Here is a 139,660-nt window from a genome sequence, read left to right as displayed (position 1 = left end):
TGGCTAATTTTTTTACATGTTTTTTTGTTGTTGTTGTTGAGATTATGGTATCACTGTGTTTCTCTGGCTGATCTCAAATTCCTGACCTCAAGGGATCTTTCTGCCACAGCCTCCTAAAGTGCTAGGATTACATGCATGATACACCATGCCTATTGTAGAGTATTACATTATTTTCAAAGTGTTATTCTGAGAGCCATTTATTGACTTTGGCCTAAATAAGTCAATATAATATCTCTGAAACTTTTTTTGACAAATTTTGGGGCATGATTATGAGAGAATGGGATTTGAAACTTTCTAATAAGAGTTAACTTAGAGCCATTTAAGAAGGAAAAAACAAATTATCAAAAAAATAAAAGTAAGATCAAGTGCAAAAGTTCTGTGGCAAAGATGATGAGAGTAAAGAATATATGTTTGTGACTCATGGTGGCTTTTACTTTGTTCTTGAATTTCTGAGTACGGGTTAACATTTAAAGAATCTACATTATAGATAACATTTTATGGCAAGTAAATGTATTTCAAAATTTGTTCTTGGTTTTGTATGAGATTATTCTCAGCCTACTTCATTATCAAGCTATATTATTTTATTAATGTAGTTTGATGATCTTACAGCAAAGCTGGAAGCTGGATCTTCAAAATATGTCTATTTGACTAAAAAGAAGTTATTCAACAGGAGTTATTATCTATGAAAAAAGTACAACAGGAATATAAAAAACTTGAAGAGGATAAAAAGATGTTGGAAGAAGTAATGTTAAATCTTAAAAAACATATGGAAAGTACACATTGGTGAAGACACATTGGTGAAGTACAAAAATATAAATTGGATCAAGAAGAAAGGGCAATGCAGGCAACAGAAAAATTAGTAGAAATCCCTTTACAGGTTAGTTTGTAAAATCAGGTAAGTTTATTTATAATGTGCTTTCATTTATTTCACTGCAAATTATATTTTGGATATGTATATATCGTGTTTTCTCTGCCTCTCTTATAGCAATTTGCCTTGTAGAGTTCTAGCAAAAAGGTGGCATCTGTTTTTACTTTCAAATATTTAAATTTCCATCATTATAACAAAATCGATTTTTCAGAGTAATGATTCTCACTGTGGAGTCATTTGATTATTAAGACCCGTTGGCATAAGATTACATCCTCTGACTATAAAAATCCTGGAAGAAAACCTAGGAAATATTCGTCTGGACATCGCACTTGGCAATGAATTTATGGGTAAGTCCTCAAAAGCAATTGCCAGAAAAATGAAAATTGACAAGTGTGATTTAATTAAACTAAAGAGCTGCTTCTGCACAGCATGAGAAACTCTCAAGGAGGATTGAACTGACAGCCTACAGAATGGAAGAAAATATTCACACACTATGCATACAGCAAAGGCCTATTATCCAGAATCTATAAGGAGACTTAGACAAATCAACAAGCAAAAAATAACCCCATTAAAAAACAGGCAAAGAACATGAACAGACAGTTTTCAAAAGAGCACATACGTGGCCAACAAACATATTAACACATGCATATGATCACTAATCATTAGAGAATGCAAAACAAAACATCAATGAGATACCATCTCACACCAGTTAGAATGACTTCTGTTAAAAAGTAAAAATAATAAAAATATTTAAATATTCAATATTAGAATGTTATTTAGGTTGAGATAAATTAATTTGTCATTATTCTCAAAACATGGATATTTAAGAATAACCTTACTTCACATGTAATAACACAACAACTACCTTAAAAAACAAAAGCTGGGGCCTAGCACAGTGTCTGAAGTCTGTAATCCCAGCACTTTGGGAAGCTGAGGTGGGCCGATCACGAGGTCAGGAGTTTGAGACAAGCCTGGCCAACATGGTGAAACCCCATCTCTACTAAAAATACAAAAATTAACTAGGCATGGTCGTGGGCACCTGTAATCCCAGCTACTTGGGAGGCTGAGGCAGGAGAATCATTGGAACCTGGGAGGTGGAGGTTGCAGTGAGCTGAGATCAGGCCATTGCACTCCAGCCTGGGCAACAGGGCGAGACTCCCATCTCAAAAATAAATAAATAAATAAATAAAATTAAATGAAGAAAAGCAGAAGCTGGAAGTCCTATGAAAATATTAATGCACGTACCATCTTTTGAAAATGTTTATGGTTTCTCTAGAGATTTCAATACCTATTCTAGCTTATTATAGTAACCTATAATTTGTATTATACCAACTATGGTATAAAAACCTTAAAATGTATATTTCTGTTTCCTCTCTCCTTTATACTATTTATGTCATGCATTATAGTTTCAAATATTGTGAATTCCATAATATAAAGTTACTCTTTTTTTTAAAAAAACAATAATCTTTAGAGCAATGTAAAATAATTGGGCTATATATCTTTATATCTTCTCTGGCACTCTCTATTTCTTTGTGTAGTTTCAACTTTCATCTGCTTCCTTATTCCTTTTGCCTCAAGAAATGATTTTGACATTTATTTTAGTGCAGACCTGTTAGCAAGGGACTCTTCCAGTGTTAATCTGAAAATGTCTTCATTTAATTGTTATTTTTGCTATATAGTTAATGGATTTAAGATTGGGGGGTTGACTTTTTTTCAGTTATTTAAAAATTTTGTATCATTTGTTTCTGATTTGTAGAGTTGCTGACAAGCAGTTCACTGTAATGTCTGTTTCTGTTTATCTCTCTACACAGTGTTCCTATTTTTCTGTGACTGAATTCAAGATTTTTGCTAATCGTTGGTTTTCAGCAGTTTGACTAGTGTGATTATTCTAGTGTTCTTTAAATTTTGTATTAATCTTTCTTGGATCTTTTTGAGGTTATTTGGTCTCCTTAGTCAACTTTTTCAAATTTTTCTTCTTTTACATTCTGTTTTTACTCTCTTGGAATTCCAATTAATTGTATTTTAGTCAATTTCATATTACCAGAGAATTCTTGGATTCACTGGAGTATTTTGTTTGCTTGGCTCATTGGTTTATTTTGTTTTTCTCTTTCCTCCCTTTGTGCTACCATTCAAATAATTTGTATTGACCTAGCATAAAATTTACTGCTTCTTTCTTTAGCTCTAATGACCAGTCTGCTAATCAGCTTACTGTTGTAATTCTTCATCTCTGTTCTCATGCTTTCACTTATTTCTAGCTTTTGTCTTTTACTGTTCCCATCTCTGCTGAAATTCCTGATTTTTCCATACATGTTGTCTTTTTTTAAGTAGATTCTTTAACATTTCGATCATTATTATTTTAAATTAGTTGCATTTAGTTCCAACATCTGAATTGTCTCTGAATTTGATTGTTGACTTTTTATCTTTTGAAAATATTATAACTCATAACTCAAATTTCTAACTTGTTTTTATGTGTCTCCCCATTTCTAAAAAATGCAAATCATGAGATGTAGAAAAACAGTAGATCCTGAGATAATTATGTCGAGATTGTTTTATATTTCTGTTTCATTTTGGTTTGTGTCATGCTGTTAGTGTGGATAGGAACAAAGGTTGGTTTTTGCTGCGGTGTCTGAAACATTCAGTGAACCAAGTAACTCAGATTTCTCCAGCAGTAGGCTGCTATATCATGTGCTTTGTGTGGGGCCTTAGGCTCTGGAGGGCATATGCCAATGCTCCTGTTCCACAGTTATCTCTCCATAGTCCTTACCACATATGTCATAGGAGGGTCTCGCTCCACTTTTTTGTTCCTCTCTAACTGTAGAACATCATTTTGTGTGTGTGTGTGACTAGGCAGAAAATTCAGGTTTGGGGCAGAGGGATGATTCATGTTATTTTTGAGCCAGTTTCATCACTGGACACTCAGAGAAGGGGTATTTTTAGCACTTCCTGATTCTTATTCTAGTGGGAGTCAAACTGTCACTTATCTGTGTTGTTTTTTGAGGAAGAAATAATACCTTGCCCTCCTCCCACCTCAGTGGTAGAAAACCTCTGATTTATGTCATTGCAAGTTTTCAACCCCACAGTAAGGGCATACTATTTTATTTCTCCTTCCATAGGAACAATGCACCTTCGTCTGTGGTCACCGGATGGAGATTTTCCAAACCTTTACCACAGTAGCACGACTCTGCATTAGTGCAAAATCCTGGGCCCCAAAACAATCCTTATTCCTCTCCTGATGGAGAAGTATTTTTCTTGCATCTCTCCCCCAGAAGCAGTGATCCTCTGCCTGGTCTCAGGTGGGATAGGGTATGGTATGAGAGGTTTCTTAACCTTCTCGGAAAGCTGATGTGTTTTGCTTCTTCTTATCTCCCAGAAACAGTAGACTTTTGCGTGGGTTCATGGACCCAGATGCTTTTTTGCCACAGAAAATTAAGGGTTTTGATTCTTAGGAGAGAAGCAAATGTTCATGTAGTCAATTTTTTCTTATTTATTTTTTGTTTTCTTATTTCAGTAATGATGAGTTGAATATGATCATTATTTTTCACTTACGCCACTTGCAACTCTAATATTTTGTTTTTATTAGCCCCCCTTTGACAGTTCAGCACTAAATCAAATGCAGATGATTATCAGTTGTGTGAATAAAGTGTTTTTATTGAGAACAAAATTGTTGATATGGACACAAATTAGGATATTATCCTACTTAGCACAATATGTCACTGGCTCAAAATGTAAAATCCTCTTTAGGCTGGACAAAGAATGGTTCTTAAAACTATTGTCCCTTTTTGACAAATAAAAAAACCCAATGCTTTTTATCTCATGGATAAATTATTAAAATAATTACATACCTGATCTTCATTTTATATTCTCTCTCTTCAAGATATTTCCTTCAAAACTACTTTGACTGATTAGTGTCTTTTGAATTATGTTAGACTTTGTATTTTCTCCACAAGCTCATCAGGGTAAATCCTGCCTTTACATTTTTTATAAAAATTCTCTTTTTTTTTTCAAATCTTAGTTGACCTGAAAGATTTCCACCAAATGTCTCCTATGCCACAAAGCCTTATTTTACTTATCTCACCGTCCTCCTTGCTCAAGCTCATTTAGGAATATTTTTATTAAAACATTCATGCAATACTGTTTTTAAAAAAATCTGAACATATAGTATTTTCAATTTGAACACAAAATAGTGCTCTAACTTGAAAACAAGTTTTAGAAACAAATGTTTCTAGAAGGAGAATCAACAGTGTCATAAATATCATAATCCAATTTTCCTGTTTGTACTAAAACATTAGCAAATATTTATTGAGAAATTGCCGTCTGCGTGGAAGTATAATGCTTTTGATACACATTATATCATAAAAACTATGTACTATTATTACTAGTATCTTAAGAGTAAAAATATCGAGTCTTAGAGATGTTAAGCAATGTGCTCAAATAGCATAGGAAAAGTTGGAATTCTGAAATTCTGACTATGCCATAGGTATGATAGGAGAATCAATGTTTGTCAAATGTAACTGTCAAGTCATTGTGGGGATTCAGAGGCCTCTGATTGCTAGGGTCAATACACTTAAGCAGATCATATCACTACTTAGTTAAATCTATTTCATTAAAGCAAAATTCCACAAAGATTATTGGCACCAAAACCATTATCTTCCTTCCTTCCTTCCTTCCTTCCTTCCTTCCTTCCTTCCTTCCTTCCTTCCTTCCTTCCTTCCTTCCCTCCCTCCCTCCCTCCCTCCCTCCTTCCCTCCCTCCTTCCTTCCTTCCTTCCTTGTCTCTCTCCTTTCTTTCTTTCTCTTTCTTTTCTTTCTTTCTTTCTTTCTTCTTTTGAGACAGGGTCTCAGTCTGTTGCCCAAGCTGGAGTCCAGTGGCACAATCATGGCTTACTGCAGCCCCAGCTTCCCCAGGCTCAGGTGATCCTCCCACCTCATCCTCCTGACTAGCTGGGACTACAGGCAAACCACTATGCTTGGCTAAATTTTTTTTTTTTTGGTAAAGATTGGGCTTCGCCATGTTGCCGAGCCTGGTCTGCAACTCCTCAGCTCAAGCAATCCACCTGCCTTTGCCTCCCAAACTATTGGGATTCCAGGTGTAAGCCTCATGCCTGGACAAAAATATTACTTAACAAGTTCAATTTAACTATTTTTTTTAAATGAAGTATTTATTGATCGTTCTTGAGTGTTTCTCCTCGAGGGGGATATGGCAGGGTCATAGAATAATAGTGGAGAGAAGGTCAGCAGATAAACACATGAACAAAGGTCTCTGGTTTTCCTAGGCAGAGGACCCTGGGGCCTTCTGCAGTGTTTGTGCCCCTGGGTACTTGAGATTAGGGAGTGGTGATGACTCTTAAAGAGCATGCTGCCTTCAAGCATCTGTTTAACAAAGCACATCTTGCACAGCCCTTAATCCATTTAACCCTGAGTTGACACAGCACATGTTTCAGAGAGCACGGGGCTGGGGGAAAGGCCATAGATCAACAGCATCCCAAGGCAGAAGAATTTCTCCTAGTCAGAACAAAATGGAGTCTCCTATGCCCGCCTCTTTCTACACAGACACAGCAACAATCTGATCACTCCTTCCTTTCCCCACACTTCCCCCCCTTCTTTGCAACAAAACCGCCGTCGTCCTCATGGCCTGCTCCTGATGGTCGCTGTCTCTTAGGAGCTGTTGGGTACACCTCCCAGACAGGGCGGCCGGGCAGAGGCGCTCCTCACCTCCCAGACAGGGCGGCCGGGCAGAGGCGCCCCTCGCTTCCCAGACGGGGCGGCCGGGCAGAGGCGCTCCTCACCTCCCAGACGGGGCGGCCGGGCAGAGACACTCCTCACCTCCCAGACAGGGCGGCCGGGCAGAGGCGCTCCTCACTTCCCAGAGGGGGCGACCGGGCAGAGGCGCTCCTCACTTCCCAGACCGGGCGGCCGGGCAGAGGCGCTCCTCAATTCCTCCCAGAGGGGGTGGCGGCCAGGCAGAGGCGCTCCTCACTTCCTCCCAGACGGGGTGGCCAGGCAGAGGCGCTCCTCACTTCCCAGACGGTTTGGCGGCTGGGCAGAGGCGCTTCTCACTTCCCAGATGGGGCAGCCAGGCAGAGGCACTCCTCACTTCCTCCCAGACGGGGTGGCGGCCAGGCAGAGGCACTCCTTACTTCCCAGACGGGGTGGCCGGGCAGAGGCGCTCCTCACTTCCCAGACGGGGCGGCCGGGCAGAGGTGCTCCTCACTTCCTCCCAGACGGGGTGGTGGCCGGGCAGAGGCGCTCCTCACCTCCCAGACGGGGCGGCCGGGCAGAGGTGCTCCTCATCTCCCAGACGGGGCGGCCGGGCAGAGGTGCTCCTTCCTCCCAGACGGGATGGCGGCCGGGCAGAGGCACTTCTCACCTCCCAGACGGGGCGGCGGGGCAGAGGTGCTCTTCACTTCCTCCCAGACGGGGTGGCAGCCGGGCAGAGGCACTCCTCACCTCCCAGACGGGGCGGCCGGGCAGAGGTGCTCCTCACTTCCTCCCAGACGGGGTGGCAGCCGGGCAGAGGCACTCCTCACCTCCCAGACGGGGCGGCCGGGCAGAGGCGCTCCTCACTTCCCAGACGTTGGGCGACTGGGCAGAGTCGCTCCTCACTTCCCAGATGGGGCAGCCGGGCAGAGGTGCTCCTCACATCCCAGACGATGGGCGGCTGGGCAGAGATGTTCCTCACTTCCTATACGGGATGGCGGCCGGGCAGAGGCACTCATTACTTCCCAGATGGGGTGGCCGGGCAGAGGGGCTCCTCACATCCCAGACGATGGGCGGCCAGGCAGAGACGCTCCTCACTTCCTAGACGGGGTGGCGGCGGGGCAGAGGCTGTAATCTTAGCCCTTTAAGAGGCCAAGGCAGGAGGCTGGTAGGTGGAGGTTGTAGCGAGCCGAGATCACGCCACTGCACTCCAGCCTGAGCACCATTGAGCATTGAGTGAGCAAGACTCCGTCTGCAATCCCAGCACCTCGGGAGGCCGAGGCAGGCAGATCACTGGAGGCCAGGAGCTGAGACCAGCCCGGTCAACACGGCGAAACCCGGTCTCCACCAAAAATACAAAAACCATTCAGGCGTGGCGGCGCGCGCCTGCAATCCCAGGCACCCGGCAGGCCGAGGCAGGAGAGTCACAGGAGCCCGAGGCAGGGAGGTTGCAGCGAGCGGAGATCACGGCAGCACAGTCCACCTTCGGCAACAGAGGGAGACCGAAGAAAGGGGAGGGGGGGAGGGGGAGGGGGAGGGGAGCCAATTTAACTATTAGATTTTGGACAATGGGAGATAGAATTTTCTACATCAGAATTCATCTTGGGTTCTTTATTTAAAGTAATACATAAGCATTTCAATTCAATTCAAATATATTTATTAGCAAATTAAGTGTCTTTTTCAGGATTCCAAACTTTTGTTGAAGACATAAATGTTAAATGATGTCACTAATTTTAATTAGATTAGCAGAAACGTATTCTGGTGTGTAATAACAGTGACAGAATGGGCTATTAATTTTATTTTCTTTCTCTCTTTCCCCTTTTTAAAATATTTTACTTTTTAGGCTCTTTGGAATCCTGCAGATATAATCATGATAATTAAACAAAACACTCAGAGAAACTGCCAACCCTAGGATGAAATATATTGTTACTGTGCTTTGGGATTAAAATAAGTAACTACAGTTTATAGAACTTTTATACTGATACACAGACACTAAAAAGGGAAAGGATTTGGATGAGAAGCTCTGTTATGCAATCAAGAATCTCAGCCACTCATTTCTGTAGGAGCTGCAGGAGTTCCCTGTAAAGAGAGGTTATGGAGTCTGTAGCTTCAGGTAAGATACTTAAAACCCTTCAGAGTTTCTCCATTTTTTCCATAGTTTCCCCAAAAAGGTTATGATACTTTATAAGAATGCTTCACTTGTGAAAAACAAATATCAAAGTCTTCTTGTAAATTATATTTAAGGACAAATCTTTATTCCATGTTTAATTTATTAAGCTTCCCCTGTAGCTAATATTTCATGCTGAACACATTTTAAATGCTGTAAATGTAGATAATATAATTTATGGATCATTAATGCCTCTTTAGTAGTTTAGAGAAAATGTCAAAAGAAATGGCCCCAGAATAAGCTTCTTGATTTGTAAAATTATATGTCATTGGCTGAAATTTGTATAGCATCTCAAAATATAAATATATAGACATCTCAGATAATATATTTGAAATAGCAAATTCTTGTTAGAAAATAATAGTACTTAACTAGATGAGAATAACAGGTCGCCATTATTTGAATTGTCTCCTATTAATTTTTCTTTTGTTGTGTTACTCATGTTTTACTTATGGGGGATATATATAACTTCCGCTGTTTTCATAATTATTGTATGCAGTCTGTATGAGAATGCAATTTAAGTTTCTTTGATGCTTTTTCACACTTCTATTACTAGAAATAAGAATACAGTAATATGGCAAAGAAAATTGACCAGTTCAATAAAATTTTTTAGTAAATCTGATTGAAAATAAACATTGCTTATGGCTTTCTTACATAAATATTGTTATGTCCTAGATTACCTTATCTGAAATTACGGCTTCGAAATTCTAATTATGTGCAAATGTGTAAAATATCAATATTTTATGTTCAAGCTGGGGCCTCCTGAGGCGTCCTGGGCTGAGAGGGAAAGATGCCAGCTCCGCAAGCCAGGGAGGGAACACCGCCGTTGTTACACGGACACACCGCCACATGGACACACGACCAGACTCACATGTACAGACACACGGAGACATTACCACATGGACACACCGTCACACGGTCACACAGACACACTGGCATAGTCACATGGACGGACACACAGACATATGGAGAAATCACACAGACACACTACCACACTATCACAGGGACACACAGACACACGGAGACATCACCACACTGTCAAATAGACAGACACACGGAGACATCACCACATGGACACACCATCACACTACCACAGGGACACACAGACACACAAGAGACATCACCACACTGTCACATGGACACACCATCACACACACGAACACACACACTGCCACATGAACACTGCCACACACAGACACGCCGCCACACTGTCACATGGACACACCTTCACACTGTCACACTACCACACACACTGCCATGTGGACACAAGGACACACAGACGCTGTCACACAGATACACAAACACTGTCACATGGAGACATCACCATGCAGATACACCACCACATGGACACAGCACCACACAGACACTCTGCTGCTCCTACATGGATACACCACCACACGGAAATGCGGACACACTGCCACACAGACACACCACCACGCTGCCACACAGAGACACCACCACATCGTTGCCACACTTTCATGTGTCAGCTGGCGGTGTGGGCCCCACAACTCTGGGCTCTAATGGAGAAATTACTTGGGCATATAGTGAAGGCAAAATATTTTTTTTTTCTGAGACGTAGTCTCGCTCTGTCCCCCAGGCTGGAGTGCAGTGGCGCGATCTCCGCTCACTGCAAGCTCCGCCTCCCGGGTTCACGCCACTCTCCCGCCTCAGCCTCCGAAGTAGCTGGGACTACAGGCACCCACCAACTTTTTGTGTGTTCTTAGTAGAGACGGGGTTTCACCTTGCTAGCCAGGATGGTCTTGATCTCCTGACCTCATGATCCACCCACCTTGGCCTCCCAAAGTGTTGGGACTACAGGCGTGAGCCACCGCGCCCGGCCAAGAATTTCTTTTATCTCCTGTGTCATTGCTTTGGCAGTGGAAACCCACGTGGCCTCTAAAGAGTGGGTCCCAAGGTCATGAAGGCCTGGGGGGTGGAGGGCAAGGTCTCTATTTCCAGGCTGGAATGGAGGAAGACGCGGCGGCCAAGGGGCTGCATGTCCTCCTCGCAGCAGGCCCCTGAGGACCTTTATCCTCCTGAGCCGCGAATGTCCCTCAGGGGTGTCTAAAGCGCCCGGTGGGGCAGGGGGACCCCTATAGGCCTTAGGAGCTCTGGCAAATTAGTGGTCAGTAAAACGCAGAGGTGAACACCATAGAACAACAGGTCCAGGAGAATTTTGCAAAAGCTCTGAGGATGCCCTTTTTTTTCCCTCCCACTGCAAAATTGTTTTAAAAAGGAAAAAATCCAGCAATGTCTGGGGAAAGTCAATACTGAGTGTCAGCGCGGGATGCTGTCGCTGATAAGATCCCGGCGTCCTGGCCGAAAGTGGCCTCGGGGACCGCATCTCCGCGCACCATGTCAGCAAACGCCAGCGGTTTGTGGGCGGATGGCGTCCCTGCGGCCATCCCCGCTCCTGAGTGCGGAAGGACAGACAGGAGCGGGGACTTCGGGGGCTTCTGGGTGTTCCTGGTGTCAGCCAGCTTGACGCCCTTGCTCCTCCTTGAAGTCCGGGATTTGGAGAAGCACCTGGTTCCTGATGGAGGCCGTGGGCCTCTTGGTTCCCGCTTACCAGGCAGCGGCGCCAGCCTAGTTCTCAGCCCCGCCCCGGATGGGCGCCGCCTTCCATCACGCCAAAGGCTTTCCGAAACTGCCCTTCTTGGGGCCGGGAAGCAGATCCTGGGCCTCCCTGGGCCCTGTGGCGCTCGCAGCAGCTCCACGTTGAGGTCGCCTGCAGCCCTCACCGCGGAGCGCTGGAGGTCCCTGAGCCCGGCGTGGGGAGGCCAATCCGCAGGTGCCGGGCGCTGGGTGCCGGGCGCCGGGTGCCGGCCGCAGTCTCAAAAGCGCCTGGAGGTGCCATCCAGGAGCACCACCGCGCCGCCCGCAGGGAGACCCACGGCGAGGCGCGCCCCCTAAGGCGGCCAAGGAAGAAGCAGAAGGACAGGAAGGCGCCCCAGAGCTCGATCTCAGGCCGCGAGCACCGACCAAGTTCCTGGTCTCTGGGAGGTCTTTTTTTTTTTTTAATTTCTTCCATTTTTTTTATTATTATTATTAACTTTTCAAGATGGATTAAAGACTTAAATGTTAGACCTAAAACCATAAAAACCCTAGAAGAAAACCTAAGCAATACCATTCAGGACATAGGCATGAACGAGGACTTCATGTCTAAAACACCAAAAGCAATGGCAACAAAAGCCAAAATTGACAAATGGGATCTAATTAAAGTAAAGAGCTTCTGCACAGCAAAAGAAACTACCATTAGAGTGAACAGGCAACTTACAGAATGGGAGAAAATTTTTGCAATCTACCCATCTGACAAAGGGCTAATATCCAGAATCTACAAAGAACTTAAACAAATGTACAAGAAAAAATAAAACAATCACATCAAAAAGTGGGCGAAGGATATGAACAGACACTTATCAAAAGAAGACATTTCTGCAGCCAACAGACACATGAAAAAATGTTCATCATCACTGGCCATCAGAGAAATGCAAATCAAAACCACAATCCGGGAGGTCTTGCCAAAGACGATCTGGGCTTTCCGGGGAACGTCCAGCATGAGCTAGAGCTTCTGGGACGCAGTCAAGTGGCCCTTTGGAGATTCCACGGCTTCGGATCCCTACTGCAGGATGCTCCACTGTGTCTGCCAGCCTCTGGCATTTTGCTGAGGGGTAACCTCGGAATGGCTAGAAATAAGAACACTGGGATAGCCCAGTCGTCCCCCAGGCATTCCCGCACCCGTGGTGGCAAAGGCAGGCGTGCAGACAGAGTGCCCAGTCGGCTTGGTCAGAGTTCTTTACAGGTTAGTGACAGACTTGGTCCCGCGCTTGTGTCCTCTCATGTTTTCAGTTAACCTGCGGACGCCCAGGGGCTCCCCCATCTCCACCGTGTTCTCCTCGGGCTGAAGCCCAAAGTCCCCCATTTTCTCCTCACACAGCTCTCAGAGCCACTTCTGCAGGCAGGAGGACAGCGCGTGGACTCAGTGTCTGACTTGGGAAGCCACATCTGAAGGAACTGCTGGGTGACTATGGTCGTAATTCAGTCAAAGCAGACTTTCCCTGGCTTGCTGCGCTACATTGATTTTGTTTTCGTATTTTAAAAGAAGCAGAAAGGAGGTCCTAGGAAATTTGCCCAATGCAGATGCTGACAAGAGTGGTGACATGAAAAAGATTACCCAGAAGGAAAACAAGAGCTATTTTCTAAACATCTGAAATCTGTGTAGGCTTTTGGAAAAGTGAAACTAGATGCAAAGCACAATGATGTAATTCTGGCAATTTCCACTGACACAGAACTCAGTCAATCTGAATTAATCTGAGGGTTATAAGGAAAATGGCACTCCAAGAAGTACCTATTAACATCACTCAGCTGCTGTGAAATAGGCTTACAGGCAACATGGAGTGTCAATTATCCAATGTTTAAAGTCAGTGATACAGATTGGACTACAATCTCTAAGGCTCATAAAGTCTTCTTTAAAGGATTGACAGATGGTTTATCTGATATGTAGACAATGATTCTCAGCAGTTAACTAGCACAACTTGCTAATATCAGTTGCTTGAGAAAATCAGATAATTGCTTGAGAAAATTTCGACATTACTTGAGGAAGTTAGGTAATTAAATAAATTACTTTTTTAAAGAATAGTTTTAATATTTTGGCAAGTAGACTTTAAAATCGATTGGTAATATTTTAAAGGCTACTTTTAAAGAAGTAGCAATATAACATGTTTAATTATGAAAAATAATAATGTTGGAAACAATTCAATTTTCTATCACAGATAATTTCACAAATATAGAAATACCATCTCAATAATTAGAAGAAGTAGCAGCAGTTTCTGTCATTTTTATGCAAGTTACTCCTAGTCCATTTATTTGGTTTTAAATAGTGTTTTTAAAATTTGTTTTCAAACAAGGCTTATCATAAATAATAGAATATATTTTACAATAGTTGAAGGTAACAAAAAGTAAGTGTCATTTAAAAAATTGTATTAGATTGCTTAAAAATGTTGTGGGTACATAGTATGTGTATGTATCTGTGGGGTCCATGAGATGTTTTGATACAAGCATGCAATGTGAAATAAGCACATCATGGGGAATGGGGTATCCCTCCCCTCAAGCATTTATCCTTCAAGTTATAAAAAATTCAATTACAGTCTTAGTTATTTCAAAATGTACAATTAAATTATTATGGAATATAGTCACCCTATTGTGCTATCAAATAGTAGGTCTTATTAACTCTCTATTTTTATACCCATTAGCCATCCCCACCTTCCCACAACCCCCCCCCCCCACTACCTTTCCCAGCCTCTGATAACCATCCTTATACTCTCTATGTCTGTGAGTGTGTTTTGATTTTAGGTTCCACAAATTAGTGAGAACATGTGACATTTGTCTTTCTGTGCCTGGCTTATTTCACTTAACATAATGATCCATAATGTTCCATCAATGTTACTGACAATGACTGGATCTTATTCTTTGTTATGGCTGAATAGTCCTCCGTTGTGTATATGTACCATATTTTCTTTATCCATTCATCTGTTGATGGACACTAAGGTTTCTTCCAAATCTTAGCATTGTAAACAGTGCTGCAACAAATACGGGAGTGCAGATATGTATTTGACATAGTCATTTCCTTTATTTTTGGTATACACCCAGCAGTAGGATTGCTAGATCCTATGGTAGCTCCACTTTTAGTTTATTGAGAAACATCTAAACTGTTCACCTTAGTGGTTTTACCAATTTGCATTCCCAGGAGCAGTGTACAAGAATTCCCTTTTCTCTGCATCCCTGCTAGCATTTGTTATTCCCTGTCTTTTGCATACAAGTCATATAAAACTGTGGTGAGATGATATCTTGTTGTAGTTTTGATTTGAATTTCTCTGATGATTGGTGATATTGAGCACCTTTTCTTATACCTGTTTGCCATTTGTAGGTCTTCTTTTGAGAAATATCTATTCAAATCTTTTACCCCCCTTTTTTAACCAGGTTATTAGATTTTTTCTTAAAGAGTTGTTTGAGCTTTTTGTATATTCTGATTATTAATCCTTTGTCAGATGAGTAGTTTGCAAATATTTTCTCCCATTCTGTGGATTATCTCTTAACTTTGTTGATTGTATCATTTTTTGTGCAGAAGCTTTTTAACTTAATGTGATCCATTTGTCCATTTTTGCTTTGGTTGCCTGTACTTGTGGGGTATTGCTCAAGATATTTTTGCCCAGACCAATGTCCCGGAGATGTTCCCCAAAGTTTTTTTGTACTAGTTTTATAGTTCGAGGTCTTAGGTTTTCATCTTTAAACAACTTTGATTTTACTTTTGTATTTGGTGATAGATACTACTCTGTTTTCATTCTTCTGCATATGGATGTCCAGTTTTTCAACACCATTTCCCACCAGTGTATGTTCTTGGCACCTTTGTCAAAAATGAGTTCACTGTAGGTATGTAGATTTGTTACTGGGTTCTCTATTCTGTTCCATTGATCTATGGGTCTGTTTTTATGCCAGTACCATACCCTTTTGGTTACTGTAATTCTGTAGTATGATATGAAGTCAGAAAATATAATTCCTCCAGTTTTATTTATTTATTTATTTTTGCTTAGGATAGTATTATTTCTTATACTGAAAGCATTCTATGTTATTTATTATTAGTCTAATTTTGTAGTTTTACAATGCTATCCTCTTTTACAAAGCTATGATCAACGCAGTGTGTCCAGATCAGGGTCAGTTGTAGCTATTTGCAAAAGTAGCAATATTCTGGCTTGGCATGGTGGCTCGTGCTTATAATCCCAGCACTTTGGGAGGCCAATACAGGCAGATCACCTGAGGCAGAGGTTCAAGACCAGCCTGGTCAACACGGTGAAACCCTGTCTCCAATAAAAATACAAAAATTAGCTGGGGATGTTGGCAGATGCCTGTAATCCCAGCTACTCAGGAGGCTGAGGCAGGAAACTCACTTGAACCCCCTGAGGTGGAGGTCGCCGTGAGCCCAGAATGTGCCATTGCATTCCAGCCTGTGTAACCAAGAGCGACTCTGTCTCAAAAAAAAAAAAAAAGCAATATACTGTGTAATTGTTGATAGCATAATTCACTATTATGTAGATCAGAGAGCAGAGGATTCTGAATGCATGAACATATCTTTAACATTTCAATATATTACTCATAATTACTAATGAACTAAAGAGAAACCAAGAAATTATGGCGATAGTTATATTGATCTGGAGAAATGTAGACACAAAAGAACAGTAAGATGAGAAATGTGTTAAAACAGTCTATAAGGGCATGCAAGAATAAAAATAGGGGAGAAAACAGGAGAGTTTTTCAAGAGCTTTCTGGTCATGTAAGTCAATTTGTATCGGTTAATTTTTAAAAGGTTTATTTACGTGCAATAAACTGCACATAATTCAATTGTACCTTTTGATAATTCTTGGCATTTGTAGTTCTGTAAAACCAGCAACATATTAAAATAGCAAACATATCCATTACCTTTACCACCAAAGTTTTCTTGTGTTTTTTCTACTCACTTTTTCCTGCCTATCTCCATCCCATCCACAGGCAACCACTGATCCACTTCCAGTCGCTATCCGTGAGTTTTTATTTGCAAATACATGAAATCATAGGGTATGTATACTTTCTGATCACTCAGCATCACTATTTTTGAGATTTATTCATGTTGCTACATCTATCAATTGTTCTGTTCTTACTAGGGAGTATTATTTCATTATATACATATAGTAAGTTTATAAGTCACAAATTCACCTGCCATGAACTTTTGGAATGTTTTCAGGTTTTGGCTGTTGCAAGTAAAGCTGCTATGAAGATTCATGTAAAATCCTTTGAATGGGCATATACTCTTAGGTTTTCATCTCTAATAGAAGTGAAATAGACAGCTATCATGTCTGTAATATGCAGACACAAAGCCTGACAAAACTGATTTCTAAAGTGGAAACTCCATTGGAGAACCTTGACTCCAGCCTGGCTTTTGAGATTATCTCCTATGTCTGGTGCAATAATCGGTCCTGGGGTAGCCACATGACCCAAGGAGGACCATGTTTAAACTTCTGAGTTTTCACCGAGATTAACATGCATTTGTTGAAAGAGAAACCCCTTTTCCCCTACTCGCCCAGCTGCAAATGCTTTCAGGGATCACATCATGTTGGAACATTTGGTTACAGTGTTTCCTAAACTTCGATGGTAAAAATTGTTCAAGTAGGTAAAAATGGAGCAAATACAAAGAAAAAAGGAGTTCAGAAACATCAAATAAAAAAGAAAGGGCCTCCATAAAATCATTTGAACTTATGATTAATTCATTAGTCATTAAAACAAGTTGTGTACAAAGAATCATCCCTCCAACCACCCTTTATTCCTTCACCAAGTTTAAGTTACATTTTTTTAACTTGCAAACAACCTTGTCTCCCTATTCTATTCTATTAAAGTTATATCCAGAAATTTATTTCATTTTATATCAAAGAAACTGTATACATGTTTTTAATCTTAGAAAAATTTCTGAGTAATTTTTTGTCTCATATTCGATTTTAAGCCACCCAAGAAGCATTATTTTTTCATTTAGTATTTTAACTTTTCTAACCCAGGACTTTTATAGTAGATATTATGTCTTTTTCTAAATGCTCTACTTCAATTTACATTTTAAATCTAATTTTTAAAAAGTGTATGTTTTGAATATTTGCGTCATGCATCTTAGGCCTAAATTTCCCTTGATAACAAATACTGTCTTTTTTTCTCTACATTTTTCGCATATTTCAATAGGGAGCTATATTGCCTGACACAATAAAAGTTTTTGTCAATGTAATAACATAACACATAGGCAAAATTTTGTTTCCAAGTGATTGATGATGTGGTGCCTTCAGTCTAATCCCAATCCCTCAATGTAATCATCATCCCTAAATCTAATGAAACATGAAATAAATATTTCACTTTGTTTCTAAAATTCAGCAGACAAATATATAGCCTGTCACATATAGCCTGTAACACCAACATATAAAAATTAAAGCAGTTCCTTCTCCACTCCTACTGCTTCACTTGACTAGCCTTGAAAAATAATAACAATAATAAAAAATGAAAGCAAAATTGCTCCTTTACTTATCTTTGAAATTTAATGGATATACTGTCAGAAAAGCTCTTATATATATATGGAGGGCCTCTATAAAATATGAACTCTTAACTAGAAAAGTAGACTTATATGATGGTTAAATTTAAAACACAATTATATATAGTACCTTCACAAATGCACCAGTACTTATTTCAGATTGCATGATGTAATTGACTAAACCATTTAGGGCTAGACCTCTGAAATAAAAGGCATTCAATTCACACTTTGTGATTCTCAGGGGAAAATATTATTCAAAACAGAAGCATGCAGAACCTTTACCTGATCATGATAAAAAAAATTTCCTACTTGTTGTTAATATGCCACAGCTTTTTCAAGGTCAGCAAAAAGAGATTATCCCACAATATAAGCTGATGGCCAAAGTTATCTGCCTTAGTTTAGTTACCATAATATCTATTAAGTGTAAATTTCTTCTGAAAGAAAACAGATAGTTTTTTCTCAGAAATGTCTTTAGATGAAGATCTAGCACATCTGTTTTTCTAACTTTTGAAAATTTTGTTTTTATTGATAAATATATATGGGGTACAATGTGGTACAATACATGTAAATATCGTGAAATGGACAAATTAGGCTAAATAACATATCCTTCACCTCAGAAATGTATTACATTATGGTGAAATATTTAAAATGTACTATTTTAGCGCTTTTAAGATATGCACTACGTTATGAGTAACTGCAGTCACTTTGCTGTGTACCATGTCACCAGAATGTATTTCTCCTATCTGAAGCATTATCCCATTCAATATTTCCCCTTTTTCCACCCCCGCCACCCACCCTGCTCAGCCTCTGATAAACCACCATTCTACTCTTAACTTCTATGAGTGCACATTTTTGGATTTCACATATAAGTGATATTATGAGATATTTGTCTTTCTGTGTCTGGCTTATTTTACTTAGTATAATGTCCTCTAAATTCATCCATGTTTTTGCAAATGACAGAATTTCATTCATTTATAAAGATAAGTAGTATTTTTGTATGCATCCTACATATACTTTTAATTTTCCACAGCTTTATTGAGATATAATTTATACATTATGTAATTCACTCATTTAAAGTACAAACTTCAAATTCTTTTAGTATATTAACTGGATGGACAAATAATCATCATAAGATAATTTTAGAACATTTAATACTCCTTAAAAGAGACTTGCACCCATTAGCAATCTTTCCCTATTTTCTCCAGCCTTTTTAAAACCACTCCTAGTCTAGGTGACCACTCATCTAATTTCTGACTATGAATTTGCTTATTCTGGACATTTCACATAAATGGAATCATAATAACACATAGTCATTTCTTACTTCTTTCGCTTAACATATTTTTAATGTTCATCCATTTTGGAGCATGCATTAACACTTTTTTCCCTTTTGTTGCCAAATAAGATTCTATTTTATAGACACACGACATTTTATTTATCCACTCCTCAGTTGATGAACATTACTGTTGTTTTCTACTTTTTGTTGCTATAAACATTTGTGTACTACTTTTTGTGTAGCATTTGTTTTATTTTCTTTTTGGTAAATACATAGGAGTGGAATTGCTGGGTCATGTGATAACTCTGTTTAACCTTTTGAAGAACTGCCAGACTGTTTTACATTTTAAAGTCTCACCAGTGGTGTAGAAGGGTTCCAATTTTTCCACATATTTTTATCCATTCTTCAGTTGATAAGCACTTAGGTTGTTTCTAATTCATGGCTATTATGAATATTGCTGCAATGAACATGAAATTGCAGATGTCTCTTTTTGACATACTGATTGAAATTCCTTTGGACACATATCCAGAAGTGAGTTTGATGGATCATAGGGTAAATATATTTATAATTTATTGAGGAAGCTTCATACTGTTTTCCAAGATGGCTGTACTAATTTCCATTCCTACCAACAGTATACAGGGTTTCTTTTTCTCCACATCCTCATCAACACTTATCTTCCATCTTTTTTTATAATAGCCCTAGTAAAATGTGTGAGGTGATATCTCATTGTGGCTTTGATTTGCATTTCTTTGATAATTAGGAATGTTTATGATTTTTTCATGTACCTGTTGGCCTTTTGTATGACATAGGAAATGTCTATTCTGATTCTTCGCTTATTTTTTTAATAAGCATAGTTTTTTTCTTATTTTTGAGTAGGTTGAGTTACTTATATATTATTATATGAGCCCCTTATCTGATGTATGGTTTAAAAATATTATCCCATTTGTGGGTTCTTTTCATTCTATTATTGCTTCTTTTCCTGTGGAAAAGCTTTTAAGTTTTATGCAGTCTCATTTGTGTGTTTTTGCTTTTGTTGCCTTTTGGAATAATCTACAGAAAATCATAGCTCAGGCCAATATCATACAGCCTTCTCCTATATTTCCTTGTAGTAGTTTTACATTTAAGACTTTAATTTTGATTTGATGCTTGTATAAAGAGCAAAATAAAAGTCAAATTTTATTCTTCTGTATGTGGATAGTCAGTTTTTTCTACACCATTTATTGAAAATAATTTTCTTTCCTCATTGTGTATTTTTAGTTATTTTATCAAAAAATCAATTGACCACAGACACACGGATTTATTTACAGGTTCTATATCCCTTTGTACTGTTTTACGTGTCTGTTTTTATGTCATTGCTATGCTGTTTTAATTACTATAGCTTTGTAATATAGTTTGGAGTCAGGTAGTCTGATGCCTCCAGCTTTGTTCTTTTTGTTCAAGGTTGCTTTGGTTGGTCCAGGTCTTTTGTGGTTCCATACAAATTTTAGCAGTAATTTTTCTATTTCTGTGAAGAATGACATTGGAATTTGATAGTGGTTGCATTTAATCTGTAGATTGCTTTGGGTAGCATTGACACTTTCACAATACTAATTTTTGAATCCCTCAATAAAGGATGTTTCTCCATTTATTTATGCCATGTTAATTTTTTTCATCAATGTTCTATAGTTTTCAGTATGTAAATCTCTTGCATTTTTGATTAAATTTACTCCTGTCCTTTATATATTTATATATCTGTTTTGATTCTATTATAAATTGAATTGCCTTATTAATTTATTTTTCAGGTAATAGTTTGTCATTAGTTTATAGAAACAATAATGATATTTGTATGTTGATTTTGTAACTATTAACTTTATTGAATTTCTTCACCAGCTTTAACCATTTATTTTGGGGGAATCTTTAAGATTTTCTCTATCTTAAGATTATATTTTCAAAAAACAGAAACAATCTTACCTCTTTCTTCCCTATGTGGATTTCTTTTACGTCTTTGTCTTGTGTAATTGTTCTGGCTAGGCAATTACACATAATGTTTTCAGCATTTGTAGTTTTACATCAAATCCATCTATTGTGGCACATTGATTGCTACTTTTCAAGTTGTAAACCTGGACATTTATCACTACTCTTCCTCCACCACAGGAGTCCGTGGCGCGGTGTGGGCCCTACTGTGCCACAGTCCAGGGCATGGCTGGGCGGAGGTTCCCTTGTACAAGAGTCCGTGGCTCTGCGGAGCAAGAGTTCTCCAGTGCCTTCGTCCAGGGTTAGGCAGGGATGGGGCTCCTTCAGTAGCTTAGTCCAGTGCACCGCCCTGTGAGGGTCCTCCTGAGCAGGATTACACGATGCGGCGGGGTTCTACTGTGCCTTAGTCCAGGAAGTGGGGGGCTGGGTCCTCTGGTGCCATAGTCCAGGGTGCTGGGAGATGGGTCCTCTGGTGCCATAGTCCAGGCCGCCGGGAGCTGGGTCCTCTGGTGCCATAATCCAGGGTGCAGCAGAACAGGAGTCCTGCGGAGCAGTAGTCCAGGGCGCACTGGGGCGTGGATCCTCAGGTGCCACAGTCCAGAGCGCGACAGGGCGGGATTCCTGCCTTGCTATATCCAGGGTGCAGCGGTGCGGGGGCTGTCTTTTACAGGAGTCCAGGACGTGGCAAAACGGGAGTCCTCCGTGTAGGAGTCCTCCGGTGCTGGAGTCCAGAGCGCAGTGAGGCTGGGTCCTCCCGTGCCATAATGTAGGGTATGGAGGGACAGGGATCCTGCCCTGCGATAGTCCAGTGCCTGAGTCTGCAGTAAGGCAATGGTCCTCCAATGCTGGAGTTCACAGCGTGGTGGGGTCACAGTCCTTCAGTGATTTAGTCCATGGGTACCAGGGCGGGGGTCCACAGTTGCCATAGTGAGGACCTGGGAGGAGTGTGGTTCCTGCCTTGCTGTAGTCTGGGGAGCAGGGGGCAGGGGTCCTCTCTTGTCAGAGTCTCTGGCGTGAGGTGGGGGTGGGGTGGGAGTTTTCCTATGCCATAGCCCACGGGGCGGTGAGGCCAGGTCCTTGCTTGCCTTTGTCCTGGACGCAGGGGGGCAAGGGTCTTCGGTGGTGGAGTCCGCGGAGCGGCAGGACGGGGGTCCTGCAGTGCCATATTCCAGGGCACAGCGGAGTGGGGGACCTGTCCTGCAGTGGTCCAGGGCATGCGGGAGTGGTGGTCCTCCTGTGCCATCGTCCAACGCGCGGCGGGGAGGGGGTCACCTCGTCCTGCAGTCCACCACGCACGAGACCCCGGTCCTGCTGTGCCTCAGTCCAGTGCGCAGTGGGACGGCAGTCCTGCTGTGCTGTAGTGCAGGATGCGGTGGGGCAGCAGTAGCCCAGAGAGCGCCGTGGCAGGGGGTCCTCCACTGCTGGAATACAGTGCATGGCGGGTCAGGGGTCTTACCATTCCGAAGTTGGTGGCAAGGATCCTCCCGTGCCATAGTCTGGGGGGCGACGGGGCAGGGTTCTCTAATGCAGGTGTCCAGGGTGCGGCGGGTCAGGAGTCCTCTGGTGCAGAAGTCCAGGACGTAATGGAGTGGGAGTCCTCTAATGCCAGAGTCCAGGGCTCTGCGGGGCAGGGTTCCCCCATGCCAGAGTGTGGGGCGCGTTCAGGCGAGGGTCTTGGCGTGCAGTAGTTCAGGGTGCGGTGGGGCAAGGATAGTCCAGACCTCCATGGCGGGGGTTCCTCTGTGCAGGAGCCCAGTGCCCGGCGGATCGGGGTCCCTCCGTGCTGTAGTCCAAGGCACGGCAAGGTGTGGGTCCTCTGGTGCCCTATCCAGGGGGCGGTGGGTCAGAGGTTCTCCCGTGTCGTGGTCTAGGGCATGGCGGGACTGGGGTCCTGGAGTCCACGCGGTAGCCCAGGTTGCCTCAGGACCAGGTCCTCTGGAACTACAGTCCAGAGCACAGAGGGGCAGGAGTAGTTCAGGGCGAGCCAGGGCCGAGGTCCTCGGGAGCCAGAGTCCAGGGTGTAGAGGGGTGGGGGTTCTGCAGTGGTACAGCCCAGGATACAGAAGGGCGGGGCGGGGCGGGGGTCCTCCGGTGCCTTAGTCCAGGGCGGAGCCGGGGGAGAGGTCCTTCAGTAGCATAGTCTAGCGCGTGGCGTTGCAGGGTCCTCCAGTGCCTGAGGCCAGGGTCGGTCGCGGGTCCCAGTGTACTCTCGTTCAGGGCGGAGCAGGTCTGAGGTCTTCTGCTTCAGTCTAGGGCGCTGGAGAGCGGGGGTCCTCTGGTGCCAGAGTCCATGGAGCCGTGGGTCGGGGTCCTCCCATGTCTTAGCCCAGGACGGGGAGAGGCGGAGATCCTCCTTTGCCCTAATCCAAGGCATTGTGAGGCCCCGCTCCTGCACAGAGGCAGTCTGTGCCTCTACCGCCGCGGGGGAAAACTGCGCCATCTCCGGGAAGCGTAACACAGCAGCCGTCCTTAAAAGATTCCCAGTTGAGTGTGGTTTGGAGCAGGCCTGAGAAGTGTGCCCTTAGATGGCTTCAAGGGCTCTGAGTATTGTTTAAGGAATCCAGCTGACCTCAGTTACTCCAAGCCCTTTTCCATGCAGCAAAACTTCTGGCCACGGGGTCCCCTATCTGCGGAGCCCTTCTATCACCCCAGATCCCCACAGGGCGGACTCCGTCTCATCCTCACAATCTCAGCTCACGCCTTATTCATCACCACATTCCTGGCACCAGGCCTGGCCCATAAGAAATGGGTCAGATTAAGAGCTAAATATGTTTTCATGGTCACGTGTTTTCTTCAGGCCTCCTTTCTTTGTGCGAACATCTTTGGGTTTCTGGTTAAAGTTTTCAGCAGCTGCATGAAGTTCCATTTTTCTTACCAGGTAAGAGACATAGCTTCATGAAAACAAAGGGAGAATGCTTGTGACCAGAGAACTCCCAGTCCTCTCCCTGCATGGGAAAACTGGACTTCTCCAGAAGGCTCCAGCTCCTGGAGAAATCTCTAGGGCCACTTAATTGGGCTGTCTGCCACCTTTGTTTCTGGTTTTGAAGGGGCCGAAGTTGGGAATCCTTTCTAAGTCTCTACACACGGAGCCCTTCTTTGGTGGGAAAGTCTTGACATATACCAGGATTCTCATTTACCTTTCAGAGCCTTCAAGAATCCTGAGCTGCTTTGGCTTCTGTTCCTGGAAGAGAGGCCGCTGAACTGCTCTGGAGCTGGAGTTCAAGTTAAAATATTCATCACTGTTACTAAGCCTTTACATAGCATGTGATTGCTTTCCAGCAGGCTCATGGGCACTTAGGTTTGCTTGTGTGTAGATGGAGGGTCTGCATCCTCATTCAGGTAACACCCTCAGTCTTTCATGCTGAGATTGGCCATTTTATTTGTAACTCACTGTACAATCCATTTGCTCTTCCAGTGTCCCTTAGAAGGATGCAGAGTGTTCTGTAGAATGCCATAGAGACCTGGGTTTAGGGAAAATATTTGACCAAAAGTCCACCAACTCACATGAGTATCTCCCCACAACTTGTACAGTGCTAGTCTCTGGGTATATAGTAAATGAAACCGTGCATGAGCAGATGTTACAAACACTGTCTCCTGCAAGACTCCAGGGCTGCTTTATTCAAGCAAAACAGTGTGCTCTAATAAGCTCAGAGTTGAGAGAAACAAGTTTTCATTCCAGCTTTCTCATAAACTCCCTTTGTGATTTTAAACATCATCATAATAACACTACCTAGGTAATGAATACCTCTGTGTCAAGAAGTATCATGATCATTGCCTGAGTTGTAGTTCTCACAGTAGTCCTACAGGATAGCTGCTATTACTGATTATGACACAGATGGGCAACCTGAGGCTCAGATGGAGTTAAGTGGCTTAATTGGTAGCAGTAGAGCCAGGATTTGAACCCAGGGCTGCCTGATCACCAAATAAAATTGTATTCAACATGATGCACTTAACTTTTCTGGCCTCATTTCTCTCACCTGTAAAAATTCAGGTTTCAGATGTTTGTAATATTTTACCTGTGGTTGAAAGAGTTACCAGCCCTTCCTCGATGACTCATGGTAAGACCCATGAGCCTTTGAATATAATTATAGAAAACATTTGTAGAGGGATAGAGAGAGACAAGATCATGCCTCCTTCGATAACGTCAAATTTTCAGTGCATGAAGCCATACATAGTGCAGTTTTCTAGCTTCCCTTTCACAAATGGTGTTGAAGAAAGTAGATAAAGCAACTCAGCTATCACTGCGAATGCAGTAGAAGTAATCAAGTCCAGTGCTGGGAGGTAGTTGTCATGATATTTCAACATGGACACCAGGATCACAGTCAATGACTATGCCCTCTCTTGAAGATGGTGGCTTGCCTCTCTCTCTGTAAGCAAATGTCATGTCATAACAGTAATAAACAATTACAAGTAATGTCCCATCTACTTCTACACTGCCTTTGAAATATTATTTTAGATCTGCCAAAATAAATTGCAGACTCATTAACAAGAAAGCGGGGTGGGGGGTGCATTCATCCCTGCCTTCCTGAGTAGTCTTATTCACCCAAAGACAAAAGGATGACCAGCCTCCATCTGGGATATTCAAAGGCACAGTCACCCTGCCATGCAGCCTGAGGCTGGCAAAGGTCCAATCCCCTTTTTAAGAAGCTTGTTGGATGAGCTCTTTAAACATGCAACCACAAAGGAAAGGCACAGCCAGTGTGAGGGAGGCTGATAAGATGGGCATTTTGTTTGCTTCAAGGTTAGAATGCAACTTCTCTATCAAAATGTGGTTATCTGACCTCCACAATGCTGCAGTCCAGCTAAATCCTGCAAATATTCATCCACCATTTACTATGGATAAAACAATAATGTGCTGTGGGGAATCCTATTACACACACACAAGAAAGTGCACACACACATGCGTACACACACACTGCTCCTGCTGCCTCAGAGCTTCCAGGGTGGCAAGGAGGAAGTGCAAACATTAGTAGGTAAGTCTGCTGCCAGGAAGAATATGATAAGTAGATCCAACGGTACAACACAGTATGATAGAAGCAAACAAGGTGGAGATGAGTTCTGATTCCCTTTCACTTACGAAACTGATTATGGAATAGTTTATGAAAGACATGCCTGGATGAATCTCATATTTTCCAAGTGTTTTCTATCCCAGTGATTGGAACTTTTATTCATCTATACCATTTTCCAAAAGGAAAGAACAGGAGATATTCCTAAGACCATCTTCTGTCTTATCCCTCATATCCCAAACATCACCAAGCCCTGTCCACTTTTACCTAATCAGTTTCTCTCCACTTGCTCTGTTTTCTCCATAAGCACTAGCAATACCTTGGTTACATGATGACCACCAGCAGCAGCTGGGGAAACCAGAGCCCTGTGGGACTGCATAGGGTGCATAGAATACGTCCTCCCTTCAGTCAGCTTGGGTCAGCTTAGGTCATGGGCTACCTGGGCTGATAGCAGTTTCCGCAGAAATGCCTCAAGATGGTAGAATAAGCCAAATCTCTTTGCATCGGGCATGGTGTGGCTATCTGAAAAACCTGGCTTTTATAGGAAGGAGAAAGAAGAATGCTTCTTAAGGGGAAGAAACCAACAGGAATGTGCCTCAGGGAACGTCACCAGAGGAGAGTGAGCTGTAATGAGTGTTCTGGCAGATTATTTCTTGTAGTTCTTGGGTTCCTTGGTCCTGCACAGAGCTACCATTTCTCATTTGACAAATATTTGCATGGTAGACTCCAGGGTTCAATAATGATCAAAAATGCACAGAATTTATTCCCTAGTGGAGTTTAGAATCTAACAGAAAGAGCTGACATTAGTCACAAAATTACGTAATAAGGGAAAATGCAGCAGACCCAGGGGTGCTACAAGAGCCTGTGAAGGCAGACTGACCCCAAGACAGAGGCAGGAAAGGCTGCCCCCAGGAAGCAGCAATTGAGCCAAAATCAGGGAGAAAACTAGGCAAAGACAGTATTCAGGAGGAAGTAGAAGCTGGCCCATGAGGACGGTGGCGTGGAGAGGTGAACCAATACCCAGGTCCTTGGATTTATTGTTGAGCTGCTGAATGAACCAGGGCTGGCTCTTGCCCAACCTCTGCACTTCTTGTTTCACAAGGTTATAAATTTTTTTATTTAAAAGCTAGTATGAGTTGGGATCTGTTGCTTTTCTGAGACCCCATCCTGTGAGGTAGACAGGGGGCCTCACTGTACTCTGGGGAAGCTAAAGATGGAGAAGGGTTTTAGAGTGCCTAGAGAAGAGGCCCTTTAATGGATCATTTAAGAAGAGGGTGCTACCCTAGACTGCCCAGATTCCCTTCTGGCTTTGTGACCTTGGACTCTCTGTGTCTGTTTTCCAATCTGAAAAATGGAATAATGATAGTATCTGCCTCTGCCTGCAAGACCCTGACCTATCAGATCAACTACCTTTTCACTGGAACTCTCTTCTTGCACTGTACCCCAACTGGACCACTCGTTAACGCTTAAAATGGGCATGTTTTCCTTTTCTAGATTTTACTCAAGACATTTCCCTCATCAAAATTAACTTTGGTCCATCTCCCTCTATTGGAATTCAACCCGTTCTCCAGAAATCAGTTCAAATTTTATCACCAGAAAGCCTCTCTCAATTACCCCCACCCTCTTTTATTCTTTGGGCCATTTCTGCTATCATTTCTATGTTTTTCTTTTTTGCTACATATTGGTATAGGTACATATGATCTCCACTTCCCCGGAAATATGAGGTTACTGCAGGCAATCCCTATGGGTATAGTCATATCCCAAGAGTCCTGGGTAGAGGGTCCACACTGGCACTTTAATACTCCTAGAGTGGATTGCATGGTCGTCTATCAAAAGATATGTCTACCTGGAACATGTGAATGTGCCTTTATTTGGAAAACAATCTGCAGATGTAATTAAATCCAGCACCTTGAGATGATTAGGATGCGCCCTAAATCCAGTGACAAGTATCCTTATAAGAAAAGCGGCAGGTAGGGCACAGTGGCTCACACATATAATCCCACCACTGAGGGAAGTCAAGGTGAGAGGATCCCTTGAACTCCAGGCTTTCAAGACCTGCCTGGGCAACATGGTGAGATCCTGTCTCTCCAAAATGTATATAAAATATAATAGCCAGGCACGATGGCACCCGCCTGTAGTCCCAGCTACCAACTACTCAGGAGGCTGAGGTGAGAGGGTAGCTTGAATCTGAGAGGTTGAGGCTTCAGTAAGCTGTGTTCATGACACTGCTCTCCAGCCTGGGGGGCCTCTCCAGCCTGGGGGGCCCCTGGCCCCTCCATAACCTGCGCTGGAAGAGCTGGGTCCTGGCTCTGGGCACCATGCAGCCTCTGAGGTGAGGCTGAGCGCCAGTTCCTGCCCTCCTGCAGCTGGGGACCAACACCCTGATTTAGGCTTCGTGAGGCTTCTGGCCCAAGGGTCCGCGCTGCTGGTGGCGCTGGCAGGGTCGGAGTTTGCCACAGTTGCTTCTGCGCTCCTTGTGCAGGTTACCACTGCAGCTGAACCTACAGCAGAGGCAGGCAAGGCTGGTCCCAGACAACCTGGCGGTCGCTGAGTGGACGGCCCTTTCACCCTAGAGTCAGCTCGCTCTTGTAGGCGCCCAGATCAGGGTGTGCAGGCGCTGGGCACAGGGCAGCCGCCAGGAAATGGCTGAGCTGCCGGTTCCCGCCCTCCTGCAGCTGGGGCCGGACCACCTGAATTAGCCGCTAGGCGGCGTCTGGCCCTGGAGTCTGCCTGGCTGGTGTAAAAGCATGGTCTGGGGTTGTCATCAAGGCTGCTCTGCGCGCCATGTGCAGGTGGCTGCCGCAGCTGAGCCCATGACGGAGGCTGGCAAGGCGTTTCCCAGGCAGCCTCAGGGTCATTGAGTGGACCACTATCCCACCCTAGGGTCCGCTGTTCCTTTGCCTGAGCCCAGAGTTCCGGGTCGCGGGCACTGGGAACTGTGCAGCCAAGGAGACTGGGCCGAGGGCAAAGGTTTCTGCCCTGCTGCAGATGCGGGGCTGACTGCCTGAATTAGCCGCTGAGGCTGTGTTGTCTCCGGTGTCAGGGCTCTGGTGCAGGCAAAGTGCCAGGTTGCTCTGCTGCTGTCACGCCCTTGTACAGGTGGCAGCTGCAGCTGAGCTCTCAGTAGAGGCCGGCAGCTTTGGTCCCAGAAAGCCTGAGGATCGCGGTGTGCACCACCCTCCCAGCCTAGGGTGCACTCTTCCTTGGACCGACCCCAGAGCTCGGGGTTTCGGGCGCTGGGCCCTGTGCAGCTGCCCAGAATAGGCTGTGCGGCTGGTTTCCGCCCTGGCAAGGCATCCAGCCGTGGAATCTGCTCTGCTGTTGGGGGCAGGCAAGGTCGGGGGATGGGGGTGTGGTTTCCACCATTGCTAACGGGCGCCACCTGGCGGTGGTAGCTGCAGCTGAGAGCATGGCAGAGGCTGGCAGGGCTGGTCCCAGACACCCTGAGGGTCGCTGAGTGCACCGCCCTACCACCCTAGGTGTCTGCTGTTCCTTAGACTGCTCCCGGGACGTGGTGTGCGAGCGCTAGACACTGAGCAGCCTCCAGGATGGGGCTGAGCGGCCGATTCCCGCCTTGCTGCAGCTACAGTCTGAATTAGGCGCCACCGCAGTATCTGGCCCTGGGGTTCGTGCTACTGGTGGCATGGACAGAGATGGGGGCTGCCACAGCTGCTATGGGGCTGAGCAGCCGATTCCCGCCCTCTTGCAGCTATGGGGCCGACCACCTGACTTAGGTGCCTTGGGGGCGTACGGCCCTGGGGTCTTTGCTGCTGGTGTCTGAGGGCAGGGTCAGGGCTGCCACTGCTACTGCCGTGCGCCATGCGCAGGCGCCAGCTGCAGCTGAGCCCAAGGCAGATGCTGGCAGGGCTGGTCTGAGGCTGCCCAAGGGTGGCTGAGTGCACCGCCCTTCCACCCTAGGGTCCGTTATTCCTAGACCAGCGCCCAGATTGCGGGGTCGTGGGCGTAGGACACTGTGCAGCCATGAGGATCTGGTTGGGCGGAGATTCCTGCCCTCCTGCGGCTGAGAGGCCAACCTCCTAACACGCGCTGCAGTGACCTCTGGCTCTGCGGTCCGCGCTCCTGCTGGAGCTGGCAGAGACCAGAGCTGCCACCGCTGCTGCTTCCAGGAGTGTGCAGGTGGCAGCTGCCGCTGAGCCCGCGGCGGAGGATGGCAGGGCTTGTTCCAGAAGGCTTGAAGGTCCCCGAGTGCACCGCCCTCCCACCCTAAGGTCCAGTCTTCCTTGCCCGCGCCCAGAGAGTGGGATTACGGGCGCTGAGCACAGTGCAGGCGCTGGGTTGGGGCTGAGCTGCAGGTTTCCTCCCTCTGGCTACTGGGGGGCCGACCGCCTGAGTTAGGGGACGCGGCGGCTTTTGGTCATGGGGTCTGCACTGCCGCTGGCTTGCACAGGGTCGGGGGCTGCCACAGCTGCTATAGTTCACCGTGTGCACGTGGCAGCCGCCCCTGAGCCCACCGCTGAGGCTGCGGGGCTGGTCCGGTCCCAGACGGCCTGAGGGTCATTTGCCCGCGCCCAGAGCACCGGGTGGCGGGAGCTGGGCACTGTGCAGCCTCCAGGAATCCGCTGAAGGGCGGGTTACAGCTTTCCTACAGCTGTGGGCCGACTGCCTGACTTTGGCCACTAGGTGGCCTCTGGCTCTATGGTTTCGGGGCCGCTGGTGTCGGCGGGCGGAGTGCGGGTTTGCCACCGCTGCCCACAGGCTCACCATGGCCTGACTAAATGCTCGCACTGCTCATACATCCACTTTTAAAAATTGGGCTGAACATGAGAACATAATCATTCATATTTTATCCATTTGCATGTATTCAATAACATCCTTTCCCTGTTCTTGTCTCTGCTTTGCAGCCTTTTTCTTTAAAGAATGAATGTTTCCATGTTTTATATCCACAGAATTTCTGGTTTTTCCCGTTGGAGCCCAAGGAGCAAGGGCAGAATGAGGAACATGATGTTCCTTACAGACAGTTACTCATGAGGCTGCAGCACAGAAATTGCAAGAAATGTCATAAAATGTCCAAGTGCATTTTAAATTGATGGTTATTAAAATCCTTCTTTATCTATAGGGGATCTAAAAAATTAAACAATTCATAATTTAAACACAGTTGCCAGGTAGCCTGAGTCAAAAATCAGGAGAAGCTCCGTGGTCTGAAGTCTCCTAGTGCTCACCTTGGTGAGGGTCTAGTTGCCTAATGGGTTGGTGTAATGAAGTCATTCTAACACAAGCAAAACACGACTCCATTAGTTGTTCAAAAAATCAGGAAATAGAAAAAAATAAATAAAGGAGAATAAAATATTGACAGGAGAGAAAATGAAGAGTTACTTGGAGATGTGAAGGAGGTGAAATGGACAAAAAGTAAATTTAGCAATTAGAATTTAAAGTCAGTGGATAATTAAGTCGAATAATTTATTCTTATGTCCCTGTATTTTGGTTTTAAAGTTTTGATTAATACTCACTCAACACTAACTTCTAACAAATTAGAATATTTTCACATTGTCTATTTTTACCAGTGAGCTTGTAATAAAGATCCACTAGTAATCTTAGTATACCAGAAGCCCATATAATAAACTAATTTTTAAAGAGTCACATTTTATTCAATGTCTATTTATACATGTTACTAGCAATAAACTCTTTTATCTTTAATTTTGAGAAGTTTTACAAATACATAAAAGCAGAATGACTAATAGAGCCGGTAGCCAGGACACAGATTTGGAAAAATAGGTCTAACTGGTTGTTACACTGTGTTTATGTCATACATTTCACTTATTTTTATCAAATAAAAATCAGAATTTATAAAATGTTAATTAAAAGGAAAACATTCTGAGTAAATTTAGTCCTGTGTTTCTTCCTCCAAATCTCTTTGTTCTACACTAACAGGTCAGGATAAGTATGGATGGGGAGGCTGGAAAAGGGGCATCCTTCCCCATGCGGTCCCCAGAGCCATCTTCTCCAAGCAGGACTTGGGGAACATCCTTCTCCATCCGGGACCTGAAGGATGTCCTTCTCCACCCAGGACTTCAGAGGTGTCTTATCTACCCAGGACTTGAGGGGGATCCTATTCCATTCAGGAGTGGGGGAAATTCTTCATCTGGACTTGGGGGTCATCCTTCTCCATTTAGGACTTGGGCATCTTTCTCCATCCAGGACTGGGGGTTGTCCTTCTCCACCCAGGACTGGGGGGTTATCCTTCTCCATGCAGGACTGGGGGTTGTCCTTCTCCATGTAGAACTAGGGGGCATCCTTCTCCACTCAGGAATTGGGGGGCATCCTTCTCTGTGCAGGACCTGGGGGACCATCTTTCTCCATCCAGGACTGAGGGGGGCATCCTTCTCCATCTAGGACTGGGGGGCATCCTTCTCCATCCAGTATTGGGGGTCATCCTCCTCCATCCAGGACCTGAGGGGTGTCCTTTTCTGTGCTTCCTTGGACGGCAGCCTTTCCTGTGCAGTCATTCAGAAAGTTAGGCTGACACACGTTGTCGTCTTGAACTCTGGCATCTCATCTCTATTCTAGGAGAATCCCTTCATGTTTATAGTGATTTACCATTAAATCACTGTGCCGTTTTTTCCTAAAACATATGGGGCGTGTTTTTTGTTCTGACTTCTGTTAGTCCTTTGGTCCCTAGCTCCAGTTTTTTTGTAATTTCTTTTGCAACCTAATATGGGTCCCATTTAGTAAGTATTACATGTACTAGAAAATGTATATTCAGCATTTGTCGTGATTTTAAAATCTTTTATAAACACATAACATCTTTGTCTATTTCCCGTTTAAATTCAGAAGTATGAGTTCCAGCGTCCCTCTCTAGACCTGCTCTTCCTGTTAGTTTCTTTGTATGTCCTGGAGGCGAGGCCAGCATTGGACTTGACATTGCTTCACCTACTTGGTTCCATTGTCCCTCCATGTGCAGTGTCTATCTTGTTGTTTATTATTTCTTCCTTAAATTTTATTTGAACTAAAATTAATTTTGTGGTAGCAGCTTGCTTTCTGTGAATATTTACTTAAAATTTTTATTCCCATTATTTTTATTTCTTTAATTTGAAAGTGCTGCTTTGTTATTGATAATTTTGTATTTTAATATATGAGGTTAATCCTTCTAGGTTTGGTAGGAAAAAGTGATATATTTGAACTTATTTCTATCATTTGATTTTGGATTTTGTATCCCAAAGCTTTATCCTCAATTCTCTTTTCCTTTTTTCAGATTTCTTTCATTTTTTTTTTTTTTTGGGGGGGAATGGAGTTTTGCTCTTGTTGCCTAGGCTGGAGTGCAACGGGGTGATCTCGGCTCACCACAACCTCCGCCTCTCAGGTTCAAGTGATTCTTCTGCCATAGCCTCTGAGTAGCTGGGATTACAAGCATGTGCCGCCACACCTGGCTAATTTTGTATTTTTAGTACAGACAGAGTTTCTGGAACTCCCGACCTCAGGTGTTCCACTCACCTTGGTCTCCCAAAGTGCTGGGATTACAGGCATGAGCCACCACGTCCAGACTTCCAGATTTATTTTCAATCAACGTTTCATTTTCCACTTCCTTCCTATGCTGGCTTTTAGGTTTTCCAGACTATTTGCCTTTAGTGTCAAAAATTCTTTTGGGAACTTTTGAGTTGTCAACCAATATTATAGGCATATTGGATATTGCTGTTTTTCTCCCAGTGCTCTGGTTATAATCTCTCCTATTAATACCTTGTAGTCTTATTGTTGTAGTTATTTTTTTCTATTAATTTCTGAGATATAAGAATTAGAATTGTCAAATTGTGGATTTATGCATTTATCCTTTTAATTCAATAACTTTTGCTTTGTGTATTTTGTTATTTTTCTTAGGTGCATACATGCTTATGATTATTAGGTTTTCTAAGCAAATTGACTCATTAGCATAAAACATCCTTCTTTATCCCTGTTGATGCTTGTCTTTCCTGTAGTCTGTCTTATCTGCCGTTAATACACTGGCTGCAGTTTTTGATAACAAAGATTTGCATGGTGTATATTTGTCCATCTTTTCAGTTCGAATCTATTTGTATCTTTATCTCATAAGTGTATTTATTTTTAAAAGCTGATATTGAGGTTTCCTTTTTACCTACTTTGACAGTCTCTGTTCTGTCTTCCTGGTCTTCTTCTGGATTATTGTAGTTTTCATTTGTTTGTTTGTTTGTTTGTTTTATGGGGTTTTCTTTTTTTTTTTAGTATGGATTTTGTATCTTGTGTTTTTTTTTAACTATGACTCTTTGTCTCATTTATTTATTTTTAGTGAGTTCTTTAGAAATTAAAATAAAAATACTTAAAGTATATTAAATATCATAACACTGTATATAAAATATAAAAACCTTACCTTACCCTCCTCCCTCCTCTCATCTTTTGTGCCATGTTGTCATAGATTTTTCTTCTGCACATGTTGTAATTCCTGGAGGATGTCATTAAAACAGCAATTTCCCCTCCACATGTTTACTATTTTTTGGCACACTTTCATCTTTTCTGAGAATTAGAATTTCCAATTGTTATCATTTTTCTTCAACCTGAACAGCTTTCTTTGGCATTTATTGTTGTTTGGGTGTGATGGCAACACATTCTCTCAGATTTTCTTTAATTGAAAATGCACTTTTCTCAACTTCAGTTCTGAGGGCGGCTTCAGCAAGTTCACAATTCTAGGGACACTCTCAACTTTGAACAGCATGAAGTCTCTGCTCAGCAGTGCTCTAGGCACCATCTAACATATTATTATATCTAGTTGTGTCAAATCTGTCATTGGCCATAGAACCCTTTGACAGGTGCTTCTTTTTGCTTCAGTTCTAAGTATTTCATAGTCTTCAGAGATATGGAGAAGTAGCAGTGCTAGTAACAGTACCAGTGAAACCAGGATAAGCCCTAAAATAATTAAGAAGCCATAGCATGCACACACGTGAACGTTTGACTTCAGCTAAAATGCTTTCAAGTGTACTATTTTATCTTTGCACAAAGTTATAATACAAATTAAAATTTTAAAAATATTTTCACTTTATATATGTGAAAACTGCAGCTCAAAGAATTTAAAAGACATGATTGAAATCCCATAACTCAGTAAAGATGGTCAAATCTGGAGCCTACATGTCTCGGTCCCCCCACACCCTGTTACAGAGAGTGCGAGGCTTCACCAGGAAACTCTTTCAGCTCAAGGATTAGCTCTGGGGAAGTGCAGCAGGCAGGCCTGCTTTGCATCATTTTTTCCAGCAGAAATCCTATGTTTGTTTCAAATTTCTAGTTCTTTTTGTTTTGTTTTGTTTCTTACTAGCGTGGCTCTGGGAGTTATTTACACAATTTAATTTTAAAAGAGACAGTCCCCATCACTAAGGTTCCTTGGAAACTTATCATAAAAAAAAATAATAATAAATGCTGGTAGATGAGAAACTTCTGCAAAATTGTTTTTTATATATATAATTGTAACTACAGAAGTTTGTGTATTACAGTAATAATTTATTACCGTAATTTTCTTGCCAGATTTGAAGGCAATTTTTAAAGCTCTCCACATGTGGTTTACTGTGGACCAAACACTGGCAGCTTCAGGCTTACAATCTGCTGACAAACCCTTCTTAGTTCCTTCACTTTGAAGAATGTGAGCATGCACTGCTCATGTGCCTGGCAAGCACGCAACCCACTCAGGAGAAGGACAGTGGCCACTCAGGTCATCAGGTGAACTTGTGACGGGGCCATCAAGAGGCTGCACGTGAGCTCCAGAAAATGAAATTCTCACTATCAGCCTATTTTCTATGTCCACCCAATGCCCCGGCCCTCCTCCAAATCAAGGTCTCCGCCTCTTAGAAATGCTTGATTTTCAGTATTGCTAAACAGGGTTCAAAGAAAACAAACTGAACAAAGAAACAAATAAAGCCTTTAACACAGTGAGCAAAGACACAGCACCCACCCCTTCCCCGGGCCCCGCAACAGCTCCAGAGCTGCACAGCTGCTCCCAGAGCCTGAGCACAGACCTGAGCTCTGGCCCATGGATCTCACCAATGCATTTCTTCCCTCTGTGTCAAAAAAGCATCCAGAAATTGGATTCATTTACTTGGGACATAAAATAATGTATACCTATAGTTTTGTCCCAGAACTGTTTAAATTGGCATGCTGCCTGCCACAATACAGTCCTCCCCCTGCATCAGGAGCTCAGATGGGGGAAGCCGGCAGGGCTGGAGGCCTGGGAGTCACAGGTGCTAGGAGGGGAGAGAAAAGCACCACAAAGAGCCAGGCACGACCTGCCTACAAGTCACGTTTTTAGGGGTCTAGTGGTCTGTGCAGGCTGGGAGATGATCTCTGAAGGAAAGGCAAGAAATATTGCTCCACATCTCCCACCACCAAACAGAAAGTGCAGGTGGTCAGCCCCAGGGCTCACCTGCCCTTTGCCAGGGTCATGAGCTAGGCCCAGGCTGCACCCTCCACACAACCATCAAGGGGACTGCCTGCCAGGCTGGGACAACTGCACCGGGCCCTGACGCCCTGGGAAGAACAGGGTTGCATTTAACAGAAACAGCTGAAACTGCAGGGATGAGATTGCCTTTCCCCAGGGCCATGGGATGGTTTATAGAAAGTTCTACCCATCAGGACGAGACCTCACATGACACCATCAGAGGAACTGATACCACGCCACAGACAGAGGAAGAGGGCGCATGCCATAGGTCTGCTGGTCTGCCGGTTTCCATAGCTGTGGGGCTTCTAGACAGGACACGGCCAGGTTCTCTGAAAAAACAAGCTCCGGGTGCTGCTTTGTCCTCAGGCTGCTCCTCCATGGGACCTGCGGGCAGAAAAATGTGTACCACCAGGACCGTGGTGTCAGCAGAAGCAGAGTTGTGCTGCCTGGGGCAGGAGGGGCTCTATGCAAGTGCCTCTCAGTAAAGAGCATTTGATGGTACATGGACAAGGGCGGGAGCCCTAGACCAAGGACCCCGTGGTGAGCAAGACTCAGGACCCCTTAGGGGTAAGGGCCTGGGTTACACCACCAGGGGTCACCTGAACCCTCAGCAGAAGGTGGAGGGGGTGGTGATCATTACCTTTGCGACCCTGAAATGGGTGGCAGCCACAGGACATAGGGTTCATTGAACCCACCTTGTGTAACTATTGCCCAGGAAAAGGCCCAGAATTTAATAAAGACAAGGCCCTGTCAGTGGAGTGCTGGACGGGGCGCACCCCCTGGGGCACACCTGAACCTCCCCCAGGGCCTCGGCTGAGAGCTTTGATTATAGACACACCTATGCCACGGCCCCTTCAGACTGTTCCCTTCACCGCTGAAAAACCAGACAGGATGCTTCTGTTCCTGGAAATGTGAATGCCCTTCGTGTGTTTTTTACTTTGACTAGAAACTCATCTGCAACCAAAATATAGACTCCCACACAATAATAACGGGAGACTTTAACACTGTACTGTCAACATTAGACAGATCAACGAGACAGAAAGTTAACAAGGATATCCAGGAATTGAACTCAGCTCTGCATCAAGCGGACCTAATAGACGTCTACAGAACTCTCCACCCCAAATCAACAGAATATATATTCTTCTCAGCACCACATCACACTTATTCCAAAATTGACCACATAGTTGGAAGTAAAGCACTCCTCAGCAAATGTAAAAGAACAGAAATTATAACAAACTGTCTCTCAGACCACAGTGCAATCAAGCTAGAACTCAGGATTAAGAATCTCACTCAAAACTGCTCAACTACATGGAAACTGAACAACCTGCTCCTGAATGACTACTGGGTACATAACGAAATGAAGGCAGAAATAAAGATGTTCTTCGTAACCAATGAGAACAAAGACACAACATACCAGAATCTCTGAGACACATTTAAAGCAGTGTGTAGAGGGAAATTTATAGCACTAAATGCCCACAAAAGAAAGCAGGAAAGATCTAAAATTGACACCCTAACATCACAATGAAAAACTAGAGAAGCAACAGCAAACACATTCAAAAGCTAGCAGAAGGCAAGAAATAACTAAGATCAGAGCAGAACTGAAGGAAATAGAGACACAAAAAAACCCTTCAAAAAAATCAATGAATCCAGGAGCTGGTTTTTTTGAAAAGATCAACAAAATTGATAGAGAAAAGACAGAAGAATCAAATAGACGGCAATAAAAAATGATAAAGGGGATATCACCACCGATCCCACAGAAATACAAACTACCATCAGAGAAAATTATAAACACCTCTATGCAAATAAACTAGAAAATCTAGAAGAAATGGATGAATTCTTTGACAAATACACCCTCCCAAGACTAAACCAGGAAGAAGCTGAATCTCTGAATAGACTAATAACAGGCTCTGAAATTGAGGAAATAATTAATAGCCTCTCCCTGGGAATGGGCGGGCCTGGGTCCAGTCCACAGGGCCCCTCGCGGGCCCTGACGCAGGATGGAGTTGAGGTGGGGGCAGCGCTGGACCCCAGGGCCCCTGCCTGCCTCCTGGGGAGCCCGGTGACCCAGGCAGCCCTGGTGAGGCTGTGGGTGTCTGGGCCATAGCGAGGCCCCCGGGCTCCCACAGGACAGATGCGGACAGTGAGGCCGGGGAGGCCCTGCTGCCCTCCGGATTGTTCCTCCAGCCCCCGGCTTTCTGTGGTTCTCTGGGCCCCCTCTGCAGAGGAGCAGGGGAGCCCACTCTGGATCCTGAGACGCCGAGCATGAGGGACCCCAGAGCTCTAGCGAGGCTGCTTCCTTTGTGGATGGTGTAGCTGAGGTCCAGAGGAGGGCAGGGGCAGGTCCCGGGCGCTCCCTAGGCGAAGGGAGCCGATCTCGGGGAGGGGGTCACAGGGAGCGCTCCTGCGACTTCTAGGGCCCGAAAGCTGGGGAGGATGAGAGACCAGGGGCCTTTCATCGTCCCCTGGGGCTGGGCAGAGGCTCAGCCTGTGCTGCAACCCGAAGCTGCTTCTGGCAAGTCCGAGCCGCGGTCCCTTTAAGAGGGGGTGGAGCTTCAACCTGGCAGGAGGGCGCTGCCAGCGTGCGTGTCCCTACGGAAGCTGAGACTGCACTTCCTGCGAGGCCCAGGCAGCAGCGGCTGCGTGGTCACAGCGAGCTTCGAAGAAGCAGTGGTGGGTTCCATGTGATGGTGGAGTAGGAGGCAGGTCTCCGCGGTAAGTGGCGGGGGCGTGGACCCCACCGGGAACCCTCCCTGCTCCTTCCCTGCCTCTCCTTGTTTTCGTGCCCTCACTTCTTCGTGGGCATCTGGGCCCGAGTCCTCCGCGTGGGGGCTGTTGTGGGGTCCTGGCTACTGCAGCGTCTGCACCCCGGGAAGGCTATGCCGGTGTCCGACCCGCGTCCAGCGTATAGGAGCGCCCTAGCCCACAGCTGGCGATGAAACGCGGGACCTGGGTCCCTCCGAGCCCCAGGGGCGTCTGAGCTGGAGTCTAGGATTATTTTTGATGCCTCAGCACCTTTAAAAAGAGACCTCGCTAGAGCAGGGGACATCTGTATTTTCAGTTCTTTGAGGAGTCTCCAGTTATTTAGCTGTTTTCCATGGTGTGTATCCTAATTTTCATTTCCACCTACAGTGTATGAGTTTCCCTTTCTCCAAAACCACACCCGCATTCCTATTATTTTTGGTTTGGGGTTTGTTTTGTTTTTGTTTTGGTTTGAGACGGAGTCTTGCTGTCTTACAGGCTGGAGTGCAGTGGCGCCATCTCGGCCTACTGCAACCTCTGCCTGGTTTTAAGCAAGTCTCCTGGCTCAGCCTCCAGAGTAGCTGTGACTACAGGCGCCCGCCACCATGCCCAGCTAATTTTTGTATTTTTAGTAGAGATGCGGTTTCACGATATTGGTCAGGCTGATCTCAAACTCCTGACCTCAGGTGACCCACCTGCCTCAGCCTTGCAAAGTGCGGAGATTACAGGCATGAGACACCGTTCCCAGCCCCTCCTACTTAAAAAAAAAAATCTAGGAATATTCAGTAAGTGTGGGATTATCTGTCTGTGGTTTTGAATTACAGTTTTCTAATGAATAGTTTATTTTGAGGACCTTATCTCTTATTTGTTGTTCGATTTTATGGCTGTGCAGAATTGTCTGTTCAGGTTCTTTGCAAAATATTAGATTGGATGCTTTTGCTACTTTGTAGTGTTTTTTGTGTACATGTTAGATGACAGCTCCTCCTGAATTACATGATTGCCTGAAATTTTTGCCTAATCTATAGGATGCTTTTGTATTTGGAAAGTAGTTTTCTTTGATATGCAGAAACTTTTCATGTTGATGTAGTCCCATATATTTATTTTTGCGTTTCATGCATGTAATTTTCGTCACCCATATAATAAAATATATATTAGTGACAAAGCATTTAATTGTCAATGAGGTTCTTCTTCCAGGATGTTTATTTTCCTCTTTGCAAAGGTGAGCAGAGATTCAAGTGACCCAAAGTATATGCTCATCCTGTGTTTTAGTTAAAAACATTTTGTGGTTTGTGGTCTTTTGTTTTGCCTTCAATTTGGGGGAGGGGGTGTTCATTTTCATACATCGTGTAAAATAAGGTCCTATTTCTCGCTTCTGCATCTGGATATCATTTTTCTCAAAGGTATTCCTTCTCTGCTTTCCACATTGCAGTGTTCTTTATCAAAGTCAGTTGATTGTGTCTATATTTGTGTTGATCATGTTTTTGTTCTCCCTGTTTTTGTCCATAGTTTATGCAAGTATCATATGTCAGCTGTATAACTACAACTTGGCAGTGTAATTTGGTATTGAGGATTGTGGGTCTTCACTTTGTATTTCTCAGGATTCCTTTAGATATTCATTGCTTTTGTGGTTCCCTGTGATTTTTAGCAATACGTATTTATTTCTGTTAACTTTTTTTCACAACATAAAGGTCCATAATTAGGGGTACATTTTCATACATATAGATTGGGTAATGATCAAATCAGGGTACTTAGGATCTCTACTTGCTCATCCGGGTATTTTTTTTTTTTTTTTTTTTTTTTTTTTTTTGTGGGGAGAACATTCAAAATTCTCCCTTCTTGCTCTAGAAAAATATGTTATTGTTAACTCCAATCACCAGGCTGAGGAGGAGAACCTCAGATTTATTCCTTTAATGTTAAGATAACTTTGTTTCCATAATCAATCCTATCCCATTCCTCCTCTATCTCCCAAACTCTGGTAACCAATATTGTGCTTTCTACATCATTAAGATAAACATCTTAAGATTCACATGAGTGATATCATGCAGTGTTTGTCTTTCTAGGCCTATCTCATTACATTTAACATAATGTTTTCCAGGTTCATCTGCGTTGCTCTAAATGACACTGTTTCATTATTTTGATGGCTGAAGAATATTTCCTAGTGTATGTATATGAGAGTTTCTTGATCTCTTTATCTGTGGATGAACAGGTAGGTTGAATTTATACCCAGTAATGGGACTGCTAGATGGTATGGTATTTCCTTTTTTTCCTATTCTTTGCAAGACCTCTAACTGTTTTTTATAGTGTTAATACTAATTTATGTTTCCACAAACAGTTCCCCATTCTGGAAATTCATACCAGGAATTGTCTTTTTAAATATTTTGATCTTTCTGTAATGTTCACTCTATTGGAGTGAGATAAGATCTGAGTGTGGTTTTGATCTGCATTTTTCTCATGAGTAGTAATGTTAACCACGTTTTTGTAGACATTGGGTCAGTTTCCTGTCTTCTTTGGAAAAATATCTAATCCGGTTATTTGCCCAGTTTTTGTCTGGCAATTGTTCTGTTGTTTTGTTATTTTTTTGCCAGCTGGTAGTATGACTGGCTTGTACCTTTTCAAAAATAATCCCTTATTCCAAACCTGTAATTTTTAGTGTGCCTTTGTATTTTGTTCATTGTTTCCTTTGTTGGGCACAAACGCTTCACCTTGATGTGGTCCCACATGTGTATAATTTCTTGGTGGCTGTGCTGTTGGTTACTCATCAAGAAAAAACAAAATCACTACCAAAGCAGTTCATTGTCAATAATTTTTTTCCCTTGTATTTTTGTTTACTTTTTGCGAACCCTGAGCATACATCCAAGTTGCCCTAAATATACGCACATCCGAGGTTGTCTTTAGGAGCTTTATGGTTGCAAGTTTTGTGTATAATCTTTAATCATTTTGAGTTGATTATTGTGTATCTAGTACCATAAGAGTCCTGTATTATTCTTTTGCATATGGATATCTAGTTTTGGAAATCTTCCCCGTTGTGTCATTTTGGTGGTGTTTTGAAAAATGTGTTCATTCCATATAAATTTTTGTTTATTATTGAGCACATTCATTTTGCTCACTGGTCTGTGTTTCTCTGTGTATGCCAGTAACATATGGGTTTGTTAACTATGGATTTTCATTTAATTAGAACTCAGGGAATGTGATGCGTCCCATATGGTTTGTATTTCTCAGAATAGCTTTGGAAATTCAGGGTGTTTCACATTTCCACATAAATTTTGGCATTGTTTCTTTATATTTCTTAAAACACTATTTGTCATATACTAAATGTATACAATTAGAAGGTACAAGGAAGATTTTGATACATGTATATGTTGAGTAATGATAAAATCAGGTTATTTAGCATCGCTTCATCTCATATAGTTATTATTTGTGAGTAGTAACAACATTCAGAATCTTTCCTTCTAGCTACTTTGAAACATATGATACATTTGTGTTAAGGCTAGTCACCCTGCTGTGGAATAGGAGACCAGAATTGATCACTCTCATCTGAGAGTAACTTTGTACCCATCACTGATTCCTTCTGAGACAGCCTCCACTTCCCCAGCAGCCTCTGGTAAGCCCTATTGAACTTTCTACTTCTAGAAGATAAAGCTTTTTTCAGTCTACATGCCTGAGATCACGTGGCATGGGACTTTCTCTACCAGGCTTATTCTTTGGACCTCATGTTCTTTAGGTTTCTTCATGTTGCTGCAGATGGCAGGATTTCCCAAAGATTTATGGCTGAAACATATTCTGTGGTGTATCTATACAGCAGTTTCCTCATCCCTGCAGCTGTGTTTGAACAGGTAGGTTGGTTCTCTACCTTGGCCACAGTTAAGAGTGCTTTAGTACCCATGGGAAGGCAGATAGCTCTCTTCAACCTAGGGACTTCAACTGCTTTAAATGTGGAAACAGTGGTGGGGCTGTTAGCCGACATGGTAGTTGTACTGTGAATTTTTTCAGAAACTTCTAGCTGTTTTTCATAGTGTGTATACTAATTTACATCCCCACCAATAGTGTTTAAGAGGTTACCTTTCTGTAAGTCTACATTGGATGTCACCTTCAAAAATTTGTGTTTTGTTTTTGGTAGTACTCATTCTGAGTGGAATGAGACGGAATCTTAGTGTGGTTTTCATGGACTTTTTTTTGTGAGGTTTAGTGATGTCGAGAAAGTTATTTGAGAAATCCCCACATTGCTTTCCATGGTGTCTGAACTAGTTTGCATTTCCGCCAACAGCAGACCAGCATCCCTCCTCCTCTGTCTTGCTAGTGTTCATTCTTGTGGACTGTGTCATAATTGTCATTCATCAGAATGTGTGAAGTACTATCTCATGGGCCTTTTGCTTTGCATTTCTCTGATGATTCCTGAGGTAAAGAAATGTTGTCTTGTCTGTTGGTTGCTGTAAACCTTCTTTTGAGATGCATGTTTTCATGCCCCTTACCCTTTCTTCATTGAGTTTTTGTTTTTCTGATGTATTTGCTTAATGTATTTGAGGTAGATCCTGGATATTAGACGTCATCAGATGCGTATGTGGGAACATTTTCTCCCATTGTGTAGGGTGTCTGTTTACTGTGTTGGTAATTTCTTCTGCTGTGCAGCAGCTCTTTTGTATATTAGGCCCCACTTGTCAATAATTGTTTTAATTGCACTTGCTTTTGGGGACTTAGGCATAGCCATGCTTTGCCAAATCCTCTGTCAAGAAGGGTATTTCCAAGTTCTCTTGCAGGCTTTTCATAGTTTGAGGTCTTGCGTTTACATCTTTCATTCATTTTGAGTTAATTTCTGTACAGGGTGAGACACAGGGGCCCACTGTTTTTCTTCTGCAACTGGCTAGCAGTTTATTCTGGCACCATCTTTTGAGAGAGGAGGGAGCCCTTTCTCCAAAGCTTATTTTTGTGGATTTTTTTGAAGATCAGATGGTGTTAGGGGTGTGGGTTTACATCTGGGTCCTCTAATCTGTTCCACTGCTCTGTGTGAAATGGGGTCCCTAGCTTTTCAATGAAATTTAAAATCGAGAAGTGTGACACAACCAATGTAGTTTGGACTTCTCAGGATTGCTTTAGAAATTCAGGGTGTTTTGTGGTATGCATGAATTTTAGCATTGCGTATTTCATATTTTTTAAAAGGTTGGCCATATAGTAAAAGTATACAATGGGGGGAGATAGAGTGGGGCATTGTGGTTAGTGCAGATGCAGAGGAATGTTAAAATCAGGATATTTAGAGTCTCTGTTATCACAAACAGTTGTTAATTTCTTTGTGGTGAAAACATTTGGAATCTTCTTTTCTAGATTTTGTGAAAAAGGTGTGATGTTTTGTTAACCTCCGGTCACTGGGCTGTGGAACAGAGAGGAACAATTCATTCCTCTCATCTAAGTGTAATTTTGTATCTATTTCTGATCCCTGCCCATTCCCCTGCTTCCCTCCAATCTCTGGAAACCACTGTTGTGCTCTCTAGATCTATTGCAATAAAGCCTTTTATTTTGGGTTCCACATGAGTGAGATGTGGCAATGTTTTTTTTTGTCTGCCTGGTTTAGGTCATTTACCATGCTGTCGTCCAGCTTCAACAGTATGGCTCCAAATGATGAAATTTCATTTTGATTTTCTGGCTGAAGACTATTCTGTTTGTATACGTCCACCACAGTTACTTTATCCCTTCATCTGTGGATGGGCAGGTAAGTTTATTCCTTATCTTGGCGATTGTGAATAGTGCTGCAGTCCACATAGGATGGCTGATACCTCTTGCATAAACTGATTTCTTTTGCACTGAAAGTATACTAGTAGTAGAATTGTTAGATGAAGTGGTAGTTGTAGGTTTAATTTTTGGAGGAACCTCCACTGGTTTCTATAGTATGTATACTAACTTTCTTTTTTTTTTTGGATGGAGTCTCGCTCTGTTGCCCAGGCTGGAGTGCAGTGGCACGATCTTGGCTCACTGCAAGCTCCGCTTCCTGGGTTCACACCATTCTCCTGCCTCAGCCTCCTGAGTAGCTGGGATTACAGGCACCTGCCACCACGCCCAGCTAATTTTTTGTATTTTTAGTAGAGATGGGGTTTCACCGTGTTAGCCAGGATGGTCTCGATCTCCTGACTTCATGATCTGCTGGCCTCGGCCTCCTAAAGTGCTGGGATTACAGGCGTGAGCCACCCTGCCCGGCTGTATACTAATTAACATTCTTACCAAACGAGTTCTTCTCTGGAAATTTCCACCAGCATTTGTGTCTCTTTTAATATATTTTATCACTTTGATAACATCCATTTGAATTATAGTGAGATGATATGTGTGTTGTTTTGATTTATATCTTTCTCATGGTTTGTTATGTTATTCAGGTTTTTAAAGCTTGTTTTCAGTGTTACGTCTTTTTTGTAGAAATGTCTATTCAGGTTTTGTTTGGTTATTAGTTTCTCTTTTGTGTTTTTGCTAGTAAGTAGTGTTAGTTGCTTAGACATTTTGAAGACAGCCTTTTATCAGATATATGTTTGTCGAAACCTTTCTTGTACAATGAAACATATATGGAAATGTTCTGTGCAATAAAAACAGCAGTGGTAACAGGAGATGTAGGCTCTGAGTGTCTCACTGGAGACTGAAGTCCACAGATATGCAACAAAGCCTTTGTCTCCCTGATGTTTTTGCCTGCTGCTGGTCATGTGCTTTCACACATCAAGAGAAGACGTTTAATATTTGAGCCACAGTGTCATTTGCTGTTGTCTGATGGGTGAGATTTTTGCTGGCATAGTCCATATTGTCATGTGTTCTTGGGGCCCACAGAATTATTCTTGGTCATCTAAGATGTTACTGACATCTTATCACCTTAAGATGTTGCTGACTTAATCACCTTCAACTGACTCCTATTCATTCTTTGAAATAAGCAGACACATGTTGTTTCAGTGATTCTTTCAGTTGGTGATTTGCCTGGTGCATTGCTGTGTGAGGTCACCTCCCGTCAAATGACCCACAGGTGGTAACAGTCTGTGAACAAACAGTTCACAGGAGGGACCAACCATGTGTGGACATGGGGTGGGTCATTTCACAGTGAGGTAGTCAACCTGTACCCTAGACTGGCACAGACAGAAGAAGCCACAGTCCTTTAGAGAGAACAAAATTACAAAGTATAAATATCCTTTGTTAAGAGAAACAGAGACCATTTTCAGAGGGCATAATAGTATTAAAATGTGTTCTCATTGTTCAGCTCCCACTTATGAGTGAGAACATGCAGTGTTTGGTTTTCTGTTCCTGTGTTAGCTTGCTGAGGATGATGGCTTCCAGCTTCATCCCTGTCCCTGCAGAGGACTTGATCTCATACCTTTTTATGGCTGTGTAGTATTCCATGACATATATGTAGTACATTTTCTTTTTCCAGTCTATCATTGATGGGCGTGCGGGTTGGTTCCAAGTCTTTACCATTGTGAATAGTGCTGCTATAAACATACATGGAGCAGATGGTGCTCAAAGCAAGATGGACCTCTGAGCAAGATGAGCTCCAAGCTTGATGGAGCTCAGAGCAGATGGAGCTCCAGGTGAGATGGAGCTCCAATTAATATGAAGCTCAGAGCAGATGTTGCTCAGAGTATGATGGAGCTCCAAGCCTATGGTCTCAGAGCAAGATGGAGCTCCAAGCAAAATGGAGCTCAGAGCAGATGGTACTCAGAGCAAGATGGAGCTGGGAGTGACTGGAGCTCTGAGCAAGATAGAGCTTGGAGCAGATGGAGCTCTGAGCCGATGGAACACAGAGCAACAGGGAGCACAGAGTGTCCAGCTCAGAACAAATATAGCTCAGACAAGAAGGAGCTCCAAGCAAGATGGAGCTTGGAGCCGATGTTCCTCTGTGTAAGATGGAGCTCAGAGCAAGATAAAGCTTGGGGTCGTTGGAACTCTGAACATTGCTCTGAGCAGTTGGAACTCTGAGCAAGATGGAGCTCTGAACAAGATGGTGCTCAGAGCAGATGAAACTCTGAGCAATAAGGAGATCTAAGCAAGATGGAGCTTGGTGCAGATGTTGCTCAGTTTCAGATGGTGCTCAGAGCAGATGGTGCTCAGAGCATGATGGAGCTCAGAGCATGATGGAGCTCAGAGTGATTAGAGCTCCAAGCAAGATGGAGCTCAGGGAAGATTAAGCTTGGAGCAGATAGAGCTCTGAACAAAAAGGAGCTCCAAGCAAGATGGAACTTGGAGCAGATGTTGCTCGGTGTAAGATAGAGCTCAGAGCAGATGCTCATAACAACATGGAGCTTGAAATGATTGGAACTTAAAAATTTTGCTCTGGAGGATTGGAGCTCTGAGCAGATGGTGATCAGAGCAAGATCAGCCTCGGAGTGATTAGAGCTTTGAGCACAATGGGGCTTGGAGCAGATGCAGCTCTGAGCAAGATGCAGCTCAGAAAACATGTTGCTCACAGTAAGATGTAGCTTGAGCAGATGGTGTTCAGAGCAAAATGAAGCTGGAAGTAATTGGAGCTCTCAGCAAGATGGAGCTCGGAGCAGATGGAGCTCGGAGCAAATGAAGTTCTGAGCAAGAAGGAGCTCTAAGCAAGATGGAGCTTGGAGCAAATGTTGCTCAGTTTCAGATGGAGCTCAGAGAACATGCTGCTTACAGTAAGATGGAGCTTTGAGCACATGATGCTCAGAGCAAAATGGAGCTGGAAGTGATTGGAGGTATCAGCAATATGGAGCTAGAAGATGCAGCTCCGAGCATATGGAGCTCTGAGCAGAGGGTGCTCAGAGCAAGATGGAGTTTGGAGTGATTGGAGCTCTGAGAAAGATGGAGCTTGGAGCAAATGGAGCTCTGAGTAAATGGAGCTCTGAGCAAAATGGAGCTCAGAGTGATGGGAGCTGTAAGCAAGATGCAGCTTGGAGCAGATGGAACTTCAAGCAGATGGTGCTCAGAGCAAGATGGAGCTTGGATCTCTGAACCAGATGGAGCTCGGATCAGATAGACCTCTGAGCAAGAAGGAGCTCCGAACAAAATGGAACTTGGAGCAGATGTTGCTGGTGTAAGATGGAGCTCAGAGTAGATGGTGCTCAGAGCAAGAGGGAGCTCAGAGTGATTGGCACTCTGAACATTGCTCTGAGCGCTTGGAGCTCTGAGCAAGAGGAGGTCAGAGCAGATAGAGCTCTGAGCAAAAAAGGAGCTCTAAGCAAGATGGAGTTTGGAGGAGATGTTGCTTGGTTTTAGTTGGAGCTCAGAGCAAAATGGAGCCCACAATGATTACAGCTCCAAGCAAGGTGGAACTCAGAGCACATGTAGCTCAGAGTAAGATGATCTCCGAACACATGGTGCTCAGAGCAAAATGGAGCTAGAAGTGATTGGAGCTCCCAGCAAGATGGGGCTTGGAATGATTGGAACTCCCGGCAAGATGGAGCTCAAAGTAGATGGATCTCTGACTAGATGGAGCTCTGAGTAAGATGAATGTGTATGCAGATGTTGCTCACAGCAAGATAGTGCTTGGAGCGATCGGCACTTCGAGCAAGATGGAGCTTGGAGCAGATGGAGCTCTGAGCAAGATGGAGCTTGGAGTAGATAGAGCTTGGAGCAAGAAGGAGCTCCAAGCAAGATGGAGCTTGCAGCAGATGGAGGTCTGAGCAAGATGGAGCTTGGAGTAGATAGAGCTTGGAGCAAGAAGGAGCTCCGAGCAAGATGGAGCTTGCAGCAGGTGCTTCTCAGTGTAAGATGGAGCTCAGAGAAGATGATGCTCAGAGCAAGCTTGAGCTCAGGGTGATTGGCACTCCAAACATTGCTCTGAGCCCATTGGAGCTCTGAGCAAGTAGGTGGGAAGTGAGCAAGAAGGTGAAGAAGTGTTACAATGCCACAGAACATTACAAGTTTAGCAGAAGCTATTATTAAATGTAAAGAGAAGAATGCCCCAGAATTCTATGTGGATTGTCAGGGGACAATACTCATTTCTGTAATCAGGCATACTTTCTTTGAAACAGTTTATCATATCAGACCTCACAAGGACAACCAGAACTCTGCAATATCCACTCTACAAACCTCAGACCCCTACAGTGTAGTAAAGGTGACAGCCGAGATAGAAAGACAGAAACACACTGTTTGATGACCAATCTTTGGAAGTTGAGATGGCAAATGTGGATTTACTCAGATTATTTTCCTGTTAGCACCTCCAGGTGTAATTTTGATGGTACTTTGCATTGGGCTGATGACACAATGGGGAAACATAAACTGCTGACACTGGACTTCAGCAGTACAGTAACAGCCATGTGCAAGGCCATTGAAAAAGTAAAGACTGGTGGTTACATTGCCATGTGTTTTTCTGCATGGCATCATCATCTTAACTATGGACTTTATGTGCTTTCACAGCAAGATGTTTCTAGTATTTAGAAATGGACCTTATGCATCGTATACTTCATAAGAGCTTGGAAAGCTCTCACCCAGTATTACCAAATGCCAGACATCTGTCTATGTAGACCATTTTGTGCCACAGCCAGAATTCATTCTGGGTGACATGCTGTTCTTGGCTGCTAAGGAAGTGATGTGGGGGAGCCAGGTGTCTCTCGCTGTCTGTGAGTCTATGGGAAAAAGGAGAACACTGAAAGGCACTAAGTTTATGGCCACATTTAGAGGAGCTTGTCAAGGCAACACAAGAGTGTTATAGTCCTATGTGGCCAACACCAACCTGAGTTTTTACAGCAGTTATTGCATAATGATCACAGTCACATTCAAGTTCACATTCTAAATCTTAGATTCTACAAAAACTGTCTGATAATGTCCTATAGACCTTTCGGTAGCTAAAATCAATGAGTTTGAAAAATAATTTGAATTTGGCTTGCTCACATTTTCAGTAGAATGCACTCGTGATTCCTGCTCTGTCATTGTATTTTACATGTGTGGCTGTCCCTCTTGCTGTGTTGGAAGTCAATGTTCCAGAATGTTAACTTCTACAAATACCTATGTATAGAGCAAAGAGAAAACTCTTCAAGTCAAAAGAGTGTATGTTGTTTCAGAGCAGCTCTCTAGCCTTGGATTTGAAACTATAATATTTATTACACAGAAAGAAGATGGTTCTTTTTTGTATTTTATTTTTAATTTTTGTGGGTACATAGTATTTATGGAGTACATGAGATGTTTTGTTACGGGCATGCAATGTGAAAAAAGCACATCATAGAGAATGGGGTATCCCCTCAGTGATTCTTTGAGTTAGAAACATTCCAATTACACTCTGTTATTTTCAAATATATGATTAAGTTATTATTGACTATAGTCACCCAGGTTTGCTATCAAATAGTAGGTTTTTATTATGTATTATTTCTTTTTTGTTTTTTGTATCCATTAACAATTCCTGCCTCCCCCTCACTCTCTCACTATCCTTCCCAACCTCTGGTAATCATCCTTCTACTCTCTATGTCCATGAATTTAATTGTTTTTATTTTTAGATCCCGGAAATAAGTGAGAACATGTGATGTTTGTATTTCTGTGCCTGGCTTATTTTTCTTGACATAATAATCTTCAGTTCCATCCATGTTGTTGCAAATGACAGGCTTTCATTTTTATGGCTGAATAGTACTCCACTGTGTATATGTACCACATTTTCTTCATTCATCTGTTGATGGACACTTAGGTTGCTTTCAAATATTAGTAATTGTAAACAGTGCTGCAGCAAACCTAGGAGTACAGAAATCTCTTTGATATACTCATTTCCTTTCTTTTGGGTATATACCAAGCAGTGGGATTTTTGGATCATATGGTGGTATATCTGTTTTTTTCAGGAAACTCCAAACTGTCCAAGGAGATAGTTGTGTTGTGATTACTTCATTGAGAAATTTAACTTATGAGCAGTTGAAAGGAATGCAAGTTGCTGGAAAATCAGAATGAAGAGTGCAAAATGACAAAGCTACAATGTATTGTCATTATTCACTCTGATGTGAAAAAGGCAGTGAATTTAATAGAAAATAACTTCGCAGAGTAAAATCTCAGGTGTGTTTTTTTAGTGCCACAGTCTTGGATGATGGGTTCCTAGAAGCTCTCAACATCTCTTCTTAATTAGAGAAAGTGTTAAGCCCCAAAGTAGCTGGAGCAGTATGTCTTCAATTTTTGACAAGAAAGCAGGAACTTGATTACTTTGAGTGCTGTGCTATTCATTAGTTTCTGCTTTCATTGAGAATGCAACAAAAGCCAACTAGGCTGCTGCTAACTCCTTGCTGGACATCTTCTGCCACTATCACAGGAACTGTGATCTCACTGGACAGTTAACTAGGGAGCCTTTAATCTTGAATGACTGCTGCACAAATGATCTTCAAACCATTTTAGCCACCAGAGGAATTATCTTCAACTACCCAAAATCCATCAGTATCTTGAATCATGCTAGATTTTGAATCATTCTTAACAAGCCATGTAAAGGGGGATCTCTGGCCTTGAAATAGTGATTTTTTTATACAGAAAGGAGAATGCAGAATGGTCAGACTACCATGCACTGTTAAATTCGATTTCAAGAAATTACAGGAAAACTTTCCAAAGTTCCGTCTCACAGAATTTATTTTTGCAAAGAATTCCAAGATAAGTTTAGTTTTATGGAAGATTTTTATGTGGTTTTTACTCATTCTTCATCTCAGACATCAACAGATGATTACATCACTTATTTAGCTAGTAAATTTATTAATATAAAACTCAGAGACATTCCAATATCCACATTGCTTACACCATTAGGCATAGATTCAATGTCAGCTATGACAATTGAAAACAAGCTGTTTTGTGATTTAAAGGTTTAAATTTCTCTAACCAAACTGCTTGATCCAGATGCAGCACTGCAAATGTTAATATTTGTTCTGGAAGAACAATCAAATAAAACTTAAGAGGAAAAGGAATGGCCACAATCTGCCTGAAATTTTTTTTTTTTAAATATGCAGCCTACTAAATCAGAATGAAAATAGAAGTACAAGATTATAAACAAAATGCAATCAAACTTTTCTTAAGCTTACCTAAAGTTATTTTATCTGAAAATTTCAAGCAACTTTGTTCAACATTAAATTGACAATATAAACTAACAAGTCTTTTGAATTTATGTATGGTAGTAAACATTCTCTCTGTTAACTTTATTACCTAAGGCTAAACCTAAAATGTTTAAGCAAAATTAGAAAAATAGTCTTCACTTATCAAAGAATAAAGTTTGTTACATTTAGTATTTTCCCAATAAAATTGGTCATTCTTGGTTTTTTACTTGGAGAATCTGTGCAAAATATCACTAAAAATAAATTAGCAGTAGAAATTATTTCTAAGTAACAAAAAAAAATGAAGAATGGTTTCACAAAGAAAAAAAGAAAACTTGCTTAATTAGCAGAGTATCGTCTCTGTGATTTTTGTGATTATTTGATCAGTGTCCTGAGATGGATACAATGGCAAGTAATGACAAAATTAAAATAAGCATGCAGATGGTTTTAAATTAAGTGCCAAAAAATAATGGGTCGTGCAAAGCCCTTAAAAACATTGTGGCCTAATTCTAAAGTTTTTTGCTACTATGCTACATCACACCCAACATCAGTTAAGTGCTCATTCTGTGACAGGTAGTACATTACGTTTTAGCAAACTACACAAGACCGCTATGTGATAATATGCTTCAGGGTTGTAAGGTTGGGTGCATTTACTGGTCTTGAATTTTCTGGGAGTGTACAAACCCAATGTTAGTCTAGATGCCCAAAAATCTATTTAGACATCACGGTAGAATGGAGAGGAATCTTGACCACAGCAAGCTGTGTTGTGGCATTTATTTTGAAATTATTTTTTCTTGATTTTTTTGCCTTTTAATTGTTTTGTGAGTTTTTTAATGTACAGAATATTTTTTACTTATTATGTATATAAACCGATTAGTCTTCATTTTAAACTTACGCCTCTGGGGTCTTACTTGGGTTTCTCCTAACAATATTATACACATATTTGCAATAATTTCTCTCATACTGCTTTTAACTAATTTAATTTTTCAACTTTTTAAGAATAACAGTGATATTAACTGTAAAAATGCTGAAGTGACATATGAATTTATGAAGTGCATATGTATTTTTTATTTTACCAATGAGATGGGAAAAATGCTGTCTTATATTTTAACATACATTTTGGCCATTACACAGATGAAGCAACTTTTCATTTGTTAATACATAATGCATACTTTTTCTTCTGTGCAATTCCTCTTTATATTCTTTGCTCATTTTCCCACTGGGATTTGCAAGTTCTTTATTATTTGATAATCTCTATACATTCTGAATATCCATTTTTTGTTATATATACCATGTAAATATTTTCTTCTAATTTGTTATTTGTCTTTTAATGGTATTTATCAATTGTTTGCTAAAAATGAGTTTGTTTAGTTAGTAAAATTTTTCTGTCTTTTACTTCATGATATTTGTATTTCACGTCATGAGGAAAAGGCATGAATATTTTAAAAACTTCGTTGTATTTTATTTTTTATTTCATTCTTTAAGTTATTTGAAATTTATTGTTTATTTCTTCAAATTCCAAATAATAACTTTCTCAAAGCAATGCTTTTTTCTACTGATTTCAAATGTTATATTTGTCTTCTCTGAAGTTCTTGTCTATTTGATACCTGACTGTCACACTACTGCTGTGGATGTGCTTCATACCATCACAGTACTGCAGGGTTATAAGATTATCTGATAGCCAATAGAAGCAGACCTCTACTCATTGTCGTTCTTTTTTCTTTTGGAGAATAAAGTTAGCTATTTTTATCTGGGTTCTCAATTTTTTTTTTTCTTTTTGAGATGAAGCCTTGCCCTCTCACCCAGGCTAGAGTGCAGTGGCACGATCTTGGCTCACTGCAACCTCTGCCTCCTGGGTTCAATTGAATCTCCTGCCTCAGCCTCCTGAGTAGCCAGGATTACAGGCATTCATCACCATGCCTGGCTAAGTTTTTTATTTTTAGTAGAGACAGGGTTTCACCATCTTGGCCAGGCTGGTCTTGAACTCCTGACCTCGTGTTGCACCCACCTCTGATTCCCAAAGTCCTGGGATTACAGGTGTGAGCCACTGCACCTAGCTGGGTTCTCAGTTTTGTGTAAATTTTAAAGTAGATGATCAAATCACATACCAATTACTATCTGATTGAAATTTCAATGTTTTTGTATATGTTTCGAGACTGAAGCCATCTCTTTTCTTTCAGCACTTCAGATGTTTATCTTTCAATTCAAAATGTATTCTAAATTTTATTTTGATGTTTCTTTGTGAATTATTTAGAAGTTTGTTGTTTGATTTCCAAACACTTGTGTTTTTACTAAGTATCTTATTGATATTCATTTTTTTCTTTTTAAATTTATATTGTAGGTTCAAGGGGTACATGTGCAGCTTTGTTATGTAGGTAAATTGCATGTTGCTGGGGTTTCATGGAAAAAATAATTTAGTCACTGAGGTAGTGAGCATAGTACCTGATAGGCATAAGTAATTTTTCAGTCCTCACCGATTTTCCACCCTCTACCCTCACACAGGCCCTGGTATCTATTGGTCCCTGTTTTAGACCATGTGGAGCCAATGTTTCTCTCTCATTTATAGGTGATAATATATGCTTTCTTTTTCTGTTTTTGTGTTAATTTGCTTAATTTGTGGGATGTAGCCTCCAGCTACATCTATTTTGTTGCAAAAGCCATAATTTTATTGTTTTTTTGTTGCTATGCAGTATTTCATGGTGTATATGTACCAATTTTTTTTCTTTTTGAGATAGAGTCTCACTCTGACACCCAGGCTGGAGTGCTGTGGCATAATCTGGGCCCACTGCAACCTTCGCCTCCCAGGTTCAAGCTATTCTGCCACCTCAGCTTCCCAAGTAGCTGGGTCTACAGGCATGCACCACCACGCCTGGCTAATTTTTGTATTTTTAGTAGAGATGGTGTTTCACCATGTTGGCCAGACTTTTCTCAAACTCCTAATATCAAATGATCCACCCATCTCGGCCTCCCAAAGTGCTGGGAATACAGGCGTGAGCAACCACGTCAGGCGGTACACATTTTTTTTTCTAGTCCACCACTGATGAGCCTCTAGGTTGGTTCCATGTTTTTGCTACTGTGAATAGTGCTGTGATAATCATACAAGTACGTGTGTCATTTGGTAGAACAATTTATATTTCTTTGTGTATGTACCCAGTAATGAGATTGCTGCACCAAGTGATAGTTCTGTTTAAGTTTTTTGAGAAATCTTCAAACTGCTTTATACAATGGCTGAATTAATTTACATTCCCAACAGAAGTGTATAAGATTTCCCTTTTCTCTGCAACCTCAGCAACATCTGTTATTTTCTGACTTTTTATTAGTAGCCATTGTGATTGGTATGAAATGGTATCTCATTGTGGTTTTCATTTGCATTTCTCTAATGATTAGTGATTTTTAAAATGGAGCATTTTTTCATATTCTTGTTGACAGCATGTATGTGTTTTTCGAGAAGTGTCTGTTCTTGTCCTTTGCCCATTTTTCAATGAGGTTGTTTAGTTTTTGCTTAAAAATTTTTTTAAGTTCCTTATAGGTTCTGGATATGAGACCTTTGTCAGATCCATAGTTTGCAAATATTTTCTCCCATTTTGTAGCTTGTCTGTTTACTCTGCTGATAGTTTCTTTTGTTGAACATAATCTCCTTAGTATACTTAGGTCCCACTTGTCTATTTATGTTTTTGTTGCAATAGCTATTGGAAACTTGATCATAAAATCCTTGTTATTGCCTATGTCCAGAATATTATGTTCTGGGTTTTTATAGTTTTAGGTTTTACATATAGGTCTTTAATTCATCTTAAGTTGATTTTTTAAATATGTTGGAAGGAAGTTGTCCATTTTAAATCTTCTGAATATGGCTAACCAGTTATCCTAGTACCATTCATTGAATAGGGAGTCTGTTCCCATTGCTTCTAATTATAGACTTTGTCAAAGATCAGATGGTTGTAGGAGTGCAGCCTAAAACCTTCTCTGATCTGTTCCATTGGCTTTTGTGTCATGGTTTTTGTACCAGACATATGATGTTTTGGTTACTATATCCTTGGAGTATAGTTTGTGAACCCCAAAAATCTGAGACAGGTCTCAAAGTTAATTTACAAAGTTGACATTGCCCAGCTAGCCATATGTAGAAAGCTGAAACTGGATCCCTTCCTTACACCTTATACAAAAATTAATTGAAGATGGATTAAAGACTTAAATGTTAGACCCCAAACCATAAAAACCCTAGAAGAAAACGTAAGCAATACCATTCGGGACATAGGCATGGGCAAGGACTTCAGGTCTAAAAACACCAAAAGCAATGGCAACAAAAGCCAAAATTGGCAGATGGGATCTAATTAAACTAAAGAGCTTCTGCACAGCAAAAGAAACCACCATCAGAGTGAACAGGTAACCTACAGAATGGGAGGAAATTTTTGCAGTCTACTCATCTGACAAAGGGCTAATATCCAGAATCTACAATGAACTCAAATTTACCAGAAAAAAACAAACAACCCCATCAAATGGGTGAAGGATATGAACAGACACTTCTCAAAAGAAGACATTTATGCAGCCAAAAGACACATGAAAAAATGCTCATCATCACTGGCCATCAGAGAAATGCAAATCAAAACCACAATGAGATACCATCTCACACCAGTTAGAATAGCGATCATTAAAAAGTCAGAAAACAACAGGTGTTGGAGAGGATGTGGAGAAATAGGAACACTTTTACACTGTTGGTGGGACTGTAAACTAGTTCAACCATTGTGGATGTCAGTGTGGCGATTCCTCAGGGATCTAGAACTAGAAATACCATTTGACCCAGCCATCCCATTAGTGGGTATATACCCAAAGGATTATAAATCATGCTGCTACAAAGACACATGCACACGTATGTTTATTGCGGCACTATTCACAATAGCAAAGACTTGGAACCAACCCAAATGTCCAACAGTGATAGACTGGATTAAGAAAATGTGGCACATATACACCATGGAATACTATGCAGCCATAAAATTGATGAGTTCATGTCCTTTGTAGGGACATGGATGAAGCTGGAAACTATCATTCTCAGCAAACTATTGCAGGGACAAAAAAACCAAACACCACATGTTCTCACTCATAGGTGGGAATTGAACAAAGAGAACACTTGGACACAGGAAGGGGAGCATCACACATTGGGTCTGTTGTGGGGTGGGGGGAGGTGGGGAGGGATAGCATTATGAGATATACCTAATGTAAATGATGAGTTAATGGGTGCAGCACACCAACATGGCACATGTATACATATGTAACAAACCTGCACATTGTGCACATGTACCCTAGAACTTAAAGTGTAATAAAAAAAATATATATATATATAAATAAATGGCTGATCAGGAAAAAAAATTTAGGAAGTAGAATTCAACAACACATCGAAAAGATTACACTTCATGATTAAGTGGGAATTATCTCTGGCATGCAAGGCTGGTTTAACATATGTAAATCAATCAATGTGATATATCACATTAACAAAATGAAAGATAAAACCACATGGTCAGCTGAATTGATGCAGAAAAAGCATTTAACAAAGTACAGCAACCTTTCTTGATAAAACCTCTTAATAGTTTATGTATGGAAGGAAAGTTCCTCAACATAATAAAGACCATTTATGAGAAACCCATGGCCTACATCATAATCAGTAGGGAACAACTAAAAGCTTTTCTACTAAGATTGAGTACAAGATAGGGATGCCCAGTCTCATCACTTTTATTCAACATAGTACTTGCAAGAGCAATCTGACGAGAAAAAAAAGCAACTAAATTAAAGTAAAATTATCTCTATTTGCAGATGACAAGACCCTTTATGTAAAAAACTCCAAAAATTCCACAAAAAACTCTGAGAACTACTAAATCAATTCAGTTAAGCTGCAAAGTATAAACTCAACATATAAAAATCAGTTGCATTTCTATATACAAATAACCTAGCTGACAAAGAAATCAAGAAAACAATCTCATTTACAATAGCATCAAAGAAAAACATATACTTAGGAATGAATTTAACCAAGAAGATGGAAGATGTGTACACTTGAAAACCATGAAACATTGATGAAAGAAATTTAGATATGAACAAATGAAAAGATATCCTATGTTTATGGATCAGAAGAATTAATATTGTTAAAATGTTCACACTACCCAAAGCAAATATACAGATTTAACACAATCCTCATCAAAGTTCTGATGGCATTCTTCACAGAACAGAAAAAAACAATGCTGGCCAGGCATTGTGGTTCACGCCTGTAATCCTGGCACTTTGGGAGGCCAAGGCAGGTGGATCATGAGGTCAGGAGTTGGAGACCAGCCTGGCCAACATAGTGAAACACTCTCTCTACTAAAAGTACAAAAATTAGCCGGATATAGTGGCATGTGCCTGTAGTCCCAGCTACTCAGGAGGCTGAGGCAGGAAAATTGTTTGAATCCGGGAAGTGGAGGTTTCAGTGAGCCGAGATTGTGCCACTGCACTCCAACTTGGGCAACAGAGTGAGACTTCATCTCAAAAAAAAAAAAAAAACAGAAAAAGCAATCCTGAAACTCATATGGAACCACAAAAAACCCCAAACAGCCAGCAGATTACTGTGAAAGAAAAAGTTGGAGGCAGCACACCTCTTGATTTAAAATTGTATTACAAAGCTATAGTAATCAAAACAGTATGATACTGGCATAAAAACAAAAAATATAGACCAATGGAACAGAACAGAGACCTTTGAAATAAATCCAAACATATACTGTCAACTAATTTTTGACAAGAGCAAACAAGACAACATAATGGAAAGAAAAATAGTCTCATCAATAATAGTGCTGGGAAAACTGGATTTTCACATGCAAAAGAATAAAAATGGATCCTGATCATACACCATACACAAAAATCAACTCAAAACAGATACAAGACTCAAGACTCAAATAAGACCTGAAACCGTAAAACTCCTAGAAGACAACATAGGGGGAAAGCCTCTTGACATTGGCCTTAGCAATTATTTTTTGGATGCCACACCACAAGCCAGGCTACAAATGGAGACATAAACAAGGAGGACTGCATCAAACTAAAAAGCTTCTGCACAGCAAAGGAAACAACCAATAAAATGAAAAGAGAACCTACAGACTGGAAGAAATATTTGCAGATCACATATCTAATAAAGTGTTAATGTCCAAAAATCAGTAAAGAACTCTTTTAATAACAGAAAAACAACCCAGTTGAAAAATGAGCCAAATAGGAAATGACCAATAGCAAATGGGGAGATGTACATTAAAAAAATACAAAGTAGCAGACATATAGGATGATCAAGTTAGAGATCTAATGTACATCATGAGGGCTATAGTTAACAAAAATGTATTGTCTTTGGGATTTTTGTTAAATAAGTAGATTTTAGCTGTTCCTGTCACACACAAAAAATGTAACTGTGAGATGGTAGATATGTTAATTTGCTTCACTATAGTAACCAGTTTACTGTCTATTAAGGTCATGTGGTCAACCTCAAATATATAAAATAAAATTTATTTTAAAGAAGAAAAGTTTGTCTTCAATCCAGAAAGAACCACTATTACCATTTTTTGGTATTCCATTCCAAAATATTCCATGAATATACACTTGTTCAATCAGATTTAATGTTAGACTTTATATTTGAACAATCAAAGCACATAAGAAATTATAGAAAAGTGTCTGTGTGATTCCTTGTCTGCAGAGCACAGGCTGCATCTCCACCAACACACACGCCACTGGTACTTTGTACGGAGTCCTTGTTTGCCTTTAGTCTGATGCTGTGGGTGAGCCTGAGTTGTCCTGTGGTCCACATTCCTGACCAGGTGTCTTTCTCACCCACTGGTTTCAACAAAGATGTTACTGGGTTATAGAAGGCTGGGATGGAAACAGGATACCAAGTTCACATGAAGACAGTATCTGAAAAGAGAAGTAATTTACTTTAACATTTTCAAAAGAAGATTCATATCCATATTGCAAAGAAACAAAGAACAAAACCTTCACTCCAGACTTCTCTACCTGGTTGCAAAGTATTTGAAGGGAAAGCTCACTAAGGAAGCTACTCTCATAGATCCCAGGACTGTTACTGGGTGTGGCCAGGGGGCTGCAGACACAAGGCGGATGGGCACACCGCATAAAACTGGGAGATCTAAGGCTGGAGCTGCTCAACTCTCTAGATACCTGACTCCAGCCTCTCATCACACTGCGCATAAAACTGGGAGATCTAAGGCTGGAGCTGCTCAACTCTCTAGATACCTGACTCCAGCCTCTCATCACACTGGCTAGAATTCAAGCATGAATGGTAACACCCTGCCCTGAACACTACTCAAGACACTCACTGCTCATCAGCAGCTTATGCTCAAAGCTGGCCTGGAAGGCTCCTTCTGGAGCCCGGAGTGCTTTCTTGATCTGCTGCCTTATCTCACTGACAGTTTGAATCACAGCACCTTCAAATTTGGCCACTTCCAAGGCAGAGTTAAACATTTCCTATGGGTATAGCAAGATAAAAACACACACACAAAATCATATACTTTATGCTTTACTTCGTACCTCAAACATACATCCTTGGTTAAAGAACAAAAACAACTCACTGAAAGGTGATAAAATAATCAAAATGTATTTGCCCCTGAAAGTGGAATTACTACCACAAAAAGAATACAACTCTTTCATTTTTCCCAAAATAATCATGTGGGTTCATGGGCATGCTCATCACTGCTGTCTGTGTGGAAGAGAAGATTGAAGAGGGATTTACTGGACTGCACTGGCCTAGGCAGCCTTTGCTGGCATCTCTCAGCCTAGACTGCAGCCCAGAACCTTTTACTGAGATGCATGCACTTAGAACATGAAAACAGTAAGATAAATGCTGGTGGTATTATTACTTTATATTGCAAGAACACTTAATGATCTTACTATGTGTTTTTAATAGAAACATCCCCACTAATGAAATTGTCAATAAATACTGCTCAAACCACCTTCCCCAAATACTGAAAAACAGTACATCCATTTGTCTACCCTTGCCAAGTTGTCTGCAAATGCTTTATTTTTCTACTGAATGGTTAGACAAACTTGTGATTTTTTTTTCCCTTTCTTAACACAAATCAAAAAAGTAGGAAACAGAACCCAGTGGATAAAATGACATTTTTTTTTTTTCTTGAGACAGTCTTGCTCTGTCGCCAGGCTGGAGTGCAGTGGTGCGATATCGGCTCACTGCAACCTCCACCTCCCAGGTTCAAAAGATTCTCCTGCCTCAGCTTCCCAAGTAGCTGGGACTACAGGCGCACGCCACCATGCCCAGCTAATTTTTTTGTATTTTAGTAGAGATGGGTTTCACCATGTTGGCCAGGATGGTCTTGATCTCCGGACCTCGTGATCCACCTGCCTCGGCCTCCCAAAGTACTGGGATTACAGACATGAGCCACCGTGCCCAGCCCCAAAATGACATATTTTCAATATGAGTTCTGTAGCAGTCTTACATGGTAGTCATGAGTAACAGCCTCAGTTCCTAAATACCTCTGTTTTACTCCTGCTTTTTTGGGCATATTTAAGTAACACAATATAAAGGAGCAAACAAACAAAACAGGAAGTTTATAAAAGATTTCAAATACTTGTGTAAAAACATGAGGCCCATATTCTAGAAGTATTTCATTCCTTTTCTCAAACAATATGGGCATTTATAAATATGAGAATATATAGATATACAAACCTTAATAAATGAAGTGTTCTTGAAAATTTTATATGGAAAACCAGTTAGCTTCAATTTCTTCACAATTTTTATGGATTTATTCAGATCAAGGACAATTCCTGTGGCAGCTATCCAAAAATCAGGCTAACAGGAACCCCAAAATTTGAAAATAGGAATAATATCAGCAAGAGAAAAACTTCAATTTTATGTGACATAATAAATTACCAAAGTGAATTTAACTTACAGTTAGCTAAGAAAAACAAGAAAGACCATCTGAACTTGCAACCCAGTGGTTTGACAAAAGCAATCCAAAACTTTAAAGTTGGTAAGCCAAACTAACAAGAGTGACTTGAGGCCAAGTGTGGTGGTTCATGCCTGTAATCCTGGTTCTTTGGGAGGCCAAGGCAGGCAGATCATCTGAGGTCAGGAGTTCGAGACAAGCCTGGCCAACATGGCGAAACCCCGTCTCTACTAAAAATATAAAAATTAGCTTGGCACGGTTGTGCATACCTGTAATCCCAGCTACTCAGGAGGCTGAGGCAGGAGAACTGCTTGAACCCAGGAGATGGAGGTTGCAGTGAGCCAAGATTGCGCAACTGCACTCCAGCCTGGATGACAGAGTGAGACTTTGTCTAAAAGAAAAAAAAAACAGGGAGACTTGAGTACTTTCCTGAGAGTGATTTCAGAGGAACATAATTTCACTATAATGATCTGTTTGGAATGAAATGGAAAGGAAAAATTCAGTTGCAATGTTTAGGAAATTAAAATTTGAACCTCTAGGGCAGATTCCTTCTGTTCATTATTCTGGTTTCTTCTCTGTTAAATGGGACCAATAAACCCTGCCCTGTCTGACTGGTCAAATGAAAATGTAGTGAACAGACTGCTACCCCAGCACGGCTGCAGGGGGTCTCATGTCTGCCTGGTCTCCCATGGCTCCTCACAACCTCATATAGTGGTTAGCACATGGTGAGCACTGCTTAAGTACTTGCTTAAATAAATCCAAAAGATACACAAAAATAGGAAATGTCTTCAGTACCATTATAATTCTTCCACTTCCCCTCCTCTACTCCCACACCCTACTGAAAAGGATGTAGGAAGATTAAAAGCAAAGGGAAATTTACTTTATGTTACTAAAAATGAGTAATTTTCAACTTAAAGTCTCATGTACGTAACCCACTTTCAGGATATATTTCTCAAGCCAATCTGTAAAAGATATCATCCAAGATAGTTACCATTGTGCCACTGACTATTGCCAAGAAACCAGTTCCCTGTGAAGTGATAGGGACTTAAAAGAAAAGGAAAAAAAGAAATATAGCAAACCACAAATTTTAGATTCTAGTTTTACGTAATGGTTAGGGACATTTACATTTGGATATAGATTTACTCCAAACCACCTCCCTGCTCCCAGAAAAGAGAAAAATCTTAGGAATGGAATTTTATGAAGGAAAAGCACAAAGCTATAATGATGCAGCCTGTAAGGCTTAATATCGGCAATAAGCAAGTTATTGTAATCATATTTTAACCCAAAAGGCTGCTCTGCAATGCATGTGCTGTGGGGTTTACTTTAGAAGCCTTTGTCTTCCACTGTGGTCTTCGATATAATAGAGCAGGATGGTCTGAAACCGCCTCCACTCTACAGAAAATATGATTGGATCTTGGGGCTTGAGGATTTTCTTATACCAGCGATGTTTCTTCAGATGCATCTGACGGGACAAGAGGGTAAGATGATTGATGGAAGGGAAATCCACAGAGCCTCAGGCACCAAATACGCAGCAAAGGGACCCACCTGCATGTATCCAACATTGCCTTCACTGTTGCCCAAGCCACCCAGGATAATGGGGTAATGAGGGTCAAATATATATACAGATTCACAGAGAACATTTTCAGTCTCAATGTGGACATACATCCCAGATGGAAAAACCTCATGCTGAACTCTGGCTTGATCATCTTGATGTTCAAATTCTGCATGATTCAGCTGTACATGACAGGAAAAAACCCATATGCCGTTATCTATAATCAACGTAAGATTAATATGAACAAACGAGCAATTTCTAAGTAAACGAGCTGTGGACAGAATTATGTAGGCTTTATCCTATTAAAAATACTACACATTTAGCCGGGCACGGTGGCTCATGCCTGTAATCCCAGGACTTTGGGAGGCCGAGGCAGGTGGATCACTTGAGATCAGGAGTTCAAAACCAGCATGGTCAACATGGTGAAACCTCATCTCTACTAAAAATACAAAAATTAGCTGGGCGTGGTGGCGCGTGCCTGTAGTCCCAGCTACTCGGGAGGCAGAGGTGAGAGAATCGCTTGAACCCGGGAGATGGAGGTTGCAGTGAGTCCAGATCGTGCCACTGCACTCCAGCCTGGGCAATAGAGCAAGACTCCATCTCAAACAAACAACAACAACAACAAAAAACCTACACATTTTACCTCTACAGTCTGCTCAGAATATGTCCCAACCGTTTTCTTCTCTGCTGCTCCAAGGGACAGCAATGTAGATTACTCTGTGGAGCCCTGCATGCCCGAACACTGGAAACGTCCCCAGTCCACACCTTTTTTTCCTTCCTCTCCAAACAATTCTTTAAACACCCGACACCGCCCTCACCTTCACTCAGCAGATGACTGTTTCCTGATTCACTCCCAAACCGAAAGAACCTTCACAGTCAACCCTCTACCTGGGTTTACTCCCTTATCCAGCCTTATCAGAGCTCTGACCTGGCCCATAAGGGAGCTATGTGTGGCTATTTAAATTAAAATTAATTACAATTACATAATATTTAAAATGCAGTTCCTCAATCACACTGGCCACATTGGAAGTGGTCCATATCAACCTGCTGCCAGGGTTACAGTATTGGGAAGCACAGACGTGCATCTCCACGATCACAGAAAGTTCTACGGGCAGCTCAGGCACAGATGATTTGTCCATGTCTGCTCAGGGCCACAAATCACTTGCTCAGTAGACACCATCCACTCTTCCTGGACTTTATTCCAACAGCTCTTCCCTCTGTTATCTCTCTTATCTCAAAACCTTTTGATTCCACTTCTTCCACCAACAACTGCTCCATTTCTGTGCTTCTCTCTGCAGCAAAACCCCACAAAAGTTTTCTGCAGTCACAGCCTCCAGTTCCCCTGCTCCCGTTCTCCTACATCTATGAAAATCGGTGCTTGCCAAGATCGCTGAAGGCCTCCACGCCCTTCCTGCAGTGGTCAACTCTGTCTTCACCATAGTTAACATGGCATCGGGATCTGAACAATGTGTCACCTCCATGTACAGCTGGCCTCCCACATGCCTGCATGCTCACACTGCTTCTCCCTCCTGGGCACTGCTCAGGCCTCATGGCTGCAGTCACCCCCTCTCACCCACACCAGTCCTGCTCCTCCCACTCACTCTGCACTCACTCCTCAGCCACCTCACAGCTTGATGTGGCATCTACATGCTGAGGGCTGTACATCTAAGTCCCTGGCCAGACCTCTGTCTCGACACCTGACACTCCGCTTGTCTGCATGACACCCAGCAGACCCAAACATCATCTTCCCAAAGCTGCATCCACAGAGGATTTCCTATCTAACTTACAACACCCCATCCTTCCAGGGACTTCCAGTCACCATCCTCATTTCCTCTCACACACCCCACATTCAGTCCACCAGGAAATTCTACTGACTCAGCTTCCAAATAAAGTCTATCCAAATTAAGTCTGGCAGTCATCTCCTCTGGCAGCCCTCTGGTTTGTGCCACCCGACTGATCTCTTGGCAGAGTGATCTGATTAACTGAGTATGTTTCCTCTGCTCAAAACCCTCCAATGACTCCCATTTCAGTGTAAAATTCAGTCTTTTCCAATGGCCCACAAGGCTCTAGCTAACTTTAAATTGTAAATGGTGTGAAGCAAAGACTTCACAGTTAGTTGAGTCATGCCTGTCAAAGGTCAACCCAGACTTGCAACCATTAAGCTAATGCCTAATCAGGAGATAGTTCTTTGGCTAGATGAAGACCTAGGCTGAGCAGAGCCTTTCAACTCCATTTCACAAATCATATACCTAATCTGTTCCAGCTTACAGAGGCACTCCTGGCCCCACTAACAAGGCACAACTCAGATGCTTGCCATCAACTGTACACACATTTCTGTGTCTGCTTCATAGTGAGATCACCGCCTCCAACAGCCTGGTCAGCGCCCCCTGGCAGGACGGCCACACCATCTCCCTTTATCTCCGCATCTGACCTTACACTCCACATGTCTTTCTGAACTCTGACCAGGATGAGTTTTCAGAGCACTCCTCTTGGGAGCTCTGGTGTGTCCATAAGCCACACAGGCCACTGATCACCTGCCATTCAAATCAGGAAGCAGCGATTGGAATAGGCAGCCAATGCTTGCACTGAAGTGAACATGGTGTCTCAGATCACTACACTGTCAAAGTCTGAAAAGTAGAGACCATGTCTCAGTCATTTCTGTTTCCTAATTGTTGGTACAAAATAGGTATGCAAATTTTTCTGGTGATTTTCTGACTGCAGAAACAATGAGCTCACTGCATGAATAAACTCACTCACATGCATCTCTACCCAGGGGTCCAAATGAAAGGCACAGAAGCAGGATAGGAAGCAGAGACCCAAAAAAGTCAGGGTTTCCTGCGCTATGATAGTCTTGACAAACGGCTGAGAGGAACTGAGGTTTCTCACCTGTGCTTGTTTCTGCATTTCTCCTTTAAGATCATCAAAGTATGTTCTTTCTCCTTCATCATATTCTGCATCAAACATCTCCTTCAATTTTCTCTTCTTATCCAAATGCTTTTTCTTGGCACTTTCCTCTTCGTTGGGGTCAGTTTCTTCCTTAACTTCTTTCTCTACATCTTCATTCTTAAATTTCCACAAGAAAAAATTTGGTGTATGTTTATGAAGGTTTTTTCTTTAAACATTAGATTTTTTTAAAGTTCTATTTGAACAAAAATGTTAGGAAAATTATGTTATCATTATCAATAAAACAAAACAAAACACAACCTTTGTCTCTGAATAATGTGGTACTGCTACAGGAAATGGTTACATCTGCATTACAATTAGCTACCATTCCTTAAGCTGGCTGGGAACACAAACTGGAATAAAAATAACAGACGTGTCCCTCACCCCGATGCTCCCAGACCCTGTTCTAAAGAAATATTAGGGAGAACAGGGACTTTGTTCTTTTAAATGACACTTAAATTTAAGAAGAGGAGATTGATGGCAACAGTGGAATGTAAGCCCAAGGAGCTAAGATTTCCCTGAATGAAAAATCACAGCGGACTTGGCAGATGACTATGGCAAGAAGCGGTAGTAATTGTCATCCAAAACTTAACAAGTAAACAAGAAAGCTTCTCTCTGGTCCCCACATGCCCCCCCACCCCCCCACCCCGCTTTAGGAAGGAATCTATCCATCCAGTCTGCAATCTTCACACATCACAAGTAAGATTTGTGTTTCTCAGTGTGGGCCTCTCTCAGAACACAATGACCAACAACAGCCAGCCACAGCAAAATCATACCTGTGAGCCAGGCACGCACGTGCCACTGGCCCCACCCGCCACAGGCCCACAGAGCACTCCACATTCCAAACCTCATTCTCACTGTTCCCATGACTACAAACACACACAGAACTTTGCACTAAGGAATGCTTTGTAAAACAGTATTTCATCATCTGTTTAGGTAAACTAAATGGACCCAATCCTCATTCCACACTTCACATCAAAATCGCAATCTCAATTTTTCCAGTATAGGTAATGGACATTCTTTCTTTTTTTGAGACAGAGTCTCAGTCTGTCACTCAAGCTGGAGTTCAGTGGCATGATCTAAGCTCCCTGCAACCTCTGTCTCCCGGGTTCAAGCAATTCTCCTGCCTCAGCCTCCCAAGTAGCTGGGATTACAGGTGCATGCCACCGGGCCTGGCTGATTTTTGTATTTTTAGTAGAGATGTGATTTCACCATATTGGCCAGGCTGATCTGAAACTCCTGACCACGTGATCCACCCGCCTCACCCTCACCAGCAATCTCGAATTGCTGGGATTACAGGCATGAGCCACCGCACTCAGCCAATGGAAACTATGAGAGACACAGAGGTCTATCTCTGTCCCCCAAATGAATAGTTCAGAGTGAATAGGAAAGCTCCACAATGGTACCAGCACATGTGAAAAGGAGTCTCAATGTAAGTTCAATACAACACAATCGTGTAACACACCTAGGGGAAATCTTAGATTATATAAAACATAGCATTTAGATTAAAAGTAGAGCCTCAAATCACACCAAACCCATGGGAAGAGCTCATTCACTCATTCATTCCTTCATTTGTTTTTGGAGCTCTGGGCTCAATTATAGATCCCACTCTTAAAAAAGACAAGTAAGGCTGGGTGCAGTGGCTCACGCCTGTAAACCCAGCACTTTGGGAGCCCAGGAGATGGAGGTTGCAGTGAGCCATAATTGCGTCACTGAACTCCAGCCTGGGTGAAAGAGTGAGACCCTGTCTTAAAAAATGAAAAGAAATAGGCAAGTTAAAACTTTAGGAGAGCAACATTTAGAAGGTTATTAAAACATTTTCACATAACAGCCAAAGAACCAGGTAGAAGATATGACAGGAAGCTCCTATTTGTAATAAAAGCAAAAAAGGATAAAATAAGAATAAACTTAACAAGAAATACACCAGAACTTTATTTTAAAAAAAAAGAAGAAAAGCTTTAATATGCTACCAAGCGACAAAAGGAACAGCATCACCACCAACACTCGTAAGTGCTCTCCACACCAGGCACTGCGTTAAGTACTTTCCTTGCCTTACCCACATTCTTCAACCCAAAGAAATAGGTGTTGTAAATATTATCTACTGAATAGTGATATGCCCCCATTTGAAAAGAAAGACTCGACATCACAAATATGCCAATTCTGCCTTTAGCACAGTTGCAACCCAAAACTACCACTGAGGATTTCCAGTCTAGAGAAGACAACACATTATTCCTTCCTAAGAAGTGTAACCTAAACTCTAGAAATGAGACGAGATGATCAATGGAGAATTCTGAAAGGTGGAAAGAAAAAGGCTGCTGAGGGACTCTAGACTAGGGAATGCATAGTGGCCAGGTGTCTCCCTGGACCCCATCCAACAGGAAGGTGACCCAGGCCCAGTGTTTCCCAACTCCCAACCTAGCAATGGAAGGCAACCCAGGCAGGCTCAATGCCCCCAGATCAAAGGAGATCTTCCCCACAACAAGAAAACCAGCTCCGCACACCAAGACAACCACCATTCCCCACCCACCTAACTGCAGCAGGTGGCCCAGCCTGGGGCAGCTCCCTGTTCCCTCAGGTGGGCAACAGCAGGGACCAGTGGGAGAGTCCCAGAGATACCAGATAAGCCAAACATACCAAAATAGCACCATGAAGGCTCTGAAATTAAATTGTCATTGGAATCACAGCCCACAGAGTAGACCAGGACTTACATACTAAACCTAAACAGGAAGACTGACTGCAAAAATAAAAAAATTACATAGGCCTCCTAACAGAATAATCAAAGTGTACCAAGTTTTTTCTTTCATGCATTGTGCTTTTGACTGTATCTTATTTATTTATTTATTTAGAGATGGAGTCTCACTCTGTCACCCAGTCTGGAGTGCAGTGGCACAATCTCAGCTCACTGCAACCTCTGCCTCGCAGGCTCAAGCAATTCTCCCCCATTAGCCTCCCAAGTAGCTGGCCCCACAGATGCGTACCACCACACCTGCTAATTTTTTGTATTTTTGGTAGAGATTAGTTTTCACCATGTTGACCAGGCTGGTCTCAAACTCCTGAGTGCTAGCGATCTGCCTCTCTCAGCTTCCCTAGAGCTACACCTGTACTGGGATTACAGGTGTGAGCCACTGCACCTACACTTAGCTGTATCTAAAAATACATCACCAAACTCAAGGTCACCGGGATATTCTTGATCTAGAAGCTTTGTGATTCTGCATTCTACATTTAGATCTTTGATCCATTTTGAGTTTTAATTTTTGAGAAGGGTGTAAAGTCTGAACTTAGATTCTTTTTTTTTGTACATGGATGTCCAATTTTTAAGCACCACTTGTTGAAGAGACTATATTCTTTGATTTAATTGCCTTTGCTTCTTTGTCAAAGCTCAGCTAACTATATTTGCATAGGTCAATTTCTGGGCTCTCTCTTCTGAACCATTGATCAATCTGCATGTTCTTTCACTAATGCCATGCTATCTCAATTATTTAGCTGGAGAGTAAGTCTTAAAGTTGGGTAGTGTCAGTCCTTTGAGTTGTTATTCTTCAGCATTTTGACTATGAGTCTTTTGCGTCTTCATATAAGCTTTAGAATAAATATGTTTATATCTACAAAATAACCTGCTAGAATTTTAATTGGAGTTGAGTTGAATCTATAGATCAAGAAGGGGAGTATTAACAACAGTACTGAGTCTTGCTATCCTTGCACATGAAATATCTATCAATTTATTTAGGTTTCCTTTGATTTTTTTTATTAAAGTTTTGAAGATTTCCTCATATAGATCCTGTACATATTTTGTTTACTTTATGCCTACATACTTCATTTTGGGGGTACTCATGTAAATAGCATTGTATTTGAAATTTCAAATTCCAATTTTTTTCATTGCTAGTATATAGGAAGGCAATTAACTTTTAATACTAACCTTATGGTTTGGATTTGTGTCCCCACTCAAATCTCATGTCTAATTGTAATCCCCAGTATAGGAGGAGGGGTCTGGGCAGAGGTAATTGGATCATGGGGGAGGATTTCTCGCTTGCCATTCTTGTGTAGTGAGTTCTCACCAGATCTGATTGTTTAAAAGTATGTAGCATCTCCCCTTTTGCTCTCTCTTCCTCCTGCTTCAGCCATGTAAGGCATGTCACCTCCCTCTTCACCTCCTGCCATGATTGTAAATTTCCTGAGGCTTCCTCAGCCATGTTTCTTGTGCAGCCTGTAGAATCGTGATCCAATTAAACCACTTTTCTTTATAAATTACCCAGTCTCAGGTAGTTCTTTATAGCAGTGCAAGAACAGACTAATACAGAAAATTGGTACTGGGAAGTAGAGCATTGCTATAAAGATACCTGAAAATGTGGAAGCAGCTTTGGAAGTGGGTAATGGGCAGAGGTTGGAACAGTTTGGAGAGCTTAGAAGAAGACAGGAAGGCCTGGGCACAGTGGCTCACACCTGTAATCCCAGCACTTTGGGAGGCTGAGGTGGGCAGATCACAAGGTCAGGAGATTGAGACCATGCTGGCTAACACGGTGAAACCCCATCTCTACTAAAAATACAAAAAAAAAAAAAAAAAAAAAGAATTAACCGGGTGTGGTGGCATGCACCTATAGTCCTAGCTACTAGGGAGGCTCGGGCAGGGGAATTGCTTGAACTCAGGAGGCAGAGTGGTGAAAATGAGCATCTCTTGTTCCAGAGCTTAGAAGAGAGGCTTTTAGTTTTTCTCCCATTCAGTAAGATACTATACTTGTGGGAGTGTCTTATATGGCTTTTATCGTGTTGAGGTATGTTTCTTCTATACCCTGTTTTTTGAAGGGTTTTTACAATAAAATGTTGAATTTTATCAAATGCTTTACCGCATCAATTGACATTATTATATAAATTTTGTCCTTCATTCTGTTGATATGATGATCACATTGATTTGCGTATTTTGAACCATCCTTCCATTCCTGGCATAAATTCCACTTAGTCATTATGAATAATTTTCAATATGTTGTGGATTTGTTTTGTTTGTAAATTTCCTTGAGGATTTTTGCATCAATTTTCCATAGGGATATTGGTCTGTAGTTTTCTTTTTTAATGTGTCTTGGGTTTAAGTATCAGGCATTGAAATATTCCTCCCTCCTCTATTTTTTGGGATAGTTTGAGTAGGATTGGTGTTAGTTATTCTGTAAATATTTGGTAAAATACAGCAGTGAAGCTATTGCTTCCAGGATTTTCTTTGTTGGTAGTTTTTATTAAGGCTTTGATCTCATTATTTGTTATTGGTCGGTTCAGGTTTTGAATTTCTTCATGGTTTAATCTTGGTAGGTTGAACTACTACAAGAAGACATTGGGGAAATTCTCCAGGACATTAGACTCGGGAAAGATTTCTTAAGCAATACCCCACAAGCACAGGCAACCAAAGCAAAAGTGGACAATTGGGATTGCATTAAGTTAAAAAGCTTCTGCACAGCAAAAGAGACAATTAACAAAGAGAAAATCCAAAAAATGGGGAAACATATTTGCAAACTATCCATTTGACAAGGGATTAATAACCAGAATATATAAAAAGCTCAAACAACTGTATAGAGAAAAATCTAATAATCTGATTTGAAAATGGGCAAGAGATCTTAATAGATATTTCTCAAAAGAAGAAATACAAAAGACTAACAGACTTAGGAAAAGATGGTCAACATCACTGATTATCAGAGAAATGCAAATCAGAAATATGAAGAGATATCATATCACCCCAGTTAAAATGGCTTTTTTTTCAAAAGACAGGTGATAACAAATGCTGGTGAGGATATGGAAAAAAGCGAACCCTTGCATACTGTTGGTGGGAATGTAAATTAGTGCAACCACTATGGAGAACAATTTGGAGGTTCTTCAAAAAACTAAAATTAGAGCTGCCATATGATCCAGCAATCTCATTGCTAGGTATATACACAAAAAAGAAAATCAGTATATCGAAGAGATAACTGCACTCCTATGTTTATTGCATTACTATTCACAATATCCAAGATGTGGAAGCAACCTAAGTGTCCATCAACAGATGAATGGATAAAGAAAATGTGCTTATATACAATGGAGTACTATTCAGCTGTAACAAAGAATGAGATTCTGTAATTAGTGACAACATGGAATGGTACTGTAGGATATTATTTTAAGTGAAATAAGCCAGCCACAGAAAGATAAACTTTGTACGTTCACATTTATTTGGGGGAGCTAAACATTAAAACAATTAAACTCATGAAGATAGAGTAGAATGGTTGTTACTTGAGGCTTGGAAGTGTAGTCAGTGGGGGGAAGTGGGGATGGTTAATAGGTACAAAAATAAGATCTTTTATTTGATAGCACAAACAGGGTAACTATAGTCAGCAATAGTTTTTTGTACATTTTAAGATAACTGCGTATAACTGAATTGTTCATAATACAAAGAAATGATAAATGTTTGAGATGATGGGTAACCCATTTACCCTGATGTGATTATTATGCATTATATGTTTGTATCAAAATATCTCATGAACCCCATAAATATATATATGCCTACTGTGTACCCATAAAAACAAAAGACCCATAGATGGTGACATCTGGGGATTTCCTGATACAATAGTGGGTTCTGGCTGATCATCCCACAGGGAAGCCACTCAGCAGCCACACAGTTCTTCTACACACACACACCCCTAGTAATCGGCTTTGTTAGTATATAAACCTTAAAATATGTGCAGAAAATATCACAAGTCATACGGGAAGTGGAAAGCAAGATCACAATGAGGTACAACTTCATACCCATTAAAATGGCAATTATAATGCAAACAAAAGATGGAAAATAAAAAGTGTTGAAATATGGAGAAAATGAAACCCTTGTGCATTACTAATAGTAGTGTAAAGTGGTGGACTGCTCAACAGAGCAGCACAGCGGTTCCTCAAAAAGTTGAACATAGAATTACTATATGACCCAGTAATTCCACTTTGAGGTATATAGCCCCAAGAATTAAATGCAGGGACCCAAAAAGATACTTGCATAGCAATGTTCACAGCAGCATTACTCACAGTAGCCAGAAGGTGGGAGCAACATCATGCCCACTGGTGGATGAATGGCTAAACAAATGTGATACATGCACGCAATGGAATATTATTGGAATATTATTCCTTTTTAAAGGAAGGAGATTCTGACACATTTCACAATGTGGATGAACAATGAAACCTTGAATACATTATGCTAATGGAAATAAGCCAAACACAAAAAGACAAATACTATATGATTCCACTTATATGAGGTACCTAAGATAGGCAAAGTCATAGAGGCAGAAAGTAGAATGGTGGTTAATAGGGACTGGAAGATGACAGGAGTTAGGAATTACTGTTTCACAGGTACAGAGCTTCACATGAAAAAGTTCTAGAGAGGAATGGTGGGAATCATTACAAAACATTATGAATATAGTTAAAGCAACTGAATTGTACACTTAAAATAGTTAATGTGATACATTTTATGTTACATGTATTTTGCTCACTGAAAAAATAAAAATATATAAACACACAGCAAATGATGACCAGGCCTTTGAAGAAAGCTTATAAAACAAAATTAAGAAACCAAGGCTGGGCGCAGTGGCTAACGCCTGTATTCCTAGCAGTTTGGGTGGCCGAGATGGGCGGATCACAAGGTCAAGAGATCGAGACCATCCTGGCCAACGTGGTGAAATATATGTTTAGTCTCTACTAAAAATACAAAATTTAGCTGGGTGTGGTGGCATGTGCCTGTAGTCCCAGCTACTGAACCCGGGAGGCGGAGGTTGCAGTGAGCTGAGATCGCGCCACTGCACTCCAGCCTGGCTACAGAGCGAGACTCCGTCTCAAAAAAAAAAAAAAAAAAAAAAGGAAAGGAAAAGAAAAAGAAACCAAAACACCAGGTAGCAATGGGGAGAATCGAAGAGGTGGGCAGAGTAAACAGAACACAAGGGCAAGGTCAGGAGAAGGTGTTCGACAACTGTAAATGTGAGAGCATATGAAAATGTCACCAGAAAGATAGAAAATCAAGGTGAATTAGATACCAGAAAATTAAACACAAAATACAGAAAATGAGAGAGGGAGATGACAAAAATTAGAAAATCAACTCAAGAGGTTCAATACCTAACAAGAGATCCAGAAGAAAAAGGGAAGCTAGAGGGGAAGAAAATTATTATAGAAACAATAGAAAGACATTTCCAAGAATTAACAAGAAAAACAGACATGTACCACTAGGGGTTTATTAAATGCATAAATTAAAAAAAAATAAGCCTACCCCAAGATTCATGATTGGAATGGTATATGCTAAGTATACTCCGAAAATTTTAAATATTCTGAAGGGGGTAAAGCCAGAGTGGGACAGGATGGGTGAGAGACAGGTCACATAAACATGTTATTTTGAAATATAAAAATACATTTTTTAAGTAAAAAATATTGACGTTGGCTGTGTCTGGGGAGTAAATAGGAAGTACTGAATGAAGAGCAGTCTGTTTTTTTGTGAAATCTTATACTACCATTGGACTTCTAAAACCATGTTTCTTTAAATTTTATCCTGGCTGTCTTTCAAAGTAATGCATTTGCAGCTTATATTTACATGTAAAAATATGCAGGTGAGAAATGCTAATATAAAATTATTCCAAAGCCTTTTCTAAAGTGTCAAGAAGTGCTAGGATTTACTTAGCAGAAATCATCTCAGGATGAATTCCTTGTCAATTCTGGGAAATGACTGCCAGAGAGAGGAATAACAGAGTGGTCACAAAACTGTGATCAAAAGACAGCCTGATCAAAACATACACTAAGAAATTCATAACTGTTAGATAGAAAACGCAAATGTGCAGATTCCCTGGGATTTCTCACTAGGTTAATTTTTGCAGAAATAAACCATGTTTTAACGGTTCAGTTTCCTTTGGGATGCATTTAGTTTTAAATACATTCAATATTAATGAAATACCTAAATCTATTATAAATATTATTTCAAAACATCAGAAAGTCAAGATTTGACTAAGTATCTAAAAATAAACTCATTTTCTTGAAAGAATGCAAGTAAAATGTTCAGTAAGTGATTAATACATGTACCACAGGTTACTCTGGCAATGTTGTGCTTCCTTTAGTTCATGGTAGTCTATGTAAGAGTCCTAGTCTTGTCAGAAAAGAGGTATTTTACCTAAATCAGAGAAACAAAAATATAGTATTCTGTTGTTTTTGACTCCACCTCTAGTTGACTTTAGAAGGCATATTCTGAAAGAGCACAGAAAAACATGTAAAGTTTCTCAGTCACTATCACTACCACAATTAAGATGCATCTAAAAACAGCATGGGTCTGCTGCAGATTATGTCACTTTCCAAGATGCAAAGTTTTACAGACTTAATACACAAAGCTGTCAACTCACAAAGGTGAAAAGATAACTGACTGAGTAGGTCAACAAGCAAACCATCTCAACAAGATTAAATGAAAGCAAAACAGATGCACTCCAAATGCAAATATGGTAGGCAGATTATGTTACCTCTGGCCATATGTACTAAAGAAGAGGGAGAGAACTCAAGGCCCTAGAACAAGAGAGAAGTCCAGGCCAGGCTCTGGGAACTAACTAGCCATGTGGATTGTGAACAATCACCTCATCCTTCATGGCCTCAATTTCCACATTTATGAAATAAGGGGTCTGGCCAGGAGACACATAACAGCATTCTGCATGTAACTGGAGAAATTGTGTCATGGATAGGGAAGGGAGGGTAATTAACAGAATTGCCTCTAGAGGGCAAATAATTAATGGAATTGCCTCCAGTTTCTCCATGGCTTTCTAAAGAGGGGTCAAGACTTGCTGGATGCCAGTTGTTTTCCAGGGATCCCAGAGAATTGGTCTACGGAGGCAGTGCTTTACTGTATTATAGAAGAGGAATGAATCACACTAATTGCTTACTCTGTACTTTTGCTTAATGATACAATATAAACAAATACAATGAGAAATAATTTTAAAGCAGTCGAATAGCCTTCAAGTTATTAAAGCTCCTGAAGAATCAAACATTATCTCCATATATAGAATTATTATACTAGGTGCAATTAATGATTTGATTTATAGATGTTTTTACATAGGTTTGATATGCAACAAGTCTAGGGGTATAAAATCCATAAAATCTGCCTTCTAATAAGCAGTGGTTTCTGCCTTTTTCTTTAAAAATTATATCAAAATAGTAAAACATGAATATTTTAAAATAAAAAATTATTAACACTTATTTTCATTCTGCCTGCTGAATTTTAACTTTTCGTTAAAAAGAAAAACTTCTTTCTCATGCAAACTATCCCCATATCCCTAATTAGGATGAATTATTGGAGCATCCTGGTGATTTCTGAACACTTTCAATCCTTCAATTATTCAGGTCTAGTTTAATGGCACCTGAGAACAATTATGTACTGAGAACTGTCCTAAACTGACAAAGGCGACCAAAGAGCTTATACAGGAGCATACCTATACCCTCACATTGGCTCCAAAGTCTCCAGAGGGAAACAGACAGGACATGATGAATCAGCTCTCTTTTTACGGTATTATGTTTGGAAAGATTGTTATGGAAACATAGAATAAATAGATAAATCAGCCTTGCCTGGAAAACTGGAAAAAGGTTCAAAGAGGAGGCAAATTTAGACCAATATGTACACCAAGAACTCATTGATTCTTACGGGAGTAGGATATTACCAGACAGACAAGTGAAATTCAGTAGGCAGAATGATAATAAATGCCATTTATTAAATATTAGAAAGACAAATACCTTCCCTATTTTAGAAATAGAGAAGGTAGGCAAAGGAACTGAGGAGTGGAAGTTGAAGGCCAGCTCTGGGTGCTTTGTGAACACAGCCCAGTTGACAGTGGGAACATTTGTGCTCTATGCTAAGGACCTTCTCTGTAATGACAATCCACTTGGTTGCACTAAGAATTTAAGAGCATTTATATGATTATATACAATTTAAGGAAAGATAAAGAGAAAAATTTGCTATCAACTCTGTGTAGATTTGGGAAATGGTATCAAAGGAACAGTTTCACCTGCATTTCTTTGTCTAGAAAGTTTTATTTTATTAAAAAATGTAGTCTACAAACTTGAGCCTCAATTTTTGGCAATAAACTCAAAAATGCTACACAAACTGTCACAGAATTCAGTTTGTCCTGGCAGGAAAGAAAAAAGAAGAAAACAAACCTCCATAAGAGAGGGGGTCTAAAGGAACTTCCCAAACCTCCATGATTTTGCAGGAGACAAGATAAAGGTAATCACCTGCAGCACCTGGACCCATCTAGATTAACTACATTTACTGAGCCTCCAGAGGAAGGTCTTCAGGACTCAGACCTTAGTTATAGATTAGAAGTTAATCACTTATGTCTTCAGACAGGCCCCGTTCCATGTTTAGAGAGAGATCTTTGAGCACCCATCTTCATACATTTGAGAACAGGGTCACTGAGAGGGAGTCTCTGAGGTCACAGAGTTTATTAGTTCATTTTCACACTGCTATGAAGAAATACCCGAGACTGGGTGATTTATAAAGGAAAGAAGTTTAATTCACAGTTCCACATGGCTGAGGAGGCCTCAGGAAACTTACAATCATGGTGGAAGGGGAAGCAAACACATCCTTCACATGGCAGCAGGAGCGAGAAGTGCAGAACGAAGAGGGGAAAATCCCCTTATAAAACCATCAGATCTCGTGGGAGCACACTCAGTATCACAAGAACAGCATGTGGGAACCACTTCCATGATGTAATGCCCTCTCAAGAGGCCCCTCCCCCAACACGTGGGGATTACAATTCAAAATGACATTTGGATGCAGACACAGAGCGACACCATATTACAGAGCCAGAAGAGCTGAGCAGTGGGCGCTAAGTAAATGTTCATTAAACCAAACCCCTGCACAACGCTGGTTTCATAGAGGTGCCACCTGTGCAGTGGCAAAAGCCCCACTATCAGAGGGGACCTGAACTTGGTTTAGTGCTATGTTGTCACTGCCTTCAAATTCTCAACAATTTTTGAACAACAGGCTCCACATTTTCAGTTGGCCCCGGGTCCTGCAAATTATGTACCCAGTCCTGCCCCTGAAACAAAGATATGGTTTGTTCATGAAGGGACTCCCTCGACCCCTCCCTGCCCATCTCACTCCAAGATGCTCTAAGTAAAAGGGAACACAGGGCTAGGAGAAGGTAGGATTTGAGGAGGATCTTGGAGGTCCTACCTGATCATGGCTGGCGATTCATGTGTGTGGGTGGGAGAATTTGGCTGCTCTCTTCTGGCACCCTCCATCCCATGCACAAGGCCTGCACTTTGCCTGTCTGTCTCCCCAAGTCCTCCTACCTGACTCAGACCAGGAGTGTGGATGGGGGGGGGGTGGGCACTGGGGCCCAGTACTCCTGGTCCCAGCTGGAGTTCCCTGTTGATTGGGGAGATTTGGCCCCTCTGACTACTACCCCATCCCCACTAGGACAGGAGTGGGTGAAGGGGACAGAGTGGGAGACTTAATTAGTAGCCAGGGCCAGGCGGCCGGCAGTGGGGCGAAGATCAGGCTGAATTTTCCTGCTACAGATCTGCTCTCCGGAAGAGGCATTCATGAACTGGCTTAGGCTGTGGCTTGGCTATTTTAGGAATATTCTTAACCCTTCCTGAGTCAGTGCCGCCATCAGACTTCTCTCCCAGAGCACAGAGCACCAGACTGTTCCCTCTCCCTGTCCCCTCCTCCCAAGCCCCTGCTTTCCTCCCTGGCAGCTGAGGTCAGAGTTTTCTCAGGGGTGGGGCAAGTTGACTTATGCCAAGGAAAACTCCCGGGTGCCTGAGCCCCCTTCTTTGTCCTATGACTTCTCCCTCTTCATCACAGCTCTGGACTCAGCAAAGTGGCAGAATGGGCATCACCTCAGCCCTTCTTCTCATCTTATAAAATTGGAACCTCAGCATCTCTCATCTGAGGGAAAACAGTTGACCTGCATCCCCAGAGTAAGATGGGAAGCTGCAGTCCTGATTTCCAGCCTCTGGCAGAGCAGGAGCCCCTGCCTGCCTGGCTTTCATGCCCTGTTAGGGGCAAGTTTCCAACAGGGAGTCACATACAGCAGCCAGAGCCCCTCATGGGGTTACCTCTGCCTGGTTTTTCCCTCCACTCCAGGTCCTTCCCAGAGTCTGGCTTTTTGGAAAAGCCTAGGCCATGATATAGGCATTACCTGTGTAAGGCTAAGGGGGGCCCCACTGCGGGCCAGGAGGGCTCAACATCAATATATCCGAATTTCAAGTCAAGACAGGGGGAAAAGATCTTGGCTCAGTGTCAGGGGTTTCTGTGTCCATGCTGGGCTTGCCTGAGCTGGGAGGCCCAGGCCTCCTTGTGATGCCTTCTGACACTAGGAGTTGGAGTTTGCCACCAACTGCTATTGGGAAAGCTTGACATGGTGATCCAGGAATAAGGCTGATGATGCCACAAAAATGCCCAAGGGCCTGTGGTGTGCCTGACAGTATCCTGGGAAGTGGGTATAGAGGATCAATAATCAATAATCATTGTCTTCCTGAGAAAGGAAGCTCTCTTGGAGTGCTTAACCAGGTGTCTGGCCACAAGCCTAGGCCAGGGTTGATGGGCTGGGGCAAGTGAGTCATCCCAACTAATTCCCCCTCCTCCAGGTTATCACAACCACCCCAGCTCCAGAAGTGAAAGAGCTGGCTGCAGCTGGGCATGAGGCCAAATGAAAATGCTTTCGCTCCCCTCAAGTGCTGCAGAGGGGGCCCTTGCAAAGGGGGAGTCACCGAGCTGCAGTTTCTTTTGCCTCCAATCCAGAAAGAGCCTGAAGGATTGATCAAGGTGTCCTGGGAAAGATTTTGAGTTCAAAGAGACAGTCCCCTCCAGGAACTCCAGGAGAATTTTGTGTGGCATTTAAAGAGTAAGAAGCTGCTGGGTGTGGCAGCTCACACCTGTAATTGCTGTGCTTTGGGAGCTACAGGCAGGAGGATCACTTGAGGCCAGGAGTTAGAGAACAGTCTGGGCAACACAGTGAGATACTCCCCCCCACTGCAAAAAAAAGCAAGAAGACCCCTCCCTTTACCTCTACTTGAGAGATGTGACTAGAAGGCAGAAAGCTGGCTGTGGAGGCGGGAGTCTCTCTCTTCAGGCAGAGGTAGGGCTGCTTCCTGGGGCAGAGGCGTGGATGCTATTTCTGGCTCTGCAGTTCCTGATGAAGACATACTGGGGCACCCAGGCTAACCTTTGGCAAAACTAAGAGCTGAATTCAGGAGTCCCTGATGCCAACCTCTGATGCGGTCCCCCCTACCCTCCCCCATGTGTCTCGCTTCATAGCTCCAGGCCAGGAGCCCCAACTGGCTGGTGGAGGATGTCTTGCTCCTCAGCAGCTGGGATTTGTAAGTATTTATAGGAACATGGAACAGATCAGTGGCTGACAGGCCCAGGAAGCAGACAGGCCCCTTCCCAGAGGTCACCAGCTTCACTCCCCCTTCCTGCATCCCATCCTGATTTGAGGGAGCCCAGGATGACAAAGAGGGAGTAGTTGAACAAGGTGTGGAGTGGCAGCCTCTAAAGGAGCTCAAAGGATGCATTTGTCCATCTGCCCTGGGCTCAGCTTCCACACTCAGAGTCACTCACATCCCTCCACCTTCGCCACAGCTCACCTGTGTGTCCACACAGCCAAGGCCACACTGACCCCAAACATACACTGTTTCAACTCTGAGCACTTCACTGTCACTCGCGTGTGTACACACATGCTTTCTAATTTCCACAGCCACGTGGATGCTTACAGGCTCACACCTTTGCACACACACAAGCTGGCTCACAGGCCCAGATCTCGGTCATTCCCCATAGGTCTTAATAAAGGTTCTGGGAGGGAAACTTGTTTCCTAAGGCAGGGTGGGAGTGTGTGTAAGAGTGTGGTGAGAGTGAGAAAGTGCGTGTGTCAGTGTGTGTGTGTGTGGAGCAGGAGTGACTAGGTCCTGAGTTTAGGGAGTTGGGAAGAGAAAGGAGAGATGGAGACAAGTGTGGACCAAGAGCCACTCAGAGCTGCCTGGAAGGGAAGCCAGGCTGAGATAAAGGCAAGGCAAAGAGACACCGACAAGGATCAAGCCAGGGTGGGGTAGGGACTGGGGACAGAGTCCGCCCCCATGAGAAGCTGTCACATTGCTGCTCTGGTGCCCTGTGACAGTGGCACCATCTCTAGCTGGAGACTTCCCCCTCTGGATCTTGTCATTGTGACTTTGCTTTGCTACTTGGGCAGCCAGGAGTGGTGACAGGCAGGGAATATGGTGCAGGGAATAGGGAACCCACCCGTCACTGCCCATCTCATCACCTGCCGGAGGGGGTGTGGTGGTGCAGATGAAAGCAGCGATCCGCTTGGCTGCCCTTGCCTTCTAGTGCCACAGTGGAGGCTAGGGGAGCAACCGGCCTTCGTCTCCAAAAGGTGGGCAGGGTTATCCACACTTTGCCCAGGTCCCTGAAGCCTGCGGCTGAGCTTGGGGAGAATGGGCCAAGTCTCTGGTCCCAGGCACCCAGGATCTATTAGAGACAGGAACCAGCATATGAGACAGGGGCTTAAGTAGGAGGTTGGAGAAGACACGTTTTTGGCATAAACCGGGGCCCCTCTCTTTGCTCACTGAGCTGGCAGCCTGCGCGGTGCTGATCCTGGCCCTAGCCGCGTCCGCCTGGGACAGCGCCTGAGCGGTGGCCGATCCCACCTGGATGTCCCAGCCGGCTCCCACCCTACGCCCACTGTCCCTGGCCATGGTGGGGAGAGGCTCGCGCTGCTCCTCGCCATGCTTGGCGGCCGCTGCTGCCGGGCTTGGGGTCCGGCGTCGCACACGCCCCGCCAGCCCTGGCCACCCATCCGGAGGGAACACCCTGGGCTGCGGGCCCGAAGCCAAGAGAAGAAGCAGGTCCCAGGGCCGACTCCGAAGCCGCATCTCCAGCTTTGTTCGTGGGTCCAGGAAGCAGAGGCCACCGCCGGCCACCGTCGTGGGCGAGAAGTGCACGAGGCGGCCGGGGCTCCCGCGGGGCACCCCATGTGCGCGCCAGGCCCCTCTTCGTCGCAGTTGCGGCCCCGGCTGCCCGGGGCCTGCGAGTTTCCCGCCAGGGCCGGGGGCTCTCGTGCGGTCCGGCCGGGAGGCAAGAAGGCAGGGCTGCGGCTCCGGCCACGGGGCGGGGGCAGAGAAACGACCTCGGCGCCGTCCGGGCGTCCAGCTCGGTTCCCGCCGTGGCCAGGAGACTCCCGGGAGCCCTCTGGGGACCACAGAGCCCTGGCACTCACCGGGCAGCCTCCTGGCGCAAAAGCGGGCGGAGCCTGAGATAGCGCGCAGTGAGGCGGTCACGCTCCACCCCCCGCGGGGCGGCAGGACTCGGATTTCGCCCCTGGTTTTAAAATTGTGCTGGCGGGGCCCGGGACGCTGGGAAGAGCGTTCTGCGCCCCTCCAGTCGCGGTCTCCCCCCTAAACCGACTTCCAGAGCCGCCTCTGCTCCCTGGAGGGGCGCAGGGGCGGACACCGGCGTCCCACGAAGTCGCAGGTCCTTAGCCTGGGGGCTGCCCCCCACTCTCGGGATGCAGGGGGCTTTCTGCCTCGCTGCGCTGCCCCCGGGGGGCCAAGGCGTGGGCTGCAGGCGAGAGAGGCGGCCCCGATATCGATGGAGAAGCACGGAGGGCTTCGAGGTCGCGGCTTCCCGGTTGTTGAGCGGAGTTGGGAATCAGGTTCCAAAGAGACAGCGCTCCGGGTTATAATCACAACCGGAACCGCCGCTTCCGCAACCCGCGAGTCTAGGGCGGAGCTGTTGGGTGGACACAGTGGGTGAGGCAGGGACAGGCAGCTGCTTCGCCTCGGAATCCGCCTCCGACCGGGGCCCAGGGGCCGGCCCCAGCTTTCCCTCGGTCACCCTCCAACCCTGCTCTCTCGACCCCCAGCACCCCTCCAGGCCCAGTTCGCTTCAGAGGCGCGAGACCCGGAAAACAAAGAAGCAGCGAGCTCAGCCTCAATCCCCGTCCCAACTCCACTTTCGGGACCGCTGCCCTGGAGAATTGAAGGGGGCGGACCCCGGATTAAAGCCGCTCCCTTCCCAGCCTTGCCCCGCTTTCCTTCTGTCCGTGATGGTTTCGTTATTGGCAGGCAAGAGTCAGGCTCCCTGCGCTCCCGGGACCGGGCGATTGGAAGGGGATTCTGGAGCTCACGCGTGGGGTCGGCCCGGCGGGGGGTGACCCCGCGCCCTCGCCCATGCAGGGAGAACAGCTGGTTCCCGCCGGGGCAGGGAAGCGTGGACGGTGTGGGCTCAGGCGCCTGGCAGGCACGCGGGGCCTCTAAAGCTTGGCCACTGTCACAGGTGGTGTGGTTGTCTCTTCCGCCCCCGCCACGCCTTCCTCCTGGGACGGGGATTCATTCCCTGGCAGGTGTCGGGGACCTAGTGCCCTTGCAGGGGACTCCCCACGGAGTCTGAGGCGATAACTTTAAAATCAGACGCTTGGGGGCCGGGCTGGGAAAAACTGGCAGAAAATATTATAACTGAACTCTCAGTGCCAGGCTGTTGTAGAATCTTCTGGGACAAGCCGTGGAAGTCCCCTCAGGAGGCTTCCGCGATGTCCTAGGCGGCTGCTCCGCCCGCCACTGTCCTTTCCATTGACTCACATGGGCCGCCTGGAGGAAGAGGCTGCGCTGGACACGCCGGTGGCGCCTTTGCCTGGGGGAGTGCAGCCCGGGGCTGTGGCGGGACAGCGCTGGGAGCAGGGCCTCGGAAGCTGGGCCTGGGTACCCGAGGTTGGGCGTGACGCAGGAGGTGGGCTCAGGGTTCTCCAGAGCATCCCCCTGAGCTGACCTGCAGGGCGGCCGGGCCAGTAGGCACTGGGCCCACGCGGTGACCTGCCTGCCCCGAAGCTAGAGCAGCCACTGCAAATGCTGCACTGACCCCAAATGCTGTGTCCTTTACATGTTTTAAGAATAATTAATAGGGCCGGGCGTGGAGGCTCAAGCCTGAATCCCCAGCACCTGGCGAGGCAGAGGAGAGAGGATCCCTTGCGCCCAGAGGTTCGAGACTAGCCTGGGCAACACAGGCAGACTCCATCCTTACGAAACAAACAAACGCAAATAAAACAAACAGAAAACAAATTAGCCGGGTGTGGTAGTGCGGGCCCGTGGTCGCAGCTCTTCGGAGGCTGAGGCAGGAAGATGGCTTGCGACTGCACCACTGCACTCCAGCCTGTGCGACAGAGCAAGACCCTGTCTCGAAAAATGTGTATGTCTGGGTAAGTGTACAGATTTTACAACTATTTTGAAGGCGACCTTTTTAACTTTAAACAGACCACTCTGGAGGAGACGCCTGACCCAGAGCACTTTACCTGAAGTTCGGTGCCCAAAGTGCACCCTTCCTCTGGCTGGTGTCTCTCCCTTCTGCCAAGCCATGCCTCCTGCAGAGGTGGGCTCCGTGGTGTCTCCCGCTCCGCCCCAACTGTAGAACAGTGTAAAGAACTGTCGGTGGGGCGCGGTGGCTCACGCCTGTAACCTCAGCACTTTGTGAGGCCCAGACGGGTGGATCACTTGAGGTCAGAAGTTCAAAACCAGCCTGGCCAACATGGTGAAACCCCGTCTCTGCTAAAATTACAAAAATTAGGCGTGATGGCGGACGCCTGTAATCCCAGCTACTCAGGAGGCTGAGGCAGGAGAATTGCTAGAACCCGGGAGGCGGAGGTTGCAGTGAGCCGAGACCGCGCCACTGCACTCCAGCCTGGGCGACAAGAGCAACTCCGTCTCCAAAAAAAAAAAAAAAAAAAAAAGAATTGTCAACCAGAGGGAGCAGCAATTCAGAAGCATGTTTAAGCCAAGTCCTCAAGACTAGAAAGCATGAAGTAGGGGAGGCGTTTTGAAAGCGTAAGGACAAAAGACCATGGGCATGGATGGCCGAATCTGGGGATCAGCATCGTAATTTGTCGAGAAGGAGGCCATGCTGTGCTGCCAGTTATTAATGGGTTTAATCAGTTGATACACAGCCCTACTGGCCTAACCAGTAGCCCAAGGCCCCAGATGATTTGCAGGTCGTGTCGGATTTTGATTGCAGTTCCTTCCACTTGGCATAAGGAGACACTATCAGCCTGATTGGGAGGGTGATGGTGGGATGGAGCCTGCCAAGGTGGCGGCGCTGAGCTGACCACACCACCGGCCGTAGAGTGGGAGCCTTTCCTGCCCCCTTAACTGCAGCTAATATCAAAAGCACTGGTATGGGCTCTTTATCTGCGCTGGAACCTGAGTTTTTCTTTGTCTGCAATTACTGTTCTTCTGGGTTTATTTTGCCAGCTCATTATCCAGCCCCCTGGAATCAGGCCACCCAAGTTTAGCAGGTGCTGGGGAGGACCCCAGGGAGAGGCTTATGGGGGCTACCTGGTGAAACTGCCTTTTCCTTTCTGTTCTATGAGTGTGATGGTGTTTGAGAAAATATGGGGCTATGGTTCAGGCGCACTTCATATGTGCAAAGATGGAGAAAGCACTCACCTATACGTTTAGGCTCAGAATATTGAGTGAAACATTTTGAATGATCAAAAATAAAATGTTATTTTTAAAGTTTCTCTTTGAGATTTCGCTTAAGTTTTGGCAGATATTCTTAAGTTTTAGTGACCTCAGTTTGGGAATTAAGTAACCTAAATATTGTGTCCTTATTATTAGTTATATAAAACTATGCTTTAGACTTTGTTAGAAACTTTTACCCCACCTTGACTGACTCCTTTTCCATTTCTGGTTGTACGAAATGAACTCATACTTTAAAGCTGTGGCCACCTTTAAATAAAGTACAGCGTGACAAAAAAAAACAAACAACAAAAAACCCAATACAAATGTTTTCAGAGACAAATGCATTCTCTGACAACTGAGGTTACAGCAAATGTCTTCTTCACCTGTTTGCTTGTTCGGAGTTGTAATATTTGCTTTGGTGTAGAGCTGAAGATATAAATTGGTAACCAATGGAATTATCTGGCCTCAGACTTTATTTTCATCATTTCTTTCACTGATAGGCAAATTTATTCGGTACCAGCAAATGTCAATTTAATTATATTCTACAGTACACAGTGAATCATGTAAATTTAGTCCAGTTGTAAATACACTAAACCATATAAACTCACAACAATATATCAGTGCATGATGGGTAAGTGACTTTTCCCTGAGAAAGAGTATCTGTTTAACCTGCATGATTTCACTCTTTAGTATTTGCTTCTTTAGTCTACATTTGTTTCCCAGTTTTGAGTATAATCAGATATGGAGAGACAAGTGAAATCACCACAATTTTGTTTTCCAAAATGTGAGACTATGCAAATGCTGAAATGAGAATTAATACATCCAAAATATCAAACCACAACTATGGCTTTGCTTTACTTTTTGCCCATAAGAGACATGTGGCCTAGAATAGGTGGTAGGTGTTCCTACCACAACCTTGCTTAGCATAGTGGTTGAGTAAATATAAATTTTAGAGATGAAGGTTGTTCTATACCCAGATTTCAATGTGATTGCTATGCCCACTTCACTTTCTTTAAAATACATATTTTTCTTACTTCTCACTTTCTTTTTCTTCTTGGTTGACTTTTTTGGCTCAGGGATTTTTTTTTCCTTATGATCTCAAGAAATTTTTCTCATGTAAAAAGACATAATCCTGCTGGGAGCGGTGGCTCACACTTGTAATCCCAGCACTTTGGGAGGCTGAGGCTGGTGGATCACCTGAGGTCAGCAGTTCAAGACCAGCCCGGCCAAAATGGTGAAACCTCATCTCTACTAAAAATACAAAAATTTGCCAGGCGTGGTGGCAGGCACTTGTAATCCCAGCCACTCAGGAGGCTGAGGAAGGAGAATCACTTGAACCCAGGAGACAGAGGTTGCAGTGAGCCAAGGTCATGCCGTTGGACTCTAGCAGGGTGACAAGAGCAAAACTCCATCTCAGGAAAAAAAAAAAATCGTAAATTTTTCCATATTAAAAAAATAACACAATATCCGGAATACAGAGAGGAGCATAATGCTTTGCAGGTCATAGATGTAATATTTCTTCCAGGAAAAAATTATTTCAGATGAGACCAGAATTGGAAACATATTCCCTGCTGTCAGATAGCACTGGCTTAGGAGATGAATGAGGAGGAGCCTGCAGGCTACCTCAAGGATAAGAAGCAGGCAAAAGGTGAGCACAGGGGTGGCATGCACTCGGACTAGGGCTGCTCCTTCCTGGCAAGTTTCAGAAACTCACTGACAGTTAGAGCTAGCAGCTCCCATAGAGATGAATGCCCATGTTTTCCAGATGGGAGAACTGATGCTTAGAAAGGCTGAATGACTTATCTAAGACTCTGGGGCCAGAACAGGGATCTTATTCCAGTATTTCTTGCATGAAGCCATTCTACTTCCACGTTTCTAATTTATAACTTTTAAAACGTCATTTTAAAAATGAAATAGCATAAACATCAAGTCAAGGCTAGTGGTGGGATTATTCACATTTATTTTTCTACTTGACATTTGAGGACAATAGTGATGCTTAAGTAAAACCAAAATTATCCTGGGAGTATAGAAAATAATATATCTGTTTACATTTTGGTGTGGGATGAGTAGAATCTTGTTTTCAAATTCCTTGTTTGAAAGGCTATTAAGAAGAATAAGTCCTCACTTAACAGTTTTCTAAATCCTTGGTGGTATCCTCTGTCCTTTGGTAACATGTAAAAGTAGAGCACACTTTTCTATTTTTGCTCCTTCTGCACCCTCATAAGGTGAAACATGCATAGAGCACTCCCAAGGTCAGTGTGAGCCCAGCAGCAGCTCAGGCTGCCGATGCTCCAGAGTCGAATTCCACCTTCCACTTAAATGGCAGCCACAGGTAGACGTGCCCATCACATGGTTGTCTCATGCGCTCATAATCTCTGCTTATTCTACAGGTGGTTTTCACAAGAAAAATGGCACAATGTTTCTCAGAAGACAATTACATAAAAATCAGCATACTTCAAATTCACAGCAAATAATCAGACAATTCATGAAAATACTTACCCAAACACTAATTGTAGACTATGCCTTCTGAATATATTTGTCATAAACTTGGAGTAAGGAATCCTCACAGGCACTGAACAATTCAAAAAATGTAAAGTTGTTTGTTAGAATATTGGTGTTTTCACCAATATTTCATCTACGGATGAGGTAGAAAGCCTCATCCGTATCCTGGTAAGGCTTGAAGTTGCACAGGTGTTTTCATTTGTCAAAACCCAGAAAACCGTAAGCTTTAGATTTGTGAATTTTATATTGTATTATATGTGACCTTTCTTTTTAAAAAATGAGCTATAAGCAGTCTCCCAGACAGTAGCTCAGCCTCCAGGACTCTCTTCCTGCATGGCCGAAGACACCTCTTCACACAAGATGGTAGCAACAAATCATAGGTGCAATTACACCAAATTCACAGAAGATCAGTTGAAAATCCTCATCAAAACCTTCACTCCAAAACCTTACCCAGGTTATGCTACCAAAGAAAAACTTGCTTTAGCAATCAATACAGAAGAGTCCAGAATCCAGATTTGGTTTCAGAATCGAAGAGCTAGGCATGGATCCCAGAAAAGACCAGAACCTGACTTTAGATTCAAGCCAGAGCCATGGGCAAGATTAACCTGGTGTGGAGTTTCAAAATAGAGAAGCCAGACAGTGTCATACCACCTATAGCACCTTTCAATTACACACTGTCATCCATGCATTTATGAAAAACCCATACCTGGGATTGATTCCAGAGAACAACTTGCTGAAGAAATTGGTGCTCCAGAGTCAAAAGTCCAAATTTGATTCCAAAATCAAAGATCTAGATTTCATCTCCAGAGGAAAAGAGAACCTGTTGTGTCCTTAGAATGAGAAGACCAGAGAAGACCAGGAACAAGATTTTTGAGGGACTTCAAGATACAGAAGATACACAAAATGGCATCAACCTCATTAGCACTCTCATTTCTCAAGAGCCAGAACATGGTGAATACAGTCAAGTTCAGTGTATTTGATATCATCAATCTGGGCCCCAAATCTCTCTCACAGTCTTCCTGGGAGTCTATTCTTCTTCTTAAAGTGCAAGTTAAGCCTTCTGAAGATGGTAAAGAACTTGGCCGGGTGTGGTGGCTCACGCCTGTAATCCCAGCACTTTAGGAGGCTGAGGCTGGAAGATTGCTTGAGCCCAGGAGTTTGAAACCAGTCTGGGCAACATAATAAGACCCTGTCTCTATTCTAAAAAACAAAATAAATAAAAAGGACTGTAGGAGGCCAAGACAGGTAAAGGAGGCACCACACTACCCTGTTGACACAGCCTGGATCCAGAGTTCAGCAGACCTTGAGACAATGAAAATAAACTTAGTAATAATCATTTTTCAATCATTGCAGTAATTATTGATTTAGACAAAAATCAACTGATGTCAAAACCTAAAAGTGATGCTTCTCTGCCTATGGAGTAGCCATTCTTTTATTCCTTTAGTTTCATAATAAATTTTCTTTTACTTAAAAAAACTTATAGTTTGATGAAGAATGAGATATATACCTCATCTCAAAGAATCTTCTCACACACACTTATTAATTACAAAAGGAAAATCAGTAATTTTGCAGTGGAGAAATATGGCAAACTACACCTTAACCAAGAGGCTGAAAGTCACTGCACCAGTAATGGCACAAACCAATGTGAGATGATTCCTGATATGATACACTAAAAAGGGCACAGTCTCTTCTGCATGTTGCTGACAAAAAGTGGGTAAGCTGAAACTGAAACGAATAATTAGGCAATGTCAAGCAAATACAAATTCAGGTTGACAGTCTGCAAAGTAACATCCATGTACTCTTCAACAGTACATTGACCCTAGCTACTCAGGAGGCTGAGGCGGGATAATTGTTTGAGGCCAGGAGTTCCAGATCAGCCTAGGCAACATCATGAGACCCCCATCTCTACAAACATCTTTTTAAAAATGAGCCAGGTGTGGTAGCATGCACCTGTAGTCTCAGCTACTCAGGAGCCTGAGGCAGGAGGATGGTTTCAACACAGGAGATCAAGGCTGCTGTGAGCTATGATCGTGCTACTGCACTCCAGCCTGGGTAACACAGCAAGTTCCTGTTTCCAAACAACAACAAGAAAACAAAATGAAACAAAACAAAAAATGGATAGAATAGTGACAATAAAAATGGAGAAAAAGTAGGCTGACTCAGGAAATGCTTAGAAAGTACAGCTATACCTCAAAGATATTGTGGATCTGATTCGAGACCACCACAATAAACAAATATTGCTATAAAGCAAGTCACACAAATTGTTTTGTTTCCTTGTGAATATGAAGTTATATTAGCTGGGTGTGATGGCTCATGCCTATAATCCCAGTACTTTAGGAGATGGAGGCAGGAGGTCACTTGAGCCCAGGAATTGTGAGATCAACCCGGGCATATAGGGAGATCCTGTCTCTATTTTAAAAAAGAAGGTATGTTTACACTACACTGTAGTCTGTTTAAAGTGTGAAATGGCGTTATGTCCTTAATTTTAAAACTCTTGATGCTGGCTGGGTTCGGTGGCTCATGCCTGTAATCCCAGCACTTTGGGAGGCCAAGACAGGTTGATTACTTGAATTCAGGAGTTCGAGATCAGCCTGGACAACATGGCAAAACATGTCTTTAAAAAAAAAGAAAGAAAAGAAAAAAGAAAAACAGAAAAACAGAAAGAAAAAGAAGAAAAACTACTTGATGCCCTTACTTGAAGCTCAATTATTTAAAACAAAGAAAAAAATATAAAAATACTTTAATGCTAAAAATACTAATGATCATCTGAGCCTTCAGGGAGTCTTAGTCTTTTTGCTGGTGAAGGGTCTTGCCTTGGTGTTGTTGGCTGCTGCCTGATAAGGGCGATGATTGCTGAATATTGAAGTGGTTGTAACAATTTCTTAAAAGAAAACAATGAAATTTGCCACATTAACTGACTCTTCCTTCCACGAAAGATTTCAGTGTAGCATGCGATATTGCTTGGTAACATTTTACCCATAGTAGAACTTCTTTCAAAATTGGAGTCAGTCCTCTCACACCCTGCCACTGTTTTACTATGTTTATCAATATTCAAAATCCTTTGTTGTAGGCTAAACAATATTCACAGCATTTTCACCAGGAGTAAATTTCATCTCACAAAACCACTTTCCAGGCTCTTTCTGGAGTGTAGAGTTCTTTCCAGGCTACCTTGTGGCAGTTTTGAGAGTCCAGCATCATTTTCCGCTGGGACCCAATGATCCAGGAGGTGCTTGTGACTAGACTGCCAGTGGACCCATCACAAAGTTTAACGCAACCTTGATCCCCAAGTCTTCACAAATGCTCACTGAAGAAAATTCCTAGAACAATTCAGGGTCCTTTCATAACCTCTACTCTGAGGTGTTAATAAAAAAACCTTAGTAACTTAAAAAAAATGAGCTGTAGACAAATACTGAACAATAATGATACATATGTTAAGTATGTAAGAAAAATATATACTTTGACATAAGTAAGAAATGGTGAGTTGATAATTGGATAGAATGGTGGATAGAGTGACAGATATGTAATAAAGCAAATATAACAAAATGATAATTGTACAATCTAAGTGGTTGGACTATAAATATGCACTTCCCATAACCTTTTTATATGTTTAAACAGTTTTATAATAACATATTAGGGAAACTGTTTGTCTCAAGGAAATAGAGATTGTGATATATTCTAGTACAATGAAGTGTAATCATGTAAAATAAAAGATTTTACTTCTGGCAATTAAAGTTAATCATATTAGAACACTGTCTAGGAATGGTTGGAAAATAATATTTTATTTTCTAATCAATATATTTATGTCATCTGTCAATCAGAATTACACTGACTTTTAAAAGCAATAATATGACTGTATATTCATGATGAAATATAGCCTAAGAACAAAATAATGCAAAAAAAATCTCAGATTGCTTATTATTTTTCAGAAGGCTGTATTTTTAGTCTTAGGCTATTGGTTTGTCTTACATTGCAGGATTTTAAAAAAATGATTAGTTCCCAGTACTTTGCGAGGCTGAGGCAGACAGATCACAAGGTGAAGAGATTGAGACCATCCTGGCCAACATGGTGAAATCTCCTCTCTACTAAAAATACAAAAATTAGCTGGGCATGGTGGTGCATGCCTATAGTCCCAGCTACTCAGGGGGCTGAGGCAGGAGAATCGCTTAAACTCCAGAGGTGGAGGTTGCAGTGAGCCGAGGTGGTGCCATTGCACTCCAGCCTGGTGACAGAGTGAGACTCCATCTCAAAAAAAAAAAAAAAAAAGAGAAAAAAAAGAGAGCAGTTATGGGGCTGAGCATGGTGGCTCAAGCCTGTAATCCCAGCACTTTGGGAGGCCAAGGTGGGTGGATCACGAGATCAGGAGTTCAAGACCAGCCTAGCCAAGATGATGAAACCCCCATCTTTACTAAAAATACAAAAAAATTGGCTGGGCACAGTGGCTCATGCCTATAATCCCTGCACTTTGGGAGGCTGAGGTGGGTGGATCAAGAAGTCAGGAGATCAAGACCTACCTGGCTAACACAGTGAAACCCCTTCTGTACTAAAAATACAAAAAATTAGCTAGGCATTGTGGCACGTGCCTATAATCCCAGCTACTTGGTAGGCTGAGGCAGGAGAATCACTTGAACTCAGGAAGCAGAGGTTGCAGTGAGCCAAGATTGCACCACTGCACTCCAGCCTGGGCAACAGAGCAAGACTCCATCTCAAAAAAAAAAAAAAAAAAATGCCGGGCGCAGTGGCTCCTGCCTGTAATCCCAGAACTTTGGGGGACTGAGGTGGGTAGATCACGAGGTCAGTGGTTCAAGACCAGCCTGGCCAACATGGTTAAACCCCGTCTCTACTAAAAATACAAAAATTAGCCAGGTGTGGTGGAGTTTGCCTGTAATCCCAGCTACTCTGTAGGCTGAGGTAGGGAATTACTGGAACTTGGAAAGTGGAGGTTGCAGTGAGCCTAGATCACACCACTGCACTCCAGCCAGAGTGACAGAACTAGACTCCATCTCATTATGGGTGTGACATTGAAAACTGGTACTTTTCTAATGAAATAGAAGAAGATACAGATGTAATATCTCTGAGCATAATTAAAATCCTCTAATCAAGACTGTTAACTGAAAGGTTTGTTTAAAAATTATAAATTTTTATTAAAAAATACACTTATCTTTTAGACTTATCCACTGAAAAGTCCTGGAAGCATTAAACAAAACAGAAGCAGAAAGCACCTTGGTGCCATAACTTTGGATTCTCCATATCATCATTAACTAAAAGCAACCAAAGCTTCTTGGAGAAATGGCTGCTTTCTGGCTGCAGGCAGGCAATGTGCAAAATCAATCTAGAGCATCTCATCATACTGGAATGCAAGGGCACTTTTATACCCGCCAGGGTCATGTCTGTAAGATCCAAGAGGCAACTTGAAGGAGGTCCCACTATCCAAACATGAACTAATATAAGCATCAATAATATTGATGACCACAAGCCAGGCATGGTGGTTCACACCTGAAAGCCCAACACTTTGGGAAGCCAAGGCAGGTGGATTGCTTTAGCCCAGGTGTTCAAGACAAGCCTGGGCAACATGGTAAAACCCTCTGTCTACCAAAAATAGAAAACAAAAAAACTAGCCAAGTGTGGTAGCTTGTGTCTTTAGTCCCAGCTACTTGAGTGGCTGAGGTGGCAGGGTCACCTAAGCCCAGGAGTCTGAGGCTGCGGTGAGCTGTGATTATGCTACTGCACTCCAGCCTGGGCCATAAAGCAAGATCTGTCTCAAAAACAAACAACAAACAAAAATAATGATGATGATTATGATGATGATGACTGCAATGAGCAGGTGCACACCTGATATGTTTAAATTGTTGAGCTTATAATGATATTAAAGCATGCAGTCAATAGAATAAGTACATTATCCAGATATTGGAATTAGCATAAAAAGACTACAGTACTCCCCCTTTATTTGTGGGGCATACTTTGGAAGGCCTCCAGTGGATGTCTTAAACCATGGATAATACTGAACCCTACATTAGCACTTACCACACACTGTGGCTGTAACTTTTGAAGTTTGAGGTACAAAAGTGAAACTAGCAAGAATTTATTTTTCCTTTTCCACAATTGTACAAATAAAAGCTTAGCTCTTACCCTAGGTGTTAGCAATCTCAGCATATCTTTTTCCTCATTAAGTGGAAAACTTTCTGCTTTTCAGTTACTGAAAGCACTTTCAGGTTTCTCTTTTGCATATCTGAATTGCCAGCATCAATACTATTGCATATTGGGACCATTACTAAGTAAAATAGGGGTTACTTGAACACAAACACTGCGATACTGAGATAGGTCCATCTGATAACTTAGACGGCTGCAAGTGTCTAATGAGCAGGAAGCAGGAATCAGGAATTGTGCATCTGCCGAGCAAAGGGATATGTCACATCCTGAACTGGATACAGCAGAATGGCAGGAGGTTGCATCACATTCCTCAGAACAACGCATGACTTAAAATTTATAAACTGTTTACTTCTGGAGTTTTATATTTAGTATTTTTTGACTGTGGGTGACTGGAAGTGAGGAAAGTAAAGCCACAATAAGGGGATACTACTATATTATAAACATGCTCAAGGACTGAAATAAAAATAAAACTGAGTAAACAGATGTGAAGCCTCAGCAGAAATAAAAACTTTAAAAAAAATTCAAATACTTAAAAATACAACATCTTACAGAAAAATTTCATCAGACTGAGAAGAGGCAGGAGAATAATTCCCAAAATTAACTTTTAAAAAGTCGATCCATTTTTAATTTCTTCAAGTACTTTCTAGGATTTTACGAAACCATATTACTACTTAGAAAACCGTCAAATAAAAGAGTAACTGATTAATAGAAAATGGTAAATAAAGGGAAAGAATCACGTATTTATTCTACCTTTTCACTACAAGCAGTACCTCATGGTAACCAAAGAGACAGTGAAGAAAAACTATCTACAAAAATTTTCTATTTAATATATGAAAGAAGAATAATAGAATTAAAACAGCTCCATTTATTGACCTCTAATTTAATCAGTTTTGGAGGTTATCATCCCTTATGCTCTTGGTTTGGTTCAGCCACGAAAACAGCCAATTAAGTATTATAGAAATAAACAGTTTAATACAAGAATTAGTGCTTACATTTATGTGCATGTAAGCAAAAAAAAAAAAAATGAAGGTTTGGGAGGTTGCCTACAGAAAGTCAGAAACAATCACAAATGACATCAGCTGAAAACACTGATATAGGAACGAAAGCAGTAGCTCATCAAGGAGTCCAGGAAACTTCTGTATTCACCAGGATTATGAATACACGCTTGTGTGATGTCTGTGATGGGCCTATATCTGGATACTGGAATTGCTGAGAAGAACCTTGTTAAAAAAAATCTGTGGGCTGGGTGCAGTGGCTCACGCCTGTAATCACAGCACTTTGGGAGGCCGAGGCGGGCAGATCATGAGGTCAGGAGATCGAGACCATCCTGGCTAACATGGTGAAACCCTATCTCTACTAAAAAAAAAAAAAAAGAAAAGAAAAGAAAATTAGCCGAACATGGTGGCATGTACCTGTAGTCCCAGCTACTCAGGAGGCTGAGGCAGAAGAATTGCTTGAACCCGGGATGTGGAGGTTGCAGTGAGCCGAGATAACACCACTGCACTCCAGCCTGGGCAACAGAGAGAGACTCTGTCTCAAAAAAAAAAACCAAACAAACCAATCTTGGGTCACGAATACACATTCAAAAGTAGATTAGAACACTTATAAGCTTAAATTTGAAATTTTGAAAATATTTTCTTTTAATCTGTATGAGCCTAAATATTTGCCTTTCCTTAATAATTTTGAAATTAGTACTCATCAAAGGGGCTGGCAATCATGGCAACTGGCTATTAATGACTGATTTAAAAAATAATACTAATTGCATTCATTAATTCCTTTATACATTTTTAAAAGTCCGCCAACATTTTTTCTTATTCTTGTTTGCTCATAGTCTTCTATATCTATATTCTCTGATCTGTATTTTGATCTTTTAAAATACATGTTGAGTATCCCTTATCCAAAATGCATGGAACTAGAAATATTTTGGATTTGGGATTTTTTTCAGATATTGGAATATTTGCATTATACTTACCAGTTGAGCATACCTATTCTCCTTTGCAACAGAGTGCTAATATTCTCTTCTGTCTTTTTTGTTTTGTGTGGTAGTCTATTTCCATCTTCTTCTGGAAGTTAACATCTATGCCAGCAACAGTTCTCTAAATTTGTCCTCATTTTTTATGTTCCCTTTTTCAAGGACCTCTTGATATTTTTGGTTTCTATGCCCCACTTAATTTTTCTTTAGAATCTTTAACTAGTTGTCCAGTCCCAAGAAACCCATCAAACTTCACATGTCTTTACTGACAAATGGATATTGCATTTCTCATTGATTTTACTGATCTCTGAGGAGGCGTGCTCCCTGAAGGCAGCACTTTTGTTCCAGTGAAAAAGACACAGTTAGGCAATATGGGAAAGGTACTTCTGAATTTCAGGACCAGTCCTAAAATTGAGTTTGGGTCAGTTCTCTCTAGGAAATATTCTATTGTATTTACAAAGCAAAATTATTTTATTCCTTACAATAATATCAGAGACAGTTTCGCTACTATTTACATTCAGTCTTTTGCCCTAAGTCAAATAATCCACTCTCAGAGGAGGAGATCTTTGAAATAAATTTATTCTGTACCTTACGGACAGACACAAATTCTTTGGAGGCCTTTAGTTATATCTCCCTAAGAACTATGAGGGAAGAAAATAGGCAACTGACTTCGAAAAATTTTGTTCTATTTTTTTGAAAACTCGACCCATTTATGCTCTCCAGTGTCTTATCTCCATACTGCTCTGTGTTTTTTTTTATTTTTTTATTTTTTATTTTTTTTGTGCAATGATTTTTATTTTTATTTTTATTTATTATTATTATACTTTAGGTTTTAGAGAACATGTGCACAATGTGCGGGTTAGTTACATATGTATACACGTGCCATGCTGGTGCGCTGCACCCACTAACTCGTTATCTAGCATTAGGTATATCTCCCAATGCTATCCCTCCCCCCTGCCCCCACCCCACAACAGTCCCCAGAGTGTGATGTTCCCCTTCCTGTGTCCATGTGTTCTCATTGTTCAATTCCCACTTATAAGTGAGAATATGCAGTGTTTGGGTTTTTGTCCTTGCAATAGTTTACTGAGAATGATGATTTCCAATTTCATCCATGTCTCGACAAAGGAGATGAACTCATCATTTTTTATGGCTGCATAGTATTCCATGGTGTATATGTGCCACATTTTCTTAATCCAGTCTACCATTGTTGGACTTTTGGGTTGGTTCCAAGTCTTTGCTATTGTGAATAATGCCACAATAAACATACGTGTGCATGTGTCTTTATAGCAGCATGATTTATAGTCCTTTGGGTATATACCCAGTAATGGGATGGCTGGGTCAAATGGAATTTCTAGTTCTAGATCCCTGAGGAATCGCCACACTGACTTCCACAATGGCTGAACTACTTGACAGTCCCACCAACAGTGTAAAAGTGTTCCTATTTCTCCACATCCTCTCCAGCACCTGTTGTTTCCTGACTTTTTAATGATTGCCATTCTAACTGGTGTGAGATGGTATCTCATTGTGGTTTTGATTTGCATTTCTCTGATGGCCAGTGATGGTGAGCATTTTTTCGTGTGTTTTTTGGCTACATAAATGTCTTCTTTTGAGAAGTGTCTGTTCATGTCCTTTGCCCACTTTTTGATGGGGTTGTTTGTTTTTTTCTTGTAAATTTGTTGGAGTTCCTTGTAGATTCTGAATATTAGCCCTTTGTCAGATGAGTAGGTTGTGAAAATTTTCTCCCATTTTGTAGGTTGCCTGTTCCTCTGATGGTAGTTTTTTTTTTGCTGTGCAGAAGCTCTTTAATTAGATCCCATTTGTCAATTTTGGCTTTTGTTGCCATTGCTTTTGCTGTTTTAGACATGAAGTCCTTGCCCATGCATATGTCCTGAATGGTAATGCCTAGGTTTTCTTCTAGGGTTTTTATGGTTTTAGGCCTAACATTTAAGTCTTTAATCCATCTCGAATTGATTTTTGTATAAGGTGTAAGGAAGGGATCCAGTTTCAGCTTTCTACATATGGCTAGCCAGTTTTCCTAGCACCATTTATTTAATAGGGAATCCTTTCCCCATTGCTTGTTTTTCTCAGGTTTGTCAAAGATCAGATAGTTGTAGATATGTGCTGTTATTTCTGAGGGCTCTGTTCTATTCCATTGATCTATATCTCTGTTTTGGTACCAGTACCATGCTGTTTTGGTTACTGTAGCCTTGTAGTATAGTTTGAAGTCAGGTAGTGTGATGCCTCCAGCTTTGTTCTTTTGGCTTAGGATTGACTTGGCGATGAGGGCTCTTTTTTGGTTCCATATGAACTTTAAAGTAGTTTTGTCCAATTCTGTGAAGAAAGTCATTGGTAGCTTGATGGGGATGGCATTGAATCTGTAAATTACCTTGGGCAGTATGGCCACTTTCACGATATTGATTCTTCCTACCCATGAGCATGGAATGTTCTTCCATTTGTTTGTATCCTCTTTTATTTCCTTGAGCAGCGGTTTGTAGTTCTCCTTGAAGAGGTCCTTCACGTCCTTTGTAAGTTGGATTCCTAGGTATTTTATTATCTTGGAAGCAATTGTGAATGGGAATTCACTCATGATTTGGCTCTCTGTTAGTCTATTGTTGGTGTATAAGAATGCTTGTGATTTTGGTACATTGATTTTGTATCCTGAGACTTTGCTGAAGTTGCTTATCAGCTTAAGGAGATTTTGGGCTGAGACAATGGGGTTTTCTAGATATACAATCATGTCGTCTGCAAAGAGGGACAATTTGACTTCCTCTTTTCCTAATTGAATACCCATTATTTCCTTCTCCTGCCTAATTGCCCTGGCCAGAACTTCCAACACTATGTTGAATAGGAGTGGTGAGAGAGGGCATCCCTGTCTTGTGCCAGTTTTCAAAGGGAATGCTTCCAGTTTTTGCCCATTCAGTATGATATTGGCTGTGGGTTTATCATAGATAGCTCTTATTATTTTGAGATACGTCCCATCAATACCTAATTTATTGAGAGTTTTTAGCATGAAGGTTGTTGAGTTTTGTCAAAGGCCTTTTCTTCATCTATTGAGATAATCATGTGGTTTTTGTCTTTAGTTCTGTTTATATGCTGGATTACATTTATTGATTTGCATATATTGAACCAGCCTTGCATCCCAGGGATGAAGCCCACTTGATCATGGTGGATAAGCTTTTTGATGTGCCACTGGATTCTGTTTGCCAGTATTTTATTGAGGATTTTTGCATCAATGTTCATCAAGGATATTGGTCTAAAATTCTGTTTTTTGATTGTGTCTCTGCCCAGCTTTTTTATCAGGATGATGCTGGCCTCATAAAATGAGTTAGGGAGGATTCCCTCTTTTTCTATTGATTGGAATAGTTTCAGAAGGAATGGTAGCAGTTCCTCCTTGTACCTCTGGTAGAATTCAGCTGTGAATCCATCTGATCCTGGGCTTTTTTGGTTGGTAAGCTATTGATTATTGCCACAATTTCAGCTCCTGTTATTGGTCTATTCAGAGATTCAACTTCTTCCTGGTTTAGTCTTGGGAGCGTGTATGTGTCGAGGAATTTATCCATTTCTTCTAGATTTTCTAGTTTATTTGCGTAGAGGTGTTTGTAGTATTCTCTGATGGTAGTTTGTATTTCTGTGGGATCGGTGGTGATATCCCCTTTATCACTTTTTATTGCATCTATTTGATTCTTCTCTCTTTTTTTCTTTATTAATCTTGCTAGCAGTCTATCAATTTTGTTGATCCTTTCAAAAAAGCAGCTCCTGGATTCATTAATTTTTTGAAGGGTTTTTTGTGTCTCTATTTCCTTCAGTTCTGCTCTGATTTTAGTGATTTCTTGCCTTGTGCTAGCTTTTGAATGTGTTTGCTCTTGCTTTTCTAGTTCTTTTAATTGTGATGTTAGAGTGTCAACTTTGGATCTTTCCTGTTTTCTCTTGTGGGCATTCAGTGCTATAAATTTCCCTCTACACACGTCTTTGAATGCATCCCAGAGATTCTGGTATGTTGTGTCTTGGTTCTCACTGGTTTCAAAGAACATCTTTATTTCTGCCTTCATTTCATTATGTACCCAGTAGTCATTCAGGAGCAGGTTGTTCAGTTTCCATGTAGTTGAATGGTTTTGAGTGAGATTCTTAATCCTGAGTTCTAGCTTGATTGCACTGTGATCTGAGAGATAGTTTGTTATAATTTCTGTTCTTTTACATTTGCTGAGGAGAGCTTTACTTCCAAGTATGTGGTCAGTTTTGGAATAGGTGTGGTGTGGTGCTGAAAAAAATGTATATTCTGTTGATTTGGGGTGGAGAGTTCTGTAGATGTCTATTAGGTCTGCTTGGTGCAGAGCTGAGTTCAATTCCTGGGTATCCTTGTTGACTTTCTGTCTCATTGATCTGTCTAATGTTGACAGTGGGGTGTTAAAGTCTCCCATTATTAAAGTGTGGGAGTCTAAGTCTCTTTGTAGGTCACTCAGGACTTGCTTTATGAATCTGGGTGCTCCTGTATTGGGTGCATATATATTTAGGATAGTTAGCTCTTCTTGTTGAATTAATCCCTTTACCATTATGTAATGGCCTTCTTTGTCTCTTTTGATCTTTGTTGATTTAAAGTCTGTTTTATCAGAGACTAGGATTGCAACCCCTGCCTTTTTTTGTTTTCCATTTGCTTGGTAGATCTTCCTCCATCCTTTTATTTTGAGCCTATGTGTGTCTCTGCAGGTGAGATGGGTTTCCTGAATACAGCACACTGATGGGTCTTGAGTCTTTATCCAATTTGCCAGTCTGTGTCTTTTAATTGGAGCATTTAGTCCATTTACATTTAAAGTTAATATTGTTATGTGTGAATTTGATCCTGTCATTATGATGTTAGCTGGTTATTTTGCTCGTTAGTTGATGCAGTCTCTTCCTAGTCTCGATGGTCTTTACGTTTTGGCATGATTTTGCAGCAGCTGGTACCAGTTGTTCCTTTCCATGTTTAGCGCTTCCTTCAGGAGCTCTTTTAGGGCAGGCCTGGTGGTGACAAAATCTCTCAGCATTTGCTTGCCTGTAAAGTATTTTATTTCTCCTTCACTTATGAAGCTTAGTTTGGCTGGATATGCAATTCTGGGTTGAAAATTCTTTCCTTTAAGAATGTTGAATATTGGTCCCCACTCTCTTCTGGCTTGTAGTGTTTGTGCTGAGAGATCTGCTGTTAGTCTGATGGGCTTCCCTTTGAGAGTAACCTGACCTTTCTCTGTGGCTGCCCTTAACATTTTTTCCTTCATTTCAACTTTGGTGAATCTGACAATTATGTGTCTTGGAGTTGCTCTTCTCGAGGAGTATCTTTGTGGCGTTCTCTGTATTTCCTGAATCTGAATATTGGCCTGCCTTGCTAGATTGGGGAAGTTCTCCTGGATAATATCCTGCAAAGTGTTTTCCAACTTGTTTCCATTCTCCCTGTCACTTTCAGGTACACCAATCAGACGTAGATTTGGTCTTTTCACTTAGTCCCATATTTCTTGGAGGCTTTGCTCATTTCTTTTTATTCTTTTGTCTCTAAACTTCCCTTCTCGCTTCATTTCATTTATTTCATCTTCCAGGGCTGATACCCTTTCTTCCATTTGATCGCATCGGCTCCTGAGGCTTCTGCATTCTTCACATAGTTCTCGAGCCTTGGTTTTCAGCTCCATCAGCTCCTTTAAGCACTTCTCTGTATTGGTTATTCTAGTTATACATTCTTCTAAATTTTTTCCAAGTTTTCAACTTCTTTGTCTTTGGTTTGAATATCCTCCCATAGCTCGGAGTAATTTGATCATCTGAAACCTTCTCTGAGCTCGTCAAAGTCATTCTCTGTCCAGCTTTGTTTCGTTGCTGGTGACGAACTGTGTTCCTTTAGAGGAGGAGAGGCGCTCTGGTTTTTAGAGTTTCCAGTTTTTCTGCTCTGTTTTTTCCCCATCTTTGTGGTTTTATCTACTTTTGGTCTTTGATGAGGGTGATGTACAAATGGGTTTTTAGTGTGGATGTCCTTTCTGTTTGTTAGTTTTCCTTCTATCAGACAGGACCCTCAGCTGCAGGTCTGTTGGAGTACCTGGCCTTGTGAAGTGTCAGTCTGCCCCTGCTGGGGGGTGCCTCCCAGTTAGGCTGCTTGGGGGTCAGGGGTCAGGGACCCACTTGAGGAGGCAGTCTGCCCGTTCTCAGATCTCCAGCTGCGTGCTGGAAGAACCACTGCTCTCCTCAAAGCTGTCAGACAGGGACATTTAAGTCTGCAGAGGTTACTGCTGTCTTTTTGTTTGTCTCTGCCCTGCCCCCAGAGGTGGAGCCTACAGAGGCAGGCAGGCCTCCTTGAGCTGTGGTGGGCTCCACCCAGTTTGAGCTTCCAGGCTGCTTTGTTTACCTAAGCAAGCCTGGATAATGGCGGGCGCCCCTCCCCCAGCCTCGCTGCTCACTTGCAGTTTGATCTCAGACTGCTGTGCCAGCAATCAGCGAGACTCCGTGGGCATAGGACCCTCTGAGCAAGGTGCTGGATATAATCTGCTGGTGTGCCATTTTTTAAGCCCGTCGGAAAAGCGCAGTATTCGGGTGGGAGTGACCCAATTTTCCAGGTGCCGTCTGTCACCCCTTTCTTTGACTAGGAAAGGGAACTCCCTGACCCCTTGTGCTTCCCGAGTGAGGCAATGCCTCACCCTTCTTTGGTTCGCGCACACGGTGCGAGCACCCACTGACCTGCGCCCACTGTCTGGCACTCCCTAGTGAGATGAACCCGGTACCTCAGATGGAAATGCAGAAATCACCTGTCTTCTGCGTCGCTCATGCTGGGAGCTCTAGACTGGAGCTGTTCCTATTTGGCCATCTTGGCTCCCACCTCTCGTGCAATCACTGCTCTGTGTTTTACTTGTGAATCAATCTTCCCTCCCTCCCAAATATTTTCAATGTGACTTCTGGAAACCTCATTAGAGGACATTGACTCATTTCTTTGCTTTAATTAGTATTCAGCTATCTCTATGGGGACATTGCTTCCCTTGACATGTGCTCCACTGAAGGCTAGTCATTTTCCCAAAGGCTAAGGTGTCATAGAACTTATTTAATAGAAGTCGGTTGGCATAATTTTAGCTCCATATTTCATATTCCCAACCACTATTCCTCTATTTTAATACAAAAGCCCCTTCTTTACTGTCTGTCCATCTAACTATAATGTCTTCTAATTATAATGTCTTCTAACAACTGCCACATTTGTTCCAGAACTTCCTCTCCACCCAAGCAACATCATTTTCTCATTTGGCCTCCCTTTCACACTCATGTGGTTGACTCATTTAACACCTTAACCTCATAGGTTCTTTGTTTCCTCAGCTCGGAGACTTTTTCTTGAATTCAGCCTTCCACTGCCTATGTCTTAGACATTTTTTTAATGGCCTCAACTGTTCCATGTAAATAACCATAAGCTTAAATATCCATATTCTCTTACCCTTATTTTGATCTTTTAAAATACTTGTTGAGTATCCCTTATGGAAAATGTGTGGGACCAGAAGTATTTTGGATTTTGGATATTTTTCAGATTTTGGAATATTTGCATTATACTTACTAGTTGAGTATCCTTAATTTGAAAATCTGAAATCTGAAATGCTCCAATGAACATTTCCTTTGAGCATCATGTAAGTGCTCAAAAACTTTCAGATTTTGAAGCATTTCAGATTCAGTAACAGTGTGCAGTTGTGATAAACAAATTATATATGGAACTGACATGATCATACAACATAAACTCTTTGAGAACTGAGGGTGTGCATTTTTTAGATTAGTAGATACTTGGCAATTTTTTTTTAATGGAGTCTCACTCTTCTGCCCAGGCTGGAGTGCAGTGGCATCGTCTCAGCTCACTGCAACCTCTGCCTCCTGGGTTCAAGTGATCCTCCTGCCTCAGTCTCCCGAGTACCTGGGATTACAGGCATGTGCTACCACGCCTGAATATTTTTTGTATTTTTAGTAGAGCCAGGGTTTCACCATGTTGGCGAGGCTGATCTTGAAATCCTGACCTCAAGTGATCTGCCTGCCTCAGTCTCCCAAAGTGCTGGGATTACAGGTGTGAGCCACCTTGCCTGGCAATCTTCTTTCAACTTAATCAGCCCTTATACACTCAAAGAGTTACTTGGGTGCATCCTTTCTCATTATCTATTTTCATCATTGCATATATCTGAGGAAGGATAATGAGACTCTACTATCAGTAGAAGGATGCTTGGATTATGAAGTGCAACACTTTATAGCCTATCTTGACTTTTCTCCCAAACTTCATAGAAGAAAAGATGAGATTTTCTGACTCTTTTTAACTTTCTAGGACTAGAGAGCCAGGAAGGCAGAAAAAAGGGGCAAAAGGGGCCTTACTTTTAACTTGGTACCAAGTTTATAATGGGCACATAATGGTTCCAGAAAGCAGAATAGAAGAATCTTATTAAAGAAACCAAGACAGGGAGCTTCATTAACATTCTGCTCTTGAACTCATGCTTTTATTATATACTTATGTTTAGGGCCATTCTGAGGACCTACTATTCATTTTTTAAAATAATTCATATTTTAATGTATTTAGATAGGTAATTTACATGACATTATTTTTAGAAATCATGACCTATTTCAACCTGTCATTGTTATCTATGGCTTAATTTCTGTGAAAAGCAATGAAGTCTGTCTGCAATATAGCTATGATGATCTCTAATTTTGTAGTTCTCTAATTTGTTCACACATTTAGAATGACCTTTTATGCCTTTCCAACTATGGCATCTTCTATTGTTATATGATTTGGGTTCAAATGTTCACCAATATATAGTGCTTGAAATGCGTATTAAAAAAAGTATGAACAAGGGAGAATAGAAGTTGATACAGAAGCAGTAATACACAGTGTTCTCAAACAATCCACCTTACTTGCCATTTCTAGTTTCATATCTCATAATTCAAAATCCTGGGGAGCTGCCACTGAATCATTTCTTCTCCTAATCGTAAATACCTAGACCCAATACACCAGGGAATACCAGGATCTTGAAAAAGATGAAAGAATGGAATAAAAAATTGGCCTCAGGAAAGCAGCCTAAATATATTTGAAGATGACAGATTGGTAGGTAGGTAGGTAGAGGTAGGTAGGTAGATAGATAGATACCTAGATAGATAGACAGACAGAGAGACAGACAGATAGATAGATAGATATCCCAAGACTATAAAACTATGAACCAATTTTTAAAATCATATAATCTTCTAATATTATACTGAGCTGTGATCATCTGCTTATATAAAATTCAAGACACATTCGAAGAGATCCTTCAGTGATAATTTTTTAATCAGAAGGAAAAAGTTTTAGTTGCTACTTGAGAAAAGGACAAAGTATAGGTGGAGTTTCTCTTTTTTGCCAGTTGTTATTACTTAATTACACTATCTTTCTGGCCATAAAATGAACAAAAGGATTCATTCACTTGTCTCATTAGGTATTAAGCATCGGTTGTCGATTCATTCATTTCACACATTTCACTAGTGACACTGAATACTGCAGAGCCAAAGATGAAAGGGGAAGCAATTCACAGGCCGATGAGAAGATGCACGATTGCCATTCAGGTACTGAGGGCTGCAACGGAGGAAGGGTGGTGAGAGCACTAATGAATTCTTGCTATGTTCTGGTCATTGTCTCATCCTAATAACAGCTCCCTGGAAAAGGTACTATTAATCCCTAAAGAAACTAAAATTCAGAGAGATTAAATGACTTTCCCAAAATCACAAAACCAATATGCAATAGAGCCATAAATCCAATTCAGGCCTGTCTCATATCACAATTATTTTCTATCTGCTACACCAAGTGGCATCCTTGAGTTTTGCAAGATGCCCTCAGTGCCAAGGCATGAGCCCTTACCAGGGAAACTTTCTTTCTTTCTCTCTTTCTTTCTTTCTTTTTTTGATGGAGTCTCACTCTGTAGCCCAAGGTGGATGCAGTGGTGCAGTCTTGGCTGACTGCAGCCTCTGCCTCCCAGGCTCAAGTAATTCTCCTGCCTCAGCCTCTGGAGCAGCTGGAATTACAGGCATGTGCCACCATACCTGGTGAGTTTTTTGTGTTTTAGTAAAGACGAGGTTTCACCATGTTGCCCAGGGCAGTCTCAAACTCCTGAGCTCAGGCAATCCACCTGCCTCAGCCTCCCAAAGTGCTGAGATTCAGAGAAATTTTCATGGAGAAGGGACAGATGGAGTCAATTCTTGTGGGGTGAACATGAGTACCACAGGTAGATTGAGGTTGGGAAAGATTTTCCAGACAATTGGAAGAGCATGTGAAAGACACAGATTTTGAGAAATGTCAAGTCTAGGGAACTGCAAGCCTTTTGGCACAAGAAAGCCACTGTGGACTATAGAGGCAGGATGCCTAGATTCAAATCCCAACTGCTACACTTCTAAGCTTTGTAATTTTGGCAAGTTTTTACCCTCTATTTTCTTATCTATAAAATATAGATTTTATATATATAGATATAGATATATAGATAGATAATAATTGTACCTGCCTAATAAAGTTGTCAAAGATTAAATGTTATATGTGAAGTATTTTGTACAGTGATAGGAGCCCAGGAAAGGCTCTATGAATATTATATATTATTATTATTATAAAGTAGCTAGAATACAATGCTCAAAGGAGATAGTGGCAGGAGATAAGTTTGAATTGAAAGATTGAGGCCAGAACATAAAGTGCCTCCTATATTATATTTTATATAATTGGAACATCATTGAAAGATTTAAGTATTATTTATGTGTGTATGTGTGTTTTATATAATTAATTCTAGTTCATAATTTTAAAATATCTTTCTGATGTCACTGTGAACAACAGATGAGAAGAAGTGAATCCTGAGTTAAGGAGACCAGCTCTCTGATTACTGCAATAATCCAGGGAGGGTACCATAAGGATTTCAACTGGAAGTGAGTCCATCATGATGGAGAGGAAGGACAGGGCTGAAAAATACTTAGGAAGTAGTATCAGTAGGACTTGGTTAAGAGAGAGCAGAGGCAGGCTACGGGGGTTGGAGGTGGCAATCACAGAGATAGGGAAAATGGGAGGAGAAGCAGGCTTTGAAAAAGTGGCTTGTCTTGTAAAATTATGTCCTGTTAAAACAGTAAAATAAATTAATATATTCAATCCCAAAATACAGGTACAATTCTTTCTGAAAGAGTTACCCAGATAATCTTGCTTGAAGTTTTCAGTTAAAGAAATTTCTTGTGAACAAGTAATGTAGTCATAGAAGAAAACACTTAAAACTTTATTGAATAAAGCTAATAAATCATTTAATATAATTTATAGGAAACTGTTACATAACACACACATTCAATACTTTTTGCTAAAGTATAAATTAATGGAAGGAGAGCACACACACAGAGGTTGAATTATGTTTATGACTTTATTAGTGAAGAATACAAAATTGAGTAGCTACATCAAGCAGAAGCACATGCTTTACAATCCAGCACAGAATCCCTTGACTTCCAAACTCCCGAAACAGACACATAAATACAGATGACATTGTCAGAACAAAATAGGGTCTCACCAGACCTATAATGTTCTTTTCTTGATATAAATATGCACATGAACTGCATACGGTCATATGGTGCCAATTACCATTATTTCCTCTGGGCTTAGCTATCCATATAAGGAGAATTTACACCAACACTGTACTTCTACTTGCAAGAATATATGAAAGCATAGTTAACTTCTGGCTTAGGACCCCAACTCAGGATCAACAAAGCAGTCTTCTTGGGGGAAGCCCATTTTGCTACAATTTAAAGTCATTATAAGCATTAAATAAAAGCTACGTACTTGTAATCAAGTGTGTTATAATGCAGTTAGGGAATTAGATTTCAGGTGTTTATTTTTAACACAAATCCATTAATTCTGATGCCTAAGGCAAATGCTAGTCAACATGAATGGAGAAACTTTTGATTAGTGGTATATGTTTTCAGATTTCTGGAATATTCATAGACTCTTCATTGTCTTATGTACTGAAATTTTTTAAACCATTGTTTTCTCTAGAAACTAATGAAACTCATCGTAAACTCATTTTTCAATATTAAAACATAGTCATAAGTAGAATATTAATCTTACATTAATTAAGATGTTAACATATGTGAAATTTAATACCTCCTTTAAGGTATGAACACTTATCCAATTCATAATTTCAATGAAAGGAAATGTCTAAAAGAAACTGTTTTAATTCTTCAACCGCAAGGACTACACAGAGCAGTTTCAGCACCAGGGATAGTTTTCTTCCTGGATAACAGCAAATGCTCTAGTACTGATGAGTAAATCCCATGTGTCTAACTTCAAATTAATTGTTAGGCTTATATGAATGAGTATAACATGATAGGAGCATAGGCACAAAGGAAACATTCAAATTTGTTGTTGTTGTTCTTGCTATTATTCTTGTTGTACGTGAGGCTGACATGATAAAAGATACTGATTTAGGTCAAATACACATATTACTTGTGGCAAATTAATAACTCTAATTAAATATTTCTTGTTTCATACACATTAATTTTAAATACAGCCCAACAATGGACCACTATTTCTCAATACAAGAAAGTAATACATAAAAATCATGAAGTTCTTCAATCAAACTTAAATAATGCTTATTGCAAACATAAAACATAAAAAAATACATTTTTAAAGAAATATTATCTTTCCAAACATAGCCATATAATTCCTCTGTATTAGAATTTTTCACAGGAATTTTAACTAGTATATTTTTTGTACATGCTTTAAAGAATAAAAAAATTTGAACTGTTGACCAAATGTGATATATTATATACTGGTGTGTGTATTTAAAGTGAGGGTAAAAAAAGACACCAAAGCCTCTGGGAAGTTAAACTATAAATTAACTTACAGAATTAATTAATTAGGAAGTTAAACTATAATTAACTTACAGAAGTTACCAAGAAGTGTTAATGCCTACCCTAGGAATGACTATAAATCTATTAGTTAGAATTTCCATATATCTCAATTTTTAATATGTAATTGTTTTGAAAAATTTGGCCAATTTGAAAAAAACCATTAATGTGTAAATAAATATATCTACATTAATACATATTCTTTATTAATTCTTTATTAGATACTAATCTGGGTTCTGCACAATTTTGTATCTGGCCATTTATTTGTTTTATATGCCAGTAACAAATATACAATTTTTTGAAACCACCAATACCAATATATTTTTAATGGATGGAGCCATCTCTATGCTGACATATCACGGTTACTACACCGATTTATAGTTAAGAGATATCCGAATGTGATGTTGGACCTAGGAAACTAGTACTTATAAACCCAATCACCAGGAATGCATCGCTGAGTGGCCAAAATTCAGGAAACGTACAGGTGGATAAACCAATGATCCATTAACCTAACAGTATAATGGTTCCCAGGAACCAAGGGGAAAAAAATTGGTTGGAGAAGAAATATACGATACTTGCAGAAAAAAAAACAACTTGCTGCTAAGGCCAGGTTCCTTACTGGCATGCCACCCCTCCATCCTGGGGGTAGCCAGTCTTGAGTGAGCCTGGACTGAGGTCCGCTGGTAATCACTACACGTGTCTAGCTAGTGGCATTCCTTGGTCAGTTTTGAATGTAGAGATAGAAAGCAAACAAACAGTGACCTAAAGACAGTAATTCTCTCCCATCCACAGGAGGGTTTTGCCTAGCATTCACATGCATGTTGCTACAATACAATTGATTCATTAATTAACTTTAGCCAATTACTTAGTAAACTCAGGTCAACAAGAAAGGAGGCAATGCTTTCATTCCTAGCTGAGACCATACATACTGAGGATCTAATAATGAGTGCATACATCGACGATTGAGTATTTTTACTTTCAAAATACTTTGTGGTATCATGGAAACATGGCGTAAATCCCAAAGGAAATTTGTCTAGAGATTTGATGAAGCTTTATCTTGCTGTCCAATTAGAAAATGGATGACTGGAAAGATTCTTCTAAAAACTGGCTAAGATATTTATTGCCAGAATTTTCTTGAGGAGAAAGTGTTGGTTCAGCTCCACCTACATTCCCTTACCTCAGTCATGTAATTCTGAGCACCTGCTCCTCAAGAGTCAATGCTTTCCTTCAAAGGATCCTTATACATACACTGGTGCTGATGCACAAAACTGCCTTGCTGCATTTTTGAAGATCTCAAATTTGGCCTCTCGTTTACATTATCCTTCATTTTGTTCATCACATTTCCAGATTCCTGACTGTTTACCAAACTTTATATTGCCTTCCTATTCTGTTCTTGAGGATCCATGGTCACTGCAACTGTCTTTTCGGGTTTGCCCCAACTGTGGCTTGTGTGACTAGTTTTGATTCCTTGCCATTTGATTCCTGACCACTAGCTCTGGGCGTGGAACCTTCCTAGCCCCGATTTTTTTTTTTTTTTTTTTTTGAGATGGAGTCTTGCTCTGTTGTCCAGGCCAGAGTGCAGTGGCCACTGCAACCTCTGCCTCCTGGGTTCAAGCGATTCACCTGCCTCAGCCTCCCGAGTAGCTGGGACTGCAGGCATGCACCACCACACCCGGCTTATTTTTGTATTTTTAGTAGAGACGGGATTTCCCCATGTTGGCCAGGCTGGTCTCGAACTTCCTACCTCAGGTGATCCGCCTGCCTCGGCCTCCCAAAGTGCTGGGATTATGGGTGTGAGCCACCATGCCTGGCCCTGCCTAGCTCCTTTTAACATCCCCCACAACTTGTCACACACTTTATCCAAACCAGTTCCCTGCTCTGAGTCTACAGCCATGACTCACTACTGCCTGTATTTCCAGATGACTGGAATTACTGCTCCATTCCAGACTGCTGCCAGAATTAATGCTATTGCTTTCTCTGTAATACTTTGTACTTTTCAAAGGATCATAATTTATCTCATTTGTGCTTACAACCCCTTTCTACAATGAGAGCTGTTCATTCCTATGCTCTCATTCCTATTTCATTGGTAAGAAAATCAAGACTCCAAGAGGCCAAATAACTTACTTAACACAACAATGATGGTTTAATACTTTGAATGCTAGTTTTGAGGACCATATTACTCCCCCAAAATCATCTTTTAGGGAATTTAACAGTCCTTTAGAGGAATGATTTTATTCTGACTTTAAAACTTTTTGTTTTTCTTCCTTTAATATGTGGCATTGCCTTGTAAGGTAAGTAATCTGTATCAAACTATTGAATATATTGAATTTTTAGAATTTTTACCTTTATTTCCTCTTTTCTTTCCTTAATTGAGACATTTATCAAGTATTTACCATGTATCAATCAATGAGCATAGCTTATTGCTGCAGAGTTTATTTATAAGCTATAGTCCCTGCCTTCAAGTAGTGCTAAGGTAGTCAGGAAAAAATTGTATAACAAATTACTACAAGACTATATTTTTTTCATAAAAATAAATACCATAAAAAAGTATCATTTTCTGAAATCATATTATTTATATACATTTTACTAGTTTATTGTCTGTGACCTGTATTAGAACATAAGCTATATGAGGACAGGGACTTTGTTTCATTTACCGCTATATTTTCTGTACCTTGAAACCACACATGGCTTGCAAAATACATTCAATAGATACGTGTAGTAAGGAATAAAATGTTAGTTCTCCTTTAGGCTTTTAAGGGCACCTGTAGTCCCAGCTACTCGGGAGGCTGAGGCAGGAGAATGGCGCGAACCCCGGGGGGTGGAGCCTGCAGAGAGCCGAGATCACGCCACTGCACTGCAGCCTGGGCGACAGAGCGAGACTCCGTCTCAAAAAAAAAAAAAAAAAAAAAAAAAAAAAAAAAAAAAAATTCTCTTATGCTTCTAGTAAATGAAGACTATTTATTAGATACTACTCATTGCATGACTGGCACTCATTGCATAATCGATTAGTAGATTTACTTTTACATCTATCTTTTGAGTGGTCCCAGCAATAATTAGTGAAACATAGTGTAAGAACCAACCATTACCCTTGTTTTATAAATGACGAAACATACTCCAAGATTATGTGAATGGAAAAGGAAACATGGGAAAATCATATTTCTGAACATGATTCGTACAATTATAGGTTTTGCTTTAGGAAGACTCACTATTAAATGTGTGTGAGTGTGTGTGTGCCTGTGTGTGTATGTTTTTATTATAATAGTATATGTGCTCATTGCAAATCATTTAAAAATATATGTGAAGAAGAAACGGAAAGTCACCAGTAATCTCATTGCTCCATGGTCACTTTGTAAACATTTGACATTTGTTAAATCTATTATTTATGTCCTGTATTCAAAGTAGTGTGGAGGTAGGCAAGATCACTGGACTAGTCAGGAAATTTGAATATTCTACCTGTCTGTTACCTTAGTTTTTGACCTTGGTGTAGGGATACCATGATTACCAACATTTAATTTTTAAAATTATTTCTTACCTTACCTTCTTCTCCAGTTTCTACTGTTATTTCTATTAAACAAATATGACTTTGTTTTCCAGTGAGATAGCTAGATTAACAACATTGCCTTTATAGTCAGTGAAGAATAAAAGATGATGTTTCACTTAGCTCATGTAGTTCTAGTTCTCAAGAATATGATATGTGATACTTTTTGAAATATTAAAAGTCATTTTAACAGTATCCATTTGACTCTATAAAAGCCTAGCTAGGCTCTCCATGAAGCGAGCAATTCAGATAGATGGTTTGTAACATCTTTTTCAGTTTTAAAATGTGGATACTCTGATTCCATTGCACATTGATATACGAACTCATTCTTCCTTATTATTATTCCCCAAGTGGTAATTATTTTGCTTCTAGACCAGCAAGCTAACATCTCAAAAACTCTTACATGTAAATGTAGTTGTTTAAAAATATTTATGCTGTGTAATGTCAGTAATTTATGAGTTACAGACATGATATCATTATATTTTTGCCTAATAATTCATTTTTAGGAAAAACAGAATAAAGTTATTCTTTGTATTTTTACTAATCTTTTCCCAACCAAGTGTTACTGAAATTGTCATCCCAAAATCTTTTTACCTTTTAAGGTTCTCACTTTTGAGGCTGAGAACTATGAAGTTAGTATTCAAATTTGCATTCATTGTTGTAATTTCTGGCAGTATGTCCAATTTAATTCTACTGTTAGGTGCTTGTTTGTTGTACTTATGAAGAACTAAGAAGGATTTTCTAGTAGCCCAGAGTTATGTTCTTTTTGCTTAGTGACAATTTTTACAAGAGACCTTATTATAATGAAAACAATGAAATGCATCACAGTACCTTTTTCAGAATGCCAATGGCTTGAGATATTTTTTGATGTAAACTTGTTAAAGCCATGTAACTAACCAAGCTTATATCCTTACTGTAGAACTAGAGACATATATAAATATTTATAACAAACAAAATTGGGATAAGAATCCCTCATTTGTTCTATTTTTTGGTCAGTCAATAAATATATTTTTAAAAATTTGTGTCTGTGACTGGTTTTGGTAACAGGGTAATATTGGCCTCAAAGAATGAGTTTGGAAGTATTCCTTCCTCCTCTATTTGGAAGTATGCCCTTCTCCTCTATTTTTCAGAATAGTTTGAGTGGGATTAATATTAGTTCTTTAAATGTTTGGTTAGAATTCAGCAGTGAAGCCATCATTTCCCAGACTTTTCTTTACTGGGAGACTTTTATTACAACTTCAGTCTTGTAACTTGTTATTAGTCTGTTCAGGTTTTGGATTTCTTCCTGGTTCATTCTTGGTAGTTTTGTGTGTAGCAATTCATAAATTTCTTCTAGATTTTCCAATTAATTTGCATGTAGTTGCTCACAGTAGTTGATAATGATCCTTTGAATTTTTGCAGTATCAGTTGTAATGTCTCCTTTTTTATTTCTGATTTTCTTTATTTGGATCTTCTCTCTTAGTCTGGCTAAAGATTTGTCAATTTTGGTTAGCTTTCCAAAAAATAAACTTTTCATTTCTTTGATCTTTTGTATTTTTTAATTTCAATTTTATTTATTTCTGCTCTGATCTTTATTATTTCTTTTCTTCTGTTAATTTTGGATTTGGTGTGCTCTTGATCATTCAGTTCTTTAAGATGAAGCATTTGATTGTCTATTTGATATTTTTCCTCTTTTTTGATATTGGCACTTATAAACATCCCTCTTAGTACAACTTTCATTGTATCTCATAGATTTTGGTATGTTGTGTTTCTATGATTATTTGTTTCAAGAAATTTTTCAATTTCCTTCTTAATTTCTTCATTGACCCACTTGTCATTCAGGAGCATATTTTTTGATTTCCATGTATCTGTATAGTGTCTGAAATTTCTCTTGGTATTTCTAGTTTTATTCCATTGTTGTCAGAGAAGATGCTTTATATTATTTCATTTTTTGGAATGTTTCAAGATTTGTTTTGTGACCTAACATATGGTCTGTCTTTTCAACTGATCCATGTGCTGAGGAAAGTAATGTGTATTCTGCAGCTTCTGGATGAAATGTTCTGTAAATATCTATTAGCTCAATTTGTTCTGTAGTGAAGATTAATTCTGATGTTTCTTTGTTTTCTTTCTGGAAGATGTGTCCAATGCTGAAAGTGAGGTTTTGAAGTCTGCAGATATTATGGAGCCTATAGCTCTCTTTAGCTGTAATAATATTTCCTTTATATATCTGGGTGCTCCAGAGTTGGGTGCATATATATTGAAATTATTATATCATCTTGCTTAATTGACCCCCTTATCTTTATATAGTGACCTTCTTTTTCTCTTTTTATAGTTAGTTTTTGTCTTGAAATTGCTTTTGTCTGATATAAGTATAGTGACTTCTGCTCTTTTTTTGTTTTTCTTTGGCATGGGATATCTTTTTCCATCTGTTTATTTTCAGTCTTTTTGTGTCACTATAGGTGAAGTGTGTTTCTTTTAGGCAACAGATCAATAGGTCTTGTTTTTTCATCCATTTAGTTAGTCTGTGTCTTTTGATTGGAGTGTTTAGTGTATTTACATTCACTGTTATTATTAAGTAAGGATCTACTCTTGCCATTTTGTTTTTGGTTTTCTGGTTGTTTTGTGGTCTTCTTTCTTGCATTCTTGTCTTCCTCTAGTGAAGATGATTTTCTCTGGTGATTTAGTTTCTTGATTTTTATTTTTTTGTGTGTCTATTGTATGTTTTTTGGTTTGAGGTTACCATGAGCCTTGCAAATGCTATCTTATCACTCATTATTTTAACCTGATAATGACACTATTTGCATAAGCAAACAAGCAAAAAGAAAACTAGTAAAAACTTGCCTTAACTTCATTTCCTTGCTTTTTAACTTTTCATTGTTTCTGTTTATATCTTATTATGCTGCCTATGTCTTGAAAAGTTGTTGTAGTTATTATTGTTGTTTAATTCATCATTTAGTCTTTCTACCTAGGATAAGAGTAGTTTGCAAACCACAGTAACAGTGTTTATAATATTCTGCATTTTTCTGTGTACTTATATTACACAGATAATATAAAATGATGAAATCCCTTAGCTTTTATTTGTTTGGGAAAGTCTTTATTTCCTCTTCATGGTCAAATGATATTTTCACTGGATATACTATTCTAGGGTAAAAGGTTTTTTCCCTCAGCAATTTAAATATGTCATGCCACTGTCTCCTGGCATATAAGGTTTTCACTGAAAAGTCTGCTGCCAGATGTATTGGGGCTCCTTTGTATGTTATTGTTTCTTTTCTCTTGAAGCTTTTAGGATTCTGATTTTATTCTTGACCTTTGGGCATTTGATTATTAAATGTCTTGAGGTAGTCTTCTTTGGGTTAAATCTGCTTGGTATTCTATAACCTTCTTGTATTTGGATATTTTCTCTAGATTTGGGTAGCTCTCTATTATTTGAAGGTTTGCTCAAAATAAACTTTCTAACCCTGTTCTGTACCTCTTTTTCAAGGCCAGTACCTCTTAGATTTGCCCTTTTGAGGCTATTCCCTAGATCGTGTAAGCATGTTCATTGGTTTTTATTCTTTTTTCTCCTCTGTGTGTTTTCAAATAGCCTTTCTTCAGAAGCTCATTAATTCTTTCCTCTGCTTGATCCAGTTTGCTCTTGAAGGACTTGATGCATTCTTAAGTATGCCAATTGCATTTTTGAGCTCCAGAATTTCTGCTTGATTTTTAAAAATTATTTCAATATCTTTGTTAAATTTATCTGATAGGATTCTGAATACCTTCTCTGTGTTACCTTGAATTTCTTTGAGTTTCCTCAACACAGCTATTTTGAATTCTCCATGTGAAAGGTCACATATCTTTGTTTCTCGAGGATTGATTCTTTGTGCCTTATTTAGTTCATTTGGTGAGGTCATGTTTTTCTGGATGGTGTTAATGCTAGTAGATGTTCCTTGGGGCCCAAGCGTTGAAGAGTTAGGTATTTATTGTACTCTTCATTTCCTGAGCTTATTTGTAGCCATCCTTCTTGGGAAGGCTTTCTAGTGACACTGTGGTTCTTGCAGACTCGTAGAGGTACTGCCTTGATGGCCTTGGATAAGATCTGTGATGATTCTCTGGATTACCAGGCAGAGTCTCTTTTTCTCTTCCCTTACTTTCTCCCAAGAACACAGAGTCTCTCTCTCTTTCTGTTCTGAGACATCTAAAGCTGGGGCTGGTATGATGTATGATACAAGCACCTCTATGACCACCACCACCATGACTGTGCTGGGTCACACCTGAAGCAAGCACAGTGCTGGGTCTTGCCCAAGGCCTGCCTTAATCACTCCTTGGCTATAGCCTATATTCACTCAAGGCCCTGGGGCTCTACAATTAGCAGGTAGCAAAGTCAGCTGGGCCTGTGTCCTTCTCTTCAGGGTGGCAAAGTCCCCCTGGCCACCAGTGGGTCCAGAGATGCCATAGAGGAGTCAGGGACTAGAGTCAAAAACCTTAGAAATCTACTTGGCATTCTGTTGTATCGTGGCTGAGCTGGCACTCAAACCACAAGACACAATCCTTCCCACTCTTTCCACTTTTTCCCCTTTCCAAAAGCTGAGGAGCCTCACCCCATAGCCACTGCCACTCCTGCAATGAGGAGTACTGCCAAAGTACTACTGATGTTCCCTTAAGGACCAAGGGCTCTTATATCAGCTTGTGGTGAATACTGCCTGGCCTGGGACTCACCGTCAGGGCGGTGGTCTCCCCTTTGGCCCAGGGCAGGTCTAGAAATGCTGTCCAAGAGTCAAGTCCTAGAATTGGGGACCCCAAGAGCCCACTTGGTGCTCTACCCCACGGTGGTGGTGTTGGTACCTAAGATGCAAGACAAAGTCCCCTTTACTCTTCCTTCTGTTTTTATCAAGTGGAAGGAGTTTTGCCCCATAGCCACCATAGCTGGTAATGTGCATAGTCTCACCTGAAGCCAACAAGTCTCAGAAGCTCACCAAGGCCCTCAACGTAGTACCCGGGTATCACTGCTGGTTATTCAGGACCCAAGGGCTCTTCAGTTAGCAGATGATGAATGCTGCCAGGACTGGGTCCTTTCCTTAAAGGCAGTGGGTTTCCTTCTGGCCCAGGGTGTATATAGAAATGTCATCCCAGAGCTAGAGCCTGGAACGAGGGCCTCATGACCTCAAGGTGCCCTGTCCTTCTGTGGCAGAGCTGATAAGCAAGATTCAAGACAAACTCCTCCCAACTCTTCCCTCTCCTCTTCTCAAGTGGAAGGAAGGGGTTTCTTTTGGATCCACAAGCTGTGCAGTCTGGGGTTAGGGGAGAGGTGATGCCAACATTCCCTTAGCTGCCCCAGCTGGTATCTCACTATGTCCCATGCCACTTTAGTCCATTGTCTTTGGGCCTAGTTCAGCACTAGGACTCACCTATGAGGTGCAGTCCTTATGGCCCAGACTACCTTTCAAGTTTACTTAGACAACAAGAGCACTGTGGCCTTTGGTACTGAGGTTTGTGGGCAGTCAGGTTTGGACCGCTGGTATCAGTGATTGCCCTCTGGCTAAGGCTGGTTGCAATGCCTTCTTTTGGGTGGACATCAGCTTAGTTTGGTCAGGTTTTCCTTTTTGCTGCAACAAAACAGCACTGAGTTCAGTGCCTCACAATTGCTCTGTTCTCCCTTCACCAGCACCCAGAGATGCTCTTGGCACCAAGTCCTGTTGCTGGGGTCAGGGAGGGGTGGCATAGGAGACTCAGAACCATTTTTCTTTCTTTTCAGTGTCTCTTTCAGTGATACGAGGTTAAAACCAGGTACTGTGAGTGCTCACCTGATTTTTAGCTCTTATGAAGATGCTGTTTTCTGTGTAGTTGTTTGTTAACTTAGTATCCTTGTGGTAGGGGTAGGGGGATGATCTGTGGAGTTTTCTGTTCTGCCCGCTTGTCTCACCTCCCTCCTAAAAAAATTCTTAAATGAGATTGTAATGTTTATATGAACTTGCAGGAAGACAGACTTCTTGTGCTTGGATCCTGGGTCTCTTACCCCTTTTGTAACATTCTTCAACATACTTATAACTCTGTGCCTATGATTCCTTCTCTGTAAAATGAAGATAATAATAGTGTCATAATGGATGTAAAACAGTACTAAATGCCATGTAAGGTTAGGTGGTGGTATTATTACTATTTATATTATTTATATTATATTCTGTGGTGATCTGTCAGTATTTGCGAACACCTTTCAGTGATAGGAAATTAATTCTACTTCTTGATCCTAATTCTACTCCCTGTCTGTTCCTAATCTTGTTTTTCCTTTGCTTCCTCTTTTCTCATCTACTCATATTTTATGCCTTCCTTCATGCTTTACATAACTTGTAGCCACCTTCAGTGTTTTTTTGGAATAAAGTAGTGTATGCATACATACATATAAATCTTTGTTCCTAGAATTTAGCACTGTTAGTGCATGGTCTTTATCTTGGATGTCCATATATTCTAGTTCCCAGAACAGTAACTTCTGGACCTTAATAAATTATTTATTGAATGAACAAAGGAATTAATTACTTCGAATTTGTGAGGTGTTGTATATGATTATTATTTTATTCCTAAATCTTATCATTCTTTAGACCAAAAGGATATCCAGTTTGACAGTGTTCTTTCTTAAGAATGATGCTTATAACTGAATATAATAGTTCCTATGGGATTCGATCAACAGAGAGTAACAGAGTATTATGTTATTTTATTCTGTGTGTATTTGTCTATTACTGTACTTAAAATACCAAACGGAAGGGGCAGTATGACTTTGGACTCATTTGCCATAATACTGAAGTCAAATGTGTTGCTGTTAAATCAGCCTTCTTTACCCAATTCACATTTGTGCTTAAAAAAAAAGCATTACAAGACCTTGCATATTTCTGTTCGACTTATTTTTAACATTCATTTCATTATTGCAACATTTATTGTAAGTTGTATCAGTTTCATATTTCTTCATCTTCTATATATGGAGATTATGCCCCAGTTACATCTCTTTATCTGTAAGACTAGTAATATCAAAAAAGAAAATGAATTTCATGTCTTAAAATTTATCCTTAGTAAATTCTACATTTTCTGTTGATTATCACTTTTAAAGGCCAAACCCTCTTTTTAGGAATTTTTCCTGAATCCCATCCAGGAATCACATGCTGTAGTTTGCTCTGATTTACTAGATTTGAAATCACCCTTTCCTATTTATGTGAAAATTAGATTTCTGTTTGTAGGGAAAAGAAAAAGAGATCAGACTGTTACTGTGTCTATGTAGAAAGGGAAGACATAAGAAATTCCATTTTGACCTGTACCTTGAACAAATGCTTCACTGAGATGCTGTTAATTTGTAACTTTGCCCCAACCACTTTGCCCCAGCCACTTTGCCCCAACATTGAGCTCACAAAAATATGTGTTGTATGGAATCAAGGTTTAAGGGCTATAGGGTTGTGCAGGACGTGCCTTGTTAACAAAAAGTTTACAAGCAGTATGCTTGGTAAAAGTCATCGCCATTCTCTGGTCTCGATAAACCAGGGGCACAGTGCACTGCGGAAAGCCACAGGGACCTCTGCCCTGGAAAGCCAGGTATTGTCCAAGGTTTCTCCCCATGTGATAGTCTGAATATGGCCTCATGGGATGAGAAAGACCTGACCATCCCCCAGCCTGACACCCGTGTAGGGTCTGTGCTGAGGATCAGTAAAAGAGGAAAGCCTCTTGCAGTTGAGATAGAGGAAGGCCACTGTCTCCTGCCTGCCCCTGGGAACTGAATGTCTCGGTATAAAACCCGATTGTACATTTGTTCAGTTCTGAGATAGGAGAAAAACTGCCCTATGGTGGGACGCAAGACATGTTGGCAGCAATGCTGCCTTGTTATTCTTTACTCCACTGAGATGTTTGGGCAGAGAGAAACATAAATCTGGCCTATGCGCACATCCAGGCATAGTACCTCCCCTTGAACTTAATTATGACATAGATTCTTTTGCTCACATGTTTTTTTGTTGACCTTCTCCTTATTATCACCCTGCTCTCTTACCGCATTCCTCTTGCTGAGATAATGAAAATAATAATCAATAAAAACTGAGGGAGCTCAGAGACTGGTGCCGGTGCAGATCCTTGGTATGCTGAGTGCTGGTCTCCTGGGCCCACTGTTGTTTCTCTATGCTTTGTCTCTGTGTCTTATTTCTTTTCTCAGTCTCTCATCCCACCTGATGAGATATCCCACAGGTGTGGAGCGGCAGGCCACCCCTGCAGTGTTCGCTAGTTTCAAAGCTTACAATGCCTGTCATTTATCTGTAGCTCTTATACTTTTTATAAAAAGTAATTTTATACCAAAAGCCTTGAAATTTTTTTAGAGTAGTAGCTTTGAACTCTTGTTATTATTTTATTCTACTGTTATCAGTAACCTCCCATGTTAACACTATTGTTTCTTTCTGTTTACTTTCAGCTGGTTGGTGGAGAATTTGAACTGGAGATGAACTTTATTATCCAGGATGCTGAGAGTATAACATGCATGACAGAGGTTTTAGAGCACTGTGATGTAACATGTCAAGCAGAAACAGGGAGCATGTTTACAGCCATTCTATGAAAAAGTGTTCGGAATGTACAGACTAGCACAGAAGTTGGGCTAATTAAACAAGTATTGCTGAAAATGAGTGCTGTAGATGACATGATAGCAGGTATGGGGTTGTCTGTTAGGAAAGTATAACTTAAATGTTTATAAAGTTTCACATACTTCTCTTTATATTCTATAGGTAATGTAGATTTGTTGACACTACTTTGATTTAAAATAAATGGAAATGTGTGGAAATTTTACTTTTATATTAATGGAAAACCTGAAGAGTGAAAGAAGAAAAACATACTTACTATAGTAGACAAACATAACTACTAATGTTGTTTTCTAAATTTTAGAAAATCTCAGTACCGCGGAGTGCTATGAAATCTATAGAAAAACAAACAGTATTTTTTATGTAGTATTTCATTAAGCTTTTACATAATTAAAATGCCACAATACGTATTACAGTTCTGTATAATGAGCATTTTATCAAATTCCCCAAGTTCTGTGCCCCTCAATCTGGCATGTATGCAACTATGACAGGAGGAACTAAAAGCCTTAGATAAGCATGGTTTATCTTTTTTTTTTTCCCCACGTGTATTTTTTGTTTTGTTTTGTTTTTTTTCTGTAAAATATCCTGGTTCTTCCATAACTTATAAACTTGATTTATACCGAGGAGATGGGAAAGTGGGCGGGGCAGGGTGGACTGACCAGGGATGGGGAAGCTCCTCTCGCTGCTCCCTCGGGGCGGGCCTAGGCCCTTTGGAGGATGGGGACGCCAGGACACTCCTCCCTGAGGTTGTCTGGCCGCCTCTGCCCCTGGTGCTCAGAATCCTGCGTGCCCCTCAATTCCAGAATCCCTCCTGAGACCCCAGGCCCACTGGGCACGCTGCCCCTGGTACTCAGAATCCTGAAGCGCCATTCGGTTCCAGAATCCCCTCCTCAGCTGCTGGGGTGGCGGGGTCCCTCCTTTCTGATGTCCTCCCCGACCCCCGAGGGGGGAGGGAAGGGAGGGGGGCTCAGGTCTCCCCTCTGTGGCAGGGGGAGGTGGAGGTGGAATCGGAATCGGAAGGGCGTGGAAGGCAGGGGCCAGGAGGGCTCAGCCGATGGTGAGGCCAAAGACACACTGGAACTTGTTCTTGCAGTGATTCAGGAAGGCCCCAAGGGCCAGTGTCAGGGGCAGGGGCGGGAGCTTCTTCTGCAGCGTGGCACCCACGATCCAGTTGCTATGCTATCCACAGAGCCTTTGAAGAGGAGGTTGGCCTTGGGCAGGTCCAGCTTGTACCCGAAGGAGACGCTGGTGTCCTGCATCTTTGTACTAGCCTCAAACTCCACACCCACCTGCAGCTGGTCACTGGCTTTGTGGTAGTATGTTGCGTGTATGCCCGCCTGGCCCAACGTTACCGTTGCCAACCAGTTGTTCAATGTGTATTTCCCAGTAGAGACATGACAGTGCCATCCTCCCCAGGCTGCCGGTGGTAGACCAGCTCTCCGCCCAGGGCCAGGCAAGGCGTGATGCTCTGGAGGTAGTGGGCTACGAGGATTCCTGAACCCACGAGGACGTCTGGGTTCCCCAGGGTAAGGGCTGCTGTGAGTCAGAGCCCCGATACTCCCCGTCCACCTGCCAGTTCGCAAACCTCAACTGCTGGGTCTGGATGGCCATCTTGGACCTGAGACCGGGGCCCAGCTGGTGAATGACCTGAGCGTTGAGACTGCCGCTGTCGTCCATGTCCCCCACCAGTACAGGGAACGCCTCTGTGGGACTCAGCTGCTTTGTTCCCACGTACGTGACCTCGATGTGGTAGTTGGACTCCCCGATTGTGCTGAGGGCTACTGTGTGGTTCACCTGGAAATGGTTACTCCACCCTTTGTTGACTGAGCCTGACACCCTCCATCTGAATGGGAAACAGCTCCTTGCACTTCCGGTGGCACTCCTCGAATGTGCCCGGGTTGGGCAGGCAGCCGCAGGCCCCATCCTCGGCGGCCCCTGAGGCGCTGGCGGTTGCAGCCCCGGGGGTCCGTTCTGAAACTCCACTCCTACTGGCACCGGCGCCCAGGCCACCTCCCAGCGGCGGCAGCGTGAAGCCAGGCGGAGAGGGCAGAGGTGGCGGCCCTGTGGGCGGCGAGCTGGCGGCCAACAAGTTCCCCATGGCCGCCGGCGGCAGCGCCTGCTCCCGGCCTGGGCTCCGCTCCCACCCCGTGCGCCACGCGCAACCGAACCCGCAGCGTCCACCGTCGCCAGCATGGTGTATCTTTTGGACATGTCCATTTTGGGAGAAACTTTTGTGTTAAAGTAAACTAACATACTATGGGCTAGAACATAAAATTCACCAAGAATTTTAAGATAAAAATACTAATGTTTTGCTTGTTTGGGTTATTTCAAACAATAGCTTTGAAATCTATAATTTTTTCACCACCAACCCTTTATCTCCTTTCATGCTCATTCTCCCGTGTGGCTAGATGCATTTCAGAAAAGTGTTTTGAATATTATTCCAGAGCAAGTATCATTCCAGAAAATAAGTTTAAAGTTTGAAATGTTTATTTTTTGTAAGCCATAAATCTTCAGCTGAAGTATCTTCTGACATAAAAGCATTTTCATAATTATAAAAGTGCTGATATTACTCTCCACAGTATTATATCTGATCCTGCAAAGTAGTTCAGACACCCAAGAATACTCTTAAACATTTTGACTTATGCATTTAATTATTTTTAAAATTTATGGAACAAGACATTAAATGAGAAAGAATGGAATGAAAAATGGGTTAAAAGAATGCAAAATTGCAAAAAGAATGCTTTGAATTGAAATATTTCCAAAAATTTGATTTTCTGAGAAAATATATTAAAAATCATATCTAATTACCTTCTGGGTGGCATGTATCTTTTTTTGTAATGACTTAGCACCCCTGTATTGGGGACTGATGGCTAACTTGGTGAAAAATGAGATTCAGACATCTATTTCTTAAAATACCTTTTTAATACAGATATATTAATAGTAGCGTTTCTATAAATTCTAGAGTTACTTAATAGGAATTTATTAATATAGACTTATGTGTACACATGTTTTATAGAACATCATATGATCCTTCAATTCTTATATCTGAGTTTAAGCTCTTAATATATATATATATTTTTTTGTAAATTGCCTGCTACTCTATGGAGTGCAGTTTAGAGAATGAGCCAAAATTACATGCATAGTAGTTTACTGGTACATAATTCATCAACACTGAAATGTAAAAGTGACAGTGAGGGTAATTGTACCATAGAAGTTCATATTTTGACATTGCTATTATATAAAGCTTCTTAATTCTCCTATCTTTTTCTCAGTAATAATATTAATAACACAAAATTTTTCACTTTTTGTAATTTCTTGTATTTCCCTTCAAAAGAGCTTGATGGTGGAAGGATATGAGAAAAGAGAATAAATGTCAGAAAAATACCTCTGTCTTGCTTTTTAACAGAGAAATTAAACTTTAAATATTATACTAAGGAAGAACCAGTAGCCACCAAAACAATACTAACTGTTCACATCTGAATGTATTGTAGTATGTTAAGTTCAATGGGGTACTTTTTATTTAATAATGTAGTAAAAGTGTCACTAGAAGGTGGCTAAATTAAACATTTATAGCAAATTGATAAGAAAAGTTATATTGTTTGATAATAAAATGCTATTTATATTGTATGATAATAAAACTGCCTGAACTAGTTGCTTACACACTAAAATCTGAAAGGTTAATATAGGGTTTAGCTCATTTGAAATAGTGTGTATGTGTGCACGCACGTGTATGTGCATGTGTATGTGTATTTTTTTTCATGGAAAGCACTTAGAATTCTTTGACTACTTTGAAATTATTTATTGGCCACCTACAGAGTATTTTCTATATCTTCAGCCATTATGTTTGGAGTAGATTACATTCCTTACTCTTGAAGAACTCTGATGGCTAGACATGCAAATACAGCTTGTTTTATAAATGATACTGTAGATTTAGGTACTCAAAACTATGGGGACACAATTGAAAAGAGAAACAAAGCTAGGTTGAAGTCCAGAAAAGCTTCATAGATGAGGAACATATTAGTCTGCTATTAAAGAATAATTGAGATTTTGTTGGAAGGAAGAACGATTTGGATAGAAGCAACGTGATGTATAGGAAGAGGAACTGTAAAAGAACAAGTGGAATAGCTGGTATATTTAGATGTACTTTGGAATGTGGGGTTGGGTACTAGAGGAGGATAAAATCGAAAGGGTTTGTTGGAGCCATAGCATGTGGGAAGTCTTGTATAACCTGAAGAAATTAAAATTTTATTCTGAATGCAGAAGATTTTTGACATGGAAGGTCCATGTTGTATTTGAGAAAGGCCATTATCAGCAACGTGAAGGATCTGTTTGGGGAACAGATTAATTTTAAAGTCATAATGGGTAATTATCTTTTATGTAGAATTTGGATAAAGTCTAGGAAGATAAATAAATCCATTCAGATGTTTCTTGAAGTCAGGTGAAATAATCAGCTACTTTCTCATTTATTCCTTAGAAAGGCTACATTTTATTTGATTGCTATTTTCAAGGGAGTCCTATATTATTCCTTTTCTGCTTATGAATGGATCTAAATCTTTTTGGTTATAAATATCAGTGGTTATGTTTCTGAGTAATAAATGTCATGCTTTGCCTTTCTTAGTTTCAATGTTGTTAACATTATGAACATTATCTCTTAATGCTTGCATTTCTTCAATATTGATTCCATTAACATTCTCTAGCTCAGTCATTTTTGGCTTTAAATATTCAATCTCCTTTAACCAAATGGATTACTACTGAAAACCACTAGAATGAGTTGATCAACTTAACAATGTGTTGATCTGTAAGGATTGAAACCTGGGTAATTTTAGTATGCCAGTAATGCACAGTACAGCATACTTACCAAAAAGAACATCAAACATTCATTGATTGCCATTCTATATGCTAGGCATTGTAAGTGTTTATATGCATGAACTCATTTAATACTTGCAATACTCTGAAATAAGACTGCCTCTGTTCAAGTTCTGGCTTCGCCACCTACTATTCACCTTGTACTTTTGGAGTCTTCAACTATAAAATGAGGATAGGAATAGTGCCTATCCCATAGGATTTAATGAGAGAATCATATTTAAAGCCCTTTTATAATGGCTGGGTCAGAAATGTGAGCACAGAAATATGTGAGCTATTACTATCTTTTAAGCTCTATTATAAAATATTATATATGGATAATAGGAGAGCAAGTTTTAAATAAGCAGCTGAATTTCCAAAGATAAATGGGGTTGAACTTCAAAGTGGTCATTTTGGGAGATTATACATTAATTTCAGTGGTACCTTCATTTTTCAATGATTACACATTTTTCTACCTCATGATTAAATTTACAGCTAAGGGGAATGCTCCTGTAGAAGAAAAAAACTATATTTCATAGTTATATCTTTTTAATTTTTTAAACTAAAAATGTACTGCTTTGCTCGATCAACTGCAGTATTTATCAAACTTGACTATGACCAAGTTTTTTTTTCTTTTTTCTTTTTAATTTGTACACTATTTTCAAAGGTATACCAGAATTAGAGAGCAGCTTGTTTTTTAAACTGTGAACTTTGTATAAATGTGTTCTGTATTTGCTGATTGCAAATGGTCCTTAAAGGTAGATAAAGTCTACTTGGTGGTAGGCTTTTGTTGGCAATTAATTTGTTTTTATGTATTTCTGAGATTTTAGATTGAAATACTGAAAGCTTCCATGGTCTTTTATTTCCTGGTTTAAATTTCTTATATTTACTTATAACTAAACCTTTTATATTTTTGTTTAGTTTTTATTTGACACATATTAAACTCCTTCTACCATACAGGGAAATAACTTTTATTTTTATAAGAATGTTTAATAGCCATTAGGTGTTTAGTTCTTTTTATCAGAGGATATTATACTATTCTCAGTTGTCTTTACAGTTTTCATACTAGCAAAGGAGTTGGTTACTCTGCTCATTTTGTTGGCAACTGTTTTATAGTCACATCACTAAAGTCCAAAGGAAAATGTTTTCAGCATTGTGTGAAATATGATTTTCAACCACATAAGGTAGGTAAAAGTAAATATTTTTATAACTCACTTGTTATGACAGAATTCTTAACTGTCCTTTTATGACCTGTGTAGTATTCTCTTTCACTGGATTTCCTATGCTTTTAATGGTTTTCTCTTATCCTTGTTTGCATTTTCTTTTTACTTTTATGTCTAATTTTGTCTTCTATAAGATCAGTGCTTTGATCTCTTGTGGTGTATTTCTCTTACATTCTCTCATTATCTCAGCCTGATCTGTTCTATGGCATTCTTTCAATAGATACTTATTATTTACTGAGTATTGGACACCATTGTAGGCACTAGGGACTTATAAATCTTTGCCTCTTTTTAAAAAAAGTTAAATGTTAAACCCCCAGATTAAGCAATGCACAGATACTTTTCTTGTGGGAGATTCACCTAATCCTAGTAGTTCTGAATCTTGTTTCCTAAGATTGGAGGTTTTGATAATTTCTGATGCTTTAATAATGCTGGCTTCAAGGAGTGGAATGTTGCTGTACTGTTAGTTTTGGTTCATGAAATATGTCTTTACTTAATATCCCAAATAATAGCAAAAACAAGGTCAAAACACATTTTAAAAACTGCTGTAAAGAGAAAATGCAGAGAAATGTGAAACTGTATAATTAGAATTATAAGAGATAATTCATTAATAATCAGGTGGCGTTTTCTAGGGAGATTTTCCTGCCTGTGTACCAGACTCCATCTTTGTGTCGGAGTAACAAACCATCTGAAAGTCCAGATGAAAGAAAACAAGGACAGAGTGAATAGCAGTTCCCGTCACACATGTTTAAGGCTTTTTTCCCCTTCCAGGTTCAGGGTTCTTTCTTGGGTATATGACAGTGAGATTGTCAATGTTTTTTAGGGCACACTGCCTCCTCCTAACAGAAATATTGCCTTACCCTTTGTGATTCATGGTACAATCATAATAGATATGATGAATCCAAATGTGGTGAGGGGGAGGTCTTTATATCTTTTTCATATCTTTTTTGTTTGTTTTCTTGTTGCTTATATGATCTGATGTGTGTCTTGTCATATACAGAAAAAAATATTTTGGGTGGTATTTTCAAAAATTTGTTTAGATTTTATATGATTCTAATGAAAATATTTGTTTTATATTTAATGTCAGTAATTGTGGTTTCTATTAAAGAATATCAATTTAACAATAATTCATCAATATATACTTAGAAAATAGTTTAAAAAGCAATGATCTGAATAAATATATTCATTCATTATAATGGTGTATTCTTTCTTTTTTAATACAAATTGATTAATACCAATCACATTGCCTTTGCTCTGGAAATTCTGTTTTATTAAAGCTAAGATGAGACCAAGATAGTTTGCTAAAATTGCCAAATTATTTTGAATTTCAGTGGAATTGATTAGAAGTACAGATTGTTGGTGTTATAATTTTTCATGTTAGGATTGTGTGTTTTTAATGAATATTCTAGGTAACTTTCTCATCAGACAGTTTTAGGAAACAGTGGTTTAAAGAATATACATGCAAACAATTAGAGTGAAGTTATAACCAAATGAAATTGTCATTAACCAATAAAAAGTGCTTTAACCCATTTGTTCTCACTTTTTCTGTTTTGTGTTTTCTTCACTGTTCACTTATGGAAAACACATTCTCCTTTGTAAAGCTCTGAGTATGCAATGATTCTAAGGGGTCTAGTTAGGAGCAGGGCCAGAGAATGATGTGGATTTTAAAAAGTCTTCTGTGAAGAGTCTCACAAATCTTGAAAAGTCGTAAGTATTTGCTTTTATTGTGTTTCATTATTCAAAATAAATTTATTCTCTTATTTCTTCCTTTCTTTAATTTCCCACAGATGCCCTAGCTAAGTAGGTGTTATCCTTCCTAATAAGAGATTTACTGGCCTTTCAAAAAGAAATCTTTACATTAAAACTTTTGCTTTCCCAGCTGCACCACTTACAGCTGTTAGAACTTGTGAAAATGGATATAAACCATTAGCATGTTACCTAATGGTAATATGTGCTCTAGACATATTAGCTACTATTGATATCACCTGTACTTTTTTATCTTCAATTTATTTCCATATCTTCAATTTGTAATATATATCTTGCGGATTCTTAATATGGATCTTTTTTTTTCCTTATTCCTGGATGTGTCCTTCTTTTATAAATTTCTTTTTGAGTCTCAAACTAAATGCAGACTTCACTATATATACATAATATCACTATGCACAGGTAGTTTCCAAGTTTATTTTTATTTTCTTTAGTCAACATATACCAGGTCAAAAGTTAGGCTTTTTTTAACCATTGAAAAACTCACTTGTGTCTGTTATCTGTAGAGTACAGTTTGATGTACCAAGGAAAGAGAAAAGTTACTTTTCTTATATATAAGTACTATGGTCTTAACTGAGATCTGTTCATTAATTCATCAGTGCATTCATTTATTCATTCATTTAATTTTATCATGTATTATTGTTACAACCAAAAGCAAACCTTGATAAACTCCAAATCTGATTAATTTTCCTGTATTAATGATCTTAAATTAATGGTACCCTTACCCATCTAAGTGAAAATTGGAAGCCATCTTTGACTCCCCTGTTGTACGTTAACACGTCCTATCAGTTCTGTTAGTTAATTCCCATCCTCATTTTAAAATTACTAATGACTTTGCCTTAGTTCAGTGGCTTATGGTGTCTTACCTAAACCTTTGCAGTGGTTTTTCAGTTTTATCTTTGTCCACACTTGCCTACCTATCTCACCTCCACATTGCTGCCAGGTATTTTCCTTAACTATGAAGCTGATCATTTAACTTTCCTGCTCAAAATTATTTAGTTATACCACATTATGCAAAAAACAAAGGCCAGTTTCCTAAAGGTCTGTTTACAATCTGGTCTTTGCCTGTTTTTGTTTTTGTTTTTGTTTTTTCCTGCTAAACCTACGCACTGAAGAAAGTTTTGTCAAGCATCTGTGCTGTATCATATTAAGATTCCACCTGGAATGTTTTTTTTACACCTGTCTACTGAACAATTCCTTTTCATCCTTCAAGCATAGTCTTATGGTTCATTTTATTCTTTTAGTGAATACTTCTATGATAGTCTTTCTTCTCTATTTGTCTTTCCTTCCCTGTTACTTATAGTAATTACTTTTATTACTCTCAAATCTGTATTTTAGCTATTCTCTATTGTTCTCATACTGTTTCTTTAGTGAAACTTCCTTGAGTGTGTGGATGTTGTCTGTCTTTATATATCCATCATCCAAGGTTGGGACAGGGCACTTGGCATAAAGTAGGCTCTTAGTACATTTTTTTGAATGAATGAATGACTCTGAAAGGTAAATAATAATCAACTTTAGCATAAATGAACCTCATCATGAGGACATAGTAGATAAAATCAAAATAGTAGTTTAGTTAATGGTATGTTATTTATGGGTGCCAAATACATTGGGAACTTTTCTTCATAGTTTTCATACATTATCTGTTTATAATATTCACAAGGAATCCACAAAGTAGGCACTATTATTCCCCTTTTTCAGAGATGAAAATAGTTTCAGAGATGCTAAGTAATTTGCCAAAAGCCATAGAGCTAGTAATTTGGGAACCCAATTCATGTCTTTAGGAAGTAAAATTTATCCTGCCCAGTACATTAAGTTATCTGAAGTAGTAAGAACTCAGTAGGTATTGTTTGAATGAGTACTTTTTTTATTGTAAGTACATCAATAAGTATGATAATACATCTAGTATTTATCTTAAAATTGTCTTTGGGCAGGAAATCTTTGGCTATATAGGTATTTATTTGTGTCTCTTCTCTTTAGAAATGTAAAGTTTTTACACATTTTACTCCAGAATATAAAGATTGTGTCTTCTGTGTTATTTAGATAGCATTCTGGTTGGGTAGTTTCAAACTCAGTGAAGGTAATATGTGCAAACTTTAATTCTTATACATGTAAAATTCTATAAGATTTTCCTTAAATTTATTTGAAGCTCTTTTTTTATGGTTTCTTCTTGATAATTTTGTAATATTTAGAAACAATGGTTAAATGACTACATTAAAGATTTTCTCTTCTAATTTTAATCAGGGCTAACATATATGTCAGTTTCGAATCAAGTGAAAGACTTAGTTTGCAATAAATTAATGATTACCTGGAATGAAAACCTTAAAAAAGGGTGTGCATTTTAGACAGTTAAATGTCTGGACCTGACCTTGCTTTTATAGAAGCACATTGTTGTTTTGTATTACTGACTTTTTTGAGTTGTTTAACACACTGTTTTTTTTCTTTTTCTTTTACTTGTTCTTTTTCCTTTTTTTTTTTTTTTTGAGACAGAGTCTTGCTGTGTCGCCCAGGCTGAAGTGCAGTGGTGCAGTCTTGGCTCACTGCAACCTCTGCCTCCCAGGTTCAAGTGATTCTTGTGCCTCAGCCTCCCGAGTAGCTGGGATTACAGGCAGATGCCACCACGCCTGGCTAATTTTCTATATTTTTAGTAGAGACGGGATTACACCATGTTGGCCAGGCTGGTCTCAAACTTCTGATATCAGTTGATCTGTGCACCTTGGCCTCCCAAAGTGCTGGAATTACAGGCATGAGCCACTGTTCCCAGCCTATTTTTATTTTCTAAATTGAAATGAACAAAATTGAATTTTGCTCAAAGTATTTTAGATACCTTGAAATGACTAATATTTTAGTGATTAAGGATTATTATAACTTTTTATTTCTCAAAATATATATGAAATAATTGAATAGTGCATTCAAGTAATCTGTAGAACAAAGTTTGTATTTTATATTTTGGTGGGAGGGAGAAACGAGTTAATTTTCCCCTCTTAACTTCAGAAAGCATACTTGTTCAAATGTTCATAAATCATTTGTATTTTTCTATATTTTAGAAAAAAATATTTCTATATTCTCTATTTTAGGATATTAACTCTCAAGAGACTAAAGGTTGTTTCAGAAATCAAACCATCCATATCAAAATAGATACTTAAAATGCTATTTGACAGCAGTAACTATAAAATGGGCACTTAATATGAACTCATTCATTGATTATTAATAAACACACATTATTAAGTTATTAAATATAGAATTATCACTGGATTTACTAAATCTTAATTGTGAAATTGAAACTACCTAAATCATATTATAAATGCTAAAATGTTGTTTCTTTGACAGATGTTTCCTGACCATGCAATCCAAAGTAGAATCCTAGTTTATTCTTTTTCAGTTTATACTGTTCTTTTTCTCCTCGCTGTAATCACCATGATTTATAATTCTACATTCGTTTAATTGTGTCATATATATTTCTTTTTTAGCTCATAAATTCTAGGAGAACTGGACAGCCTTGGGTATCTGCAGTGCCTGGCACAATGTAAATTTTAAATGAATGAACACAAATGAATTGTATTTCCGCAATTTTTAATCTTGGTATAGTGGAAAGAATATCACTCTGGAGGTCAAGGGGCTGTAGTTCTTGTCTTCTCCATGAATATTCTTTATGTGCCACTTCTACCATCTGTGAAATGAGAGATGGGAGGGGGAACTTGAGGAAGTGGTATTAGATGATCATTAATAGTCCTGTCAGCATATTCTTGTAGGGTTTTATGAATGTTATAATTGCATTTTAGACCATAATGACCAAACATTACATATTGATATATTTAATTTTTTTATTTAAGTGGCACATGATCAGCATTGTCCACATTTACAATCTATGGAGGAACAGTGAAATTCAGTGTTATATTAATGGACAACTGGTATCTTATGGTGATATGGTTTGACATGTTAACACAAATGATGTAAGTCTTTATTTTTCTGTCTGTGTTTTAATTTGCTTGAGAGTATGATCTATCATTACAAAATGAACTGAATAATAAAATAGTTTGGTAGAAACTTAAAACTTTGAAAGTTTATTCCTTTTATTAAACAAATCTCTCATTGTTAAATTTAGTATAAGAAAATTGCTAAAAGACATGATTACTGATACAAAAACAGGAACATTTGGCCAAAGTTTTTAAGTTTTTTAGATAAAAAACCATGAATCCCGTATTATATTTATTGCAGCATCAAGCACTAAAAAATGTGGTTTACCCCTTATTTAGATATAGAAAGAAGACCCTAAACAGAAGTGTAACATATAGTCACTATTATTAATTACACAGTGATGAATGCTATGGAGAAAATAAATTGGGGCTACAGAAAGAGTAGTTGTAGGGAAGGGAGGAGCCAGATGGTCCAGAGATGATTTTAGTAGGAAGAGTTGAGCAAGAGAGGTATGTGGGGAACTTCTATTCAGTGGGAACTGTGAGTGCAAAGGCTTTGAGGCAGAATAGGAAAGTTCAAGGAAAAGGCGATTTGTCTGGAGCAGAGGTAGGTAGAAGCAGAATAATATTAAGAGATGAGGTTAGGCAGAAATCATTTTGGCCTTCATAAGCAAATATAAGGCCTGCGCTTTTGCATCTTACTCAGCTTAAAAATCTTTGGAAGGTTTTCAGCAGACAAGTGATGTGTGCTTATATTTTAAAAGCATCAGTCTGCCTGCAGTATTGAGAATATTTTGAAGGGAAATTACAGAAGCAGGAAGATGACTTAAATGGCTTATTGCAATAAAACAAAGAGATTATATTAGTTTCTACCAGTATGTTAGCAGTGGAAGAATGGACACAGTTGGATTCTAGGTAGAGAACAACTCGAATTAAAACCTCAAGGGTCCTTACGGTTTCTCTACTTTGGGCTTTCCATTGTCTATATTCCGGCCTGTCAGAGCCAAAGTAAAAGGTTTGTTTTAATGCTGAAAGTACCTCCAAGCTCAATAATATACAACCCTTCAAGCATACCTGGTTTTATAAGAACTTACCTCTGAAACACAATTCATTTCTCAGTTTTGTTTGCATGTCTATAGGCTTTAATCTCCCAAAGGGCAGGGATTTGCTTATCCTGTCTTGTATTCTTTTAACTAGCACTGTGTGTATGGTCCATAGGTTGTCCCCTAGATCGGGGCTTGGCAGACTATACCCTATGAGCCAAATCTGACCCTCTCCCTGTTTCTGGTTTTGTGTAAGCTAGGGGCTAAGACTCTTGGCTTTTAATTTTTAAAGGTTTTTTGTTTGTTTGTTTGTTTTCTTGAGACACAAACAAAATCAAAGAAGAATGGGACAGCAACCAGGTGTGGCAAGCAAAGTTTAAAATGCTTTCTGTCTGTCCCTTTATAGAAAAATTTGCTTTTCCCTGCCATAGAAACTCATGGTTGTGCCACAACCAATAAATATTTAATGGAATGTTGTTTTCAGAATTAGAATACACAGATGAAATTCTGCTTTTTATCTTCTCTCCAGAGGAGATCTTCTCTCCAGAGTCTTTTTATTATAGAGTGGAAGAAATCCCAGCGGTCTTCTTGACTCATTCAATGATAAGACAGTATCTTGGAAAGAAAAGACTTAGTTTTTTGGTTATTCGTAATAGTGCCCTAAGAAGTGGAGAGTTCTAGATAATAACACGTATATGCATAGTTTATGCAGTTAAAGTTTAAGTTCCTATACTTCTAATTAAAGATCGGGTATTTAATGACGACAGTTCTTTTTGCCTTTGTATGCATTCACAATTTTTTTTTTGTTACTTTATTGGAGTACCAAAAGTACTTCTTACATATATAACTCTTGCTTATTCATTCTAAGGTGTGAAATAGCCTTTGGGGATAGGTGAAGGGAACTGAGCCATGACTGGTTTCCCTGGTTTGGGTGGGTGGGTCGTAAGAAGTAAAGGCTGGAAAGATCTTGTTAAGCTTTTGGCTTCTTCAGTGCTGAATTCCTCAGTGTGGAGAGCACTGTACCATCCGCATTAAGCAGTAGATTTTAGTCTTATTGTTTATTTGATTCTGTGTAGTTCCTACTCATATATGAAAGGGGATTTATTTTCTTTGTGTCTTTTACTAAATATGGAGGAATAGAGGAATAGATTCATAATTTCAAAAATAAAGTAGAATAAAAAAATTAGACCCTATGTGTTCATGATTACATTTTGGAACAGTCATTCCCTTGATTCAGATCAATCTCTCTATATATGGATAATTATATATCATTACAGTTTTAAATTATTTTAATGTTTGTAAATAAATAATTGTAAGCTCTTTTGCCTTTAACTATAATATTTGAAAAGTGATAAGTCGGAAGATTGAGTAGGTGGCTATTGTTTGTTTGCTTAAACATAAGTGTAAAACATGTAATTGATCATTTTTCCCAAAAAACTTGACTGGCATTTATTATTGAAATAATAAAGTCTTAATTGATGCTTTCTTCTATTATTATTGTTATATTTTAAAATATTTATTAAGGCTGATTCAAGGATTTTAAGCTTTTCATCATTAAAAATGATGCATTTTTTAATGACTTTTAAAAATGGAGCTGTGACAAGTGCTTTCTTGGATCATCAGAAACTGCTGATGCAAATAGGGTATTCTGTGGTCAACTTGGTGCCATGTATGTGTTCGGTGAAGCACTCAACCCAGCACAGATATTTGCAATTCATCAGTTAGGACCTGGATATAAGGTAGTAATAACTGTAATTTTATAAATTCTATGGAGTGTTCTAGATGTAAAATGTGATGTAATATAATTTTTAGTGAAAATCTTTCTTTAATACAGTTTGAGTCATTTCTATTTTTGGAATGTAGTCAGTTTTTATTGTGTGTTTCTTTTCGGTTCAAAGATGCTTTTTTTCTCAACTGTTTTCTCTTTATAAACTTTTTTATTCTTCAGAATATTTCCTAATATTGATAGCATGCCTTTTGTTAACAATTCTGAAATAATAAATCTTATAAAACTATTTTGCTTAATGTAGTATTTAAAATACAAAAATTTGAAATATATATATTACATAATGAACATAATAAATAACTTGTTAATATTACTGGTAACTTGGAAAGAAGAGTTAAAGATTTAGAAGGAATCTAAGATAATATACTTCATGGGCCTGAAATTATTTAATTTTAGTTTATATTTTTGCTTTAATTGCAGTGAGGAAGTAGGTACAGTAGTGAGTAAACTAATTTAGCAAAACTAATTATTTAATGTAATTTATCATATTCTTTCTGTTTTTTAAGCTTTAAGAACAAAGACTCTAGGTAAGATATAGCACGCACATATATGAGTTAGTTTTAAATGTGCAGTACACCTGGCTAGGGGAATATATAAAGGTTCTGTTTAAATCACATTGGGAATTGTGAAGTCTCAAACTACTTGGAGCTGAAAGAGAATTACACATTATAGTCAAAGTGTTTATAATTCTGAAGGAGTACTTGTCTTGTATGGAAGCGTGGTTTATTTATTGAACTCAATTTAAATAATTAATGTGAAGATTGTGTTATGGAAAGGAAAAACATTTTAAAAATTCCCTCTTTGGCCTTTGTATTTTTGCATTGGTATTTCTCTTTTTATTTTTATGTCACACACACACACACACACACACACACACACACACACGTATATATATAGAGAGAGGAAAGTTTGAATTTACCTATATTAAAAGATCTTTTTTTCTGTGACTTTAATAACCATAATAATATTGAAGAATGATAATGTTATTATTTTTATGTCAAGGTAACAATACTTGCTATCATATATTTTCCACATCATTTTTGTTTTTGTCTTACTGGCTCTAGAAATGAATTTGTGCTTGTCCAGCTACTTCTTCTTTCATGGGTCTTTTTGTTGGGTTTGCATCCTGGTTCTGCCATTGTTGATCTTGCATAGGAATATTTTTGTAATTCACATTTTTTATTAATATGCTGCCTGCTTTTCTTTCCTACTTCTTTGAGTTGTTTCATAAAATACTTGCAGTGTCTTTTTAAGCTCTAGTAGAATGATATTAAATAGAGTGACAAGCAAACAAATGAAATATAAAAAGGTAGAATATAAAGAAAATACAAATCCAATATGATTGCTAATGTGAAATTTCAGAATTGATGGGAGCTTCCTGGCAACATCAAGGAAAAAGGCCGAATATAAGCAATTTTGTAATTCTATTCACAAAGAAGCAAACTTTGTCGTGAACACCTTTGCAAACTCTGTAGTTTGTAGTACTCTTTTCACACGTCTTTCTTGTCATTCTTTTTAACAACAGTGATAATGAGCAGTAACCCGGTCATCATGTGTGCACAGCTCATGTGACATAGAGTATCCTTAGTATCCTAACACACAGTAGAGTACCTAAAGTCAGAACTTTTAAGAGATATACCTGTAAATTTGGGCATTACATCAGATAGCATTTTATTAAGTGTTGAAAGTTCTCAGCTTACTGCACCCTTGTTGTTAGTGGGGGTTGCATCAGCAAATTTTTTTATATTAAAAAGCTTTTTTTTTTTTAGAAATTCAGAGAACATGGAGAAGGAGGAATGCAAATGATCAGATTGTGTTTTGACAGAAAAGCTGAGTAGTTCACACATTATAGTCACAATTATCTAAGTAAAGTCACTCTCTGTGAGAGAAGGGGTAGAGGACTACAGTGGAATTTTTAAGGTGTAGAGAATATAATAATTAATGGACATTTGGATAAATCACAAATGGAGTTTAAATTACTTAGTGTTGTATAATAACATAGTATTTATATTTAGTGCCTTAAGTTATATGGAACTTTCTTTCGTTGTAATGGTCAGACAAAATTTATGATTCTGAGCTTAGTGTGGATAGCATGTCAACATATGGGCTTCAAAGTTAATAAAATAAGTTAATTCTACCTTCAAATAATGTCATCAAACTATATATTCAATACAGCCTCTCACAAATGATTTTGACCTGTTTGTCACTGTAGTGCTAGGTAAATTTTTTTCTGTCGAATATTTGGTTTTGAGCATTGCAGCTTATCAGTAAATATTCTGTACTTGGTTATTTTCTGGAAATGGTAAATAAGTTAGGGTATCACTTATTAACTAAATAAACCATTCAGTTTGGAAAATACAGAAATACAGAAAATATTTAAAATACAGAAAATCTCACTGTAGATTTGTCTAGTATAGTAAAATTTACTACCAGATAAGTTTACTGTGGATCTCTATTTGGGGTTATTTAATGTCTTCAAGATTCTGTATGAGGTGGCCCTTTGACATAAGCTTGCAAATCAGATTTTAACAAAGTTTGTATATTTTATAATTATTACTAGACATTTTCTCATTGTTCTGTTAAACCCTTGTAGCAAGCAGTTAGTCTTCATGGCCAGATATTTGAAAATTTAGCTTTGAGTTCTCTCTTTCATTTATGAATATGATAGCATAATGGTTTTTATAATTTGCTATATCATAATAAAGTTCTAACTGATAAGAGAAAAAGTATAACACAACCTCCAAAATTAAAAATCACTTCAGAGGATTTCCAATACTTGTGTGGAGGGGTGAGCTCCTAACAGACTGATCTTCTCACAAATAACCATTTGTAAATTCTGCACATAATATAGATAACATCTATCTGAGGGTTGTGGAGACTGAATAAAATCAGGCAAGCTTTGGAGGGTAGTCAAAATATGGAAGAGTCAGTCTACATGTACTTATATCCCCATTTTTTGCTTTTATAGGAAACTTTCTGGCCAGAAAGTTTCTCCATAATATTGTGCAGAGTAATAGTCACACTATTTAGCATATAATCCAAAAGTACTTATTCTAAAAATGGTCAGGAAAATGTGACTTATTCTCAAGGGAAGAGAAAATCATCATATACCAACTCTAAGATAACCCACATGTTGGAAATATCACATGAGGTCTATTGTAACTAGCGAGGTAGAGAAAAGTTTACTTATAATGAATTAAAAGACAGAAAGTATCAGCCATGAAATAAAACAAAATCAGATGGCAATTCTAGAGCTGAAAAATATATCAGAATTAAAAATAAGCTGTGTGGGCTTATTAGCAGAATTAATATTATAGAGAAGTAAATGAACTTGAATATAGATTGATAGAAAATCTGAAGAGAGTTATGAAAGATTGGGGTGAAAAAATAGAACCCCAGAGATGTATGGGGGCAGTTTTGAAAGGTCTAATAGGCACAGTGTAAGAGAAAGAGCCAGAAAAATATTTGAATAAATGATGATAGAAAACTTCTCACATTTGGTAAAAGGATTACGTTTATAGATTGAAGAAACTCTGAAAACTCCAACCA

The 139,660-nt window shown here is 40.7% G+C and overlaps 1 long non-coding RNA gene and 4 pseudogenes across 1 annotated transcript; 2 read left to right on the top strand and 3 right to left on the bottom strand.

Annotated features, from left to right (window-relative positions):
- Positions 1-33,202: 33,202 nt before the first annotated feature.
- Positions 33,203-38,962, bottom strand: LOC129057920 (uncharacterized). The gene is made up of 2 exons (XR_008522680.2): positions 37,274-38,962; positions 33,203-36,819 (listed from the first exon to the last, which is right to left on the bottom strand). It is a non-coding gene; the product is annotated as an uncharacterized LOC129057920 (long non-coding RNA).
- A 58-nt stretch (positions 38,963-39,020) lies between these two features.
- Positions 39,021-96,204, top strand: LOC100445466 (double homeobox protein A-like; annotated as a pseudogene).
- LOC129057919 (ribosome biogenesis protein BMS1 homolog) lies at positions 59,720-67,383 on the bottom strand (annotated as a pseudogene).
- Positions 74,423-86,290, top strand: LOC129057912 (collagen, type I, alpha 1a-like; annotated as a pseudogene).
- A 19,993-nt stretch (positions 96,205-116,197) lies between the features above and the next one.
- LOC100438414 (mitochondrial import receptor subunit TOM40 homolog) lies at positions 116,198-123,719 on the bottom strand (annotated as a pseudogene).
- Between the last annotated feature and the right edge of the window lie 15,941 nt (positions 123,720-139,660).

The sequence above is a fragment of the Pongo abelii genome, chromosome 11 (genome assembly GCF_028885655.2).
Source record: "Pongo abelii isolate AG06213 chromosome 11, NHGRI_mPonAbe1-v2.0_pri, whole genome shotgun sequence".
NCBI classification, from domain to species: domain Eukaryota; kingdom Metazoa; phylum Chordata; class Mammalia; order Primates; family Hominidae; genus Pongo; species Pongo abelii.
Note: the sequence above shows the minus strand (reverse complement) of the source record. Positions and strands in the feature narration are given on the sequence as shown.